Here is a 144,179-nt window from a genome sequence, read left to right on the forward strand (position 1 = left end):
GATCGCCTCTAGATCGCACGGTGCCACAATTCCATGATCAAACAAGTGACTAAAAAGTGGAACGTTCGTGTAATAATTGTCCACATACAAGTGGTACCCCTTTCCAAATAAGGGTGACACCAAGTCACACAAAATCTGACCAGTGCTCACTATGTAATTGTTCTCCAGCTCTATGTGACTATCTCTTCCCTTGTAAACCATAAAACTATATGTGTAGCCTGTTGCCCTGTCACAGAGCTTATACATCTTGACCCCATATCTGGCATGCTTGCTGGGAAGATACTGTTTGAAAGACAAGCAGCCAGAAAACTTAATCAGGGACTCATCAATGCAGAAAACTTGATTGGGAGTAAACAAGGCTATAAACTGTTGGTTGAAGTGGTTTATGAGGGTCTGAATGTTGTAGAGCCGATCCCATCCAGGGTCACCCCAAGGACGACAGAGTTCATTAAACATCTCTGTTAAAGAACCCTTAAAGGGCAGACCAGTTGGTTTCAGCTTGTCAATTACTGCCCTTTTTACATAAGTATACCAGCCCACGTGTTGGTGTTCCAGGCTGCTAGCAGCAGGAATATGGTGTATTTTTTAGCTTTATAATTGTATGAATAGCACACAAGTGTCACAATGTGCATAGGGTATATGTTTCTCTAGTCAATATGTCACAAATGCATTTATAAATATGCTTCTTATTTTTTTTAAAAAAAGAGTGTAAGTCTATTATGCCCTGTACACACGTTCAGATATAGAAGATTTTTCGATGGGAGCTTGTTGTCGGAAATTCTGACCGTGTGTAGGCTCCATCAGACATTTTCCATCGGAATTTCCATCACACAAATTTTGAGATCTGGATCTCAAATTTTCCGACAACAAAATCCGTTGTCGTAAATTTCCGATCGTGTGTACAAAGTTCCAACGCACAAGTGCCACGCATGCTCGGAATCAAGTAGAAGAGCCGCACTGGCTATTGAACTTCATTTTTCTCAGCCTCGTCGTACATGTTGTACGTCACTGTGTTCTTGACGTTCGGAATTTCCGACAAGATTTGCGTGACTGTGTGTATGCAAGACAAGTTTGAGCCAACATCCATCGGAAAAAATCCTTGGATTTTGTTGTCGGAATGTCCGATCAATGTCTGATCGTGTTGCCAACCAAATCCGTCGGATTTTGTCCGTCGGATTTAGTCCGACGGATTGTGTCCGAAACTGTTGCATACACACGGTCGGGCCAAGTTGGCGAAAAATCCGATCTTTCAGAACGTGATGATGTAATTTCATTACGTACGATGGGACTACATTCAGGCTAGTAGCCAATAGCTTTGATGTAGGAATTTGATCTGAGCATGCGTGGCACTTGGTCCGATGAAAATGCTCTACACATGATCGGATTAGGTCCGTCCGGCCCAGTTGGTCGGGAAATATTTCCAACATGTTGGAAAATTGGGTCGGACGGAGATTCGGACGGAATCAGTCCGATGCATACCACACACAGTCGGATTATCTGAGGACACGGTCCGATAAGACTCATTCCAACAGATTCTCCGACCGTGTGTACAAGACTGCAACTTAAACGGCAATTATTTTTCAGTGTTGACTTTGAAATTCAGAATAAACCTTTTAAACTGGCATTCATATATATATTTTTATAGAAAACTTTTTTTCTGTGAGCCATAGTATGCAAAGTACAATACTATTTTTGCCTGGTAAGAAGAAATTTATTCAACAGAGACAAGAAAAGGCATAAAAGAATCTCTAATGCAACACTGATCAACACACCAAATTCTGTCAAAGTATATTTTCATTATGTATAATATATATAATTTATGTGAAATATTTATGTTTAAAGTAAACCCAAGACAACCAGCAAAAACTTAATGAGCACTCAATGTTAAAAAACAGGCACTTGCAGATGTTTACATGCCAGCTTTGTTGTCCTGCAGCAGAGGCTTTTGCAATAGTTGGCTTAGCCCTTTGTCAAGTCATTATTCACAGCAGAGGCTCATGAAGACCTGGAATTCCTACCACTACCTTTCATGGCCACAGGAATGCATCCTTGTGCACAATAGATGCATGAGGATGCGCACGGATGGTGCACAAATGCGTGCAGGTGCATGGCTATGCATACTCCTGGCCCAGACTGGCATCAAACGGCCTTTATAAGGGAGTAAGTCACCCTCTGTGATTGCTTGTTGATCTTCGACTCTCCAGTGCGTTTGTTCCTGTGAAACACCCTTGCATCTGTGGATACCTGTTACTGACTCGGCTTGCCCATGGACTTGTCTTCTGCCCAACTCCAGATCTGACCTTGACTTGTTTAAAAAACTGTCTTATTCTGCTCTCCTGTGTTTGACCCTGTTCATTCTCCTGACCACACTTGCTCTTGTCCACATATGGACTTTTGCTTTGTCTTTTGCTTTGTCTGAGCCCTGTTACGTCCCACGGGTGCCACCTGTCTGCCGACACTATCCTGGTGTCTCATCTGAATACCTGGACATCTAATTTGACAGCAGTCTAGTCAGAACGTCTCTGGAAGTACTTCCAGCAGGCAACCTGTGCTTCTTTGAGCCTGACTCCTCCTGTTCCACCTTCACAGGAGTCTGGAGCTCAGCCACAAGGGAAGCTTTCTCAACATTGGCCTCCAGCACCAGGTACGTGATACCCTTCCCCTCCCACCTCTTGTACTTTACTATATTTTACTATGGGCTAGTATTAAAGAACAGGAAACAGGAAGGGGTAAAACTAGACCAAAAAAATTGTCAATTCTTTACTGGTACCCATATGTCTGCATATGGGTGCCAGCTAAATTACTCTTGCCTGCTAAACTCCTGGATACAGATGATTCCATGATAACCCCATAGACAACAAGGCTGATACCCACAGGTTCACTATGATAATGTCTGAAGAAAGAAACTGAGTACAGGAGCTATAACTGCAACTGGGAAACCCAAACACAGATGTGGTCCTGTGTTCCCTCATTTGCATAAAAAATATCATACATCTAAATACCTCCTGTATGGGCTTCCTCTGGATGCTTCAGTCTCATCCAAAAATTAAAACCTTACTGGTTTGTTGACTGCAATTTGGTCGTAATGAGTGCAACTGTGGAAGAATGGTCAAACATTCCCATAGACACACTCCTAAACCTTGTGGCCAGTCTTCGCAGAAGAGTTGAAACTGCTATAGCTTCCATCCATTCTCAGCAATACTCATCCATCCATGCTCAGCCATCCATACTCAGCAATACTCATCCATTCTCAGCCATCCCAACCACCCCCATCCATACCCAGCAATACTCAGCAATGCTCAGCCATACCCAGCTATACTCAGCCATACACAGCCATACCCAGCCATGCCCAGTCATACCCAGCCATCCCATCCATACTCAGCCATACCCAGCCATACTCATTCATGCTCAGTTATCCCATTCATACTCAGCCATCCACATTTATGGCTCAACAATGCTCAGCCATACCACTCCATGGCTCATCCATCCCCATTCACGCTCATCCATGCCACTACATTGACTCACAATGTAGATTTGAGAAATGTATGCCCCTAGAACACATGATGCTGCTCTCTGCATGTTGGGCCTCTGTATGTGGCCAGGCTCTAGAAAAGTCTCACACATGTGGTATCACCATACTCAGTAGGAGTAGGAGAATCTATTTTGGTGTGTAATTTTTGGTATGTACATGCCATGTGTTAGAAATATTGTAAAAATTGACAACTTTGTGTAAAATTGCGTTTTCATTGTATTTCCACATTTTCCAAAAACTTGGAGAAAAAAAATGACATGTCCAAAAGACTCACTATACCTCATAGATTATACATTGGGGTGTTTTCTTTCCAAAATGGGGTCATTTTTGGGGCGTTTCTGTAGTCCGGTGCTCGAGGGTCTTCAAAAGTGCAAGAGGTAGTCGGGAAATTAGATGTGTAATTTATGCTCCTAGAACCTGATGGTGATGCCTGCATGTTGGGCCTCTGTATGTGGCCACACTGTTTAAAAGTCTCACACATGTGGTATCACCATACTCAGGAGGAGTAGCAGAATGTGTTTTGGGGTGTAATTTGTAGTATGCATATGCTGCATGTGAGAAATAACCTGCTAATATGACAATTTTTTTTTTTTTTTTTTTATGACAACTTCAAAACACTCACCATGCCGCTTACTAAATACATTGGAATGTCTACTTTCCAAAAAGGGGTCATTTGGGGGATATTTGTACTTTCCTGGCTTGTTAGGGTCTCAAGAATTGAGATAGGCCATACTTCACATGTGATCAATTTTCAGAGATTGGCACCATAGCTTGTGGACTCTATAACTTTCACAAAGACCAAATAATATACACCAGTTTGGGTTATTTTTTAAGATATGTAGCCGTATAAATTTTGGCCGAAATTTAAAAAGAAAAATGACAAATTTGTAAAATGTTATAACAGAAACTAAGAAAAATGCATTTTTTTTACCAAATTTTCAGTCTTTTGTCTTTTATAGCGCAAAAAATAAAAAACCCAACGGTAATTAAATACCATCAAATGAAAGCTCTATTTGTGGGAAAAAAGGTTCAGGATAATATGGGTACAGTGTTGCATGATTGAGTAATTGTCATTCAAACTGTGAGAGCACTGAAAGCTGAAAATTGGTCTGGTTAGGAAGTGGGTTTAAGTGTCCAGTGGGCAAGTGGTTAACATGCACATAATTACAAGCATGATCCGAAATGTCATACAGTTCATATACTGATCATATTTCAAAGCATTTGTAGATGAAAGCAGAGGACACACAACAAAGAACATAAAAAACATATAATACATAAACAGAGATAAATATACTGACCCAATGTGTTGTATGTTTCAACCAAGAGAGATCATAGCTCATTGAGTGAGAAGGAGCTAGAGAGCTAAAGCAGCACCACGAGGCCACAGCAGCATGAGGAGGGAAAGTGTCCAGCAGAACCCCATGTATCTGAATGAGCCTACCAAAAGGGGGTCAGAGCTAAAGGGACAGACCACAGAGGATCTTTATAGGTAGAAAAAAGGGTTTACATTCAATAAATCAATTATAATATACAGAGTGAATGGTATTCAACACCAAAGAATGCTCAGTGAAAGTATCCAAATGCACAATGGTAAGCATACCTATATCTTACAAGTTTTGAAACCAAACGCTCACTGAAGGAGAAGGTGCTAATGGGGTGCTTGTGGCCACTGAGTTGGTATAGGACTACACCATTGCCATGGCCCCAAAAGGGATGTCAAGATGGAATCCTGGTACACAGATCACTTTTAAGGCAATGGCTGAACCAAAAACAGCCAGACCTTAAAACAAAATGAATAGACATTTGTAAGGAGGAATGTATCCCATTGATGCAACGCATTTTGGATATCAAACAGGCCCTAAGTATCCATGGAGTATATCTTACCTTGTATATGTGATCTGTGCAGCAATATCCTATGTCTCCAAGGTGAAGCAAGGAGCTTGACTAACCTGGACATTTTTATCTAGTGGCCATAATAGAAAGGGGGTGAGGGCATTGATGTCATCATGTGGTGTTCCTCCAATCATGCTCCTAAATGGCCCCCCTGACCTGACGGCACACCACGCTGCTGATACAGTTGTATCTAATCGCGGTGATGCTGGGACTTGGAGCCCCCCATGACTGACATCATCACGAGCGATGCCGGGCACATGATAGCGTGGCACGCTGCGTCATCCGCCCACTGACGCACATGTGTTCCAAGGGCATACGGGGAATCCCCATACACCAGAACCCAAATAGACCACCGTCACCGCCCCACAGAGGGGTGTGCCAGATGGGAGAGAACAAATCAAAATACGGGGGGATGGGACATAGTGATTGCTGTGGAGAAAACACGGTGCTGTAAAGTTTACAAACCAACCATCTAGAAAGCATAAAAATTAAAAAAAAAAAGGACTTATAACAAATGCATCCAATGGTGTCAGATGGCAGGAAGCCCAGCAATAGATGCTTAAGAAAAGAGGAAAGTGAGAAAAAAGAAAAAGAGAATGTAAAAAGGAAGAGAAGGGAAAGTGGAAAAAGAAAAAAGAAAACAGTAATGGTTATCATGCAGTGATACCTCATACATGGGGTCAGTATGTTGACCATGTAAATACACTATTCAGATCATAACATCTTAAAACATGCTAATCATATACTGTACGTCACCATGATGAGATGAGCTCAAAGTCACAAAACAAGGAATAGCAATGCTACACAGAGCGGATGTTAAACTCAGATTAAAGTGTTAGCAATGGGAGCGTGAATGGATAGAGCATAAAAAGTCAAACCACAAAAGGGACTATACATTCTCTGGTCCACCCGAGACAAATCCCTCCAGGAAGGGCTTGCAGAATATTTTCCCATTGAGGCCAGGAAAGTTGGTGGCATTTTGCCTGAAAATCCAGCGTTGCAGCAATATTTTGTTCCGGTCCTCGCCTCTTAGACCAGAATGTACTCTAATATCAGAAATTTCACTTGTGAGAAAGAGTCGCCATGGAATTGGGTGACGTGTCGACCCAAAGGCAGGTCTTGATTGCATGATTGCATACTGATAATGTGACGGTATGCTCTCTGCCAGAATTCCATTTTAGTTTTTCCCACACAGAAGCAGGAACAGTCACACTGAAAGAAGTACACAACGACTGTTGGCATAATGCCTGGGTGTGACTTTGACATAAATAAATTAAATAAATGCATTTTACAGTTGACGGTCAGACTTTTTTTAGACCTATCTTAATATACAGTACATGGCAAAGTTGCTCTCTCTATAGATAACAAGCAGAAAAGGGTCCTATATTTTTTAATATAGTATCTCAAATCGTTTTACAATTTTTCTATTTATTTTACCTTTTTACCAGCTTATTCGTTTTCAAACATTGAATAAAACATTTTTGTCAAGTGAAATATAACCATTTCCTGTAAAAGTAAACAACATATAAATGTGTTCGCACTGTAACATTGTGACAAAATTTCATTAAAAGAAAACACACAAAAAGTCATTCTATAACCGAAAATGATTGTTATTTACAACATAGAAAAATTGGATAATGAAATTAATGAGAACACAATGGGACTACAGGAATTAGTTACCTAGGGACGTACAGTGACAGGAAAGATTTAATTATACAAGTAAAACTGTGTATAGAGCTAAATGCACAAAATCATTTTTTTGCACTGCTCACATCTTCTTGTAGCACCCTATCATACTGACTATGGATTTTTTTTACTGTAACTTTCTTTGTTCAGAGAAATGTGTTATAAACCAAGGTGAATTTTAATTTTCAAGTTATAGTTTAGTGTCACTTGTGAAAATTACTTTCATGTCATAGAATTACTTTCTAATATATTTGACTGCAGTAATTCAAAGCTAATTTGAAAATAGCAAATTTATCACCTGGCAGGGAATGATGTTGAAATGTAAATTACTGTGAAATTAACCCCCCATGTTATTTAAGCAACGTCTAAAAAGGAATATTGCTGAAACTAGAAAGTCCTCCCTGGCACATTTTATTATGCCTGTGGCCTTAGGTAGAAGAAGGCATTATTGCTACTTACAAATGGCAAAAAGTCGCTGCTATATTGCTTCCTAATTAAATTAATTTTAGCAGACAGTTGCTGACTTTGAAATGCTTCCTCTTTTAGGTGTTTAATTAATCAGTAAATTCTGTGGTTCCTATAATAACACTAGAGCTCATAAACCACTTGGCAACCCAATATAAACACTATATATATATATATATATATATATATATTTTTTTATAATCTAATGAACTGGTTAGTTATAGCTTTGTTACTGCTAGAATAGTATGCCTCTAATTTGAGAGGATGTTAAAGTGAATGCAAACAGCTACATTCACAGCTAAAATAAGTAAGTGAGAATTGCTTTTTTGTTTGTTAAAAATCTATAGTTTTGTTTAGCTAATTTTATAATTTAAATATCCATCTTAAACAGCACTGCTGGGATCTGTCCTCACACATCTCTACTGTAGGTATAGCTATATAGTTTGGTCAAGGACTCACTCCTTGCCTTCCTCCAACCTGTCATTGAATAGTGAAGGTGCAACAACAAAATGATGAGTTTAGATATGTGTTCTCTGCTCCTGTACTATGTAGTAAAGTATAGTTGGTTTGGATTGCTGCTCCTTCCCTTTCATTCCTAAAACTAATGTGCACTAGTTTAAATATATACAGAGGTACTATTTAAATATACATTTAAAATGTATACTGTAACTCAGATCCCAAACACTTGAACCACTTTTTAAAACACCCTGCTCTCAAATAAATCATACCAGCAAGATATATGTTCAGATACTGTTTTTTTTTCCTATGGGGACAATGCTAGCTGTGCCATGGTAACACTTTCCTTTTGTGGTCTTGAATTAACCTACAAGTAGACAAGCCACATCTCAATATGGTGGATTATTGCACCATGGTCACCACAATATATCCATTAGAACATCATAAGATACAGGTTGATACAAGATTAATTCAAATATGGCTACATTACAGGCATACCCCACTTTTAAGTACACAATGGGGTTTATTTACTAAAGTTGGAAAGTGCAAAATCAGGCTCACTTCTGCATAGAAACCAATGAGCTTCTAAACTCAGCTTGTTCAATTAAGCTTTGGTAATAAGACCTGGAAGCTCATTGGCTTCTATGCAGAAGTGAGCATGATTTTGCACTTTCTGGCTTTAATAAATAAACCCCATTGTGTACTTAAAAGTGGGGTATGCCTGTACTTACATAGATCTCTTTATTTTGTGTCTGGCTAAGCACATTTCTATTCTAAAACATAACAGTTGCTCTCAGGAGTCTGGAAAGGGAGCTGCATGGAACTAAAGAGAAGCCAACCACCAAACTTCCCAGTTGAAGTCTCGACGACGTAACGCGTAGGAACCCGGAAGTGACGTTCGTATCCGGTTTTGCTTGCTGTCTGTCAAATGTGCTTACTTTTGCTTCACTTGTGAGTAGTTTTAAATTCTTTAAATAAATTGTTATATTTTAAAAACAACTACACTATGGCGGTTTTCTCTGATCTATTCCCCTGAGTCTACCCACCATCCATGAGGAAGCTAAAGAAGTCTCCCAAAGAAATTTGTTTATACTGCCATCCCTGCAATCATCTTGGTGTCCATTACTAATTTTGCTGTGTTACCCACAGCAGTGAGGTAATTGCATAGCATTAACACTACCTGCACGGATCACCACGGATGGATTTATTACCCAGCACGTTGCACGTTTAATTCAGTGTGTCTACCGAATTGCACGTTTTGATTAGTGTCCATTACTAATTTTGCTGTGTTACCCACAGCAGTGAGGTAATTGCATAGCATTAACACTACCTGCACGGACCACCACGGATGGATTTATTACCCAGCACGTTGCACGTTTAATTTAGTGTGCCTACCGAATTGCACGTTTTGATCTGATTGTGTATGGGACATTTTATATAAATCACAATTGTCACTTGGATTTAAAATCTGTCTTTTTTCTTTGCTCATATATATTTTTGGCTTCATTTTTTAAACGTTTAATACGTTCACACATCCTATATTTTGATATATACGGTAAATTCATGTTTTTTGCACATAGAGTCACTTTATGGTTTTTGCACTAGGTAATCACCGTATGGTTTATTGCAATTCCACTTTAGTTCATTGTTATATATGTACAGTGTTATTCTCTGATTTATTTATGCACGGTTGCACTTTATACAGCTCTATAATTGCACATTACTAGTTTTATTGTGGCTATTTGAATGTTTTGTAATTAGCGCATCACATCTTTATTCATTTACAACCACCAAACTAGTGCCTATATTAAAGCATCAAAAATATTAAAGTGGTTGTATGCCCAAGATAAAAAAAAAACAATATGCTGTAAGGCAAAGGCATAATGAACTAGTATGCATCGCATACTAGCTCATTATGAAATACTGAATGAAGCTCCCACAGGGACGCCTGGTCATCGCTGAGGCAGCCGACATGTTTCTTCCAGGTTCACGGCTCCGACGCTGTGAGTGACCGGAGCCCTGATGACATCACTCCCGCACAGCAAGTTCCCGGCACAATACGCCAGACCTTCACTTTATGCAAGGTGAATATCTCCTAAACGTACAGGTTTAGGAGATATTAATTTTACCTAGAGGTAAGCCTTATTATAGGCTCAACTGTAGGTAAAAATGACCAAGCGGACAATACAACGGCTTTAATTATAATTTCATTTGGGCATCACATCTAAAAATCATAAATATTCATTGTAGTATAATGTATATCTAATAGGATTTAAACAAATTTCACATTACACTTGCTTACCAATTAAGAATATTTGTATAAATCCCTAAATACTTCCTGTTACCTCCCATTATCTTGTAATGAAATAGAACGTTAGTCTAATGCCGCATACACACGATCAAACAATCCGGTGGAAAAGTTCGGCAAACTCAAGTCCGCCGGACAATCCGCCCGTGTGTAGCCTCCGGCGGACTTTTTTTACCCAAAAGTCCGGCGGACTTAGAAAGTTTTTTTGCACTCCAATCTGTCCGCTGGACTCGCATTTCGGCGGACAATCTGGCCGTGCGTGTGCCAGTCCCCTATACTTTTGAAATTAACGGACTTTTCCCACCCGGAGAAAAGTCCGCTCATTTTGAGCGCGTCTCCAGTTAGCCGGGGCCAGCGAAGGAGGCGTCGCTGGCCCCCGTCCCCTGGTATGGACTTAAAGGGGAATCCCTACGCTGAAAAATCGGCGTGGGGGTCCCCCCCTAGGTCCACATCAGACCCTTATCCGATCACACTACCCAGCTGGCCAGGAAAGGGGGTGGGGACGAGCGAGCGGCCCCCCCTTCTGAGCCGTGCCAGGCCGCCCCACTCCAAAGCACCTTGGCCCCATGTTGATGAGGACAAGGGCCTCTTCCCGACAACCCTGGCCATTGGTTGTCGGGTCTGCGGGCGGGGGGCTTATCGGAATCCAGGAGCCCCTTTAATATATACCGGCCCCCCACCTTATGTGAATGAGTATGGGGTACAATGTACCCCTACCCATTCACCTGTGGAAAAAAGTAAAAATAAAACACAACACACAAGGGTTAAAATAGTTTATTGCACAGCTCCGGGGGTCTTCTGTCCGTCTTCGGGGGTCTTCTCGCCGGACTCCTCCGCTATCTTCTGCTAGCTCTTTTACGCATGAGGCTTTTATTTCATTTGGGCATCACATCTAAAAATCATAAATATTGATTGTAGAATAACGTATATCTAATAGGATTTGAAAAAAAAATCACATTACACTTGCTTACCAATTAAGAATATTTGTATAAATCCTTAAATACTTCCTGTTACCTCCCATTATCTTGTGATGAAATAGAACGTTAGTCTAAGAAACACATAGGGGGGAATTAAATAAAGCTTCTGTGACACTTTTCCAGCGGTAATCTCTCTTGTTAATGTATTCATATAGCATTTGCAACACTTTTGGTTCTGACAGGGATTCGAGCACCAAAATTCAGGTAGTTCTAAAATGTGACACTTTTACTTTTGTGGGGCACTGAATGTGCCAAATTTAAAATTTGGTGCAGCTTCATATATGTTCTCTTGTTATTATGGGTGTATCCCACATTTGAGCTGCGGCCTTGATTTGTGTTTTTTTCACTTTTTTTCCTTTAAAATTTTTGCTTTAGTGCAATATTTTTCTTTTGTAATTGTGCATCTGTTTAGCCTAAAATTCAGTTTCATCTTGAGTGATAAATTTGGTTCGGACTCTTTCAGGCTGCTGTCTGCCCAAGAGTCCAAATGCACATAAAACCTGTCATTTGTGCTTTGGTATATGATAAGCAGTCTTTTTTGGGTCTAAATATGTCGCAAAATTGCATGATAAAATGTCCTCTTTTGAATAAATGTTACTTTAGACACGTGCGCACACCAATGGCTGCAAAATGTTTTAATACTAGAAAACTTTAACAGATTTGGACTTTACTGGTAGCAAGAAAGAGGCGACCACACATTTATAGTAAAATAACAATATTTATTAAAAAAGTATATAAAAAGCATCAATAAAAACATGTTCATATTTTCATAGGACAATGCCATATATTAAAGCACAAACATGTCTTTGCTAAATACTAAATAATAAGTATTTAGCAAAGACATGTTGGTGGACATATGTTTTTATTGATGTTTTTTATATAAATTTGTAATAAATATTGTTATTTTACTATAAATGTGTGCCCGTCCCTCTCTTGGTACCAGTAAATTCCAAATCTGTTAAAGCTTTTTCTTTTTTTTAAAGATATTTTTATTAGTTTTATGACAAACAGATATATGCCTTACAAAAACAAGAACAAAACGGGTAATCATAGGTATACAGCATCAAATACTAGGCTTGTGCATTTGGGAGACTTATGATAATACATTGTTTAAGCATCATACATTCGTATGTAGAATATAACCAAGGTGTTGGTTACTTAGCACCAGTAAAATTCTATATATATAGTTTATAGAGTGGCACAACCTACAGGCAATCTGCAATCTATATCTATTGTGAGGGGAGGGTCAGGGGGCTAGCCAGCCACCTGTCCCATATTTTGTGGAATGCTTTGCTTAGTTTCTGAAGTTCAAAGGTAAGTTTGTACATTGGGATAGCATAGTTGATTAGCTTCAACCATAAGGTTTTTAAAGAGGTCTGTGTTCCCTTCCATATCAACAGTATAACTTTTCTAAGTTTTCAAAGTAGAGAATGCGGAGTAGCCTTTTGGCAGAAGTCGATATTTGCAGGTCACCAAAGATGCCCAGCAGACAATTCTTGGGGTGAATAATGTTAGGGAGGCCTAGGGCTGTGGAGATAAAGGAGCCCACCTCTGCCCAGAGGTCCTGAACCATTGGGCATGCCCAAAAAAAGTGTAGGAAGTTGGCTTCTTGGCCACAACCTAGGAAACATTCAGCCATGGGCGACACACCCATCTTTTTTAACCTGGTTTGGGTGAGGTGAAGCTAATCAACGATGCTATCCCAATGTACAAACTTACCTTTGAACTTCGGAAACGAAGCAAAACATTCCACAAAATATGGGACAGGTGGCTCGCTAGCCCCCTGACCCTCCCCTCACAATAGAAATAGATTGCAGATTGCCTGTAGGTCGTTTAGGTTTACCTGTATAATGCGGTCTCTTGATGAAATAACTGATGTTTTGTACGTGTTACTAAACTCCTCTTCAAGGGAGAAGTCCATAGAGATCCATTTTTCCGGGGCCCTACTAAATCTGGTTAAAACTTTTTCTGGTATTGATTTACACGGAAAAGGTAGCCCATTTATAGCCCGTTCTCTCCCTTTAATAAATTCGAAAAATGTTTTAGTTTTTTGCAGCAGTGATTATGGCAGAATGTGCCAATGCACTGTACATCGGTATGGCGACTTACATTCCAAGTTGAGAATCTGCAGGGTAGGGTGAAAATATTACTCTAGGAAAAGAGGTACCTGTCGATATACCTTACTGGTCACCAGGTATTTTTAAATTGAAAGCAACTAATATGGAAAAAGATTGAAACTTTTTGACATTACGGGTACAAGTGCAAATACATATTTGGTTTAACTGTTTGAGTTTGAGACTTTAACATATGGCACTACTTCTGTTCTGTAATTGGCACTTTTTTTTTGTAAGCAGGGAGACTTTGGCCTTCAAAATCTATTGTAGTCAGTAAAGGAATATTCTTCTACTTTGAAAATGTGCCCCAGTGCATTCAAAATGTTCACAGTACTGAAGGATTCTGTCTCTGTTTAGAGTTTTTTTTTTTAGTTTCGGGCTTTTGTGTATGTAGGAATACAAGTCTGAGCTCATCACTGCTGGGAGATCGATATGTTTGATGGAAATTACAAAGACACGTAGAAATCAGAGCATTCTAATCCCTACAGCACCACCAAGAAATAACAATAAACATTACCACAGGCAAACACGGCTACAGAATAGTCCTAGATTAATACAGTAGCTGCTGTGATCATCAATAAAACTAATGATAATAATTGTGCTATTAGTGAGTAATGGTGGTGGCGTGAATTTTTCCCCATTGATTTCAGTATGGGATATCTGAAAACATCAATCTGAAAACAGATAGAAACATAGAGTGAAAATGTAGAACACCTCTAGGGAAAGAAACACAAAATCACAGTAATAAGGTTTACTTTATAGGCTAAAAAATACACCTAATATTACACTTACACAAGTGTATTATTTGTGTAAGGAGAGATGTGTCATCTGTTGAAAATCACATTTTATTTACTGACTCTCAGGATGTAAAACATGTAGAAAGTGTCCCTTTTAGCAGTCTAAAAGAAATGAGAAATACATAAATACACAAATTATATGCCACACTTACAGTACAGTAATATGCAGTTTTAGGGGGGTTTCTTTTTTTTTTTTTTTGCACAAATATATCCCTGAAAGTGACCACTCTTTTTTGTACCACCTTACTGTCACTAGGTAGGAAACATATTAAACACTTGACCTCTGGAAGATTTACCCTCATTATAAACCAGGCCATTTTTTTCCAATACAGCACTGTGTTACTTTAACAATTCCACGGTTGTTGTCCTTTTTTCCCACAAATAGAGCTTTTCATTTGGTGGTATTTGATCACCTCTGCGTTTTTTATTTTTTTACTCTATAAACAAAAAAAGACTGATTATTATTATTATTATACACGATTTATATAGCGCCAACAGTTTACGCAGCGCTTTACAATGTATGGGGGGGGGGGACAACACAATTACAGTACAGTTCAATACAAAAGGTACAGGAGGACTGATAATTTTTTACTTTCTGCTATAAAACATTCACAATAAAAAATTTTAAAAAATCGAATTTCTTCATCAATTTAGGTTAATATGTATTCTGCTACATATTTTTGGTAAAAAATCCCAATAAGCATATATTCATTGGTTTGTGCAATGTGCAAATTATGGGATATTATACATTTTTTTTTAATTTACATTTTTTTACTAGTAATGGTGGCGATCAGCGACTTATAGTCGGACCAGGGCTGCTGTTAGAAATTACGGGGACCCATATAGTCTACCTGACAGGGCCCCCTCCCCTTTTCCAAAAATATCAAATGATTCTTAGACTAAAAATACACTAAAATCATTATTAGTGGACACAAACACAACAGAATTCCTACCAAATCTAAAAGCTAAAAAATGTATTGAGAAATAAAGCTTTATGTGTGAATGAGGTATTGGGGCTCATTCACAATGACGCTGTGGCCTTTACAATAGGAATCAGTGTTTTTTTTATGTGGCTGGAACCACCTGGAGCAGTGTGCAGGTGTACAGCCCCAAACAAAGTGTGCGTTCAGGACCACTCCCCTACAATTGCACACCTGTCAAATTTGGACCTGTGGTGGTGCTCATACAACCACTGCGTCCCCTTAGAGCAGGGATCTCCAAAGTATGACTCTCCAGCTGTTGCAGAACTACACGTTCCATGAGGCATTGTGAAACGCTGACATTCACAGACATGACTAGGCATGATGGGAATTGTAGTTCCTGAACAACTGGAGGGCCATAGTTTGGAGACCCCTGCCTTAGAGTAACAGGCAGCTCCAGCTGTGTGAACAATTTACTCATTCACAAGGACAGAATACATGGATGAATGAGTCCTTAGGGCTCATTTATACACAAGTTTGGGGGGTGGTAAAAACCCATGCTTGAGGTGTGCTTTTACTGTCCACCAAACTGCTACCCCCTTTATCAATGTAGGTGGTGGCTAGGGGTATACACGTGCCATGCCTGCGATGTCGTGCTTCACAGCCATGGCAGAAATTATACCCTTGTCAAAAAAGTCAAGTAAATAGTGCTGCTCTGCAAGTGTCCTGCAATTGCATGCAAAGCACACAATTGCAGCGTGCTAGTGCGGGGTTAAAACAGGCAGTGAGGAGACAATATGCCTCCTCACCACCTGTTAGAAGCTTAATGAAGAGCAATCCAAATTCTGACAGCTCCTCAGATAGCAAAGCACATGCGAACGGGCCCTTCATTTTTTGTTAATTATGTTTTAGAATTAAATTTTAGAAAAAAAATTTTTACAATCGTATTTATTCTTCTGTGAGTGTTTTCAATGTTGCTGGAAAGCACTACTCTTGTGATCTGCTGTGGGTGCCATTGTATGGTTAACACCACCTGTAAGGCTGCTTTCACACTGAAATCGCCAGCCGTTAGTGCTAAAGCGCTGCTGGTTTTAGCGGTGCTTTAGAGCAGTTTAAGCTGTGCATTTGTGCCGCTTTTCGGCCGCTAGCAGGGCAGTTTTAACCCCAAAAAAGGGTAAAAAACTCAGTTTTGCAGCACTTTCAAAATGCTTTTAAGGCAATGGGCAGGGCATTTTGGGAGCGCTAAATACAGCACTCCCAACCTGACCCAAAGATGCTGCTTGCAGAAATTTTGGTAATGTCCCTTGAACGCACCACCCGAGTGTGAAAAGTCACACTGTAGTGTGAAGGGGTGCCGGGTTTCAGGCCTTAGCAGAGGCTTTTTCCAGCGCTAAAGCGCCTGAAAACCGCCCCAGTGTGAAAGGGGTCTAAAGGAGATTGCAAACACACCACCAAAAAGTATTATTTATTTCTGTGTTCTGGTGTGAATTACAGCCCATTCAAAATGAATGGACTCCAAAATCAAAACAAATAGGAATGCAGGCCAAAACGAAAACCAAACCCCTTCATCTCAGTACAAATCTTCCCTCCAAGGTCATATTCTCCCATGAAGATTCCCCCCACAGCCCCAAATCCCCATTCAGTATAGATCACCCCCCACAGTCCTAAATTCCCCTCAGCACAAACCACCCTCTCAGCCCCATCTCAGTACAGACCTTCCATTAGGGAGCATGGTGGGTGGGCAAAGGGACACAATAAAAAAACCTAGAAAATGTAGAAGGATCTCCTGCTCTCTCAGCCTTCCTCGCAGCCTACCTTTACTAAAGCCAGCCACCATACTTATCAGAAGCCCTGATTGGGACTGCAATGTTGCTGCAGACACTCCAGCAGAAGCTGCATTCAGTTCTTCGAGATGAACTTTCTAATTTTATTTTTTATTTTTTATTTTTTTAATTTCTTATATTGAGGTTGATTAATTAAAAGCAAATAGATTGTTCACTTTGCAGGGGAATTTTCCCAAGAGCTTAGTTAATGGGATGGAGCTCTGTTGACTTCTATCATTCAAGCAAAAATTCAATTTTTTTTATTTTCCAAATTGCACATGATTGGGTATTCTTTACCAAGTGAAGTTGCACCACACACAAGGTCTGGAGAATATTCCCTTGCAAAGTGCAACTTTTCTTGCGAAATTAACAACCAATTTGCCTTTAGAAAATCAAACTTAATGGCACAGGCACAGCTGCTTATAGTATAAAGTCAGAGACAGCCAGATAGCTTACATTTCCAAAAGGAGGCAAGCAAAGCTTAATAATTCTTAGGAAAATTGGATAGCTCTGGACTATGAGCCTTTCTTTAATATAGATATAGATAATATATAGATAAGATAGATAGTGTGTCCATTTTGGAAGTGTGAAATCGCTGGACAGAAGGCTGGGAGCTTTTTTACACAAAAGGTCATACACATTCACCTCGGGCTGTGATTAGAGTGAGCAGAACTAGAGTCAAAGTGTCACACTATGATAGTAAACACTATGATAGTGAAGTCCAAATTTATTCCTATCGTAAAAATGTACACAATTCCAACATATTTTAGAGGCAAGCCCTTCATCAGGACTTGCAAGGAAGAAAGTGGGGTATATAAACTGGGGAAAGATCAGGTTCTTTTCATTTATAATGTGGTGAATGAATTGGCACAAATGCTCATCATCACCTGGTAATATCTATAGCCTGGCCACAGTTCTGGCTTTAAACGCAAAAGCACACTGGTGCAGAGATCCGACTTGGATTCCCGTCAATACCAGGCACGGTGTTTGGTATGCATCTTGAGGGAGAGCTCCACACCAAATTTTAAATAAAAAATCGGCATGGGTTCCCCCTCCAAGGGCATACCAGGCCCTTAGGTCTAGTATGGATTTTAAGGGGAATGCCCTACGCTGAAAAAATTACGTGGGGTCCCCCCAAAATCCATAATAATTGGAAGGATCAGGCCATTTTTTGTGATACAGCACTGTTTCACTTTAACTGACCATTGTGCGGTCCTGCGACGTTGTACCCAAACAAAATGTATGTCCTATTTTTCCCACAAATAGAGATTTCTTTTGGTGGTATTTGATCACCTCTGTGCTTTTTATTTTTTGCACAGATTTTTGGTAATAAAATTGCAATAAGCGTATATTGATTGGTTTTCGCAAAAGTTATAGTGTCTACAAAATAGGGAATAGATTTATGGCTATTTTATTATTATAATTTTTTTTACTGGTAATGGTGGTGATTAGCGATTTTTAGCAGGTCTGCAACATTGCGGCGGAGAGATCTGACACTTTTTACATTTTGTTTGGGACCAGTCACATTTATACAGCGATCAGTGCTATAAAAATGCACTGATTACTGTATACATGACATTGACATGGAAGGGGTTATTACTAGTTGTGATCAAGGAGTTAAATGTGTTCCCTGGGAGGTGTTTCTAACTATGGGGGGAGTGTACTGATTGGAGAAGGAGAGAGATCCATATTCCTGATCACTAGGAACAGACGATCTCTCTCTACTCCCCTGTCAGAATGAGGATTTGTTTGTTTGTTTATACTGACAGATCCTCGTTCTGGCTCTTTGTGGAGCAATTGTGGGTGGCCGGCGGACATCAGGGGCACCGTTCACTCACTTCCGCGCCGCGAGTGCCCACTGTATCTATTGCATAAACCATGTACAGCTACAGTGATTCGTGCAATAGAGCTAACCTGCCACAGTATAATGACGGCAGCTGGTTTGCAAGTGGTTAAAAATGAACAGTGGCAACTCTCAATTTCTTTTTTTTTATTTAGTGCAATCCTGGCAGAATTTTTAATTTAAATAAACCTTGCCTCTGTCAAAAAAAAAAAAAAAATGTAGATAATTTCCACTCCTGCCATTTGCATCACTGTGATCCAGGTTGCAAATTAAAAAAAGGTATTGTGCAAAGGATGATGATCAGAAAATATTCAACCCATTGGATCAACCTTGGTTTCAACAGAATGAGAAAGATCATCAAGGATAAACGTCAGCCAATAATAAAAATAAATAAATAATTTTAGCCAATGGGAAAAGCAGAGATGAAGAAAGTAAAAGTAAATATAAGTAAAGTGAATTTTTACACTGAATTTCACAGCTGCTGCCTAGGGATTGCTGGAGAGCTGTGACATAAGAGAGGGAGCAATAAAAAGTTTTCAACAGCCTCTGTGGGAGCAATAAAGAGCTTACACAAGGTACAGTTAGTTGGAATTGCAATAGGAACAGCATGGTTTACTTTAGAGCTGGATACCACATATGATTACATTTTATCAGTACTTTGTCACCATGAGTTTTCAATTACTATAAAATAACTGTAGCCTAAATATCCCTATTGAGCTCGGAATATTTTCTTTAGAATTATTAACAAAATATGTGCCTTCTAATCATTTGAGAAATATGTGAAATAATGGCTTAATGCTGTAATAAAAACATCTTTTTTTACAAGACATGATAAAATTGTTCTCGTTAAGAGACCATTTTATCAGTCTCTTTAATTAATCATGCCTTTTTCAGGCAGATTTGCAGTGAGCTCATATGGTATTACCAGAAATAAAATATTTCAATAAAACATTTTACCTAATAAAGTAGTCAGGGAAAACAACGCGTGAGAGGGAATAAAAAGGCAGTTTAGTGTGCTCTCCCTCTATCACTATTAATAATGGTAGCTCTTAATTAAGCACATGGAAAGGATCTGAATGAATATCACCTCATTGGAAAGGAAATGCTGGGGGCTGCCCGAGTTGAGCTGGAATTAGAGACAGCAGGGGATGATTTTATACACATGCTTTTCACCTGCCTTTCAAGTAAGGATAGCTTTACTGATGGTATCTTTTTCCTGTGATTACATATCATGAAACTAAATAAGTAATTGCTGATGCTCTCAGTATCTTTAAGATTATAAGCACATTTTTTAAAACCAATTACTTATATCCTCTGACATAGGTTTCGGGTGTTTTTCTCAGTATTTCATTATTTAGATTTCAGTGCAGTAGAATTTTAAGAACCCAACTCCACTTTCTTATGATAAATAATAAAATGAAAAGCTGCTCTCTCTGCAATACTCACCTCTTATGAGGTGATGTCCCCCGATTGACTCACCAAATTGCAATCTACTGCCAGTCCTCTTCACTGCTGAATGATGCCCATGATGATCCGATCCACTTGCTGTGAACCTAGGCTGTCATGTACAAGCCCCCTGGCGATGCATCAAGACATCGATCTAGGATCACAGTACTCCTAGACAGAACTTACACATCCTTGTAACTGTTTTATGTTTTTATTCCAAGACTGTGAATTTCATGCCTGGCTTCAGCATGTGACAAGTGAAATCCTCCTCAAGATAATTATATTGTTAATTAACCACTTCACGCCCTTAGGATGTGCCTGTGCTTCTTTGGATTGAAGTGGTTATACCAAGATCATGGCTGCAGCTGTAGCCTGAATCCCAGTATCAAAATTTACAGCAATTGATGGGCTCTCCTGTAGAAGTGATCTAAGTGTCTTTACAGATGCCTGATTACTTCTACAGGGCTTAGAAGGGGGCCCCCCTCCTGCCACTGCCCACTAACGTTTCTGGGCTCTCTGATGCAATCAGAGTCTAGCCAAGTACAGAGGAAAAGCAGATATATCTGTACCCACCCCTTCTCTTTGATGAATTAAGCCTAATGTGATTGTAGCCATATTAGTGCAATTGTGACAGAGAAAATTGAGTACTGTTCGTGATACTTTTTTTATTTGCACTAACATACATATTTTTCAGGACGAGCTTTCGGGGTATGTCCCCTTCTTCAAGCCAGAAGAGATGAGGATTTTGTCATTTCCAGTTTGGGTTTGTTGTCTATAAGATGTTACTGACTTGTAAAGCATCTGATCAAACCAAACTCAGTTTGCTTATGAGGGCAAAGGATAGATTGGGGGTCTAATAGACCCCAGATTTTTCAGTATAGAGTACCTATCCCTGCCCATGCTATTACAAGGGATGATGTCCATCCCTTGTAATAGCAATAAAAGTGACAGTACAAGAAAAAAAATAAGAAATGTAAATAAAATATATGATAAAATAAAAAAATTAAAATGCCCCCGTTACATGCATGTGCATGTAAGTCTGGCACACATTTGTAACCGGTGATGGCACTGCACATTTGAGTTATCCTCACAAACGTCAGAGTGATCAATAATTCTAGCATGAGACCTCCTTTTTAGCTCTAAAACCTCTGGTAACCTGTAAAGACTTTTATGGATAATCGAATGTACCTTATTTTGTTGCCATTCCATGGGCGTGTGCAATTGTAAAGAGAGACATGGTATCTATTTACTAAGCATAACATCATCTTTTATATTTTACCAAAAAATTTGTATTATATTTTGCTTGTATCCACTCAAATTCAACACAGTGAGAGCAATAATTCTAGCACGAGACCTTTTGTAAACGGTTAAGCTGTAGTCTTTTAAATAATTGCCTATGAATCCAATAATGTACCATAGTTTGTCAACATTCCACGGGCATTCACAGTTGTAAAGAGCCACATGGAAAGTATCTATTTACTAAGCATAACATCATCTTTTATATTTTACCAAAAATGTAATATTACAGGCATACCCCACTTTTAAGTATACAATGGGGTTTATTTAGTAAAGCTGGAAAGTGAAAAATCAGGCTCACTTCTGCATAGAAACCAATGAGCTTCCAGGTTTTATTACCAAAGCTTAATTGAACAAGCTGGGGTTAGAAGCTCATTGGGTTCTATGCAGAAGAGAACCTGATTTTGCACTTTTCAGCTTTACTAAATAAACCCCATTGTGTACTTAAAAGTGGGGTATGCCTGTATATTGTTTGTAAAATCCATTAAAGTGTATTTTTCCTGAAAATTTGTGCTTAAAAAAATTGTCGCTCAAATATCGTGCAACATAAAAAATTGCAGAAACAACCTTTTTTTCTAAAAGGCCTCTGTTTTCAAAAATATATAATGTTTGGGAGTTTAAGGTCATTTTCTACCAAAAATGCATATTTTAACACATATCAATTTTGGTCTGGGTGGCAATTGGTTAAAGGCACTGTACACGGTCAAAAGTTTTTGTTGATTTAGATAGGTATTAGGGTAGTTTTATATCGGAAGTTGAGCCCATGATGGGCTCACATGTTGTGGCTGTAGTTTGTAGTGTCTGATCAATTCTCCTATGTCCATGTATTAATTAGCAAAGCTCGTCCATAGGGACAAGCAATTTCTTGTTCTGGGCCATTTAGGGGGGCGATTTACTAAAACTGGTGTACATTGAGTTTGGTGCAGCTGTGGAAAAGAACCAATCAGCCTCCAGGTTTGATTGTTAAAGCTTAAGTAAACAAGCTGAAATTAGAACCAGTTTTAGTAAATCCCCTCCAACTTAAGCCTTGTACACATGGGCCAAATGTCAGGATGGTTCAAAAGAACTACGGCCAGTTCGACAGGAGCCAAACAACACATTTTATACTGTTGTCTTTGATGTGTAGGGAAACACGCCCTTGTTACATAGTTAGTAAGGTTGAATAAAGACACCAGTCCAACCTGAGTGAGTGTCTACAATTGTCCCTATCCCTGTACATCACACACTCACATTGGTTCCTACCCTCAAGGAGCCCACAATCCAAGGTCCCCATTCATATACTAGAGTCAATATTGGACAGAAGCCAATTAACCTACCTGCATGTCTTTGGAGTGTAGGAGGAAACTGGAGTACTTGGAGGAAACCCACGCAGGCACAGGGAGAACATGCAAACTCCAGGCAGGTAGGGTTGTGGTTGGGATTTGAACCAATGACCCTTTTTACTGCTAGGTGAGAGCGCTAACCACTACACCACTGTGCCGTCATTGTTCTGTGGAAACATTTGATTGCCAGAAAAGTATCTTTGTAATTATTTAAGGCGTTGGTCAATAGACTATTAAACAATTCAACCAAATATCTTTTTAACCCAATCCTAAAAACCAAAAGTCTACAAATAAGTTCTCAATCTTTGTAATCAAATTTTTGTGAAAAATTAATAAAATAACTTTTTTGGTGTTCAAAAAAACAAAATCGAATTCTTATGTCCAATCTGTGAATACATTTTAGCATGCGTGATCCATCACCAGCCGACAATTCCTGCCACCACATGTTCCAAATCACTCGCCAGATGGAATTGCTGGTGTTTCTCAACAACCAGCCCACACACTTAAGGAAAAATTCTTGTCTCAATCTTCAAGAAGTCTCCACAGTATGACACACATTTTTTTTACATTCATACATAATCTGATTATGTATGTAGGTATGCAGGGCTGCTGTTAGAAATCATGGGGCCCCATACAGCCTACCTGACAGGGCCCCCCTCATGCCCTGCTAATCATTAGCGGTCGAGACATTCGGCACATGTATACTTTTATCCATGTATATGTGTGGCTGTGGGTAATGCCTCCAGTTATGATTGGCAGTGTACAGGGAGATGCTAACTGTTAAGTCTTGATTACTTTTGTGTTTTGGGTGGGGGGAGGCAGTAAAAATATGCAGCTGAGCCACATTTTTACCATCCCTTAACCACTCCCCCCTTATGCAGCAAAGGCACTACTTCTGTAGTACACCTGCAGTGTGTTTTACACAACATCCCGTCACTACTGCAGCACTATGGCAGTAGTGTCTTTGCAGCATAGAGGGGGAGTGGTTGGAAGATGGTATAACTGTGGCTGAGCTGCACATTTTTACTGCCTCCCCCCCCAAACACAAACGTAAAGAAGACCCAACAGCATCTCGCTGTGCTTATGTGATTATCATCATTGTGATGATGATCACACAGTACAGACATTGTATGCCTCTCTGTATGTTTGTTTCTGTACCTTTCAGAAAACGTGAGCCTGTCTGTGCATCGGGATCCCTATGCTGCCTCCGCTCTCAACCACTTCTCTCTCATCTCCCGCCGCTCAGATACAGCCAGTCCTCTGCCCTCCTCGGTTACTAAGGGAGGAAAGGAGAATCACTCCGCCAGATATCGGCTGTCATCAGCCGCGGCCAGCAGGAACTTTAAAAAAGTGTGGCGCTGGCTTTAGACGCCTGCACCTGAAATTGAAAAAAATAGTCCCTCTCTGCTAATACCTCCTGGGCCCCTCTGCTGTACTGAGGGGGCCCAGGTAAAATAGATTTATGTTACAGCAAGCCTAGGAGCATTATCAATACTTTCACCTGGGCAAAGTGCTTTTACCAAAGCTGAAGAATAAAGTTGTCTGGGCCCCCCCTGCTGGCCAGGCCCGGTACAGTAGGGCTGGCTGTACTGCCCTATCAGCGGCCCTGTAGGTATGTATGTATGTACATTCATACATAATCAGATGAGTGCAATAAATTAACTAACTCAATGTAGCTAATGCTCTATTAATATATTGCTGATTTATTTGTTTACGTTATTTATACAGTATATATTGCACATGTTCATGTTGAAATTGATCTAGATTAACTCCTTCCTGCCAACTGCACACACATATGTGGCCTCACGGAAGTGTTTTTTTTTTGTGGGGGCCGCATATATGAGTATACTCCCCTTTGTGCTAGAAGTGCGCTCCCAGCACAGAGACCGGGCTCTCACCAATTTTTCCTGAAAAAAACCAAGGTATAATCCACCTAGATCCACCTAGATACACAAAGTAGTTGTGAGGATATGTACAATTTTACTAAAACATATCAAAGTTGAAAAATTATGCTTAGGCATTAACATTTGTTTCACTCTTAGGTGTGAAGGGGTTAATCCATTTTTGATGAAAGAACCTTTACATTTGAATTTTTTACACAGTATATTGCATGTTCTATCTTTCAGTACATTAATACAGTCATAACATTCCATTTTATCTTTTGTTACTGTACAGTTCCATAACCATTTCTAATAGTTGAATAATTAATGTACAATGAAACATTCCTCTATACTGTGGGAAAACTATGTGCTTCAATCATGGCACAGACAAATTGAAATTTCATGTCAATAAATTAAAGCGCAATACCTTTTTCAAAACATTGCATATTGCTCACGTATATTATTGACATAATGCAATGGTAAAATGCATCACTGAAGTCTAATCATTTTTTTTTTTTTTTTTTTTTTTACATATCATACCATTTTGCAGCATGCGTACTGTTACACATTATATTGGTATATTGTTCATATATTATGAATGAATAAGTTATTAGTTCAAACTGTAATTTACATCATGATGTCTTTCCTTGCATCGCAAGTGGTTTCACACCATGTCAATAAATTACAAGCACCGTTTCAGTGACTCATGTTTAAACCAAAGTTTCATATCTAATGTAATAATTTATCTTGTCAATTACAAACGCTGCCTGAAATATTAAAGGGGAAGTCCAATTCAGGATAAAAATGGAACACAAACTTACATAGTATTAGGTTACACTATATTTTATATGATAAATCATTTTGCAGATGATTGCTTTATAGGTGGTTCCTTTCTTGAATCAAACTGTAAGAATAATGGTTAGTTTGCGTCTACCACACAAAGAAGCAGAACCATCTTACAAGAATAGAGATCTTTTTGTTTTTCCTTCCAGAAAGACAAGTGCATCCAAAAAAAAAAATGTTAAATTAAAAAATAGCTATTTACAATAATAATTTCTTACTAAATTTTGTATGTGGTTTTGAGCTCATGTGCATCAAAATACATACGATAAAAAATAATCATTAAAAATAAAAAATAATTGTAGTATTTCTTAACATGCTATTTTTTTTTTTTTTTTAGGGCCATTATAAGAACTACAGTATAACCATGATACTTGGAGACCCAATCTCTGCGCATCAAAACATCAGTACATTACCACGAAACTAATGTGTTGCAGATTTCTCATGATTTGAATAGCGTGACCGTAACCAATTATAAGATAACTTGCCCTATGTTTCATTTCCTGCCCTCTCTAATGAAGACATTGTGTGCCATATTTCCCTCACAATAATACATTTTGATGTCTTTGCATCATCTTATTCATATTGTAAGATTTCAGATCTAGTTACATTGTTCTAATATAATTAAAAGAACGGTAATAAAAATTGGAATGATTATATAGGAGCATTTTTCTTACAATTTTAGTTAAGAATAATTGTATGTACATTTAAATTGTATTCATATTTTCACAGTAGCTATTATTTTCAGCTTATCAAAGATTGCCTCTAATTTCAATGCCTGTAATTGGACACACAGGGCTCACGGTTATTTCTTATTTCCTTTCCACCTAATAGTGGTTATTTATTTGAAACAAAACAAGCATATAAAGGTCTGTTTCACATGGCATCTTAACAGGTTCCAGCTGTCTTTCATCTTGTGCAGGTTAGAATATGAAAACAGACATACAGGATTGGATGTTATACACAGTTGGCCTGGGGTGTTAATATAGCCACAGCACTCCATGCATGAAAATAAGTGGGATCTGTACAGTTAGGTCTCCCCACCCCAGCCACCTATAGCTGCTGTATCTCTGAAGTTCCCCCGATCTTGCTTCTTCTGCCATAAAAAAGAGTCTGTAGTGACAACACTTTAGGTATGTAGAAACCATATTGAATCTGTGGTAGCCTCACTGGTGGCTTCTGAAATCTTGGATCAACTGAAGCTACATAATAGAGAGGACTTTCACTGAGTCAACAAATGTGGTGTGGTGGTCCCATCCCTGTAATACAGGGGTGTCCAAACTTTTTTCAAAGAGGGCCAGATTTGATGAAGTGAACATGCGCGAGGGCCGACCATTTTGCCTGACATTCTTTGAACCATAAAAAATTTGGTCTAAGTGTGTTCGTTCGAACACTAATACACGGCCCAACAAGAATTCTCTTGCCTTTGTGGCTGTGTGTGTTGAAGAGATGAGCTCGGGCATGTTATTTGGAAATACCGTATTTATTGGGGAATAGCACGCACCTTCACTTTAAGAGGGAAGTTTCAGGAAAAAAATCTTAAAATTTTAAATAAAAAACTGTGAAGCTACTGTACTATGCATCATCCTGTGCTCTTTATTGGGAATGCTCTGTTCTCCTTTTTATGCTTTTTCCCTTTTTCCTGTTTGCACGATTCTTCGTGTTCTTGTTCACCTTTCCTATTTTCCTTCTTCCTCTTTAAGCTCCCTTCCTTTTTCTATTTTTGGTCACAGAAAGGTTTGTTAAATTGACCGGTAGCAGGCTGCAGGAATCTAACTCTCCCGGTAACTGAGTGTCATTGTACTGTAATGCATGAGTTGATGCAATGTTGTATTCTTTGCCTTTGCTTACTGTGGTCTGTGACCGCTTACTTTTATTGCCTGTGCCTTATTGTTCCTTCTTTGATTTCTTTGTTTCACCTGAAATTTCAATAAAATGTCAGTTTTCAAAAAAAAAAACTGTGAAGCAAAATAAGGGTCAGTGCCCATCTGCGCGCCCACCATTGCTGGGAATGCAGCCCCCACCATTGCCAGGAATGCACCCACCATTGCCAGGATTTCACTCACCATTGCCAGGAATGCACCCACCATTGCCAGGAATGCAGCCAACATTAGCCAGGAATGCACCCACCATTGCCAGGAATGCAGCTACCATTGCCAGGAATGCAGCCACCATTAGCCAGGAATGCAGCCACCATTAGCCAGGCATGCACCCACTATTAGCCAGGATTTCACTCACTATTAGCCAGGAATGCAGCCACCATTAGCCAGGAATGCAGCCACCATTAGCCAGGATTTCACTCACTATTAGCCAGGAATGCACCCACCATTAGCCAGGATTTCACTCACTATTAGCCAGGAATGTACTCACTATTAGCCAGGAATGCAGCCACCATTAGCCAGGAATGTACTCACCATTGCCATCAGTACAGCCTTGGAGGGGACATGGAGGGGGCAGAACGAGCGCCGAAGAACAGGAGAATCTCCTGTTTACACAGCGGCCTCTTTAAGAGAAAGTCCCGCCTCCTTTATTGGACAGAACAGTCATCCAATGGCGGAGACGGGACTTCCTATTACAGAGGCTACTGTGTATGCAGGAAATACTCCTGTGTGCACGGCGCTCGTACCGCCTCCCATCTCCGAGGCAGCCAGACTGAGACTATATATCTTTTTTCGGCGTTGGGGTTACCCTTTAAGTCCATACCAGGCGGCGGGGCCAGCGACGTCTCCTTCGCAGGCCCCGCCTACCTGGATACCCGCTCGAAATGAGCGGACTTTTCTCCGGGCGGGAAAAGTCCGCTCATTTCAAAAGTACGGCGGACTGGCATACACACGGGCGGATTGTCCGCCGAAATGCGAGTCCGACGGACAGTATTACGGAAATTCCGAAATGCTTAGTCCGCCAGACTGCACGCTGAAAAAGTCCGCTGAAGCCCACACACGAGCGGACTGTCCGCTGAAATGTGTTTCGGCGGACTAAGTTGGCCAGACAGTCCGCCCGTGTGTACGCGGCTTTAGACAATCTGGGACTAAAAAGATCACCTCCCTTCCCTTGAATTAAAAAGGTGTATGGAAACCTCTGGTCAAGAGTAAATGGGGGTTATTTACGAAAGGCAAATCCACTTTGCACTACAAGTGCACTTGGAAGTGCAGTCGCTCTAAATGTAAGGGGTAGATCTGAAATGAGGGGAAGCTCTGCTGATTTTATCATCCAATCATGTGCAAGCCAAAATGCTGTTTTTTTATTTCCCTTGCACGTCCCCCTCAGATCTACAGTGACTTTACTTCCAAGTGAACTTTAAGTGCAAAGTGGAGTTTCCTTTAGTAAATAACCCCCATTGTGTCATGTACATAATAGAGCTGCAGTAATCTTACCACATCAAATTCTGGCACTGCAAAAGTGGCTTAAAGTGGGAGTAAACTCCCATGGTTGATATCTACCTATAGTTAAGCCTATAATAAGGCTTACCTATAGGTACAGTAAATATCTTCTAAACATACACCATTCAGGAGATTTTACTTGTGAATGGGCCGGTGATGTCACCAGCGCATGCACTCTGAAGGAGCGGCATACTCATGTCATTCCTTCAGAGTCCTGTGCCTGGACTACCGGCTCCCGTGTGCATGCGCAGAAGTTACGTCATTGCGGCATGGCCAATCTGGGTGGAGGACGTGAACCCAGAAGGAAGACTGGGTGAAGATGGAAGTCCTGTCAGCGGTGTCAGGTCATCACTGGAGAGCTTTGTTCCACTCAAAAATGGAACTTCCGCTTTTCGGAACCCTCCCCCTCTCTCCGGTGTCACATCTGGCACCTTTCATATGTCTAATACAGGTATCTTGCTCCCACTTGCGGGCATAGATACCTGCGCCACCCACGGGTATCTATGCTCCTCCCACCCCCGCTGTCTTCTGGGAGACAGCAGGGACCAGAGACAGCAGGGACCAGTGGGAATGCGCAGCACAAGTCGCGCATGCGCAGTAGGGAACCAGAAAGTGAAGCTGCAAGGATTCACTTCCTGATTCCCTCACCAAAGATGGCGGCGGCAGCACCCGAGAGCCAAGGGACAGATCGGCTTCGCGGTGCTGACTTCGTGGGCACCCTGGACAGGTAAGTGTCCATATTTTAAAAGTCAGCAGCTGCAGTATTTGTAGCTGCTGACTTTATTTTTTTTTTTTAAAAGGGCAGAACTCTGCTTTAAGGTACGTTTCACATAATGTGCTAGTATGCCATGCATACTAGCACATTATAACTTTACCTTGAAAAAATAAAGCATTGAAATTTATTACCGCTTTAATCTTTGGTAGTTTTCCTGTTCTTTGGAAGCCTGCATCCTAATTTATTGAGGTTGATTTACTGAAAGGATAACATTTTCAGAGGCGATGCCTATTTTTTTTTTTTTAATCCTCTCTGATGTCAATGCAGGTACACTTAGCTAAGCGTAAAACATTCTCTTTAAAGTTGTATTAAACCCAAAAGTAAAGATTTATACTACGGCAGCTTATCCATTCTTAGATGTGATGACTGCATTTGTTTTCTTTTTTTAGGCTTTTCACCTGGTGCTCCTGCCAGTTGTCTGTTGTTTTTCAACACAACAAGCTCTTATGCAAATCTTGTGTTCCTTCATCCAGAGTAGGGGCACTCTAATACAGAAGGTGTGTTACCGGACAGATCACCAGGTGCAAACGGGGGGAAAAAAAGCCAAACAAAAAAGAAATTGAATACAGCCACCACATTTAATGATTGGTAAGCTGCTATATATTGCATTTTTGGTTTTGGGTTTAATACAATTCTAAGTAAATCATGTCAAGTTCCTTTTGATTTTGTACTGTGTACAATGTTTAAGACATTGCCTGCTTGTGCACCTATCATGCACCCCAATACATCTTCAGGGTTATCACAGAAATCTTGGATCCTAGAAGTCAGCAGAAGGCCTTAAGATGTGATGTTTTGTTAGAGATTCAGCAAATAAATAACTGTCAGTAAAATTAGCCAACAAATGCTGGATTTGACTTATTGTTGTGTGTTTGCTGCTCTTTGAAATTGTTGCTCTGGAAACAAAATCCTTCACGATTATAGGTTTGACTTCTCCAAAACACTGTGAATGTTTTAATATATTTTAAAGCAAAAGATGTACATTTCCATTTATGCATGAACCTAGTTGCACTTTATTATGCACATGGGGGGGGGGGGGGGTATTTACCAAAGGCAAATCCACTTTGCACTACAAGGGCACTTGGAAGTGCAGTCGCTGTAAATCTAAGGGGTAGATCTGAAATATGGGGAAGCTCTGCTGATTTTATCATCCAATCATGTGCAAGCTAAAATGCTGTTTTTTATTTTCCTTGCATGCTCCCCCTCAGATCTACAGCGACTTTACTTCCAAGTGCACTTTCAAGTGCACTTGCAGTGCAAAGTGAATTTGCCTTTAGTAAATAACCCCCATGGTCACCTTGCTAGTGAAAGAATGTACTTAAAGTGGATCTACATAGTAAACTTTTATTGTTGTGGATGTAATGGTGAAGAATCGCTGTCAGGCTTCCCGTATTTTCTGTGCAGTCACAAGGACAGGAATGAAGTGGATCCAATTGAGACACAGATAGCAATGCAAGCATATTTTTACTGCAAAATGCCAGGATTTGAATCAAAGGTGTACCTACAACCATGGCAGCCACCTCATTCCTTTAAAACTGAACACATAGACATGTTCTGTGATTGATTAAGGTGGTAATTAAAGTGGTTCTGCACCTAAAAAAAAAATATTAAAAGCCAGCAGCTACTAATATTGCAGCTGCTGACTTTTAATAAAATCACACTTACAGTGGTGTGAAAAAGTGTTTGCCCCCTTCCTCATTTCCTGTTCCTTTGCATGTTTGTCACACTTAAGTGTTTCGGAACATCAAACCAATTTAAACAATAGTCAAGGACAACACAAGTAAACACAAAATGCAATTTGTAAATTAAGGTGTTTATTATTAAAGGTGAAAAAAAATCCAAACCATCATGGCCCTGTGTGAAAAAGTGATTGCCCCCCTTGTTAAAACATACTATAACTGTGGTTGTCCACACCTGAGTTAAATTTCTCTAGCCACACCCAGGCCTGATTATTGCCACACCTGTTCACAATCAAGGCATCACTTAAATAGGAGCTGCTTGACACAGTAAGGTCCACCAGAAGATCCTTAAAAGCTACACATCATGCCAAGACCCAAAGAAATTCAGGAACAATTGAGAAAGAAAGTAATTGAGATCTATCAGTCTGGAAAGGGTTATAAAGCCATTTCCAAAGCTTTGGGAATCCAGCGAACCACAGTGAGAGCCATTATCCACAAATGACGAAGACATGGAACAGTGGTGAACCTTCCCAGGAGTGGCCGGCCGCCCAAAATTACCCCAAGAGCGCAGCGACGACTCATCCAAGAGGTCACAAAAGACCCCACAACAACGTCCAAGGAACTGCAGGCCTCACTTGCCTCAGTTAAGGTCAGCGTTCATGCCTCCACCATCAGGAAAAGACTGGGCAAAAATGGCCTGCATGGCAGAGTTCCAAGGAGAAAACCACTGCTGAGCAAAAAGAACATCAAAGCTCGTCTCAATTTCTCCACAACACATCTTGATGATCCCCAAGACTTTTGGGACAACATTCTGTGGACCGATGAGACAAAAGTGGAACTCTTTGGAAGGTGTTTGTCCAAGTATATCTGGCATAGAAGGAACACTGCATTTCATAAAAAGAACATTATACCAACAGTAAAATATGGTGGTGGTAGTGTGATGGTCTGGGGCTGTTTTGCTGCTTCAGGACCTGGAAGACTTGCCGTGATAAAAGGAACTATGAATTCTACCAAGAGATCCCGAAGGAGAATGTCCGACCATCTGTTCGTGTACTCAAGCTGAAACGAACTTGGGTTCTGCAGCAGGACAATGATCCTAAACACACCAGCAAGTCCACCACCGAATGGCTGAAGAAAAACAAAATGAAGACTTTGGAGTGGCCTAGCCAAAGTCCTGACCTGAATCCTATTGAGATGTTGTGGTATGACCTTAAAAAGGCCGTTCATGCTCGAAAACCCTCTAATGTAACTGAATTAGGACAATTCTGCAAAGATGAGTGGGCCAAAATTCCTACAGGACGCTGTAAAAGCCTCATTGCACGTTATCGCAAACGCTTGGTTGCAGTTGTTGCTGCTAAGGGTGGCCCAACCAGTTATTAGGTTTAGGGGGCAATCACTTTTTCACACAGGGCCGTGATGGTTTGGATTTTTTTTCACCTTTAATAATAAACACCTTCATTTACAAATTGCATTTTGTGTTTACTTGTGTTGTCCTTGACTATTGTTTAAATTGGTTTGATGTTCCGAAACACTTAAGTGTGACAAACATGCAAAGGAACAGGAAATGAGGAAGGGGGCAAACACTTTTTCACACCACTGTACCTGTCCCAGGGTCCAGCGATGTCGGCGGCAGATGACGAGCGATCGCTCGTCTCGCTGCTGCCCCCGCCGCCATCCTCTGTCAGGGAATCGGGAAGTGAAGCGTTGCGGCTTCACTGCCCGGTTCCCTACTGCACATGCTTGAGTCGCGCTGCGCATCTCTTCTGGTCCCCCGCTGTGTCCTGGGAACTGTGTGTTTCCCAGAACACAACGGGGGGGGGCGTCTGCGGGGGTCTGCGGCGGTCTGCCCGGAAGTGGATGCAGATACCTGGATTATCCAGGTAACTGCACCCCCTCCCCCCTGAAAGGTGCAGATTGTGGCACTGGAGGGGGGAGGGATCAGATTAGCGGAACTTCTCCTTTAGGGTGAAGAACCGCTCTCACTTAATGCCTTATCTTGGTGATTCTCATTTCCAGTCTTCAAGGAGCACCAACAAGTTCCTTCACTAATTTGGTCTGACTTTGAGCCTACTTCAGCCAATTGGATATCATCGTAGTCGGATCTAAGTCCAACTTTGTCATGCGACTTGTGCTCTGAGGATCTTAAAGGGGAACCCCACGCCACTAAAAAAAATGGCATAGAGTCCCCCTCCAAGGTTATACCAGACTCTTCAGTCTGGAATAGATTTTAAGGGGAACTCCCCTCCAAAATCCATACCAAATCCTTATCCCAGCACGTAGCCCAGCAGGTCAGGAAAGGGGGTGGGGACGAGCAAGCCCTCCCTCCTGAGCCATACCAGGCCACAAGCCCTCAACATGGGGGGGTGGGTGCTTTCCGATAACCCTGGCTGGTGGTTGTCGGGGTCTGCGAGAGGGGGGCTTATCGGAATCTGGAAGCCCCCTTTAACAAGGAAGGGGGGCCCAGATCCCAGCCCCCCACCCTACGTGAATGAGTATGGGGTACATTGTACCCCTACTCATTCACCTAAAAAAAGTGTCAAAAATAAAAACAGCACACAGGTTTTTGACAAAGTATTTTATTAAAGCAGCTACAGAGTTTCTTCTCACTCTATATATTACCCTAACTTGTCTATATACTACACTAGCCTGTCTATATTCTACCCTATCCTGTTTATTTACTACCCAAGCCTGTCCATATACTACCCTAGTTCATCTATATTCTACCCTAGCCTGCCCATATACTACCCTAGCCTGTCTATATACTACCCTAGCCTGTCCAAATACTACCCTATCCTGTCTATATACTACCCTAGCCTGTCTATATACAACCCTAGCCTAGAGCCAGCCAGAGAGCGATCACCACAGCTGGGTGGGTCCCAGTCCAGACACCCTGTCCTCTCCTCCTTGCTGGGGAGAGACTGTATGTGGCCATGGAGATCGCTATGGGGGATTGATTGTAAATTGTAAAGTCACCTGTCATGCTTATGTCATGTGTGGGGGTCGGGGGGCTCCCAATTATTTAGGTTGATTGAGGGCCAGTTCACCCCAGCACATGGTTGGTGCGGCTAGGGTGGGCTGTGTGTGCATTTCCCATGCAGCAGGTGAACACACTACCCTTGTGATCTGCTGCATGTGGGTGCCAATGCATTGTTAATGGTACCCCAAATGCAGATCACAAATGCATTGTGTTTACAGGCAGTATTTCGCATGGTACCACAGTACTTTGCGGTTTGGTGCAGTGTGTTTCTAAAATTAGTGCAAACACTACTTTTTCCAAAGTTACTTTTTGCAGCCCATTCAAATGAACAGACTATGAAAATGCTCCCCAAAGGGAAAGTGTGTGTCCCCATGTGGTCCTGGTATGAACTGGCTCTTAAACTAGGTTCACACTTATATGTTTAGTGCAAAATCTGACTTTCTGATAAATGTAATTTAAGTTTTAACTATCATGATATAAAATAATAGATGTAGGGGCCTTTTGGTGGACATGGATTTTTTTTTGGTGGGGGATTGAGCAGCATTTCATTCTTGGACCCAAGCAACACAATGTCTTGGGCCAGCCCTGGGGGTCCTGAATGAACACATCACCCTGAATGAACACAGTGTGCAATCAGTACCGATTGCTCACCGCTGAGGTGGAGATATTGCCTCCATGCGGCTTTTCACTTGAATGGGTTATCATTTTTTTGCCGTGGCTGTAAAGCATAGTATCGTGGCAATTGCAGTTTAGCAAAAATATAATTTGAGATTTTCGGAGGAGGGGGGCCATGTCAGGTAGGCTCTATGGGGCCATGTGATTTCTATCAGCAGCCTTGGTTACAGTGCCCCAGTCACAACCGCACCAGTCAGTGTCTTTGATCCACACCACACCTTTCCCAATGTCATCCTAATAGTGCAGCCAGTCACAGTGTGCCCAGTCAAAATCACACCAGTCACAGTGTCCCCAATCACTACCACACCAGTCATACACCACACCAGTACAGCCAACAGGTTCCTGATAACCACCACACCAGTTCCAGTGTAACCAGGCCAATGTAAACTATCAACATTGTTTCTGATCACCACCACACCAGTTCAGTGTTGCCTCTGCCTGCTGCTTGTAATTTTCCCTGGCCTGTTTATTGACCAAGTTTCTGCCTGCTGCCTGGACTGATCCTTTGCCTGTTTGCTGAGAATGTCCCGGCCTGTTGCCTGAACTGACCCATCTCTGCACATCCCACTGATGACCTTTCTGTGAGACCCCAGTCCTCCCCTCTGGACAACTGCATTCCTGGAACCACAGGAACTCTTTTGGTCTTCCTTTCTTCAGCCTCGTGTACTTCCTAGCAAGTGAACACGGTGTTCCTGAGGGCAGCCACATAGCAGTAGGTTAGGTTAGGACTAGTATAGGTGACTAGAGATGGACCTGACGTTTGAGTCAAATGTAACAAAAGAACATATGGGGCGCTCTTGAAACGGTCACCCGCTGACGAGCGACCCATTATGCACTGTGAGATCGCAGTGCATTGATGGCTGCTGGTTGGCCAAAGCATGCAGCTGACCTGTATGCTTTGGCCAATCACAGTGCGATGTTCAGAGAGAGCCATGATTGGCAGGGTGCCTTTGGCACAAACCGCCTTACCCATATGGCAGTTTGTGCATGTGACACTGTGGGCACGCATGCCCGCTGCATGCCACGGAAGCGAGCCCGCGGGAAAGAGAAGCAGAAAGGGAATCTGCCAATGTAAACAGGGCAGATCCCCATTCTGACAGGGGACAACTCAGAAATCTGCTGTTCCTAATGATCAAGAACAGCAAACTTTTTGTTGTCCCATTCAGCCCAGCCCCCACACGGTTAGAACACACCAAGGGAACACAGTTAACACCTTGATCGCCCCCTAGTGTTTACTCCTTCCCTGCTAGTGTCATTTATACATTGCTCAGTGCATTTTTATTGCATTGATCAATGTAATAATGTCACTGGTCCCCAAAATGTGTCGCAGCCCCACAAAAAAATCACAGATTGCTACCATTACCAGTAAAAACATTTTTAAAAAGTTCATAAATCTATCCCCTATTTTGTAGACGCTATAACTTTTGCGCAAACCAAGCAATATACGCTTATTGCGATTTTTTACCAAAAATACATAGAAGACTATATATTGGCCTAAACTGATGAATAAATTTGTGTATGCATATATTTTTGGGGGATATGTATTATAGCAGAAAGTTAAAAATATAGTTTTTTTCACAATTGTTGGTCTTTTTTTGTTTATAGCACGAAAAATAAAAACTGCACATGTGATCAAATACCACCAAAAGAAAGCTCTGTTTGTGGGGGAAAAAAGGGCATCAGTTTTGTTAAGGTACAGCATTGCATGACCACACAATTTTCAGTTAAAGCAATGCAGTGCCATATTGCAAAAAATGGCCTGGTCATGCTGCAGCATGTTCTATACATTGTACAGATGCACCACTTTACGGGCAGACTAAAGGGACCCCCAAGCACGATATTTAAAGGAATATTTCATTTTTATTGTTTCACTTTAAGCACCATTAAAATCACTGCTCCTTTAAAAACTATTGTTTTAATTTTTTGCATTGATACATGTCCCCAAGGCAGTACCCAGCCAGGTCCCCATACACTTTTTATGGTAATAACTTGCATATAAGCCTTTAAAATTAGGACTTTTGATTCATCATGTTCGTGTCCCATAGACTTTAAAAGAGTTTGCATGTTTGGTAGAACTTTTTTGCCTGTTTGAGATATTCTGATGTGAACCGAACCAGGGGGTGTTTGGCCCATCCCTATAGGTGACACTATACCAAGTTATTCCCTGAGCACTCATACAGACATGACCATTACAATACACAGTTTTTGATACAATTGGATGATTTGTTTGATACACAAGATACAGGTACATAATCAGTACAAACACCAAAAAAGTCTCACATGTGTGGATGTGGTATCCCCATACTCAGAACGAATAGCAAAGTGCTGTGTGTTAGGAATATCCTATTAATTTACAACTTTTTGTAAAAAAAAAAAAAAAACGAAACAAAATAAAGATAATTTTCTTTCTTATTTTTTTTTTAAAAAACATGTTGCGATAGATGAAAAAAATCTAAATATTCACCATGCCTCTTAAAAGAAGGGTGTTTGCTTTCCAAAATGTGGTCATTTTGTGGCTATTTACTGTATTTACTCTATTACTGTACTGGTGGTTCAGGACCTTTAAAATATAATATGTAGTCAGGCAATTAGATGCATAATTTGTGCCTCTTGCAAACCTGAAGGTGCTACTTGGATTTTTGGCCCCTCTATGCAGCAAGAAAGAAAAAAGATTTGGGACTTTAAATGAGGCATAAGACCAGTATAGTCAATTGTCTCCATCCCTTATTAATATAGCAGCAAGGCCCCTAAAATGTCTCACACATGTGCTATCCCCATACTCAGGAGGAGTATGAATGTTTTTTGGGTATAATTCTGAGTATGCCTATGTGGCATGGTGGAAATATATTATTCATTTACAGCTTTGTGTAAAAAAGAAAAAAATCTTTTCTTTCTGCATTTTACAAAAGCTTGTGGCAGAAAAATAACATTGTCAAAAGACTCACCATGCCTCTTAAAAATACCTTGGGGTGTTTACTTTCCAAAATGTGGTAAATGTGTTGGTGTTTCTATTGTCCTGGTGCTCCAGAACCTCCAAACATATGATAGATAGTCAGGAAATTAGATGCCTAATTTATGTCCCTTGAAAGATACTATTTATGGACTCCATTATATAGCTAGACTGCAAAAGAGTCTCACATATGTGGTATCCCCAAACTTAGGAGGAAGTTAGTAAAATATGTTTTTGGTGTAATTCTAAGGATGGCCGTGCTGTGTGTGAGAAATATCTTATTAATTGACAGTCGTGTGTAAAAAATAAAATTGCATTTTCTTTCTTTCCAAAAACTTGTTGCAAAGAATGTGATCTTCAAAATACTCACCATGGGGGTTGTTTACTGATGGAAAATCCACTTTGCACAGCAAGTGCACTTGGAAGTAAAGTTGCTGTAGATCCGAGGGGGACATGCAAGGAAGATAAAAAAACAGCATTTTAGCTTGCACATGATTGGATGATAAAATCAGCAGAGCTTCCACTAATTTCAGATCTACCCCTTAGATTTAGAGCCACTGCACTTCAAGTGCACTTGCAGTGCAAAGTAGATTTGCCTTTGGTAAATAACCCCCCATGTCTCTAATGGTCTACTTTGCAAAATGGGATCATTATGTGGGTGATTCTCCTGTCCTGGAACTTCAGGGCCTCAAGAATTGTGATAGATAGTTAGTAAATCAAATGCATTATGTATGCCTCTTGAAAGCCTGAAGGTGCTTCATGAATTGTTGGTCCCTTCACTGCATCTTGGCAGTGAAAAAGTCTTACAAGTGTGGTATCCCCATAATGGGGATGGAGTAGAAGATTTTGTTTTGGGGTGTAATGTAAGTATGCTGTATGTGCGAAATACCTTGTTAAAATGACAATTCCTCAAAATGTATTCACTTTCTTCATTTTCCAAAACCACAAAAAAAAGTTGTAAAAATTTACACCTTCAAAAAACTCACCATGCCGCCTAATAAATACCATAGACTATCTACTTTCAAAAAATGTTGAAAAGTAAGAATGCTTTAAAAAATATATAATTTCATTATATATTTTTTATCAATTTACAAAATGCAAAGTGAGCAAACAGAAGAAAAAATTTAACAATTACATTTTCAATATTTTGTGTAACTACTCTTTGGCTTCAAACTGGTGTCAATTCTTGCATGAATTCAGGGATTTTGTAGGATTAGAGTCAGGTGTATTATTAACCAATTATACCAAGCAGGTGCTAATGATCATCAATTTTATACGTAGGTTGTAACACATTCATTAACTGAAACAGAAACAGCTGTGTAGGAGGGTTAAAACTGGGTGAGAAATACCCAAATTCTGCTACTAAGGTGAGTTTGCGGAAGACAGCTTCATGTCACATGTCATACACCCTGGAAAGACTGAGCACAGCAACAAGACACAAGTAATCTATACTGCAGCAGCAAGGTCTCTCCCAGACCAAGATTTCAAAGCAAACAGTTTTTTTGAAGTTGTGCTGTTCAAGGTCTTTTGTAGAAGCACAAAGAAGCAGGCAATGTTGAGGACTGTAAAGGCAGTGCTCGGCCAGGGAAACTTAATGCAGCAGATGAAAGACATACCATGTCTACTTCTCGTCAACACTGGAAGATGTCCAGCAGTGCAATCAGCACAGAATTGGTGAAAACCAGTGGGGCCATGTACATGTCCATCTATTGTTTGGAGAAGTCTGGCCAGAAGTGGTCTTCATGGAAGAAGTGCGGCCAAAAAGACATACTTCCGAGTGCAAAAAAGGCTACATGACTCAACTATTCACAAAAACATAGGAAATGACATGCAGAAAAATGTCATCAGGGGCTCTGGACTAATGAGTCAAAACTTGAAATATTTGGCTGTAGCAGGAAGCAGTTTGTTTGCTGAAGGTCTGTACAATAATGAGTGTCTGCAGTCAACAGTGAAACATGGTAGAAGTTGGAGATATGGTCAGGATCAATGGTATTGTCAGTGCTGAAAAATACAGGCAGATACATATTCATCACGCCATACCATCAGGGATGAGTGTGATTGGCCTCAATTTTTTTCTGCAGCAGGACAATGGCCCCAAACTTACATCCAATGTCATTAACACATTCCCGCCCAGCCTATAGAAGATTGACGGCTGGGTGGGCCTTTCGTCCTTCTGAATGGACTTCATTTGACATCCTCCTAGAAGGTTCCACTCGCGTGGCCACAGGGCCATAGAGTGGCGTGCTCTATCACCAGCTGTGTCCACTGGACAGAGCCAATGACTGATGACTATACCAGCCTGCTGCCAGTATCATGTGATCACTGTGACCAATCACAGCAGATCACATGACAATTATAAACAATGGATGGCTTCTTTTCATGCCATCCATTGTATACAATTGTGTTGCTAGCTGTGATTGGTCACAGTGATCACATGATATGGACAGGGCCAATCACAGCCCATCTGTACCATGTGATTATATATGGGCAATCCCAGCTAATCACAACAAAAGACACTGAATAAATCAGTTGTATTCAGTAAAAATGGTTGCTTATACCAAGGAAATTGACTGGCATAAGCAATCATAATGTGTAAAAAAAAGAAAAATTTCTTCCCCAGAGTAGTACAGTGTTGCTATGGTAACACAGTATTGAACATCTTTTATCACACCAAAATGTTTGGTCTTTTATTGTTTATTTAGCAAAACATTAATCCACTGGTGATTAAATACCACCAAAAGAAAGCTCTATTTGTTTGAAAAAATAAAAAAATGTCTTATGGGTACAGTGTTGCATGACTGCGCAATTGTCATTCAAAGTGTGACAGCACTGAAAGCTGAAAATTGGCCCGGGCAGGAAGGGGGTAAAAGTGTACGGTATTAAAGTGGTTAAGAACTATCTTCATTGTAAAGAAGAGGAAGGAGACCTAGAAAAACTGTTTGGCCCTCACAGAGCCCTGATCTCAACATCATCAAGTACATCTGGAGTTTCATGAAGAGACAGAAGGATTTGAGGCAGCCTACATTGATAGAAGATCTCCAAGATGTGTGCAAGTGTTCCTAGAATTGCTGTTGTTTTGAAGGAAAACGGTGGTCACACCAAGTATTAATTTGATTTGGATTTCTCTTCTGTTCATTTACTTTACTTTTTAACAGATTTTGTCAATTGCTAAAAATAAACTATTAAAACTTCTATTTCTAAAAGCTTTATTAATTTACTGCATTTTTCTAAATTTGTTTATACTGTTCAAAAGAGCCTTGACTGAGGGGTGAATACTGTTGTTCTGCCAACTAAGGAAATCTGAAATAAGAGTTCCTTCACTTACTTAAGCCTCGTACACACGATCAGATTTTCCGACAAGAATTGTGTGATGACAGGCTGTTGGCGGAAAATCTGACCATGTGTATGCGCCATAGGACAATTGACGGATTTTCCGCGGACAAATGTTCGATGGCAGGGTTTAAAATTTTCCTCTGACAAATGTCTGCTGTCAGATTTTCTGAGTGTGTGTAAACAAGTCCCTCGGACAAAAGTCCAAAGTACAAACACGCATGCTCGGAAGCAAGGACAAGCCAGAAGCGGTCAGTCTTGTAAACTAGCATTCGTAATGGAGAATTAACATTTGTGATGTGCCAAATTATGAAATCCCAAAATGCAGCGCACAATTCTCTTCTTATTTAATAGGATAATAATGAAGCTGCTTTGCTGGTGATACTGATGGAGTTATTGCAAACAAATTTTCAAAGGCTTTTTTTTTTCTAGTGATATAAGGAATATTATTATGCTTTCTTTTTTATTTGGGCAAGTTACCACAACACTATTATCCCGTAGTTTTTTAAGATCAAAGATACAACTTTTTTAAATGTAACTGCCTATTCCCAAACTGTCATTTGAAGTAAAACACATAGCCAAGTATTATTCTACACACGCCAATAGAACTTAACCAAAAAGTGCATTCTATGCATTCAAAAATATAGAAAATATACCAAATCAAATCATTATTCAACCAAAAAATAAAATAAAAGCCTCATGCATGTGTCCTGCTTCTTAATATAGGGGGTCAACAATGACAAGAGTTGGTGAAAGCAGGGCTCCGTCATCTGGAGATAATTCTGAAAATCAGCTGGATTATTCTCCTGAAGCTCACGTAGCAAAGGCATATGACATAATTGGTCACGATTAATAAAGCAACCAATTTTTGGTCCAAGAAATCCTCCTCCTCCTGTTCCTGGACTGGACTTGGCTCAAAGCAATAACTCCAAGGCCAATAATAAATAACACGTTATCTCCTCCGATTCCGCAACATGGTTGGTTGATGAACGGCCGCTCAGAAACAAACTGAAAAATGCAAACTGAAAAGCTTGAAATGAAAAGCGCGAAATGAAAAGAGCGAATCAACACTCACCAAACTTCTACTAACACAAAATTAGCAGAAGGCGCCCAAAGGGTGTTGCTAAAGAGCTCAAAAAACACTTAGTACGTCACTACATTCGGGTTTGTTGGCCGACAATTATGTGATCTTTGTATGCAAGACAAGTTTGTGGCCAACGCCATTCGGACAAAAGTCAGCGTTTTTTACGGTGGAAAATCCAATCATGTGTACAAGGCTTAGTTATAATGGGTCATGGGAATATGGTGAGCCTTTCATTTATTTATGTTTCACAGAGCACCATTGGCTCCCACTTCTGTCAATCAAAACCAGTGAGTTCCGCTGTCTGTGTCTATGGAGCCTGCACAGATGCCCCCATAGAAAGCAGACACTCACCAGAGAGGAGGAGCCAGCCTGGCAGGGGACAGAATAAAATAAGTTTGGGCAAGCTCCTGCAGGTAAGTATAAATCTTTTTTTAACATTTACAATCCTTTTAAGTTGTATTTGAAATAGTTATGGTGTATACTGTATATAATTTATGAAGATAACATTTTGGCCTAAATTTATGAATAAAGGTTATTTATTTGCAAAGTTTTGCAACAGAAACTATGAAAAACTTCCAAATGTTCCATCTTTTTTTCCCAGTGGTGATTAAATACCACCAAAAGAAAGCCCTATCTCTCTAAAAAAAGGATATAAAATTCACTTGGGTACAGTGTTGCATGACTGAGTAATTGTCATTTAAAAGATGACAGGAAGGAGGTTTAACATGCCAGTCTTCAAATGGTTAAAGAACCTGGTGATGTCCCCTGTATCTCTTTCACACTTGCACCACACAAGTGCAGAGGTAGCCAGAAACAGGAAGTGGGAAACAAAGTAAGGATTAAAGCAGAGCCCCACCCCAAGGGGGAAGCTCCACTCGTTTGCACCCTCCCCTCCTCCACTGACACATTTGGTACTTTTTGAGGCGGAGGGGGGAGGCGATTCCTGGTTTTGACAGGTACATTGTATTCAGTGGAGTACAGGGGAGACATCCAGGGTCTTTTAGATGTCTCCTTAAAGAGAACATGTCACCAAAAAAACATCACTTTTTGTCCCCATGTGATGAAAAAAAAAGTTAAAGGGCTTGTAAACCCTCACGTTCTTGCACCTTAATACATCCTATGCATTAAGGTGAAACAAATTCTGTCACTAACCAGCCGCCTAGCCCCTCCCCCATTTTTCTTACCTGTGCCTGTTCGTTCCACGCCAGGGATGTGCACACACTCTCTGGCAGGGATCTCGGCTCTTGATTGGATAAATTGATAGCAGCGCAGCGATTGGCTCCTGCTGCTGTCAATCAACTCATATGACGTGGGTGCCGGGGGGCAGGGCCGAGTCTGTGATTCTGTGTCTATGGACGCAAATGCTGGACTCAGGAGTACCCCGGCAAGGTAACCCCCAGGGAGAGAGCTTCTCCTAGGGTGTTTCCCAATGCGGGGAGGAGCCACGAATACTGTTGGGGGACCCCAGAAGACGATGATCGGGGCCACTCTGTGCAAAATGAACTGCACAGTGGAGGTAAGTATGATATGTTTGTTGTTTAAAAAAAAATTAAAAAAGAGGGTTTACAACCCCTTTAAGTAAAAAAAAAAATTCTCAAAAATTGTTACACCCAAGCACATAAAACCCCCCTCCAAAAAGTTTTTGAGGCCCCCACATATATGTACATACAAATGTAAACACACATGTTGGGGGCATCTACACATGAAAACATTGATTGCGATACACATGCTACATATCATCGTGCATGCCGGAGTGAGAGCATCATTTCTAGTACCTCCTTTGTAAAGCAAAAATAATGACCTAAAAGGGGCTTCTAAAGCTTCGCCTATGGAAAATATGGGTTGCTGAAGTTTTTTCGCCATTTCGCTGTGCACGCAAATTTAAGGTTTGACATGGGTATCTATTTACTCAGTGCAACCTTTAACTTTAGTGTATTTTTTATTGAAATTTTGCGGCAACATCATGTGAAATAAAAACTTGGAACAACCACTAGTTTATTCTCTACGGTATCTGCTTTCAGAAAATATGTAATGTTTTGGAGGTTTTAGGTAATCTTCAGGTCTAAAAGGATTTTTCAAACATGTTTGCAAAAAAAGCAGAAACGGTTCTGGCAGTGAAAGGGTTAAAGGCTTCATTTAGAAAAGATAAAAACACCATGATAAGGATTCCTAAAGTGGCAGTTATTTTCAGGTGAGTCCAATATGATCTTTATCCTTGTATACAGCTTTATGGATTTACAAAGAGTAAGTACAGAAGGAACTGTTTGACTTCAGTCTCTCTGTCTAATTTAAAACTTGAAGGATCAATCTGTCCTCGGCAGACAGGGAAAAGGGTAAGAGGGAGAAAAGTCACTGCTCTAACACACTTAAACTTGACACTCAGGGATTGATTTATTAAAGAAGTCCAAACTTTTTACTCAATAAATCGTAGCTGTGTTCACTTTGAAAATCCAATCGTGTGCAGAGAAAAATCCCCAGAAACTTGCTTTTCACATGATCTGAAAATTGTATTAAACTCTTTTAGTAAATAAACTTTATGGTGTCTGTATGTGCCTGCACAACTGTGTGTGTGCAAATTTCAAATGAACTATTGATCTTTATTGATCTACCTACTGGCTGAGAATGCAATATTTATATGTATATACAATATATATATATATATATATATATATATATAACAGAAATTAGATGTTTTAAATATATATATATATATATATATATATATATATATATATATATATATATATATATATATATATTTAACTTCTGACCATTATATCTATGCGTATGTAAAAGTATTTGATAAATATTTTATCCATAAGTAAGAAATCGAAAAGATGAACATAGATTTTTCAGGTGCCAAGACAGAATTAGACCAGAACTACAAAAGATACAAAACTTTATTAACACAGTATAATAGCATAAAAATAATGCAGACTAAAATTTCAGAAGCAACCTCCCTTTAAATATTGCCCGAGGGGCCAAAAACCCCATAAAATTATTCAAACCATCAAAGTTATGCCCTGTACACACGGTCTGACTTTCCAACAGAAAATGTGCGATCGGATCATGTTGTCGGAAAATCCGATCGTGTGTGTGCTCCATCTGACTTTTTCCTTCGGAGTTTCTGACACACAAAATTTGAGAGCTGGATCTAAAATTTTCTGACAATAAAATCCGATCGTTTAAATTCCGATCGTGTGTAGACAATTCCGACGACAAAGTGCCACGCATGCTCAGAATAAATTACGAGACAAAAGCTAGTGGCTACTGGCCTCTTTATAGTACCGACGTACGTGTTGTACGTCACCTCATTCTGAACGATCGGATTTTCCGGCGACTTTGTGCGAGACCGTGTGTATGCAAGACAAATTTGGGGTAAAATCCGTCAGAAAAAATCTGACTAATTTTGTCGGCGAAATGTCCGACCGTGTGTACAGGGCATTACAGTTAGTAATATCCAAACAGACCTGTGCTTGTGGGGAAGGCTTCCATTGACAAACTTCATGTCTCAACGTGTAGGGGAGCTTATACTAAAAAACAGAAAATAACTAAAAACATAATCTTTTACTGAAATACATTGAAAGGAATATGATAATGTGTACATAGCAAAACTTACTGTTACACACCAAGGGTTCACACAGTCCAGAAGACATGGAAACCAAGACATTGTCCCACAATATCTCCCCTGGGGACAGGTGTGGGGGTACAAAGAGGCAGCGGCTGGAGGGAACAAAGAATTATGATAATAAAATTGTACACGCTTAACCCTACACATAAACCAACCATATAGTAAAGCATGTGTAACCTAATATGAGAGAAAAATCCACCTGCTAAACAGAGAATAACCCCAAATTAAGGCCTTCAGATTAAATAAACCTTGGGGCGAAGGTGTAAAAATCCTTATATAGCCTATATTAACCTGGTGTCACCTCAAGGCGCAAAACTTAAAAATAGAGAGGTGGATAACTAGCACAGGTGACCAATGCAATTACCAGAGGGTCAAACAGGTAGGCACATACTGTATATATAATAAATATTTAACAAAGGGTCAAGCCAGATGGCCCCAAGCAAAACCCACACCACTTACCATGAGTTTAGTGGTGAGGAACCAGGCCAATAATATTTAAAATAGGGGAATATACAAAAAGATCCAAATAGGCCCAAATCTCAAAAATCATAGCTAATTCTGTTAATGCATCCCAAAAGTAAGTATATACAACCCCAGGGAGCCCTTTTGTCATATAACCACCCAAAAAGCATACCTATTAATGCACAAAAATCACACCACCACTCTGAATAGGATCACAGGGGCCAGTCAGTATCAGGGCCTACAACAATACACAAATAGCTAAATTAACCTTGCGAAAGGGGATAAAAAAATCCACAGGGCCCCCAACACTGATTCACAAAGTATCATGGTGCCACACCCAGATTGGAGCCAATAAAGTGTGTAAAAACTCTCTGCTGCCACCTCTTTATACCCCCGTGGGATATGAATATTGCCCACACGTTGGTCCTCATTCTGCCGTGCATGGTCATCTCGGTCCCAAATCAATAAAACTGCATATGCATGCGTGGTACCACCGTCTCCTTCTGCTGCCATCTGAGAAGATGATACAGTGAGATAGACAGCCAAATGAATGATGCAGTCGTCTGGGGGGTTAGAGCTAAGCTCTGAAGAAGAAGGTATCCCTTCCAAACATGTCTGCCAGCAGTGGTCTTTAATTTCTCTCCTTCAACATGTGGAGACTGTAGTACCTAGATTGGCTGCCACCGATTGGAGGCTTTTACAAAATGAATTATCTTCACATGTTTGTGAGTAGTGTTTAATTTGTTTTTACAAATAAATTTACTAAAGGATAATGCACAAGGCTGGTGAGCCCTCTTTTCTTTATTCCCTTTCTTGATTGTTAGGATGACCCTATCCTGGAGGGATGAGGCCTGAGGAATTATCCTTTGAACATTAGATCACCCGGATATCACGCTTATGCGCAAGAGTACTTGTTTTCTGCTAAAGCAGTAGCAAGAGGCTGGGACCCAATGGACACCTGCCAAAATAGCCAAGGAGGGAGGTCATGGGACACCAATTGTTATAGCACCCCCTATCTGGTGGAGGACCCTAGGACTACATAAACACAGAAAATACAGCAAAGTGACACATTCTAGATAGACTACAATAACCAAATGAATAATCTATATGGAGACAGCCTGAACAAAGGTAACAAGACCAATAAAGAGAGAATTATTAAAAATGACTAAGGTACAAACATTTCATTTATCAGTTATTAAGAATCAACCATGTATAGGTTAACATAGCAGCATCTTGGATGCAAAAGCTCATAGCAATAACAACAAACCCATCAGATGGATAGAACAATACCTGTGATGTATATACATTTAATAGATTTTTTTTTGTTAGTTTTTTTCAAGCATTCTAAAGGACAATAATATCAGCTAATATCATTACATGAGCAATCACAATGCACTTGTTAGCCATAGATACTGGTAAAGTCAAAGGCAGCAATATATAATACAGTCATTTAATTCTAGAGCAATACAGCTTACCATGAAAAAAAGAGAGAAGACATAATGATCAACTAGTCTAGTGTTGGTACATTTGTGCCTGTACTTTATCCTCGGTGACACCGTAATCTACTAACGTTCCTCACTCGATTTTTCTCCTTGCAACCTGGAAGAACAGATTCACCAGTGATTGTGCTCATTTATAAAACCATCCAAAACAAAATTGAACCCCAAGGCTGATAAACTATAAAGATGCTGATCAGATCTCAGCCGAATTGACGATGCTTTGGGGCTTTCTCTGCTAAAGATGGCTGCAGAAGACTGATGGTTTTATAAACACAATTACAAACACCAAAGCTTCATCGAATGAATAGAAAATCATAAAATATGATGCGTGTCCTTTATTAAGTATAGAATGGTATTTTGCTAAGATTTAGTAAATTTCTTTAATATATTTTCTGTCACATTATTATTATTATTATATTTTTTTGTTCAAAACGAAATCAGATGTTACATTATGAACAACCATTTGCCAGAAATATATTTCAGGAAGATTTACTGACTGGGAGCTGTCATCTGTAACATAAAAATAGTAAAGGTTAATTTACTACATCAGTTCAGCATGTATCCACTAATTAGTTATGAAGCTCCCTCATTCTTGTTACATTTCTTACATCACACAGTGAAAGTAGCAGAAAACAGTCCCTTTATGCTAATATAAAATCTAAATAGTCCTTGGCATTGATTTACCATGTACACTTAAAAAGCAAAAATATATATTTTTTTGTTTCCCTTGCACATAATTGCGTATTAAAAACAAAGATAACTTAAATTTATTTTCTAAGATAAACAATAATTTACTGCGCTAAATGAACAACCTGTCCTCCTTCAGCGAATCAACCCCAGCTTGATTATTTTATTTGCATCATGTTGTTTACAATTTTTTTTTGGCAACTAACAAAAAAGCACTGGATATGCTGAAATTGAGGATGAAGGTATTAAATCGACCCTGTTGTGAAAACTTGCCAAAGTAATTTGCTGCAAAATAAGTATGTAAATATTTAGCTCTTCTGTTGCCCAAGCTTCCAAATGCCATTTTGATGATGATGAATAATCTTCTGAAATCTTCTGGGAATAGTAGGACCTCCACATCACCACAGGTGGTTGCCAGTGTGGAATCATGGAGTACTGCAAGGGTCACAGAAGACTGACACCCCTGGAAGTGTTCGTTTCCCAGCAGATTTCAGGGGATGATTCCTCATCAATGGACTGGTTTTTGGAAGCTCAAGCAATTATTTACATTCTTATCCAAAAAGATACATTTCCCTTGAACTGTAGGGCAAAGTGGGAACAGGATATTGGGCCAGTTTCGAACCATGCTTGGGAGGCGATTCTTCTGGCCCTTCCTCTTGTTTTCACTCTCTCCTTCGCATCGGCTAACTCAGTTTTTTATTCTCCACAAGGTGTACAGGAATTCAGAATTTCTGTGTGCTATTGGGCTAAGATCTGACCCACATGTCCTAGATGTAGTAATTTGGGCTCTCTGATACACCTATTCTTTTCTTTTTTATAAATTATGTTCTGTTATTGTTTTCAGCGCGGCTTGGGAGCTTGTAGTTTTGACCAGATTTTGGCCGATTGCTCTTAATCCAGTGACACTACGGGATAACCTTTACACACTAGCCTGGCCTTATCCCTTGCACATACCTAATGTAAGTTTATGTTAGCTTATTTGACTAGAATATTTTTATCTCTTTCCCTTATGCACATTCCAATATCTTTTTCATATATACATTTTTCTCTATATAGCCTCATTGGGATCCTTGGGTAGCTGTTGGATGCCCCTAGTGCGACCATTCGCTTGGGCAAATTTTTGCGAAATTTCAACCTAATGCTTTTATACCCTTTTGGCTTATTATTACAAAAGGCAGCATTCATGGCCTGGTTAGTATTCATACAATGTGTGTGCTGTTGGCTATATATGTATATATTTATAGATATACACTGTTTATTTATTGTTTATATTAGAGAATATCTATACATTTACCATGTAATTCACACAATATACATGTACCATGTACCATGAGAATTCCTGAAGAAGATTGTAACCATGTAATTTCGAAACACGTTGGATGTCTCACTGCTGCCATTACATATGCATACGCCATTCTTTTAATTACTATTATCATTACATACTGTACTGTACATGTTTTCATGTTGTATACTAAAATTTATATATTTTGTATATCGTTATCTTTTGAGATTCTCTTCGCAGCGCGTCCCTGGCATTGTGGCCGGAGAGAACGTCGAGTCAACATCTCCAGGAGAAGAAGAAGAAGAAGAAGAAGAACGGAAGGCGGTGGCGGCGACGACAGAAGACCGGGCCACCGCCTGTAAAAGAGCTATAAGAAGAAGCGGTGGCCCGGCAGAAGAACCGAAGAGGGGGACAAGACCCCCGAAGTCGGAAGAAGAGGGCGGCGGCGAGGAAGAAAGCCGGGCTCCTCCGCTAGCAAAAGAGCTAGCAGAAGATAGCGGAGGAGTCCGGCGAGAAGACCCCCAAAGACGAAAGACCCCCGGAGCTGTGCAATAAACTATTTTAACCCTGTGTTGTGTTTTTTTTTACTTTTTTCACAGGTGAATGGGTAGGGGTACATTGTACCCCATACTCATTCACATAGGGTGGGGGGCCAGTATCCGGGGGCCCCCTTATTAAAGGGGGCTCCTGGATTCCGATAAGCCCCCCGCCCACAGACCCTGACAACCAACGGCCAGGGTTGTCGGGAAGAGGTCCTTGTCCTCATCAACATGGGGACAAGGTGCTTTGGGGTGGGGGGGCCGCACGCTCCCCCTCCCCCAAGGCACCCCCCATGTTGAGGGCACGCGGCCTGGTACGGCTCAGGAGGGGGGGTGCCCGCTCATCCCCACCCCCTTTCCTGGCCAGCCGGGTAGCATGCTCGGATAAGGATCTGGGGGGACCCCCATGCCGTTTTTTCGGCGTAGGGGGTTCCCCTTGGAGTCCATACCAGACCTAAGGGCCTGGTATGCTCTCGGAGGGGGAACCCACGCCACATTTTTTTTTTTTCATAAATTTGGCGTGGAGTTCCCCCTTCAGAGCTCATTCTCTGATTGGCCACGGCAAAAGTCGCCTGGCCTGGGGCGACTTAAAGTTGTGTTGTAAGTCGCCCCAGGTCGTGTCTAAGCCCTTGTACACACGGTCGGAGAATCTGTCGGAATGAGTCTTATCGGACCGTGTCATCTGATAATCCGACTGTGTGTGGTATGCATCGGACTGATTCCATCCGAATCTCCGTCCGACCCAATTTTCCAACATGTTGGAAAGATTTCCCGACCAACTGGGCTGGACGGACCTAATCTGATCATGTGTAGAGCATTTTCATCGGACCAAGTGCCACGCATGCTCATATCAAATTCCTACATCAAAGCTATTGGCTACTAGCCTGCATGTAGTCCCATCGTAACGAAATTACGTCATCACGTTCTGAAAGATCGGATTTTTCGCCAACTTGGCCCAACCGTGTGTATGCAACAGTTTCGGACACAATCCGTCGGACTAAATCCGACGGGCAAAATCCAACTGATTTGGTTGGCAAAATCTCCGACCGTGTGTACGTGGGCTCAGTCGTGTTCAAGTCGTCTCCAAGTTGCCTCACAAAGTCGTCCTGAAGTCATGTCACCCCTGTGTGAACCGAGCCTTAGTGTTACAGGGTCTCAGGTCTGAATGGTGAGCAGGTGTGTTAAATTTGGTGTTATCGCCCTCACTCTCTCCTACTGGTCACTGGAAGTTCACCATGGCACCTCATGGCAAAAAACTCTCTGAGGATCTGAAAAAAATTTTTTTGCCCTACATAACAATGGTCTAGGGTGTAAGAAGATTGCCAAGACCTTAAAACTAAGCTGCAGCACAGTGACCAAGATCATACAGCAGTTTAACAGGACAGGTTCCACTCAAAACAGGCCTCACCACGGTTAACCAAAGAAGGCTCAGCGACAAATCCAGAGGTTGTCTTTGGGAAATAGATGTATGAGTTCTGCCGGCATTGCTGCAGAGGTTAAAGGGGGGGGGTTACGGCTGTCAGTGCTCAGACCATACGCCATACACACTGCATCAAATTGGTCTGCATGGCTGTCGTCCCAGAAGGAAGCCTCTTCTAAAGATGATGTACAAGAAAGCCCACAAACAGTTGGCTGAAGACAAGCTGACTAAGGACATGGATTACTGGAACCATGTCCTGTGGTCTGATGAGACCAAGATAAACTTATTTGGCTCAGATGGTGTCAAGCGTGTGATGCAGCAACCAGGTGAGGAGTACAAAGACAAGTGTGTCTTGCCTACAGTCAAGCATTGTGGTGGGAGTGTCATGGTCTGAGGCTGCATGAGTGCTGCTGGCACTGGGGAGCTACAGTTCATTGAGGGAATCATGCATGCCAACATGTACTGTGACATACTGAAGCAGAGCATGATCCCCTCCCTTCAGAGACTGGGCCACGGGGCAGTATTCTAACATGATAATGACTCCAAACACAGCTCCAAGATGACGACTGCTTTGCTAAAGAATCTGCGGGTAAAGTTGATGGACTAGCCAAGCATGTCTCCAGACCTAAACCCAATTGAGCATCAGTGGGGCATCCTCAAATGAAAGGTGGAGGAACGCAAGGTCTCTAACATCCACCAACTCCATGATGTCATCATGGAGGAGTGGAAAAGGACTCCAGTGGCAACCTGTGAAGCTCTGATGAACTCCATGCCCAAGTGGGTTAAGGCAGTGCTGGAAAATAATGGTGGTCTATAAGGTTTAAAATAACTTTAAGTCTATTTTTACCATCCTCTGACTCAACTGTAGGTATAGGGTTCTGTATATGGAGTTTTCCAATATATTTATTTATTATTTTTTTCTGTTGGTTGAATTTTTTTTAACCTTACTATGTAGTTATGTAACTATCACTTGCATCTTTAAATATAGAATCTTTCATCTCAGGGTATCACTTTCCTTTCTCTACTGTGAATAGGTGTATCTAAAGAAGACCTTTGTCTCATTAACATTGAAGATATTTCTAAATTTCCTGGGAGATTATAGATTAAAAATATTTTAATCCTAACATTTCATATGACTTTTAACCTCCCTGGCGGTATTCCCGAGTGTGGCTCGGGGTGAATTTTCATTACCAAAAATGGTAACCTCGAGCCACACTCGGGATTGCATCACAGGATCCAGGCAAAGTTACTTACCTTGTCCCCAGGATCCTGCAATGTCTCCCCACTGTGTGTGCGAGCTGTCTCTTCTGCTCAATTTATCGCAGTGCCAGGCTCCTTTCCCTGTGAGTGTCTTGGGACACGGGGATGGAGCCCGGCGCCAAATTCAAAAAGTGAAAAACACAAAACACATACAGTACACTGTAATTCTACAGATTACATTACTGTATCAAATTATTTCACATTCCTTTTGTCCCTAGTGCTTTGTCCAGAGCCCTGCATGCAGTTTTATATTATACTGTATATACTGTTCTTTCTGCCTGGAAACTTGAGAATGTCCATAGCAACCACAAAAGTGTCCCTTTACGTCAAAAGTGGTTTTAGAACAGCTTGAAAACAGCGATAATAAATTAGAATCACTTGCAGAATTGAGCGATAGTGATTTGTGAAAGACATTAGTCATCAAACACTGAAAGTAACAACAGCGACAATTCTGCAACTGAGCAAATGTCAACGTTTTGATTACATTATTGAATACATTTTATTATTATTATATTATTATTTGTTATAATTATTTATAGTTATTTATTATATTATAATTTATGATTTTGTGTTTCAAACTTCATACCCGAGATTTCTACTAGGCTCTTGTTTGGACAGATTTAAAAGAATTGCAGGCCTACAATATAAAATGACAAATTTCTATGCAAAACAATGTACCGCTTTCAGCATCAAAAATTTGACATACCACCAGGGTGGTTAATATGTCTTTACGTTTTCAGTAGTAATAGGTTTGCTTTTCTTTTAAGCAAGGAAGATGTCTCATGACTTTTAGAAGTGTTTCCTTACCATCCATATTAAAGTTATTACATTTAGACATGGAATAAAGCCTGTTGAGATGTAATGGCTTTGAGCAGAAAATATCTTGACTGTCTTACAAGATTCTTTTAAACCAACAATTTCTACTGTTGTAGTGTTACCCCTGCAGGAGCCACTGGTGAAAGGGGATCCCCTACCCTACACAGCCAGGCACACAGAATTTTCACAGGACTCTTGAGTTAAGAAATAGTCCTTGCAGCTTTGTTTTTTCTTCTTTTTGTTTTATTTAGGTATATTCAACTTGTATGGGATGACCCGCTCCTCCCACCCTCCTCTCAGCGGCAGATTGGCCGCGCAGTCATCTGGGACCTGTCACGTGTCCCAGATGGCTGACAGGAGGGAGGGGCGGAGCTGAGCTCTTCCTGCGCTGAGGGGAAGGGACATCATGAGCCCAGGCACTGAAGGAGGCAGACTACGAGGGACCCCCTAGCAACAGGCATTTAGACGTGAGTTAAAAAAAAAAATTCCAAGCATTTTTTTTTGTGTGTGGAACACCACTTTAAGCAAAAAAACTCTCCAGGGACAACTTCTTCTGTACAGTCTATTTACTCACCCCTCAGCTTCTCCAGCACAACACTTGCTTACTGCACACAATTATTAGGACCAGCTGGCACACTGTTAGGTGATTCCCCCCCCCCCCCCCCAACAAGGGGATTACACTCAATGGCCTCCAACAGTCTCCCAGCACTCCATCTTCAACTCCCCCCCAAAATCTCCTGCCCTACTGGGCTGACCCTGAGTATTTGAGAGAACCTGCCATCCTGCCAACCCAGCTGTTGGGGATTGGTCAGGGCCCACATGAATACTCCAGGCAGCTCTTCCCAACCTCCCTCCAATTCTCCTAGAAGTTTCCAGCAAGTTCCGGAAGTAGGGAGAGGCACCAGAGATGCTGTCTGAAGAGTCATACATACCAGCCTCCCTCGATCACTCACTTGACCCAGATTAAAACATAGGCTTGGCTGCCAACCAAGCAAAACATTTTAGCCACACTAACAAAACTTTAACATTGCCTATTTGTCACGTACCTAGTAGGCGAGCCCGGAATGCAGGGAGCGGCCCCTCGTATCCCCTGGCTCAAGAACCCCTGGAGGTGGTAACAGGGATTCAAAAGTTCAGGGGGCACAAGTGCCTGGCAGGTAGAGGCAGGTCCGGATAGTCAGCAGCACACAGACAGCAGGTAGATAAGGCTGATGACAATCGGTTGGTGACGGCAGGCACAAGTGGATAGACTGGCAAGCAGACGATCGTCAGCGGAGACAGCAGGCACAGGAAATACGAACGGATTGGCAGGAACAGCAGAGTCGGGTACAGGCCGGGTCGGCAGCAGGCGGTCAACGCAGTACAAGGGGACGAGGCAGAGACGTAGTCAGACAGGCAGGTAGTCGAAGGCAGGCAGCAACGGATCGTGGTCAAGAACAAGCCGGGTCACAGGAATCTAGGCAACGGGTAACAGGTAACAGAATAGCAGAATCTCCGAACACGCTGTAGACTGGACAGCAAGAAGGGGATGGAGCAGAGACCTTAAGAAGCCTTTAGGGCGCCAAAACGGTCGCACGACGAGTCAGCGTGCCCCCACGAGTGGCCGTGCGCCCGTTCGTGACCCCGCGCACACGCGTGCGCTCGTTCGTGCCGACGTGCACCCGAGTGCGTCAGTTCGCGCTAACGCGCGTCAAAGGGGAACGACGGGTTCTCGACAACAGGTTTCTGTGGGTAATTCTCCCGTGTGCGACCGGGACGCCAGGACGATCGTGACACTATTCTAGCACACTGTCTTCATTTAAGAACTTTCTTGGTACTGACTTCCACTATTACTGTTTTAGTAGTAATCAAAAAAGTATAAAACAATAGTGTTCGAATGACACAATGCCTCATCACAAAACTCCGTATTCAATAGTATTAAAAATGTCAGGCGTTTCAATGTATTTTTGTTGCATAGTTTAAGCAAATGATGCACTTCTACATCATTGACAAATGCAAGTGTTCTAACATTCCCTTTAGTGGCTAGGGAGAGGATTAGTAGAATTACATCCTTGTGTTACCTGTCAAAAGATTTGTATTTCTGTCCATCCAGGAATTGAACAGTGAAACATGAAGCATCAGATCAATGATCTTGTTTCTCTGCCACTCTACTCTCCAATTGGCATGTTCTTTGTACTGCAATACAATAGATTGGCTCTTTGTATTGCATATCCCTTCTCCAGTCTAAGCTCTACCATACAGAGACTACAAAAGACTGATACAAATCAAAGTCAAATTAAGTTTGCATTTTTAACCACTTGCTTACTGGGCACTTAAACCACCCTCCCGCCCAGACCACTTTTCAGCTTTCAGTGCTGACACACTTTGAATGACAATTGCGTGGTCATACAACATTGTACTTAAATGAAATTTTTATCTTTTTTTTCACACAAATACAGCTTTCTTTTGGTGGTATTTAATCACTGCTGGGGTTTTTATTTTTTGCTAAACAAATGATGGAAAAGATGGAAATAAAAAAAAAAAAAATCATGTTTCATAGTTTGTTATAAAATTTTGCAAATAGGTAATTTTTCTCCTTTATTGATATGCGCTGATGAGGTGGCGCTGATAGGCTGCACTGATGGGCACTGATAGGCACAGATAAGGTTGCACTGATGGGGACAGATAAGGCAGCACTGATGGGCACAGATAAGGTGGTACTGATGGGCACAGATAAGGCGGCAATGATGGCCACTGATAAAAAGCCACTGAGGGGCCCTGATGGGTGGCACTGAAGGGCACTGATAGGTGTTACTGATAGGTACCACTGTTAGATGACACTGATGGGCACTGATAGGTGACACTGATGGGTACTAGTAGGTGACACTGATGGGCACTGGTAGATGACACTGATGGTCAGCACTGTTGATGAGGCACTGATTGGTGACACTGATAGATGACAGTGTGGGCCCTGATAGGTGGCACTGTGGTAACTGGTGGGCACTGGTAGAAGGCACTCGTGGGCACTGGTAGGCAGCACTGGCAAGTGCCACAGGTGTGCACAGATGATCTGGCGGCAGACCTCCCTCATCGGGACCGATGTCCCTCTGAGAGCCGCCGGTGAACGGCTTTCTTTTTCTCCTCATGCTATCAGTGCGAGGAGAAAAAATAGCAGATTACCAGCTCTGTTTACATCACATGATCAGCCCTCATTGGCTGACAGCTGATCACGTGGTAAGGGGTCAAGCACGTCCTCGCTGTAGCCATCATTCGGCTATAGTGCAGATCTGAAGAAGTTAAAAAGTAAATTTACTGATGTATTAAAGAATAAAGAGCACATAATTTGTGTGTTTTATATGTGCCTAGAGCTCAGCTTTTGGGAAAAAGTGTTAAGTGGTGACAATGAATTTTAGCATGTTTAAATCCTTAGCCATAAAATTCTTTTAGGAAGGTGCAAAATGTTCTCTACTGCTAATGCAGTATTGCCGCTGCTTTCTTTAACAGTACTTTGGGTCCTCTTTATGGGTGATGAAATTAAGGAATAAAAGATTGAAATATGTGCTATTTTACTAATTTGTCTTTCTCACCTATGTGTACAAAACTGCATGTAATGAATGGGGAAAATTTAGACCAAGCCATTGAAATATAATTTCATTGTGGGACTGCCAAACCCGGAGATTGCCTAGTAGAAGCATAGCACTATAAGGGCACCTGTGGGAGAAGCTTTGCTGCTTTTTCAGTCTGGAGGTCTAGGGCTTATATTAAACTTTGAGGGGGTCCAGGGACTGCAGACCCAAAGCATGATAGGGATTATCTTTCTAGGTAGAGCTGGAATACCTCAGAATCTTCTAGGGTGGGCTAGAGTGGGTCTGGGGAAGTTAGAGCTGGCTAGTTAAACCTGCTTCCTCTTCTATCCCTAAAGAATTAAAGGAATGGTTAAAACTTCTGACAGTATTTTTGCTGTGTCCATTTTGCAAGATTTCCCTTCACTTTCTGTCCTGTTATAAGAAGAATTATCCCCAATTTTCTCTTTTGCTCTAGAGAAAAAGGGGGGGGGGGGGACCACGCTAGGTTTGATGAAGGTGGAAAAAAGTGCAATGGATAGCAGCAACTCTAGTGTGAGATATTAACACATAAACAATAGTAGTATAAAACAGAGTTGAGCTGATAAAACACATATGCATAAAATAATGTGAGAAATCCACTTAAAACATGAATGGATAAAAGATGCAGTCCCCTTGAAATAGGAAGGTATAGTTGTGCAAAGAAAAACGGAGGGAGTCCTGCACAATATTCAACACATGGATCTCAGTTCCTAGTGACACACAATTGAGCTGGCTCCAGATAGTGTTCCCTCTAGAAGATTTTCCCTCTACTACTTCGCAAAATGTGAGATATTTATCGTTTTAAGTCCCAGTGACAGTGGTTACTGGCACAAAATGAGAAAGAGTTAACCTCCGCCACAGGGACAAAGGTGCTGCAAAAAAACAAAAACAAAACTAACAGGCCTTTTAACCTCTCTCCATTCTATCCCCAAAAAAGTTTTCATGTAGGTTATCTAAACAAGGCCAGTAGTTTAGGGGACTTTAGGGGTCCATGGGAATAAACAGTGTTGTATTAAAAAATCCACTTAGCACAGGTGGTCAGTGGGCGTAGAAACAATGCCCAATTGCTGTCAGTGGGAGAAATAGTTGCCCATCACTGGTGTCAGTAGCTGGAATAGTGCCTTCTTGCTGGTGTCAATGGGAGGAATTGGGCCCCATCATTGGTGCCAGTAGAATAAATCGTGCCCCATCATTTGTGTCAGAGGGAGGACTCTCTCTTAATGTTTGATATCAGTGGGAGGAATAGTGCCCCATCAATGGCATCAGTGGAGGAATTATGATGTATTCTTGGTTTTAATGGGATAAATAGTGCCCAAGTACCAGTTAAATGGCAGCAAAGGGTTGCCTTCAGCCTAAGAAATACAGTTTGGAAACCATTGCTCTAGGTAACTAAAAAAGTGATTGATTAGAATGATAAAGTTCACTAGTAATTTTTATATTTACAATTTTAGTTTTGGGTAGAATTTTTCAACATTTTTTCACTCTTATGACCCTCTGAGAGACATGCCCAATTATAGCAACTCTGAACCATCTCCTATCCTAGAGGTCTATGGGGTCTATGGGGTTCTACTGTGAACATGACCAGAGATACATATCATGGCAGGACAGGGTACCAGAACTAGGTAGGTTCGGAGCTCTTAAGGTGGTAGTGGTTATGGATGGCTTAGCTAATGCCTGCCTCATGTACATGACATTGTTATTCGATTCTAGTGATTGGACTACTCATAAGGGTTTAAATACTGTGTGATTTTCTGAGTTAAGCAGCACCTGTATTTATATGGAGCAAAAGTGCACCAGGTAAGAGAACTATCAGTGTGCAGCTAAGAGCTGGGACCAGACATACTGGCCTCTTCCCCAGCCTGGTGCTCTTTTGAGTGTTGGAGGAGCAGGGCAGACAGCAAGGTTTGCGGGACTTATTTTCAATTCATAGAAGACTGTGAATGATGTGAATGGGTGGTGCGGCTGGGTGGGTGGTGCTCCGCACTGCCGTGTTATTTTTTAATTTTGACAGCTAGCAGGGGTAGGAAGATCCCTGATAGCTGATAGCTGGGGAATCGTGGGGAGAGCGGGGGCTGGTCCTTTCATAACATATTACATGTATCATGTTATGTTATAAAAGGTGAACCTATCCTTTAAACTTATGTCTACCAGCACTGAATTAACTGGTCAAACTGACACTTTGAAAAATTTTGGTATGTGGGTTCCAGCCTTGCCTGCCTGCCTGCTGCAACCAGTGAGTCCCAATATGAAACAATGAGATTCACTGTCCATTGGACTCTGGATTAGAGCTTAAAGCTGATCTCCAGCCAGAAACAATATTTTGACACGTGCCATTTAAAAATAAATTAGTGCTAATGAAGAGAGTGCTGTGTGTGTAGGTTGTAGTGTCCTGTAAACCTTTTTCTTTCATTCATCATGTAAAGTATAGTAGGCACCAGGGCCACTGTTAGAAATCATGAGGCCCCGTACAGCCTACCTGATGAGGTCCCCTTTGACCATGCCCTTGACCCCACCCCGGACCCAGCTCGAAACTAAATGCAGGTTTGTTTACACATATGTGCAGGGCCAATGTGTGCGTTCGCAATTGCACTTAAGCACGAAGGAGTGGGGACACTTAAAATTTATTTGAAATTTTCTAAAAAGAAAAACAAAAGGAAAACTATCTTTATTTTTTATTTATTTTTTTGCTTTCACAAGGGGTGAACAACATCCCTTGTGATAGCATGGGCCATGACAGTTCCCCTTTATGGAGAGATCTGAGGTCTATTAGAGCCCATATCTGTCTTCTGGCCTCCAATGCATCTGATCAAACCAAAAACGACAGATGCTGGCGCTCAGAGCACTGGTATGATGGCTCACAATGATTGTTATTAAATAATAAAAATAAGATACTAAATGTCCACGTATATTTAAAATCAGAAATGTCCGATAAATGATACTGGTTGGTGAGTCTGGAGGGATGGATCAAGATAATAAAATCGTCCTCACAAAGGGCTGCTCTTCCAAAGTGAAGTCAACTCAAGATCAATATAGAAAAGCAAAAAACAGAAAAGTGCCTCTGAGTGAAGTATTTATTCAATAAGGCAGAACAATAAACACTTACATTAAAATAAGTACAGGAATACTCGTCAGGAGGGGCAATGTCTTAAGGATCTGGCCGGTGTCTGTGGCATGTTTCCCAGAGGTACCATGTCCCGGCTCCATGAGCCACAAGGAGGCGGAGAGGAATCTGGCTATGTCCTGTAAGGGAGAGGTAACGAATAGCTCGTGGAAACAGATGTGATGTCAGCAATGGCAGGGGAACACAACGCGTTTCAGATCATGTGTGAGGCGCATGCACGCTCCTTTGTCAAGTGTAAAGAGGAGACAGGAACAGATGACATTTAAATGCTCATTCAACAACTGACTAAACGTATCGTAATTGTGCTACATGACGCTATTAGGGGCTTATAGGATGAATTAATGCACAAATGCCCTATAACATAATATAACGAATATGTAAATGCATAAAAACTTGATAGAAGAAACTTTAGAAAATTGACTATATAAGTGTGTGCCAAAACACAGCCACGCAGCTACAAAGGAGTGCGCACCCGCATCTAAAAGCACACACACATATATACGCAGATGAAAAAATCGCACTGAAGGGCTACAAATTAGAGCTACATAAACATGGCAATAGTATAACAATAACACTAATGCCCCATACACACAAGCAGATTTTCCGTTGGAAAAAACTTGGATGGTTTTTCCGGCGGAATTCCACTCAAGCTTGCCTTGCATACACACGGTCACACAAAAGTTCTCTGAACTTCCAACCGTCTAGAACGTGGTGATGTTCAACACTACGGCGAGCCGAGAAAATTAAATTCAATGCTTCCGAGCGTAGGAATGTTGCGCGTCGGAATTTGTACAGAAGATTGGAATTTCCGATCGGAACTTTTTCCAACCGAAAAATAGAAAACCTGTTCTCAATCTTTTGCTGGCTAGAATTCTGCCAGCAAAAGTCCGATGGAGCATACACACTGTCGGAATTTCTGACCAAAAGCTCACATCCGACTTTTGCTGGCAGGATTTCTGATCGTGTGTACAGGGCATAACATTATAAAAAACAATACAAAAATGGAATCACATGAAAGCATCTAAGACTCACATAGGGATTAACTATAAAAATCATCAAAATAATTGATAATATAGATCTCATAGCAAATTAATAAAAAAAAAATACATAAAAGTGTATATACATATATATATATACACACATGTATATAAAAAATATATATACGTACATATTAAAAAAAAGTAATAGTGGGAAAAATTCCAGAAAGATAATTCACGATGTATATATGCATACACACACACAAATGCACCAACACACCCATATACATACATGCATGCATATACACTCCCAATTAATTGTTTGTGTGTTATTAACTGATTATCAAAAGAGACATAAAACAATACAATGAAAAGGAAGAAAAGGATCATCATTATTGATTGATTAAGCTGCTGGCTCATATATAGACAAAGACGACAGCTAAAAGACAGACAATAAATGTTTTTTTATAAAATGGTGTTTACCTCCAGTTCCTCATTGAGTCCATTGGGCACAAGCGTGTCCAAAGCAAATATCCAGAATGTTTCACGTTCACATAGTCTAGAGCAGAGATATGCAATTAGCGGACCTCCAGCTGTTTCAAACTACAAGTCCTATCATGCCTCTGCTTCTGGGTGTCATGCTTGTGGCTGTCAGAGTCTTGCTATGCCTCATGGGATTTGTAGTTCTGCAACAGCTGGAGGTCTGCTAATTGCATATCCCTGGTCTAGAGAAATGTTCTGCTTCAGACAAACCCCTGGGTACCTGCCACTGACACTGGCCAGATCCTTAGGACATTGCCCCTCCTGACGAGTATTCCTGTACTTATTTTAATGTAAGTGCTTATTCATTTTCTGCCTTATTGAATAAATACTTCACTCAGAGGTGCTTTTCTGTTTTTTGCTTTTCTGATCAAACCAAGATCGGTTTAGTCAGATGCTTGTTCAAGCCGGTATTGACTTATTTACATGAGACCCAAAACCGGAAGTTTCTTCCAGTTTCTGACATCACACAGTGGGAGGAATGACATCCATCCCTCTCACTGTGTCCCAGGAACTGGATGCTACCGTTCGCAACTTAAAGGCAATAAAGGTGGTGATGGGACCCCCTTCCACTGCCTGTAAAAGCAATCCAGTGGCTTCTTAGCCACTAGAATTACTTTTACTTTGTGCAGAATCGCTGGGGCAAAAAAAAGATATCTCAAACATTGCTGCAGTGATGACTTAGATATCAGCGACGTACTGGTACGTTTCTAGGCGGAAGCAGTTAAAGGTGATAGCTTGGGGGGCGGTAAAAATGCAGCTTCGCTGTACATGTTTGCTGCTCCCCCAACTAAAGTTTAAAGTAGCATCTCTTATGATCATTAGCATTACAATAATCATGCTGGGTGCTGACTTATGGCTGTACAGTATGTAACAGACCGTAACACAACACATCCAGAACAGTCAGCACCCAACAGCCATGTGACACAGAGCCATGATAGAGTACCTGCTTACTGCTTACTGTGCTGCCTGTGCTATTGTAATGCTGTGACGTAATAGGACACAGTGAGACTTCCATGGTCTATTCTTCACTCACTGCGTCACTGTGTCCATTGCAGCGACGCTCTCATTCTGTTCACTGTCAGCCGCCTGCCACCTCACATCTCAGCGGAGATATATAGTATCACTTCGCCAGCTGGGACTACAGTAATTAAGTAACGGGTTGCCATGATGTACATTTCCCTCCAAAAATTATGAAATACATCCCGTTTCAAATTATTATACAAATTCTATTTCAGTGTCACAAAGATTAAATATTTTGTTTTTCAGTTTAACTCATGGATGGCATTGTAGGGCTCTTTTGATCACCGAAAACAATCTCGGGCACCTGTGATAATTAGATTGCCTGGTGAGCCCAATTAATGGAAAAACGACTAAAGGAGGGTGTTCCACATTATTAAGCAGAGCACCATTTTCAAGCAATATGGGGAAGAAAAAGGATCTCTCTGCTGCCGAAAAGAGTGAAATAGTTCAATGCCTTGGACAAGGTATAAAAACATTAGATATTTCACGAAAACTTAAGCGCGATCATCGCACTATTAAGAGATTTGTGGCTGATTCAGAGCACAGATGGGTTTCGTGCAGATAAGAAGATTTCTGCCAGATCCATGCATCTGATCAAGAGAGCACCAATACATAGCAGCAAACAGATATTTGAAGCTGTTGGTGCCTCTGGAGTAAGGATGAGCTCAGGCGTTTTCACATATGCCACGTGCTGAGCCCACCAGGAAGTCGGCGCAGCGCTGCGCTAATCACAGGCAGTGAGACATTGCCCTGATGCCTGGCTGCAGAGATCGGGCAATGTCTCACTGTCTGTGATTAGCGCAGCGCCGACTTCCTGGTGGGCTCAGCATGTGGCGTATGCGAACACACCAGAGCTCATCCGTCCATCTCACGAACATCATGGTGTAGAGTCCTCCAGAGTCTTACAACTGTGCATAAACCTTCCATTCGGCCACCACTAACCAATGCTCGCAAGCAGAAATGGCTGCATTGGGCAGAAAAATACATAAAGACTAATTTTCAAACAGTCCTGTTCACTGTTGAGTGCCGTGCAACCCTGGATGGTCCAGATGGATGAAGTAGTGGATGGTTGGTGGACGGCCACCCTGTTCCAACAAGGTTGCGACGTCAGCAAGGCAGTGGTGGAGTCATGTTTTGGCTGGAATCATGGGAAGAGAGCTGGTCAGCCCCTTTAGGGTCCCCAAAGGTGTAAAGATGACCTCTGCGAAGTATGTGGAGTTCTTGACTGACCACTTCCTTCCTTGGTAAAATCATCTTCATGCATGACAATTCTGCAAAGAATACCTCTGCATCAATGGCTGCTATGGGGATAAAAGGAGAGAAAGCTATGGTGTGGCCTCCATCCTCCCCTGACCTCAATCCTATTGAGAACCTTTGGACCATCCTCAAGCAAAAGATCTATGATGGTGGGAGGCAATTTACTTCCAAACAGCAGCTCTGGGAGGCTATTCTGACATCTTGCAAACAAATTCAAGCAGAAACTGTCCAAAAACTCACAAGTTCAATGGATGCAAGACTTGTGAAGCTGCTATCAAATAAGGGGTCCTATGTGAAAATGTGAAAATGTAACATGACCTGTTAAAAGTTGAAAAAGTTTAAATTTTGTTCAAAGTTTGATTGAAATAGCTTTTGATTCAGTAAAATAAGTCCGTTCATTCGAAAGTAGAGCCGCGTACACACGGGCGGACTGTCTGGCCAACTAAGTCCGTCAGACAATCCGACGGACAGTCCGTCCTACTTTTGAATGAACGGACTTGACCACACACGATGAACAGACAGTCCGTTGAAAGCTTGCGCGATGACGTGTACAGCACGTACGACAGGACTAGAAATAGGACGTCCAATACTCAGCAATGCAACGTTCCGCCGTGTAAATCCTTTCTGAGCATGCGCCATACTTAGTCCGTCCAACTAGCCTACTCACGAGCGGACTGTCCGCTGAAACCAAAGTTGGACGGACTGTATTACGGAAATTCCGAAAGACTTAGGCCGCGTACACACGGGCGGACTGTTCGCCCAACCTTGTCCGCTGAACAGTGTTTGGGCGGACAGTCCGCTCGTGTGTGGGCTTTCAGCGGACAGTTTCAGCGGACAGTTGGACGGACAAAGTCTTTCGGAAATTCCGAAAAACTGTCCGCTGAAACTGTGTTTGAGCGAACAGTCCGCCCGTGTGTGGGCCTGTCCGCTGTACTTTCGAAATGAGCGGACTGTTCCCGCTCGGAAAGTCCACCCATTTCGAGCGCGTGTACAGGTAGGCGGGGCCCGCGAAGGAGACGTCGCGGGCTCCGCCGCCTGGAATGGGCTTAAAGGGGAACCCCAACGCCGAAAAAAATCGGCGTGGGGGTTCCCCCCAAGTCCACACCAGACCCTTGTCCGAGCACGCTACCCGGCCGGCCAGGAAAGGGGGGCGAGCGAGCGCGCCCCCCCTCCTGAGCCGTACCAGGCCGCGTGCCCTCAACATGGGGGGTGCTTTGGGGAAGGGGGGGCCGCGCGGCCCCCCCACCCCAAAGCACCTTGTCCCCATGTTGATGAGGACAAGGGCCTCTTCCCGACAACCCTGGCCGTTGGTTGTCGGGGTCTGCGGGCGGGGGGCTTATCGGAATCCGGGAGCCCCCTTTAAGAAGGGGGCCCCCGGATACCGGCCCCCCACCCTATGTGAATGAGTATGGGGTACAATGTACCCCTACCCATTCACCTGTGAAATAAAGTACAAAAAAAAACACAACACATGGAAAAAGTATTTTATTGCACAGCTCCGGGGGTCTTCCGTCTTCGGGGGTCTTCTCGCCGGACTCCTCCGCTATGTGTGTGTAGCTCTTTTACTAGCGGAGGAGTCCGGCTTTCTTCCTCCCCGCCGCCGGCCTCTTCTCCCGACTTCGGGGGTCTTGTCCCCCTCTTCGGTTCTTCTGCCGGGCCACCGCGCCTGGTCCGGTGGCCCGGTCTTCTGTCGCCGTCTTCCGTTCTTCTGTCGCCGCCTTCGGTTCTTCTGCCGGGCCACCGCGCCTTCTTGTAGCTCTTTTACAGGCGGTGGCCCGGTCTTCTGTCGCCGCTGTCGTCGCCGCCGCTGCCGCCGCCGCCGCCTTCCGTTCTTGTTCTTCTTCTTCTTCTTCTTCTTCTTCTCCTGGAGATGTTGACTCGACGAGCTCTCCGGCCGGAATGCCAGGGACACGCTCCGCTGCCACTTATATAGTGACAATGGGGCGGTGTCACATGGTATATGTCACATGGGGACTATGACATCGTAAGGGGGCGGGGTCACCATGTGACCAACCCATGTGACATATACCATGTGACACCGCCCCATTGTCACTATATAAGTGACCGCACAGCGCGGCTCTGGCATTCCGGCCGGAGAGATCGTCGAGTCAACATCTCCAGGAGAAGAAGAAGAACAAGAAGAAGAACAAGAACGGAAGGCGGCGGCGGCGGCGGCGGCGGCGGCGACGACGACGACAGCGGCGACAGAAGACCGGGCCACCGCCTGTAAAAGAGCTACAAGAAGGCGCGGTGGCCCGGCAGAAGAACCGAAGGCGGCGACAGAAGAACGGAAGACGGCGACAGAAGACCGGGCCACCGGACCAGGCGCGGTGGCCCGGCAGAAGAACCGAAGAGGGGGACAAGACCCCCGAAGTCGGGAGAAGAGGCCGGCGGCGGGGAGGAAGAAAGCCGGACTCCTCCGCTAGTAAAAGAGCTACACACACATAGCGGAGGAGTCCGGCGAGAAGACCCCCGAAGACGGAAGACCCCCGGAGCTGTGCAATAAAATACTTTTTCCATGTGTTGTGTTTTTTTTTGTACTTTATTTCACAGGTGAATGGGTAGGGGTACATTGTACCCCATACTCATTCACATAGGGTGGGGGGCCGGTATCCGGGGGCCCCCTTCTTAAAGGGGGCTCCCGGATTCCGATAAGCCCCCCGCCCGCAGACCCCGACAACCAACGGCCAGGGTTGTCGGGAAGAGGCCCTTGTCCTCATCAACATGGGGACAAGGTGCTTTGGGGTGGGGGGGCCGCGCGGCCCCCCCTTCCCCAAGGCACCCCCCATGTTGAGGGCACGCGGCCTGGTACGGCTCAGGAGGGGGGGCGCGCTCGCTCGCCCCCCTTTCCTGGCCGGCCGGGTAGCGTGCTCGGACAAGGGTCTGGTCTGGACTTGGGGGGAACCCCCACGCCGATTTTTTTCGGCGTTGGGGTTCCCCTTTAAGCCCATTCCAGGCGGCGGAGCCCGCGACGTCTCCCTCGCGGGCCCCGCCTACCTGTACACGCGCTCGAAATGGGCGGATTTGCCTCCTCCTTACGTGGGCGAGTCCGTTCATTTCAAAAGTTGAGCGAACTGTTTGCCCAACCTTGTTCGTCAAACAGTCCGCTCGTGTGTGGGCAAGTCCGCTCATGCAAATTTTGAGCGGACTGTTTGCCGAAACTGTTTGACGAACAAGGTTGGGCAAACAGTCCGCGCGTGTGTACGCGGCCTTAGTCCGCCAGACTGTCCGCTGAAAAAGTCCGCTGAAGCCCACACACGAGCGGACTGTCCGCTGAAATGTGTTTCAGCAGACTAAGTTGGACAGACAGTCCGCCCGTGTGTACGCGGCTTCGGACGGACTGTCCGTCGGATTTTCTGACGGACTTAGTTGGCCAGACAGTCCACCCGTGTGTACGCGGCTTTACTGTGCATAATCATTTGGAACAGTGCATTGTAAGTTTTTTATTTTGAAAAACTGTTATCATTAGGAGGTTTGTTCAATAAAATTTGAATTGTTCTCTTAATAGTTGATAACATGAGACTTATGCTGATTGTTGTTTACATCAATTATTTAGGTAAATGAGAAAAATATCATTGGCATAATAATTTGAAACAGGGTGTAGTCTCTCTACTACGCTCACCTCCAGGGCCCCATGTTGACTTGATGGGGCCCAGGAAAATGATATATCCACCTCCATAATCAGGTAGGAGCGGGGGAGAAGTGCGGGAGAAGTTGAGAAAGCTCGATTTTTTTTAAGGCAGTAATGAACTGTAATATTGCCCAGGGCCCGCTGCGTAGCTGATGGGGCCAGGCCCGATACAACAGGGCCGGTTGTATCGCCCTATCAGCGGCCCTGGTAGGCACTGAACATCCAGCGCTTACACTCAAAGTATTTTCTGAAATAATCTGATCCTAGTGAGTTGCTTGCTTGGCACCTCCTTCATGTCTTGCATTCTTTTCACAGAATGTGTTCATCCACATCTCTTCTATTCACAAACTGCCTTGCAGTATCGGTGGGGAGGATAAGAGTATAAGAGCCCTTTCACACTGGGGCTGTCTGTGCTTTCGCGGTAAAGCGATGCTTGTTATAGCGGCGCTTTACCACTGTTTACCACTTATGCTCCTTTTTTCAGCTGCTAACGGGGTGTTTTTAACCCCAAAAAGGGGTTAAAAACTCCCGTGTTGTGGCACTTCCGAAAGAGCTTTTCAGGCTGCTTGCAGGACTTTTTCTAACGTTAAGCTGTGTCAAAAAAAATCTGGAAGCTGATTGGTTTCTATGCACAGCTGCACCCGATTTTGCATTCTCCAGTTCTAGTAAATCAACCCCAATATGTTCTACTATCTTACTCGCTCTTACTTCTGGACTCTGTATTACTTTGATGACACCACCAGGGAGCCAGAAGAACCAAAAGAGCTGCCTAATAGCTTTCTACAGATAAAGTGGTTGGTTCACATCCTCACAGAACTGTAAAATGTATAAAAGGTGTTTGAGGTAAATGGGCAGCTACAAAACGCCTACTGCTATATCATTCACATCTCTTCTCACACCAAGGATAACGTTAGTTAGTGTCTGCTTTAAATGCTAATAAAAATTCCACTGCTGAAGTGGTGTGGCCAATAAGAAAGTATGCTTCTTTTGTAACGTAATTCATTTACTGCCTCCATTTATCTTGAGTGCTGCTATGGATTAGAAGTGATTCCACTGGAATTGGAATAGTGTTATTTGTGTTATGTGCCCATCTGGCCAAGAAAGAATGGAGGAGTAATTGTTAGATTTTTTTTCTTTTTTGTCATCTAATAGGAAAGTTCAGAGAATGGAAATAAGGGGCATGGTTATCATTAGAAAGCAACATGGAAATTGAACAAAAGGGTCTAATTATTTAATTAGCAAATGCCTGCTTGGTTAATGACATATTAATGAGTTTTTGAAACGGTCATATAATTTAACATGAAAGACCCATGTGTGTAGCACAACATTCATTGAATGATTTTGTAATGTGTCTCATGAGACAAGCATACGCCATTTAACATTCTTGTCAGGTATCATACTTTCTTTTTGCTTCAGCCTGTATAGTTAGATTTATGTAGCTAATGTATGAAATTAGTTTAAATAGTAACATGAACCAATACTGATCTATTTACAACTTTATAAACTTAATTTTTTTACCATTAGGAACTCTAATGTTCTCTTCAGGTTTTACTTCCAATACTATTGTAGTTGACCAAACATGTATTAGAGTAATTGCACAGGGTAAGCATGGGTTAGAAGGACTGAGCTCTAGGTCATGGCCCTTGGAACTAAAGCAAGGGACATTGAGCCTTTAGATAGAAAGTGAAACCAGGATTAGAGGGTCACACATGTTCTAGTTAACAAAGATTAGTGGAGCAACTTGTACTTTTAGGCAGGACATTTATAACGGTTGACAGACTGAAGTTTAAGGGCACTATTTAAAAATTATTGAAACTTATATCAAAATATTCTTTTTTTTAAGGTATATTGGGAATACAAAGTTGCATGGAAGCATTGATATACAAGGACAACTATAGAGATACAATGAAGTATTTAATGGGGTTCATTACACTTAGACATGCATCTTAGTTTCAATGGGTCAGCTTAAAGGAGAAATACAGCCAAAACTCGTTTGGCTGTACTTCCCCTGTGAATCACAGGAGTGCAGATCAATATTTGACCCATTTTCAGCACACAGTGGGCCACAGCCGGCTGTTCACTGACGTCACAGAGCCAGTCCAGGCTGGAGAAGGATTGCGACCATATGGTCGGGTTCCACCCACATGCCTGGACCAGCACCCGGCTCAGCCTCACCGCCCGGCACTCCACTGAGTGGGTCAGAGCAGAGAGCAGTGACAGACAGTCACCAGCTCTCTTCTCAGGAAGCGCTGAGATCCGAGCTATAAGTAGTGTTTGATCGCTTGGTTCTCAGCCTTAGAGATGGCGGAGGACAGATGCAGCATCCACTTAGGTAAGTATGATTTATAAAATAACAAAAAACCCATACTTCTCTCTTAAAAAAAACTTTTTAAGTTTATCTCCAATTACTAAGTTACTTTGTCATGGAAAAGAAAATATATTGAAGCATTGCGTAAACTTTGTGATTGCAGGGTCTACTAAAAGTAGCAAACCTGTTTGTATGTCAGCTATTTATGTGGCAGTATAGGGCATTTTCAACCTATTCTACACTGAATTTGTTGTACTGTATCTTTGGAGGAATCTTTTTGATTACCATGCTTATCCTCTGCAGAGCAGACACATCCAACTATGCACCAGTCAAAGGTAAATGCCACCAATGACAGTTCAGAGTTGAAGGTTGGAAATGTAATTTATCCAACTCAAAAGATTTGGAGTTTGAACTTTGATAAAATGTATCATCAATTTAGTTTTGTTTAGCTGACACAAATACAGGCATACCCCACTTTTAAGTACACAATGAGGTTTATTTACTAAAGCTGTAAAGTGCAAAATGAGGCTCACTTCTGCATAGAAACCAATGAGCTTCCAGGTTATATAACCAAAGATTAATTGAACAAGCTGGGGTTAGAAGCTCATTGGTTTTTATGTAGAATGGATCCTTATTTTGCACTTTCCAGCTTTAGTAAATAAACCCCATTGTGTACTTAAAAGTGGGGTAAGCCTGTAAAGTGAAATTTCAACATACATACACCCTGTCACATTCTATTGCTCTGTCCCCACACTGGGGGGGGGGGGGGGGGGGTAGTTTTCTTATACTTCCTGCCCCAGTGACAAAAAGGAAAATGACTGGAAGTATAGGAATTTATGCTGATTTATTAACCACTTGACCACTGGGCACTTAAACACCCTTAATAACCAGACCAATTTTCAGCTTTCGGTGCTCTCGCATTTTGAATGACAATTACTCAGTCATGCAACACTGGACCTATATGAAATTTTTGTCCTTTTTTTCACACAAATAGAGCTTTCTTTTGGTGGTATTTAATCACCGCTGGGTTTTTTATTTTTTGTGCTATAAAAGAAAAAATACCGAAAATTCTGTAAAAAAACGAATTTTTCTTTGTTTCTGTTAGAAAATTTAGCAGATTAGTAATTTTTTCTTCATAAATTTTGGCCAAAATTTATACTACTACATATCTTTGGTAAAAATAAGTACAAATTGGTGGATATTATTTGGTCTTTGTGAAAGTTATAGAGTCCACAAGCTATGGTGCCAATATCTGAAAATTGATCACACCTGAAGTACTGACGGCCTATTTCAATTCTTGAGACCCCAACATGCCAGAAAAGTACAAATGACCCCTTTTTGGAAAGAAGACATTCCAAGGTATTTAGTAAGAGGCATGATGAGTTTTTTGAAGTTGTCATTTTTTCCCACAATTCTTTGCAAAATCAAGATTCTTTTTACTTTTTTTTTTTTTTCACAAAATTGTCATATTATCAGGTTATTTCTCACACACAGCATATGCATACCACAAATTACACCCCAAAACACATTCTGCTATTACTCCCGAGTATGGTGATACCACATGTGTGAGACTTTTACACAGCGTGGCCACATACAGAGGCCCAACATGCATGGAGCGCCATCAGGTGTTCTGGAGCACCCAGGACAATTCTGACATTTCTCTCCTACATGTAAAAATCATCATTTATTTGCTAGAAAATTACATAGAACTCCAAAACATTATATATGTTTTTTTAGCAAACACCCTGGAGAATACAATGGTGGTCTTTGCAACTTTTTATCTCGCACGGTATTTGCGCAGTAATTTTTCGAATGCTTTTTTTTGGAAAAAAAACTGTTTTGTGCTTAAAAAAAAAAAACACAGTAAAGTTAGCCCAATTTTTGCATAATGTGAAAGATGAAGTTACGCTGAGTAAATAGATACCTAATATGTCACTCTTCAAAATTGCACACGCTCGTGGAATGGCGGCAAACGTCGCTACTTAAAAATCCCCATAGGCGACGATTTACATTTTTTTTACTGGTTATATGTTTTGAGTTACAGAGGAGGTCTAGGGCTAGAATTATTTCTCTCGCTCTAACGTTCGCAGCGATACCTCACATGTGTGGTTTGAACACCGTTTTCATATGTGGGCGGGACTTACGCATGCGTTCGCTTCTGCATGCGAGCACATGGGGACAGGGGCGCTTTTAAAAAAACATTTTTTTTTATTGTTCATTTTACTTTATTTATTTTAGTTTGACATTTTTTTCCCCAAAAATAATTTTTTTGATCACTTTTATTCCTATCACAAGGAATGTAAACATCTCTTGTAATAGGAATATGGCATGACAGGTCCTCTTTACAGTGAGATGTGGGGTCAATAAGACCCACATCTCACCTCTAAGCTGGGAAGCCTGAAAAAAAAAAAGATTCTGGCTTTGATCGTATTAGCGATTCGGTAGAAGCACCGGAGGGCGGAGGGCGGCGGGAGATGTCTATGGCTGGGTATTGCAGGGTATCACCGACTATGGCTGGGTATCTCAGAGCATGGTGTTGCAGAGTACTGCGTTGCAGAGCATTGCAGGGTATTGGCGGGTGTTGCAGAGCATTGCAGAGTGTTGCAGGGTATTGGCGGGTGTTGCAGAGCATTGCAGAGTGTTGCAGGGTATCGGCGGGGGTTACAGAGCATTGCAGAGTGTTGCAGGGTATCGGCGGGGGTTGCAGAGCATTGCAGAGTGTTGCAGGGTATCGGCGGGGGTTGCAGAGCATTGCAGAGTGTTGCAGGGTATTGGCGGGTGTTGCAGAGTGTTGCAGAGTGTTGCAGGGTATTGCAGAGCGTTGCGGAGTGTTGCAGGGCATTGCGGAGTGTTGCAGGGCATTGCGGAGTGTTGCAGGGCAATGCAGAGTGTTGCAGGGCAATGCAGAGTGTTGCAGGGCAATGCAGAGTGTTGCAGGGCAATGCAGAGTGTTGCAGGGCATTGCAGAGTATTTGCAGGGCATTGCAGAGTATTTGCAGGGAATTGCAGAGTAATGCAGAGTATTTGCAGGGAATTGCAGAGTAATGCAGAGTATTTGCAGGGAATTGAGGGGTTAATTTTTGGTGAGCAGTGATGTGGGCACTGCAGATGCAGCCCACATCGCTGCTGACACCGATCTCTTCCCCCTCCGCTGTACCGATCGGTACAGAGAGGGGAGGGAGGAACCGGCGTCATAACATGACGCCGGCTTGTTTACAAGTGATCACTCCGTCATTTGACGGAGCGATCACGTGGTAAACGGCCGCGATGAGCGGCCGTTTACCGTGATACGTGATGCGCCGGGTCCACTGGACCCAGCGGTCACGGATGCTCTCGTGTGCGCGCCCCAGGGGGCGCGCGAGAGCAGAATTCTGGGAGGCCATTAATTAACGGCCTCTCAGAGTTAAACAACCGCCCTGAAGCCGTTAATCGGGAATGGGCGGTTGTTAAGTGGTTAAATGAATGTTCAAAAAAACAAACACTAAACTACAGTTACAGAAAAGAAATATGCATTTTCTATTATATTATCCACCAGGAACCTTCAAAGCATTGCACCTGCGATCAGCAGGTTGCAGGTGCAATGTCAGGTTCCTGCAGATACTTAATCCAGCTTTCCTCCCCATACCTCTGTAGGGCTTTCTATTAGAAAGCTGGAGGAAGTGTCAAAGTCAAGGGCAGAGAACTACAAAGCTATCTGCCATAGTTTATCCATTCACAGATTCCAGTGAATGAATGACGTGGGTGTTGGGGTGATGTTCAGCACAGCCATGCTGATTTTAAAATGTGACATTGGGTGCAGGGAGAGGATCCCCCACCTACTGTCACAGTGGAAGGTGGAGGGAGATGAACGGGTCACAAGGTGGAACTTGTTAATATTACACAATAAATACTGGTATGACAAGTAACATGTTCCAAAGGTGAATTTAGCCTTTAACAGTTTGTTTCTTAAAGTTTTACTAAACCCAGGACATTGTATTCATTATATCTATTCTCCCACAGTACACAGAACATGGAAATGCAATCATTCTGCTTAATACCTTTTCTCTTCAGCAGTATATACTGTGTCATGCTTTACTACATATACAGACTGATTTTACTGTTGTGGGTTTAGTAACACTTTAACTCTCTTAGTAAATAACCTTAATATCTCCAATGGAAGCACATGCAGAGTAGGGGAGGGTTAGAACCTCCGTCAGGTTTACATGGCTGTCTGTGTGCCCATTTGGGTCATTTTATTCGCTTCCTGTTCCCAGGACAGGTCCCCAGGAGAGAAAGTGAGAGGAAATATTCTCAGCAGACAACATTGTATGCATCTTCCATATCCAGAAAAAAAACAGACACCGTTTGGCTGCTGTTACAGTTTAAGGCTGGATTTAGACATCTGCATTTATTTTAAAGATTCAGCCTGCTGCATCTTTGCTGTGGTTTCCTCCAAAACATAAGGGTGAATGATAAGGCATGCACTGAATGTAAAATGCACCTACAACATAATTATTGACAACCCTCAACTTAGACCAAGTGATCATATATAACTAAAAATGTAATCAGTACTTTGTAAACTTTTCCCCCAATATTGTTTGGGTCTTTGAAGTGAACACAATTGTCTGTTTTCTATTTCCCTTATCAAATGACCCTGTATGCCATAACACATATATTATCTAGTTCCTGACTTCTCTGTGCTTCCCTCCATTTATTATTAATTTTCAACATGAATCATAGGAATATCTTCTCTTTTATGGTTGTTATGTAGCACTACACTGGAAAGCCTGTGGCTAGTGAGAGAAAATAGCATATTTCTGGTCCTAACAATATTAGTTTTAATTGAAGGCTTGATCCAGAGAAATATATAAAATAACAAAATGGCCTTGGGAACACTACATTTATTTAATTTAACATTACAAATATATCTGGTGTATTATTGATTTGTACCTACAGTAGTAATGTATTATCTTTTTCTGTTATCTGGGAATGGCTGCTAGAATGGGATTAATGTAACGGCTATATACCCAAAGATATAGTATAATATGTAATATTAGACTTTAGAATAATTATGGAAATACATATTGTTTAGTATGTTTGATGTTTTAACCTGTTATGGTATGCTGTAGCTGCAACATTTATCAAGTTGTAGTGAAGTCAACAAACTCTTTGAAACTTACAGAAAGGTTAATAAAAATCTGTTTATTTAACTTTTAGATGTTTTTTTCAATACTGTTAAATCTGCAGTGCTTATTAAAATAATAGATATGATCCTGCCATGAAGGTCCTGGTCCAGGTACTTCCTGTTATAAGGTGTCCAGGTCTCCCAATTGCACTTATGCAGTGTTATCTTGCCACACCAACATCCATTGAAAATTAAAAGTGCTTGTTTCAACACACCTTATGCAGGCATGGCCACCATCAGAAAACCTGCCTTAGGAACTGCCATGCATCTATCTCTGGAGTAATTTTTTCAGTAGCACGAGATACCACAATGGATGAAAAAAAGGAGAAGATAAAACATAACAAAACGAAACATGTATAGAGTACAAAACATTAATACTTCTACAGTAATATCTTAATTTAATGCTAAAATGTTAACTAATACAGTGTGGTAAAAGCTTTCAGGAACAGTGTTAGTTTGCAAAGGAAATCAGCAGAAAGACACAGTCTTGGTAGGCAGTAGGTTGTTGCAACCTCAGATGTAGTTTAATGATACACTAATTCCCTTATCCTCTGAAACATCATAAATGATTTAGATGTTTGGCGCCTTGAATGAATGGTGTGGGCAATCTTCCATTTTTGGTATACTAAGTTATTTACTCTAGAGTAAATAATTGCAATATTACTGTGTGAAGTTGTCCATCACATGGCTGATAAGCTGATGAAAATGTAGCTGGCACAAAAGAGTTCTAAAGATATCAGTCATATTAGTGGGATTTGCTTTTAAACTGTTTACACTTCAGCAAGCTGGAAATTAATTTGCCAGCCAGCACATTTTGAGTCTGCCTGCCCGTACTTGTAATGTTTATTTGATTTTTTTGTGGTGTAAAAACCCATCTGAGATGGGATTGTAAGATTCTTAGAAATTCTTTAGCTTGATAAGCTTTTTTTTTTTAACTCTTCCATGATGTAATGATTTTTTTTTAACTTTATCTCTTTATTAAATTTTTTCCAATTTAAACATAGCATACATCCTTGTCATATAAAACCAAAGTATCAGACAAATTACTCATAACCATTTTACATCCTATCATTCCCCCCATTCATCCATTTTCCCTTCCAATCAAACCCACCTCTCATACCATTTCCTAACTACCAAATCCCCCACTCACTCCAGCACACTTCTCCCACCATTCCTTGGTAAGCCACTCTTTAAATATAAACCCCTCCGTTTATTTTCTCATACCACATCTTCCAGATCCTATCAAATTTTTTAATACTACCTTGTTTTATATAAGCAACCCTTTCCTTAGGAATAACCCTATTCATGTTCTGTATCCACTCTTCGCTAGTGGGGGGTGTTGGAGACTGCCACTTCTGGGCTATCATTTTCCTAGCCTGAAAGAGGGATCTTATTTTCGCCAGTTTATTGTCTTTGGGATCACCACCCCCTTCGATCCACCCCATCACGCATCCCATTGGTTCTATCTCTACTTCTATCTCAAATACTTGCTTAATTATCGTCGCTACCTCTCTCCAATAGCGGTATAGCTTGGGGCATCTCCAAAACATGTGTATCATATCTGCCTCATTCCTTCCACACCTAGGGCAGGCCGCATCACTTCTTCTACCAAACTGGAAGAGCTTCTTGGGGGTATAGTATGCTCTATACAACAGGAACAGATGGGAGTACCTTTGGGGGGGCGAGATAGATACCCAGGGCACCAACTCAAGGATCCTCTCCCATTGATCTTCCGAGATGCTTCCCATATCTTCCTCCCATTTTCCCCTAGTTGTTTGTTCCTGCACTCTTACCTGGGTCTTCCTACACAGGTTTACATAGACTTTAGATATTAACCCTTTCCCTGATTTTGCACGAAGTATATCTTTAATTACTGGTATCTCGCACCATTTTATTGCCTCTTCCCCAAACTGTTTTCCCAGCGCGTGTCTAACCTGTAAGTATCTAAAGAAAGACTTCCTCGGGATAGCGAACTGTTCTCTTAATTCTTGAAATTGTTTCAAATTATCATTCTGGTACAGCTGACAGATAAATTTTATACCGTTCCTTTCCCATTCCCTTATTTGACCTATTTTCTGTATTTCAGCTAGGTTATTATTATCCCAGAGAGGGGAATACTCCGTAAATCCCTTATATTCCAATAGTTTTTTAGTTACCTCCCAAACCTTTATCATAAGGCCCATGGTGGGAATGTCCCTCAGTTGAGTCCCTGCTTCTAGTGACACTATCAGTGACCTACCTAGATGTTGTTCAAGAGGAGTTTTCTTTCCCCATCTTCCCTCCTTTATGTCTTCTCCCACCAGATGTTGTAGCTGGGCCGCTAAAAAATAATTATACGGATGTGGAAGAGCAACTCCCCCTCCATCACTGGGAAGTTGCAATGTTTTTAAACCAATCCGTGCTTGGCCCCCTTTCCAAATCAATTCTCTAAATATAGAATCCATCTTATAAAACCATTTTTTGTAGATCCATATGGGGGAGTTGTGTAAGACATATAGGAGTTGTGGTAAAACTATCATTTTAATTAAATTACATCGGCCTGCCGCTGATAGAGGTAATCTCTTCCAGATATTAGTTTTATGTTGAAGTTTAGATAGCAAAGGGACCAAATTAACCGCTATATATTGTTTGGGATCTTTAGTTATAAATATACCTAGATATTTCATTTGTGCCACTATCTGGATATGTGCAGCTTCGCGAGGTAGGGGGCTATTTAGGGGGTCAATAGGCAGTATACAGGATTTCTCCCAGTTTATCTTTAATCCTGCGAGATATCCAAAGTCTTTGATACTACACATTACCTCCCTGATAGAATGCTGGGCGTCTCCAAGAAACAGGAGAAGGTCGTCTGCAAATAACACTATTTTTTCTTCCTCCTCCCCTCTCTTGAATCCCTTTATCCCCTTATTTGATCTAAGGGAGATAGCCAGGGGTTCAATTGCCATAGCAAACAAGAGAGGGGACAGGGGGCATCCCTGTCTCGTTCCTCTCTTCAACTGAATCCCTGTCGAGCTGCCATTATTTATTCTTATCCGGGCTTCCGGGGACCCATATAGCATTTTCACCCACTTTATAAATGTAGGGCCTACCTGGAATTCCCTCAAGACCCTCCACAAATAGCTCCACTCTATGGTATCAAAGGCTTTGGCAGCATCTAAAGATAAAACCGCTCTCTGGCCCTCCCCTTCCACTGGTATTTGAAGGTTTAAGAAAACCCTCCTTATGTTTATGCTCGTGGATCTACCCGGGATGAAACCTGATTGATCAGGGTGAATAAGGCTTCCTATTATTTTATTTAATCTAGCTGCCAAGATCTTTGCCAGGATCTTTACGTCCAAATTCAACAAGGAGATGGGTCTATATGATGAGGGGTTGAGGGGATCTTTGTTTTCCTTTGGTATCACTATTATAGTTGATTCCATCATTGAGGTTGGAAGCGCTCCGGTTTTTAATGCCCAATTAAAAACTTTTAACAGTTCAGGCAGTAGCACCTCGCCAAAATGACGATACACCTCTACTGGGAGGCCATCCGGGCCTGGGGCTTTTTGACCTGCCATTTCCTGCACAGTGCGCCGGATCTCTTCTATCGTTATTGGGTCATCAAGTGTATCCCTGTCTTCCCTAGAAAGGTGAGGTATTATCAGCCTACTAAAGAATATATCCATTTCCTCCCCCTTCTCACTCTGGTTCGAGTAGTATAGGTCCTCATAGTAAGTTCTAAATCTCTCCAAGATTTCTTGCCCATTTGTAGATATCCTACCCTCTGCCATTCCTATCCTAGTTACCATGGATGGTGGCGAGTTCGTTTTTACTAAATGCGCCAGCATCCGACCGACCCTTTCACCTTCTCCAAATACTTGTTGTTTTTGGAATATGTGTTTATTCTCGGCATTCTCCAGTATTATATACCGATATTCCTGCTGGGCTCTCAGCCATTGTCTCTGGTTCTCGATTGTTGGCGCATTTATATATTGGGTTTCTAACTTCGCCACTCTCCTTGAGGCCCCTACCTCCCTTTCCCCTGACTGTTTTTTAATTTTAGAGATCTGCTGTATCAGGAGACCTCGAAGATAGGCTTTTAATGCATCCCACACTATCCCCTGCGGAGCCGTGTCTGTATTCCATTCAACATATTCCTTTAGAGCATCAAGTAACTCTTTTGGTTCTCCCATAAGCTCCAACCATGGGGGGCTAAATCTCCACCCTCGTTGTTGATTTCCCTTCTCCATCTCCAGGGAAGCCATTATTGCCGAGTGGTCGGAGAGACACCTTGGCATATATTTTATTTTACTTACTAGTCCCACTACCTCATCGTTCCCTAGGATCATATCTATCCTTGACAGTGTTGAGTATGAAGAGGAAAGGCACGAAAATGACCGATCTAATGGATTCCAGATCCTCCAAAGGTCCTTCAATCCCATTTCTCCCAAAAACTGTGAAAAACGACTTTCTATTGCACTACCCTGCTGTGACTTCCCCTTGGGGAATCTATCTAATGCATTATCTATCACCATATTAAAATCTCCCACTATCATCAATGGGACCCCCGGTTTGTCCAGCACAAACTCAACCAATGCGTATAGGATATCCATGGAGGAGGGCGGCGGTATATAGATATTAGCCAAAATCAAAACCCTTCCCCCTATCTTACCATATAAAAAAACATATCTCCCCTGTTCATCAACTTTAACCTGAAGACAAGTAAAAGGTGTCCCTACTTTAATAAAAATACTGACCCCCCTAGAAAAAGAAGTGTGTATCGAGTGGTATTGATTCGAATATTCACCCCAATTTAACTGTGAGCTAGTGACATCTGTAAAGTGCGTTTCCTGTAAACAAAGAAGTGTAACCCCTTGTGCCCTTGCTATTGACCTAACCGCCATCCTCTTCCCCGGATCCCCCATACCTCTTACATTCCAAGAATACACAATAAAACTTTCTCCCTTTGACGCTATGGGTTCACTCATTACAAATTCTAATAATCATCCTAAATAGAAATACATTTACCCCATCATTGACATTCAATTTTGTGTGGTTATCTCTTTTTCTTATAGTTAAATATACCTTATTTAGTGCCCTTGAAGTGTACTTCCTCCACCCTTCCCTACATCCTCCACCATTCAATACACACACTTCACCCATTGCCACCCTAGGCATCCACTGGGGCCTTCTAATGTGACCTTCCCATACAATTATTTCCCACACCATTCTCCCGTGAGGTCCCTCCCTCTCCCACCCCCTCTCCTCCACCCCCCTACCACAAACATTCCATGCAAAAAATATACCCCATACAGCGCACCTATAAAGAAGCAGCATATTTACCGCTTCCCCTCTTCTCTTACTCACCCTCTTATTCCCCCCCAACATTAATCATAGAAATACCATCTTTAACAAACCCCACCCCCCTCCTCTCACCCCCCCCCCAACCGAGAGCAGTCCAACCCCCTCCCCCCCCAACATAGGGGGGGGGCGGGGGAGAGGGGAAAAAAAAAAAAAAGGGGAGAACGTCCACTGGCACTACAGCCCCTGAGGATGAGATTCCAACCATTCCTCAACCCCTCCCGGACTTTCAAATATCACAGTCCCTCCAGGTGCATTTAAACGCAATCTTGCTGGATATAGCAAGGCGTAAGTCACATTCCTTTGTCGGAGTTTATATTTTACTTCCCCGAATTTAGCTCTCCTCCTTTGCAAATCTGGAGAGAAGTCCGGAAAGATTGATACTCGGGAGCCATTATATACGATCTTGCCCATCTCCCTGGCTTTGCGTGCGATGATTTCTTTGTCTTTATAAGACAGTAGTTTAGCCAGGATTGGCCTAGGGGGGGCGCCGGATTGTGGAGGCCTTGCAGGGACTCTATGGGCCCTTTCAATAGCAAACACTGATGAAAATGTCTCTTGACCAAACATATCTCTAAACCATTTCACTAGGAAAGCTACAGGGTCTGGACCCTCACAGTGTTCCGGTAGGCCTACTATCCGGATATTTTTCCTCCTCATCCTGTTTTCCATTTCATCCAGTTTGTTTTCCTGTTTGTTTAACTGTTCTTGCATAGTCTTGACTACCCGTATCAAAGGCTCTAGATCGTCTTCAACCTGGCCAATCCGGCCCTCTAAAGCTGTAGTCCTTTCCTGAATTTTTTGAATATCTTGTCTGGCATAAGATACTTCCTTCTGAATGGAGATGAGTTGAGCACCCAATAACTCTCTGCATGAATTAACTGCCATCAAGACTTCTTTTAATGTTGGCTCAGTTTCAGATTCCACTCCTCCCCGAGCCCCCTCCTCGGCCGGAGCAGACCCATCCCCCAAGGCTGCAACAACAGGCTGGCCTTGAGTATTTTCCATGTCTACACCTCCCTCCAATGCCGTTCCAAGATGGCCTGGCCCCTGGCTTTTCCTAGCGCCTTTGGCACCTGACAGTCTATTAGTATGATTTTGCTGTCCTTGTTGGGTACCTTTCGGGGGGGTCTGGCCCAGACCCTGACCAGGGTTATGGGCATATTTTTCAAGTTTCGCAGCTGCGGCCGCTTGGCTTGCCTTAGTTGCACGATGCGATGGCATAGTATCTTTTAATTTATACTTTCAAAGGCCAGAAGTAGTAAAATAGTATAGATGGAGACGGGTTTTTTTTCTTTTCTTTTTCTTTCTTTTCCCCTCCCCGTAAGTTAATAGCTCCTCCAATAAGTATAGTGAAATTCTTTTAATGTTCTTAGGAAGAAAGGGGAAGCCTTAATTATCAAAGCTGAAATAGTGGAGAGAGACCAAACACAACAAAAAAAAAAAAATATATGAAACTATGTTTTAAAGAGCTGCAATCTTTAGGCTGCTAAGTTACTTCCACAACCGTTATGCTATTATGCAACTATTATATTATCCCGGCGTCAGTCGGAACCTTGAAAGAGGGCAGTGACCCAACAGATCCAAAAGAGTCTCACCTCCGCAGCTCCGTGCAGGCTTTTTATAACCCATCAGCCTCTTGGAGATGAGAAGTAAATTAGCAACTCTTCCAGCAAGCCAAAAAAAAAAAAAAATTAGCACTCCGTTCCTTTAAATTGTTGCTTGTGAGAGCTGCTTAATTTAACTAGACCATCTGGTCTGAATCCAAGAACGGGGGGGGGGGAGAGACAGAAGAAAAAAGCAGATGTACAGGGTGGGAGTTATAGAAATTATTCAACGTCCTTCCCCAGAATACATAGAATTATAGCTATTAGTTGTATACTGTTAGCATTACAAAGTTCATTGGTCATTATTCACTCACCACCCTGTTTATGCAGGAAACATTTGTTTTCTTGACATTCAGCAAGTTCTCACCCTGCATATCGCTCTAGGCTTGTCCTCTCCTCTTCTTGACAACAAATGAACCTGGAGTTACATTAACTCCCTTTCAAACTCTCTACTCACAGCTCTCCAGTCCCAGGATGGCTTCATCTGTTCCACGAGGAAGAAAGGGAGGAGGGAGGGGGGAGCTGACCCCTCTCCAGCACTGCACCCACTATCTCCGAGATTGCAGGCTCCGCCACACAGCGGGACGGCCAACGGAGGGGGGGGAGAGGAGAGGAGGCACCCACTCGGGGGGGAGAGAATCGCTCAGGGAGGAAGAAGTTCCACTCGGCGAGGGGTCCGCGCTTCAGGCTGTCATCCGACCGCGGGCGGGCAGAGCTGGAGGTTGAGGACGGTGCGAAAGCATGGGGAGGAGAGCGAGACACCGCTCACTCACGCACACACAGCCACCTCTCTCGGCATCCGGTCACGCCCCATCCCTTACGATGACACCATGATGTAATGATTACTATGTTAGGAAGCTGCATATGTAAGAAAACAAAAGGTGCAGGATAGTGGAATAAGGTCTCAGACAGCTTGTACATCTTTTGGGTCTATCCCTGATCTTGTACCTTAGAAGAGGTTCACAACAGAAGGAGCAGGCTACCCTACTTGTTAGAAACATTGCTTGCGAAAGTTTAAGTAAAACTGAAGGAAATCGTCCAGTGTTTTTTAAAGTGCCCCACTGTAAAACTGTTAGCCCTTGTACACACGGTCGTACATTCCGACAACAAAATTCGTCGCATTTTGTCCGACGGATTTTGGCCGAAACTGGTGTTGCATACACATGGTCGGACAAAGTTGTCGGAAAATCCGATCGTTTGTAACGTGATGACGTAATTTTGTTACGACAGGACTACGTTCAGGCTAGTAGCCAATAGCTTTGGTCTAGGAATTTGATCTGAGCATGCGTGGCACTTTGTCTGATCGGAATTCTCTACAAACAATCAGACAAAGTCCGATCGGATCATGTTGTCGGAAAATTTTATAGCCCAGCTCTAAAACTTTGTCCGTCGGATATTCCGACGGAAACAGTCCGATGGAGCCCACACACGGTCGAATTATCCGACAACACAGTCCGATCGGACATTTTCAAATCAAATTTGGAAAGCTAGGCCACCCACCTTTCTTTAACAAGCCAGCCATAGTATTTTTCAAGTAAAGCAATGTGTTATTGTACATGACACCCCTACCAGGTATGGCAGGAATTAGGGATACATTATGGGTTTTTGCTTGTTTGGAGGTTCAGTAATGGCTGAATTGATAAAATGGCTAATCAGCTGTCCTGAACCTTTGTATGCAGAGGGAAGGGGAAGTAAAAGATTTAGCTGTGCTATTTCTACATGTGACAGCTTCTCACTCAGGGCTCCTGGTTGTTAGACAACCAGTGTCCGCCAGGATTGTAACAACCAGTGACGTATCCCCATCCAACCCATCCAGCTGTCACCATGAGATTCCTGTCTGACAGGTGAATAGAAACGAAAAGGCAGAGATGGTGTAAAAAAAAAAAAAAAAAAGAAAAAAAAAAAGGTATGCTGCCCCCACCAAAACTTCATAACAGACCCTCCAGGTCTGGCAAAAAAGATTAAGAGGGAGCACAGACAAAGAAACACAAACAAAATTTGATACCAAACCCTTTGGGCAAGCCCCACTCCGATAAGCCCTCCTGCCTGCAGACCCCCACCGACCAGACCAGGGCTGTGACTCTAACCACCAGGCCTTGGCTGTGATTCTAACCACTAGACCTTAGTCCTCATCTATATGGGACAAGCTGCTCTGGAAGGTACCTTCCCCATGTTAAGGACATGTGGTCTGGCATGGTTCAGAAAAAGGGGGTGCATACTAATCTCCCCTTTTCCCAGCCAGTCAAGCTGCAAGCTCAGATAAAGGTCTGGTGTAAACTTTGACCATACCAAACTGTAAAGATTCTGTTTTGCTGTAGTAGGTTGCATACAGTGTTCAGATGCACCACTTCACAGACAGGTTAAAGTCCCTCAGGCATGTTATTTAAAGGAATTTAGCATTTTTAATGTTTTACATGAAACATTATTAAAATAGCTGATCCCCACCAAAAGAAATGTAAACAATTTTTTTGTGTTGGTACATGTCTCCCAGGGCACTGCCCACCCCACCATGTGATTTGCGTGACAATCCCTTGCCTATTAGCCTATAAAATGGCTGGTTTTGCTCTTTCTCTCTCTTTGTTTCAACATTTGATTTCTAAGTTAGGCCTAAATCAGAGAGATAAGACTTAATCCAAGTACTGTGTGGCAGTGTTTCTCAACTCCATTCCTCAAGGCACCCCCAACAGGTCATGTTTTCAGAATTTCCCTCTGATGAAATGGCTGTGGTAATTACTAAGGCAGTGAAACTGATCAAATCACCTCTGCAAAATGATGGCGAGCCTGAAAACATGACCTGTTGAGGCGCCTTGAGGACTGGAGTTAAGAAACACTGCTGTATGGTATACAGAGTGGCACCTGCACAGCAGCAGTTAAACTAATACAAGAGCAGTTCAAGACAGTGCCTTATGCCATATCTATAATTTGTGTGCACTAAAAGCCAACACCGGTGTCAGGGCCAACTATCCAAGTCTGCATAAATGAAGTACTGCATAAATGAAGCGGAGTTCCACCCATTTTTTAAACTTTGTCTGTGCTGCATGCCCTTAGCTCATACTTTTCACAATGGACATTTCTTTTATTTTTATTTTTGCTCGTAAATACCTTTTTTTCATTATTTCTCAGTGACTTCCTCCTTTCCCCCGCCTAGACGATTATGTCACTAGGCAATTCACAAGGGCAAGCAAATCGCCTATTGCCAAAATCTCGCGTTATTTGTAGCTAGGAAATTATGCAAACGGGAGTTAGCCCAGTTGAATGCATACTGGGAGCTGTAGTCTCCTCCCTGCGGAGAACAATGGGGCCACAGATCTTCTGGGACTAAATGTTCCATGATGCTCCTGTTGTGATTGTCCCTCCACTGTGGGAGAGCCACTCTCTCTTCTCAGCTTACAGGAGAACAGGAGGGGGGGGCGAGCGGGGGAAACATTCTAACAGCCCGCTTCCCCCCATCACACCGCTGCTGCCTGAGTTCAGCAAAGCGCTGCTGTCACCACTTCACAGCAAAGCTATGGTACATAGTATACCCGGCGGCAGCTGGAGTGACTTGTTACCTTCCTATCCTCTTCTGTCCTCTGATTGACAGGTTGCTATAGCAATGGGGTTGGAACTTACGCCGGCGCTGACTTTGCTGTCAGGAGGAAGGACAATCTCACTAAGGCAATAATGTGCGGGATCTAGAGGTGCATGCTCGGTAGTCAGCTGCACAGAAATCTTGGAAATTAACACAGGAGGGCTTCAGATGCCCACAACTAAAATGGAACCTGCCTGCTTCTGAGATCAGGGAGTAACAAACTATTTTTAAAGAAAGTAAAAGTGTAAGCTAGTAAAGAGACAAAGTGATTGTTGCATATACCATATTAAAAAGTAATCCAGAACCTTTGGCACCAGGCAGGGGTGACAGTTTTTTAAAAGACAAACTAATGTCCCCTCCCAGATCTCAACTGTAAATGCAAATAGCTTAATAGAAATTATCCCCAAAATCTATAATGAACACAATCAAAGTGAATAAACAACCCATTTAGCTTAAATCCTGCTTAGCAGGAGTCTACACAGCATTCAATAAGCAGTTGTAAATAGCTGATTGGATGTCATTAACAGACTATCTGGAAGACAGATTATAATTTCAAGACTAAATATCCCCATATTTTAGGGGGCAGGAGAATCCAATATACTAAGGAGAATCGGGATCAGGTTTAGTCTTTTTCAAATGGTAATTTTGTTCTGTATAGTAATACTTACTGTATACGAGTTAACAGACAGTAGCATTTTATTATGTTATTATAGATGCATTTAGAAATCTGGTCTAGTGGGAGGATCTGCTGAAATATCATATACACTTTCCTACCCACTCCCCTCGGATCCTTTGATTAGCTGTGTCATTCCTGTAAATGCCTTTCTCTGGGACCAAAAAAGATGGGTGTATCTGCATCTTGAAACCCTTAAATTTTCCATGACAAGCGGAGAGTCATTCTGATGCCTTGTACACACGATTATAATTTTGCCCAGCAAAAGACCGATGAGAGCTTTCATTGGAAAATGTGACCGTGTGTATGCTCCATCGGAATTTAGCTGGCCGAATTTCCAACAGCAAAAATTTGATAGCATGTTCTCAATTTTCCCGATGGAAAAACGTTCTATCGGAAATTCTGATCGTGTGTATGCAATTCCGACGTGCAAAAACTCACGCATGCTCAGATTCAACTACGAGATGGAAGCTATTGGCTACTAGGTATTGAACTTCCTTTTTCTAGTCCCGCTGTACGTGTTATACGTCAACACATTCTTGGCGGTCGGAATCTAGTGTGACCATGTGTACGCAAGACAGTTTGAGTGGAATTCTGTTGGAATTCCGACGGAAAAAACCATCAGAGCTTTTTCCGACGAGAATTCCGATCATGTGTACGCGGCATGAGGGCCAGTGACTCAGAACTGGACTTATGCTACATTACTTGGACTCTTTTGGGACCAGATGTGAAACCTTGTTACAGTAAGTACTTCTCATATTTTTTTCATTTATTTTATTGTTGATATTAATGCCAAATATTGAGAATGCTGTTTTCTGTAAATATTTTGCTTTCAATGTTTTTCTGTTCTTTTCATTAAAAGATAGCTAAAAATCTTTAAGCTTTATCTAGAACTACTCTAAACCAGAACGTAAAAAAATTTGTGTCTTTTTGAAGAGTGCTACTATTTTTAAATGTGGACATCCTTGTCTGGATTGGTGGGTGGTTGGCGTAACAGACCTCTCTTAACGGTCAGAATTGTTACAGAAGATACTGTGAGCCGTGTGTATTTCTGTGAAAACATGTGGTGGCACTGGCAACTATTGTTTGTGTGGGTAAAGAGTTAATTGCAGAGTTAACCAACCTCAGTAATGATAACTCTCAGTCTGCTGGCCATAGTTTGTCATCCTGCAAACTGGAAATCTCTGTGCAGGTTGTAGCTGAGGGTGCCTTTGTCATCGGATTTACAATGGAATTCCTGGAAATGTACAACCCCTATAAAATTTTCCAGGATGGTGGTATTGGTGTGCAAGAAGAACCATGGAAATAGAATGGAACATCAAGCTTTCCAAATAAAAGAGCATCTTCCAGAGGATCTACAGATTATTTCCAATAAGAATGTATTTTGGCAAATAACATTTCACTTGTAACTCATTGTTAATGCAACTCTAACTTTGATCTTTGCAGGTTCTCATTCTTACTGACCATAAGAATCTCATATTGATAAACGCCTCTCTCCCAGAAGGGCACGATTAGCTCTTTTCCTTTCTAGTTTCAATTACATTATCTCATTCTTACCCGGTACTAAGAATGTAAGGGCTGTCGCTTTGTCACAACAATTTTCTTCCACTTCCAAGATGGAGTCGGTTCCCGGTTCCTGTGATTCCTCCTGATCATATTCTGGCTATGGTTCGCACCAGTCTCACTTCTCCTTTGGGTGACAAAATTCTTGCCGCTCAGGTCCATGCTCCTCCTGAGAAACCTTGTGACCACTGCTTTGTCCCAGAGAGTCTCCATACTGCCGTGCTCCAGACTTTCCATTCTCCATACCACTCTCAGACAGGGGTAGTCAGTTTGTGTCCCGGTTCTGGTGAGCCTTTCGTGCACAGTTGGGAATTCAGGTTGCTTTCTCCTCCGCGTATCCCCCGCAGTCTAATGGGGCTGCAGAATGAGGCAATCAGTCTTTGGAGCAATTCTTACATTGCTATATTTCTGACCATCATAACAACTGGTCAGACCTCTTACCATGCGTGGAGTTTGCTCACAATAGTGCCTTGAATTCTGCTTCTGGATTGTCCCCGTTTATGGCGAACTATGATTTCCAACCTTCCATGTTGCCTGACTCATTTGTTCAGGAGAGTACTCCTGCATTAGAGCAGGGCACAAGTCCAGGAGGCTTTGTGACATGCTAATGATAGGTACAGACTCCATGCTGACCACAGACTCCTACCTGTGCCTTCGTACCAGGTTGGAGACAGGGTCTGGCTGTCATCTTACAACCTTTGACTTCAGGTTTATTGGGCCTTTCTGTATTCTTTGCAGGATTAACAAAGTGGCTTACACATTAGACCTTTCTTCTAATATGCGTATCTCTAATGTATTTCATGTCTCCTTATTAAAACCTTTGATATGCAACCGCTTTAGCACCTCAGTGCCTCATCCCCATCCTGTAAAGGTTAAGAACCATGAGGAGTATGAAGTACAGCCCATTGTTGACTCCCTCTCCTCCTCCGTTATCTCCGTAGACATTTTCCCCTCAAGCTTGGTGGTCCTCTGAGGGGGAGGGGTCATTGAGAAGGGGGTACTGTCAGGGCTGGTCTCAGCTGTCAGATAATTGCCAGCTCCTTTCTCTCCACAGTGACTCACCTGTTGATGATATCCTGCCAGTCAGCCCTGCCTACTTAAGCTGTCCAGCCCAGATGATCTCTGCCTTCGCCTTGGTCACATCTCTAGAGATGCTCTGCTGTGTTCCTGTTAAAGGCTTGCTTGGCTGACATTCCTTGAGGCTCCAGATCCTGCTTGCTGTTCTACTACGCTCATCTCTGGCTCCCTGATGTTTTGGCTTGTCTGACTATCCGTTCCGATTCCTGAACTCTGGCTATGTTTTGATTACGTTTACTCTGTTTACCTCTTTATTATTATTATTAAACAAGTGTGATTTAACTGTACTTCTGTCTCAGTCTGATTCATGGATTCTGACACCAAAAAGAAGATTACAGCAAGACTACACTGTGCCATGGAACATAGAGTCAATGACCAGACCATGTGGAATGTCTGATGAATCAAAGATTGAGTTGTTTTGCCATAGTTAGATGATACATCTTTGGCACAAATCAAATACAGCATTTCAAGTGAAGAACCTCATACCAAATGTGAAACAAGGTGGTGGAAATAATATGTTTTTTTCCCTGCTTCAGGGTTTGAGCAACTTGCAGTCATCAAGCGAACGCTGGATTCTTTGAATGCAAGGCCAACTGTCCATATGTTGAAGTTAAACTGGAAATTGATCTTTTAGCACAGAAGAATCCACCAAGGAACGGCTCAAAAATTAGTACTGGAGGGTCATGGTCTGCTCTAGTCAAAGCCTGATTTGGAGCCAATGCGCGGGGCCAGCGGCTACGATGTCTGCCTGAGACCCAACAAACACTCCTCAGAGAGCCAGAATGGGGATCTGTCAATGTAAACAGACAGATCCCCATTCACACTTGTGGTCATTGGGAAGAATTACCTCTTTACAGATAGCTAAAAAGATCAATGGTATCAGTGGGAACTTATCTGAGAGGGAAAAATTGTCCAATGCTGAAGGAACCCCTAGCAACCTTTGGAGGGACCCTAGGGTTCCACAGAACCCTGGTTGAGAATCACTGCTCTAAAGATTTGCTGGTAAATAAATAGCATCTCTTTTAAGTTCACTCTAATACAGGCATACCCCACTTTTAAGTACACAATGGGGTTTGTTTACTAAAGCTGTAAAGTGCAAAATCAGGCTCACTTCTGCATAGAAACCAAAGAGCTTCCAGGTTATATAACCAAAGAATAATTGAAGAAGCTGGGGTTAGAAGCTCATTGGTTTTTATGCAGAAGGGATCCTTATTTTTCACTTTCCAGCTTTAGTAAATAAACCCCATTGTGCACTTAAAAGTTGGGTATGCCTGTATGTGTATGTATGCATGCAAGATAGGGAACTTAGATTGTAAGCTATTTAAGGTAAGATCTGATTTGAATATAAAATATGTATAGTGCTGTATAAAGATAAAGACCTATAATAAATAATAAATACATTTCAATTTCCTTGGGGTATGCTTACTTATTTTTACAAGACTGATATATACACATTATACACTGTAAAAAATATTGTGCTTGGTCTACTCAAAAAAATGTAGGCAACTATTTGCATTAGCTTTTTAAGTACTGTCAACTAAACTTATTTTTGTCTGACTCATTAGACTTTTCTTGTTTTCATCTTTGTTGTTTTAAGTAAAGGAATACATACCTTTAAGAAAAGCCAATTCAATTTTTCCAGTTTATAGACTATAGGTCTAGGTCCAAGGTCTAAATCTTTCCAGTTTCTAGAAAAGTTTAAGTTACGAACACATACATTAACTTAATTATTTCAAGTACTTGTATAGCACTGTCAAGTCTTCACATATACATCCGTCCCTGCCCTCAAGGAAGTTACAATCTAAGATCACTAACTCACTATTCATACACTAGGGCCAATTACTCTACCAGGTTAGGGTCTTCGTCACCCCAGGAAGTGTCAGATCAGTGCCAGTACCGCTAACATCCATGCATGCACCATACGCCTCCCTTAGTAGAATAGTGTCTGAACGGATCAATATCTGATCCGATCAGATCTATACTAGCGTTCCCAGCAGTTTAGGGTTCCCAAAAACGCAGTGTTAGTGGGATCAGCCCTGATACCTGCTAGCACCTGCGTTTTGCCCCTCCGCCCAGCCCAGTCCACCCAAGTGCAGTATCGAGCGATCACTGTCACTAACAAAACACAATATATATAACTGCAGCGTTCGCAGAGTCACGCCTGATCCCTGTGAATGCTAACAGTTTTTTTGTTAACATTTGAATCAGTCGCTAACAGTCAGGAGTTTTTTTACCATATAGTTTTATGGTTTACAAGAGAAAAGATAGTCACGTAGAGCCAGAGAACTGCCCTTACTACATAGGAAACGCTGGTAAGATAGTGTAGGACTTATTCGGAAAGGGGTACCACTTGTACATGGACAATTATTACATGAGTGTGCCACTTTTTAGTCACCTTTTTGATTATGGAATTGGCGCATGTGGCACTGTGTGATCTAATCGCCAGGGCTTCCCCCAACGGCTTGTAGAATCCCGACTTAGACGGGGGAGAGACCCTGCTTGAGGTGTAATAATTTGTTAGCAGTGAAGTGGAGGGATGTCCAAATTCCTACGGCGATTTGCTGGTGTTGTGGAGAAACTCCTCTGTGTCCATGAATACAAGCTTAAAACGGGAGGGGTGGACCTCAACGACCAGTTGTTGGCGCCATACCTAATTGCCCATAAGGCCAGAAGCTGGTACAAAAAAGTGTCTGTATACTTATTTCAGTTGGCTTTGCTGAACGCCCATGTGCTATACAGAGCTTTAGGACGGACGGGATCCAAGAAGAGATCGTCAGAGCCCTTCTGTTTCCAGACGGTGCTCTTTCCCAACTTTCCAATCCAAAATCAGTGAGCTGGCTGCATGAGAGGCCCTTTTGTCCTTCTGTCCTCCCTGGTACCCCTACCCAAAGAAACCCCCGAAAAAGATGTTGTGTTTGCAGCAAATGCGGATTTAGGCGTGACACCCACTTTTATTGTCCCTCCTGTCCTGACCAACCTGGTCTCTGTATTGGTGAACGTTTCAAAAGCTACCACACACTAGTGGAGTTTTAGCGTAGGGCACAACACCACACAGTCAGAGGCACACTAACACAGGATCTCAGGGTCTTGAAAGATGTGATGGCCATCACATTTTGAGAGACCCTAATCTGCAATGTTCAGTTTACAGTTTTTTTACAGTTTTTATAAAAGTAAAAAAAGTGAAAAAAAACAAAAACACAAAAAATATATAAAATAAAAAATCCAAAAATAGTTGTGTTTGTATTTTTCTCCTTTCTCTCTATTGTTCTCTCTCTTATGTTTGCTCTCTACTGTCCGCTCTACTGTTTGCTTACTATTGTTCTATCGTTCTCTCTGTTTTTACTATGTTTTATTGTATTTGCTTTGCAGGTATGGTGTGTTATACTGTAATGTTTGTGTTATTGTTAGCCATAATTTGCTTAGCAGGTATGCCATTCAGCTGCAGCACAGGTTTATTTATCTTGACAGCAACAGCGTTTGCTCCCACGATACGTAAACCAGTGACTCCAGCGCTGTCGGAGGTGATTTCACCACCACAGTTAAAAAAAAGAGCATATATGGCGAAGCATGGGGGCAGCAGCAGTGGAGGAGCGATTTGCTCCTAACTTTTGGGGCTGATACCCCCATGCTTTGGCATATTGTTTTTAGGCACAGATTGCAATGTTTTATTTTTACTATGTTTTATTGTATTTGCTTTGCAGGTATGGTAAGTCTTATGCCCCATACACACGGTCGGACATTCCGACCACAAAATCCAAAAACGACAGGACTACATAGAGGCCAGTAGCCAATAGCTTTCATCTCCAATTTTTTTCACTTTGGACTTTGAGTGGTTATACCAGAATGATCATCTTGGCATCATTCTTTTCAGCCAGCGGTCAGCTTTCATATAAACGCAATCCTAGTGACTAATTAGCCTCTAGACTGCATCTATAAGCAGTGGGATGGAACGTCCCTCCCCCACCATCTTTCATGGCTTTCTCTGGCTCTCCTGTCCCAACAGGGAACCCAAGAATGCAGCCGGTGGTTCAGCCAGCTGACCATAGAGCTGATCAGAGAGCAGAATGGCTCCAATCATCTCTATGGCCTAAGGAACCGGAAGCTACGAGCATTTCATGACTTGGGTTTTGCCAGATATAAACAGCACCATTGGGAAATTGGAAAATAATTTTATCACACCGATCTTGGTGTGGTCAGATGCTTTGAGGGCAGAGGAGAGATCTAGGGTCTAATAGATCCCACTTTTTAGAGGATATTTACATTCCCTGAGATAATAATAACAATGATTTAAAAAAAAATGAAATGAACAGTTTAAAAATATAATAAAAGAAGCAAAATAAATAATAAATTAAAAAAAACCCTCTGCAAAGGTGAATGCAAGCATCGGTCTGGTGTCAAATGTAAACAGCAATTTCACCATGCATGTGAGGTATCACTGTGGAGGTCAGATCAAATGCAGTAATTTTAGTAGACCTCCTCTGTAGATCTAAAATGGTAACCTGTAAAGGCTTTTAAAGGCTTTTAAAAATGTATGTAGTTTGTCGCTGCTACATGTTTGTGCGCTATTTTAAAGCATGTCGTGTTTGTTATCCATATACTCAGCATAAGATCATCTTTTTTATTTCATCAAGCATTTGGGCAATATAGTGTGTTTTAGTGCATTAAACTTAAAAAAGTGTGTTTTTTCCAAGAAAATTGCGTTTGAAAAAGTGATGCGCAAATACTGTGTATAAAAGAAAATTGCAACACCCACCATTTTAATCTGTAGGGCCTTTGCTTTAAAAAAACATATAATGTTTGGGGGTTCAAAGTAATTTTCTTGCAAAAAAAATTTTTTTTCATGTAAACAAAAAGTGTCAGGAAGGGCTTTGTCTTCAAATGGTTAGAAGAATGGGTGATGTGTGACATAAGCTTCTAAATGTTGTGCATAAAATGCCAGGACAGTTCAAACCCCCCCCCCCCCCCAAATGACCTCTTTTTGGAAAGTTGACACCCCAAGCTATTTGCTGATAGGCATGTTGAGTCCATGGAATATTTTGTCACACGTTTCAGGAAAATTACGCTTTTTTATTTTTATTTTAGTTTTTGTCACTAAACTATATATTGTTCAAACATGGCATGGTTATATGTGGAATTACACCTCAAAATGCATTCTGCTGCTTCTCCTGTGTATGGAGATACCTCATGTGTGAGACTTTTTTGGAGCCTAGCCACGTACATGACCCCAAAATCCAAGCACCATCTTCAGTCTTTCTAAAAGGTGTAAAATTGTGATTTTCCTCCTCACTACCTATTACAGTTACGGAGACCCTGAAATGTCCAGATAGCACAAACCCCCAAATTACCCCATTTTGGAAAGTAGACACCCCAAGGTATTTGCTAAGAGGCATGGTGATCTCATTTATTTTGGAAAATAAAGAAAGAAAAGAAAAATGTTTTTTTCTTTTTTCAATTTTCAAAACTTTGTGACAAAAATTGAGATCTGCAAAATACTCAACATGCCTTTCAGCAGATAGCTTGGGGTGTGTACTTTCCAAAATGGGGTCATTTGGGGGGGGGGGGTTGTGCTAACTGGGCATTTCATGGCCTTCGAAACTGTGATAGGCAGTGAAATATTTACACCCTTAGAAATCCTGAAGGCGGTGATTGGTTTTTGGGGTCCCGTACGCGGCTAGGCTCCCAAAAAGTCTCACACATGAGGTATCCCCATACTCAGGAGAAGCAGCAAAATGTATTTTCGGGCGTAATTCCACATATAACCATGCCATATGTGAGCAATATATAATTTAGTGACAACTTTGTGTAATTTCTTTTTTTCAATCACTTGTGACAAAAAATAAAATATTCAATGGGCTCAACATGCCTCTCAGCAATTTCCTTGGTGTGTCTACTTTCCAAAATGGGGTCATTTGGGGGGGAGGGGGTTGTACTGCCCTGCCATTTTAGCACCTCAAGAAATTAGATAGGCAGTCATAAACTAAAAGCTGCATAGTCTAGTCTAGTTTGTAGATGCTATAACTTTTGCGCAAACCAATAAATATATGCTTATTGACTTTTTTTTTACCAAAGACATGTGGCTGAATACATTTTGGCCTAAATGTATGACTATAATTGAGTCTATACATTTTTTTTAGAATAAAAAGTAAAAAATATAATTAAAAAAAAAAAAAATTCAGTCTTTTTCCATTTATTTTGCAAAAAATTAAAATCGTAGAGGCAATCAAATACCATCAAAAGAAAGCTCTATTTGTGGGAAAAAAGGACGCAAATTATGTTTGGGTACTACATTGAATGACCGTGCAATTACCAGTTAAAGCAGCGCAGTGCCAAATTGAAAAAGTCCTCCGGTCGTTGAGCTGCCAAATCCTCCGTGGCTGAAGTGGTTAAAGCAGCATCAAATGTAAATGTAAACATTTAAAAAAAAAATGGCCAGACAATTTGTTTTGGGTTGTATACCTACGGTAGACATGTGCACACTGATATGTTTCGTTTTGGAATTTCGTTTTTGTCTGAAAAATAAATGTATTTAGTTACTCCTGAAATTTGTTTTTATATATTTTGTTTCGTTAAAAAATAGCTTTGACCGAAAATCCAAAATAATTAAGGTCAAATCTGTCATTGAAGGCTTATGGTGTCTGTCGAATGTTCTAAGAAGATTCGACAGAGTAGCTAAACTGTACGACGCCGCAATTGTACATTTCCAGACGAATGTTCTGCCTACAACTTATAGTAGAATTCTAATGTTGTATGCCACTAGCAATAATTATATTTATTAATTATGATTACTAGTCACCCAACATTGGAATTCTTCTATAGCCTATGGGCGGAGCATTTGACCATAAATGTCCACTCACGGTGACTGCTTCGTCAAATCTTCATGTCAAATCTTTTCTCTCAATGTTGAATAATCTTGGACTAATAGAGTTAGTGTTAGGCACATTTCATCTTTTATGCTATTGTCTCTATAATGTTGAATCTTTTCTCTCTATGTCGAATCTTTTCTCTCTATGTCGAGTCTTTTCTCTCTATGTAGAATAATCTTGGACTAATAGAGCTAAGGTTAGGCACATTTGACCACAGGTTCGATGGACACAGATCGCTATTGTCAGCGTCATATCGAATCTCCTATCTATATCAAAAATGAAAATAAAGCATTTGTTTATGTTGGATCTTTTGGTTTTCGAATTCTGCGCGTTATATACCAGAAATTCATAAGAAAATGCATTCAGACAAAAAGGAATGCACATGTCTAATCTACGGCGGTTTGCACAGGAGAGCCGACCTGCCACAATATAATCACGATGGCTGGTCGGCAAGCGGTTAAAGTGTGAACGTTTGAAGATAGATTCCTCACATCTAGCTCTAAAAAGATCTTCTGAAAAACTTAAAAGGTATATTTTAGGTTTTCAGGGTAGCTCAGGCTAAAAGCATAAACGATGTTGGAAGGTTTCAGCACCTATATACACACTTGTTTTCCTTAAAAACATAAATGAGTCCCATAATCACTCTTTCTGATACAAAATGAGAATTCTACATGAAAAAAATTACACTATACCAATATGCTTGTTTTTCCTACCAATGCCGCACAAATATGGTATATATATATATATATATATATATATATATATATATATATATATATATTTTTTTTTTTTTTTTTTTTTAATGTAATAGCATAGTGAAAAGTGGGTGAGGCTTTAGGTTACATAATCTAACGTTGAATGTCCAATATCTCAAAAACTGAGCAAACAGAAAGTTTGTTTTTATGATACAAGCACAAAGACAGCACAAACAAATTGTGTAAACTTTGCATGCACACAAGTTAGTTGTCTCAATAGATGTATACAATGGACATATGTCCATTTATTATAAATACCGTATATACTCGAGTATAGGCCGACCCGAATATAAGCCGAGGCCCCCAATTTACCCCCAAAAAAACTGGCAAACTTATTGACTCGTGTATAAGCCGAGGGTGAGACATGCCTGTCCATCCCTGTGTGTGTGTCCGTCCCTGTGTGTCCGTCCATCCCTGTGTGTGTGTCCGTCCCTGTGTGTCCGTCCATCCCTGTGTGTCCGTCCATCCCTGTGTGTCCGTCCATCCCTGTGTGTCCGTCCATCCCTGTGTGTGTGTGTGTCCATCCATCCATCCATCCCTGTGTGTGTGTGTGTCCATCCATCCATCCATCCCTGTGTGTGTGTGTGTCCATCCATCCATCCATCCCTGTGTGTGTGTGTCTCCATCCATCCATCCATCCCTGTGTGTGTGTCTCCATCCATCCATCCCTGTGTGTGTGTGTCTCCATCCATCCATCCATCCCTGTGTGTGTGTGTCTCCATCCATCCATCCCTGTGTGTGTGTGTGTGTGTGTGTGTGTGTGTGTGTGTGTGTGTCCAGCCTACCTGTGTCCCGAGCCTCCGTCCCGTGCCTTGCCTCCGTCCCGTGTCGTGCCTTGCCTCCGTCCCGTCCCGTGCCGTGCCTTGCCTCCGTCCCGTCCTGTGCCTTGCCAGGATCGCCGCTCTTCGTCGGCGCCTCGGCGGCCATACTACAATTCGAAAGCCGCGCCTCCGCCTCCGCCTCCGCCTGTGATAGGCGGAACACTGAATTTCCCAGCAGCCTGTGTTCCGCCTATCACGGACATCGTCTCATCCTCGTCCGTAGTACGAGGATGAGACGATGTGCGTGATAGGCGGAACACAGGCTGCTGGGAAATTCAGTGTTCCGCCTATCACAGGCGGAGGCGGAGGCGGAGGCGCGGCTTTCAAATTGTAGTATGTCCGCCGTCTGTCTGCTCGATACGCTGATCGAGCAGTCAGACGGCGATGACTCGAGTATAAGCCGAGGGGGGCACTTTCAGCCTCAAAAAAGAGGCTGAAAATCTCGGCTTATACTCGAGTATATACGGTATATTAATCTGCAAATAAAATAAACATTTTGGATATGGGTATGTTAAGCATCATTTAAACCATGTTCACTCTTTCCTTTCAATGGCATTGCATGGCTTTGTAGTGACTTGGTAAAATTCTTGTCACTGGTGGCGCTCTTTTGTCCTGATGGGTCTCAAACATATGGGAACGGCCTTGTGCATATACAGCATCAAAATTTGTGCGGTTGCACGTTTGGCAAACACGCATCCTGCAAATTTCAGTCAAATGAAAAGATCATTTTTTTAGGTAAATGTAACTCAATTAGAATATGGAAATGCAAATAACTTAAAAGTTTTGTCTAATATTATATCAAAGTGAATTAATTAACATTAATTTTTATGTTGAAAATTATAAAAATTTTATGTTAAAATTACAAGCTAACAGAATAATTTTTATCAGTGTATACACAGTATTAATATCTATCTATCTATCTATCTATCTATCTATCTATCTATCTATCTATCTATCTATCTATCTATCTATCTATCTATCTATCTATCTATCTGTCTGTCTATCTATCTATCTATCTATCTATGGGATCTGTATTGGTATGATTTGCACAAAGCAAGGTTCTTAAAGACATGGATGAGCGAGTTTGTGGTGGAGGAACTTGACTGACCTCAACATGATAGATCACCCTTAGAATGGAGACTGCGAGCAAGGCCTTCTTGTCCACATCAGTACCTGACTTCACAAATGCACTGGAAGAATGGTCAAACATTCTCATAGATACACTCCTAAACCTTGTGGATGGCCTTCCCAGAAGAGTTGAAGCTGTTATATCTGCAAAGGGTGTGCCAACTCAATATTAAACCCTACGGAATAAGACTGGGACTAAGACTGGGATGCCATTAAAGTTCATGTGTGGGCAAAGGCAGGCATTCCCAATACTTTTGGTAATATATATAATATACTGTATGTGTATATTTTTCACTAAGCACACATAAGCACACAATAATTATTTATGAATACCTATTGTATACACATAGAACATTAGTCATTTTAGCACAATATATTGTGACTGAAACAATGAATCATGGCAGAACACCAATGACAGAATGTTTCCAGGTGAATTTTTTAACTATACACACAATCAAATGTATAATTCTTGTAATTAAAATGTCAACTAGACCCTTACTCTACTTTGTTTTGTATATAGACTCAGGCAATGAATCTGAATCAGCCGACATTCCCACAAGCCCTAGAGGTGATGCTGTTCTCTACCAATTCGGTTTCCCACTTTAAAAAAAAAAGGCAAGTAAAGAACATTTGTTAAATCCCCTTTTTCATAATTTTAAATGCAACCTTTTAGTGTACAATGTGCCTTGCAGCAGTGGCACAGCTTGACAACATTTATATTACTAGTTTTGTCACTAAAATCTATAGAAAACACATTAGTGCCAATGAACATGGGGTGTTTTTCAAAGTATTACTAATTGCATTGCAAAAAACTAAGTTGAGCTGTGGCAGAAGATAAATATGTCACTCTATAGGTAAACTATTTCCAAATAAGATGTGCAATGGAAAATGCCTCTGTAAAGGATAGCCAAAACACACAACATGACTGGCAAAGCTGCATCATAAAGCTATACCAGTTTGTACTTAGTACTTCGATCAATGAAATGCATTGGATCTTAGTCTCTTTTCAAAACATGCATTTATTTTAGTAGTGATAAAAACTGAGGTTAAAAGAAAACTCTGAGCTACACACACACACACACACACACACACACTGTAATATATATATATATATATATATATATATATATATATATATATATATATATATATATATATATATATATAAAACTGGATTAGATTCACTCACGGTCTTGCAGAGGATGAAGATCGAAAACAGCAGTGTTTTTATTGTCAACTTTTCATTGAAGCTTAGTCCATCTTTCTCAAGACTCAAGCGGTCTTGACAAAGATGGACTGAGCTTCATCGAAAACATTGGCAATAAAAACACTGCTGTTTTTGAACTTCCTCATCTGCAAGACCTGTGTTACCTATAAACAAGTTTTGGATTCATATGGATTTTTTTGTCGGTGAGCACCTGGGCAGTTATTTCAAACATAGAGTGCCGTGGCTATCCTTGGAGCTGTTCGCCATCCTTCACAACACAATTTTGCCAATGTTCATAAAGCTTCTGCAAACTGTCAGCAAAGACCTCTTTAAGAATCAATCGTAGAACCAGTGTCACACATTCTTGGATTGCTGCCATGTCCGCAAAATGTGCGCCTTCATGATGCTCTTTAGGCGGGGGCAACAGAAAGAAGTCCGCAGGTGCCAGTGAACCGCTTGGATTCCGGATTGAACTGTTAGCACCAGGTCTCATCCCCTGTGACGAAGGTTCACAGAAAAGGATGGATCCTGGTCACACATGGTAATGAAATCAGCAGAGGTTGCATACATTTTGCTTTCGGTTCGTCTGTCAGTTTGTGCGGCACAAACCGGGAATCGATCTTACCCAAGTCTTTGCGGACGATGGTGTGCACTGTGTCCTTGCTAATGCCCAATTCCTCCGGCATCGTTTGTAGAGTCGGTCTCCGATCTCATGCTAGCATTTGTCGCACTCGCTCGATCATGTCATGGGTTCTACTTGTGGACATCCGACCCAAACATGACTCATTCTCAGTCCTTTTCTTTCCGGTTGTGAAAGCATTTGAACCAGTTGAAAACACATTTTCTGCTCACGGCTTCTATCCCGTACACTTGCACCAACATTTTATACGTTACTGTTTTCCCCAATTTGTAGCAGAACTTGATGTTCACTTGTTGCTCCATTGCACTGTGACCCTACCTCTCACACGTTCAACTGCCTGCAGTGGGTTTACACTGATGGTCACGCTTGGTGTCGCTTCTCGACGTGTCTCTGGATAGCCATGTATATGCGCACGCACCTGGCTTATGTTGCTATTGGGATATCAGAGAATTTACCAAACTTTTTAGACACACCATGAGGGTTTAAAGTGCACTTGGAAGGGCAGTCGCTCTAAGGGGTAGATCTGAAATTAGTGGAAGCCCTCAGATCTACAGCGACTTTAATTCCAAGTACCAATTGCACTTCCAAGTGCAATTGCAGTGCAAAGTGGATTTTCCTTTAGTAAATAAGTAAATTAGTAAATAACCCCCCCATGTGTGTGCATATATATATATATATATATATATATATATATATATATATATATATATATATATATATAGTATATGAAAAGAAATGAATACATCCTGTGGAAATAGTTCTAATCAATCTCTTAAATCTTTATGCAAACATTGCCTACAGATGATATACTTGAATAAAAAAAAGTAAAATTCACCTTTCATTCATCTACAGTAGGTGCCCACGATATTGTGTCAATCGCGCCGAGCCGGCTCGTATCAGGAAAGGAAAAATGTTTCTTTTCCTTTCCCGATGAGTGACAAGAATCACTGACATTGAGGCCGGGTTCACACTGGTGCGGGGATCCGAATACCAGGCATTGTATTTGGTATGAATCTTAAGGGAGAACTCCACAATTTTAAATAAAAAACCAGCATGAATTCCCCCTCCAGAGGCATACCAGGCCCTTAGGTCTGGTAGGGATTTTAAGGGGAACACCCATACCCCCCCAAAAAAAACACACCAAACCCCTATCCGAGCACGCAGCCCAGCCGGTCAGGAAAGGGGGTGGGGACGAGCAAGCGCCCCCCTCCTGAGCTGTACCAGGCCGCATGCCCTCAACATGGGGGGGGGTGCTTTGGGGAAGGGGGCGACAAGTTCCCCACCCGCAGACCCCGACAACCAACGGCCAGGGTTGTCGGGAAGAGGCCCTTGTCCTCATCAACATAGGGACAAGGTGCTTTGGGGTGGGGGAGCTGCAGGGCATGCTGCCTGGTACAGCTCAGGAGAGGGGGTGCTCACTCATCCCCACCCCCTTTCCTCCTGATCGGCTGGGCTGCGTGCTCAGATAGGGGTCTGGTATTGATTTTGGGGGGACCCCCACGCCGTTTTTACGGCGTAGGGGATTCCCCTTAAAATTCCTATCAGACCTAAGGGCCTGGTATGCCCCTGAAGGCATGCAGGTCTTATTAGAGAGGCGAAATTGTTGCTTATTTCTCGCGCTCGCTGCTATAGGAAAATGTGACATCTTCCGCGAGAACCAGCGCAACGGGATCTCGCTGGTTAGAGAAGCCTGTCGCTGAGAACCAGCAAGACGGGATTGCGCTGGAAACACAATATTGGTGGCACCTACTGTACTTAATAAAACTATCAAAAGATGTGGTGCTGCACTGTGGAAAAGGTAAGTACACACCGTTGGCCTCAGAAGCTGGTATTTAGCAGATATTATGTATTGTAAGCATTTTGCACAACCACTCACTACTTTTTGTTATTGACTTTGTGAAATTATTACCACTTCTCCATGCAAAATTTTGTAAGTATCAAATCGGCATATCTGCAAATTTGCAAGTGCGTATTTTGCTACCAAGTTTGGAACCGTACTGCAGCCATGATCACATGAATGTGAATAAGCCCTTGTACACACGATCGGAGATTCCGACGGAATGTGTCCGATAGGAGCGTTTTGTCGGATATTCCGACTGTGTATGGTATGCATCGGACTGTTTCCGTCGGAATATCCGTCGGACCAAATTTTCCAACTTGCCGGAAATATTTTCCCACAAAATGCTCCGATCGGACATACTCCAATCATGTGTAGAGAATTCCGATTGGACAAAGTGCCACGCATGCTCAGATCAAATTCCTACATCAAAGCTATTGGCTACTAGCCTGAACGTAGACCCGTCGTAACGAAATAACGCCATCACATTCTGAACGATCGGATTTTCCGACAACTTCGTCCGACCGTGTGTATACAACAGTTTCGGACAAAATCAGACGGATTTGGTTGTCAGAATCTCTGATCGTGTGTACGGCTATCACATTTTTATGTGAGATGTGCTCTACTTCGTGTGCATCTATTTCTGTGTATTCAATTTAGTATTCCTTCCTAATGTGTTTTCTTCTTTTACTAACGAATGCAGTTATGAATGCGTATTACAGAGTAATGTCTGCTATTCTGAAAGTTACATGTATTCAACATTTAAGTTACATATCTGTTATATACATTTTTTTCATGTTAATTTATTTTTTTATGGCCGGCGATTGTGTACACGAGAACAGGAACAGGGTCTGTCGGGGGGAGGAGACATATCGTTTGTTCCAACTCCTCCCCCAGTCAGTCCTATCCCCTCACAGTTAGTACACACCTAGGAAACACACATTTAACCCCTTGATTGCCCCTAGTGTTAACCCCTTCCCTGCCAGTGACATTTACGCAGTAATCAGTGCATTTTTCTTGCACTGGTCGCTTTATAAATGTCAATGGTCCAAAAAAATGTGTCAAAAGTGTCCAATATTTCTGCCGCAATGTCGCAGTACACTATAACTTTTGCGCAAACCAATCAATATACGCTTATTGTGTTTTGTTTTTTACCAAAAATATGTAGAATAATATATAGTGGCCTAAACCTAGGAAGAAATTTGATTTTAAAAACATTTTGGGGATATTTATTAGGAGATTATTAAAGGAGATTGTACAATCAGTGTATAATATAGTGTATGGCCACCTTTACACACCTAAAACTACTAGTTGCACTTTCAGTGCCATTAATTGGTAATGGCACACCAAACACAGAAGCAAACACACATTTTGCCATGTGAAAAAAATGATGCAAAACGCACAGTAAAAAAACACGCAACCCACATAAAGCCAACATGTCCCATAAGCCACATATAGCACAGCCCATTTAAATCAGCGGGCTGCCCTATGCGTGTCACAGGAAAAACGAGCCACAAAACGTTTGCTCCCACTATGCTAGATAGGAATGGGGCCTGAAAGTGAAGAACAATGAGGCTCCATTCACATCTGTGTGTTTCCTTGCATTTCAGAAATGTGCTGCACCAAAAATCGCAGTAAAAATTGCACCAAACTCTGCTCTAAAAAAAGTTCTGAAGCTTCTTTGGGGTGATTGCTGTGTGTAGGGCGACCCCTTCAGATGGATGGGCTGCCCTATGTGTGATGAGTGAAAATGCTCCAAATCACCGCCCCACCTCGCTAAAAAAAAAAAAAAAAAGCGATGCAGAGATGTGAATGGGGCTTGACAGTTGAGTGTTTCTGTCCACTCCCTTCTATGCACTTTTATAAAGATGGCCATACACTATGCAATCTGATTGTATATTTAGTGAGAAGGGTGATCACTGATTAATTGCATTTCATTTAAAAAATGTGCCCCCTTCCTGACCAAGCCCTTTTTTGTGATGCGGCACTGCGTTGCTTTAACTGACAATTGCGCAGTTGTCCAACGTTGTATCCAAACAAAATTTACGTCCTTTTTCCCCAAAAATAGAGCTTTCTTTTGCTGCTATTTCATCACCTCTGCGGTTTTTTATTTTTGGCGCTATAAACAAAAAAAGAGCAACAATTTTGCTATAATAAATATCCCAAATAAATTAAAAAAAATGTCTTCCTCAGTTTAGGCCGATGTATTTGTCTACATATTTTTGTTAAAAAAAAAAAATCATAATAACCGTATATTGATTGGTTTGCGCAAAAGTTATCACATCTACAAAATAGGGGATAGATTTATGGCATTTTTATTATACATTTTTTTATTAGTAATGGAGGTGATCTGCTATTTTTATTGTGACTGTGACATTGCGGTGGACAGATCGGTCACTTTTGACACTATTGTGGGACCATTGGCATTTATATAGTGATTAGTGCTATAAAATGCACTGATTACTGTTTAAATGTCACTGACAGGGAAGAGTTTAAAAACTAGGGGGTGATCAAGGGGTTAAGTGTGTTCCCTCAGTGTGCTCTACCTGTAGGGGGAGGTGCGCTCACTAGAACGTGGCAGAGATCACTGCTCCTGATCACTGGGAGCAGTAGATCTCTTTCATGTTGCTAGGCAGAACAGGGAAATGCTTTGTTTAGATCTGCCTCTCCTTGCCATGATCATGGGCCACTGGCAGACATCAAGTCTGCAGGACCCACAATCACGCTCCCATGGCACACGGCGTGGCCGCTAGCCTCAGATGACGGAGTGATATATGGGTACATTTGCACACCCGTGCCACTTTTTGGCGCCGTATACCGGCGTGAGCCGGTCAGCAAGTGGTTAAGACAAGCAGGCCTTACGGTACTTGGTTGCCCCCAGGACTTATACACAATACTAGAGTGCCTGGCTACCACGCCAAAGCACACACTAACTGAGCAAAGCAAACAGATATTTGCAGTTTAGCAGAAAGATAGCATGGTTCTAAGATGGTCCAGGTAATAAGGCAGGCTGTGTTCAGGGAATAGTCCAATATCAGATCCAATTAAAGTCTAGGTGAAAGACAGGCTGAGTTCAGGGAATAGTCCAACAGTCCAATATTCGATCCGGGTCATACACAGGGAAATCCAACAGCAAAGCAAGGCAGACCAACGGGAGGCGTGATCAGGAACAATGCAGGTAACTGTCTCTATCACAAGCAAAGGATAGAATGTTTGGTTTGCTTACAGTATATTAGATGACTGATCAGATCAATCATCTTGCAAGTGAACACAGACAGGGGAAAAGCAACAGCCAACTAAGGATGAGCTGAACAACCACCCGGTTCGGTTCGCACCAGAACCTGCGAACAGACCTAAACTTCGTGTGAACTTTAGAACCCTATTAAAGTCTATGGGACTCGAACGTTCAAAATAAAAAGTGCTAATTTTAAATGCTTATATGCAAGTTTATGCTAAAAAGAGTTTGGGGACCTGGGTCCTGCCCCAGGGGACATGTATTTTAATAATGTTTAAAGTGAAACAATAAAAGTGTAATATTCCTTTAAATTATGCCTGTCCCTGCACAAAGTGTCATTTCTGCATGAAAAAAAGTCATTTAAGAGCATTCGCGGCTATAATGAATTGTCGGCTCCCCATAATAGAGAGAACAGTCATTGAAAGTCATTGATAAAAAAAAAAAGCGTGGGGTTCCCCCCAAATTCAATTACCAGGCCCTTCAGGTCAGCTATGGATATTAAGGGGAACCCCACGTCAAATAAAAAAAAAATGTTGTGGGGTTCCCGCCAAAAATCCATACCAGACCCTTCAGGTCTGGTATGAATTTAAGGGGAACTCCACACCAAATAAAAAAAAAAATGGCGTGGAGTTCCCCCCAAAAATTCATACCAGACCCTTTATCCAAGCACGCAACCTGGCAGGCCGCAGGAAAAGAGGGAGGGGGGCGAGAGAGTGCCCCCCTCCTGAACCATACCAGGCCACATGCCCTCAACATTGGGAGGATGCTTTGGGGGTCTGTGACCCCTCAATGCACCACATCCCCACAACCCTGGCTTGGATAAAGTACCCCTACCATTTCACAAAGAAAGTGTAAAAAAAGTTAAAAAACACACACACACACCGTTGAGAAAAGTCCTTTATTAAAAATAAAAAAAATAAAAAAAGATTTCAGCGGTGGTAATCCACTCTTGCTATCCAGCATTGGGTGATCTCTTCTCCGGGGTCTAGCGATGAGTGATCTGATCCAGCGATGGTCCAGTGCAGCACATCCATCCTGTCTCCACCGGAGTGACGTGCGGGCGACCCCGCACCCTCTGATGTAATGGAAACCTGCGTTACATCAGAGGGGGGCGGGGCCATCCGTACATCACTGGGGAAGCCCGGCTTTCCCCTTTCGTCAGAGGGGGGGCGGGTTCAGGTGACGGGTGGCCCAGTCCTCCTCAGCTAAGACCTGTCAGGCTGCCGGGATTCCAGCAGAGTCTCCACTGGAGACAGGATGGATGCGCTGCGCTGGACCATCGCTGGATCAGATCACCCATCGCTGGAACCCAGAGAAGAGATCACCCCTTGCTGGATAGCAAGAGTGGATTACCACCGCTGGAATATATATATTTTTTATAATAAAGGACTTTTCCCAGCGGTGTGTGTGTGTGTTTTAACAATGTTTTACACTTTCTTTGTGAAATGGTAGGGGTACTTTTAATTTCAAACAGGGGGGGCTGGGATCTGGGGGTCTCCTTGTTAAAGGGGGCTTCCAGATTCTGACAAGCCCCCCGCCCCCGCAGACCCCCACAACCCTGGTCGGTGGCATCCTCCCAATGTTGAGGGCATGTGTCCTGGTATGGTTCAGGAGGGGGGGGGCGCTCTCTCGTCCCCCCTCTTTTCCTGCGGCCTGCCAGGTTACGTGCTCGGATAAAGGGTCTGGTATGGATTTTTGGGGGGAACTCCATGCCTTTTTTTTTTAATTTGGCGTGGAGTTCCCCTTAAAATCCATACCAGACCTGAAGGGCCTGGTAATTGAATTTGGGGGGAATCCCATGTTTTTTTTTGATTGACTTTTGAATGACTTTCAATGACTGTTCTCTGTATTACAGGGAGCCGACAATTCATTATAGCTGCGAGTGCTTTTAAATGACACTGAAATTACACTTTGTGCAGGGACAGTTCTAAGCATGGGAAACATGCGCCCCTTTACAGGCATACTATACACACTCCCAGGTACTAAATTTAAAGTATATTACTTAAAATATTACACTTTTATTGTTTCACTTTAAGCATTAATTAAATCACTGCTCCCGAAAAAACTGATGTTTTTAAAAGTTTTTTTTTTTGCATTGATGCACATCCCCTGGGGCAGGACCCGGGTCCCCAAACACTTTTTATCACAATAACTTACATATAAGCCTTTAAAATTAGCACTTTAGATTTCTCCCATAGACTTTTACAGGGTGTTCCGTGGATTTTCGTATTTGCCGCGAACACCCCAAATTGTTCGCTGTTCAGCGAACAGGTGAACAGGCAATGATCGAGTCAAACATGAGTTCCACTCAGTCTCGAAGCTTATCCCTACAGCCAACACCCAGGTGCTTAAATGAGGAACAGGGGCACTAAGTGATCATGACACATGGAAATGATGCTCCAGCATTTGACAATCTAGTTAGAAGGGCCCTTCTCAAAAGAGCTTACAAACTACAAAGGTAGGACACTAAAAATTTGACACATTAAAAATCACTTTAGAAGAGCAGGGATACAAATCAAGCTAACAACAGCCATGACAAACCTTTTTGGTGATCAGAACTCCTCGCTCCAAACCCATAAAAAGGTAAATTGCAGGATTATCAATAAGCAAAAACAGAAAAGATTAATACAAAATAAAAAATAAAATACAAAAAATCCACGCACAAACAAAATCGACACACTTATGTTTGGAATTAGCAGGAAGCTTCCTTTTTATCTAAACCATTACATAAACTAGATTAACATTAGCAGTTGTATGTCTAACATGTGAGCTTTAGAAGTAACTAGAACAAGATAAACATCTGCTGAGGCTTACAAACAATAAACACATGGTCAGACTGGACAAAGACACAATTTGGAAACCATGCCCACAAAAACACACTTTTGAGGGCTTTAATGCAAAACTATACAAGCAAACACATAAAGCATTCATCAAACCACAGCCTTAGTGGAGTGTGGGTTGGGCATTATGCAAACACCCTCCCCCCCCCCCTCCAAAAAAAAAAAACATATATATTTGTAAACCAATATAAGCACTGCAAAAAAAGATTCTGGCCTATTCTCAGGCCAAACATCTGCAGGCCTTCTTTATATAACATAGATAGGATTGCTAGCACCTACACCCACCCAGTAAAGGACGCACCCACCAGTGTAATTGATTCTCTCTCTTCATGTCTCTTCATGCATGCCTCAAGTGCTCACACCTGTTCATCAGGAACACACACTCTTTACAAATGAAACAATGCATCAGCATATATATCTGTGCAGGGTAAACATAAAAATAACAAATGTCCAAGGCTCTGGCCATGTACGTTGTTAGGCACGTGGAGGGTACAAAACAGGAAGTGACAACTTTGTGAGGGCTGCTCTGCACAAATTGTTGGCAAAGCGCATTTGTCATTCAGCATACAACATTAAAATATGTGTGCAGGATCACACCAAACGTATACATCAATATCTGTCCCAAAATACACAGTTATAGATCTGGTGCAAACCCACACTCACTTGATTTATAATGTAATTTCTTGGGTTTTCATTATGTGAAACCTGTCAAAAATGTAATCACTGGTAAAAAAAGATTTAACACCACAACAGAGAAAGAACATAAAAACTTCTAACCAGGTAGTGGTAAATTTGGGATTCAAACCAACAACCTCAGTGCTTCTAGGTAGAAGTGCTAACCAGTTAGCCACTGTGCTGCCACGTGGTTGATCCTGCATCTCTGTGGTGTCAAAAGTACCGGGGTGGGTTAATAAGTTAATCAATGCAGATGTATTGTGGTAGGCTGGAGAGCCATTGCACAACCTGTTTCTGGCATATGTCATCTGTGTTGAAGGCTGGGTATGGCTCATTACTGTCAGCATGCTGTTAGACAACCATCTCTAGTTTTGTTTCTTTTTGCTTGGTAAGAGACTGCAATTAGTGCTGGGGGGAATTATTAAGGCTGATTATTGCCCTTGCCCATGCAAAGCATATGGCACAATTTGCAATGTTGGTGGAACCCTCTTACACATAAATACTACATTAATGCAAGGACAGGATTTAGGAATTATGTTTAAGAACATAGAGGGAACAGACAACTTCTCTACATGAAGTGGCCTGTTTGGGATTTAAACCAACAAACCCAGCACTGCTAAGCAGAAGTGCTAACTTGTTAGCCACTGTGCTGCCATATGGGGAGGGGGGGGGGGTGAATCTCTGTGGTGTCAAACAGTCCTAAGTCCCAGGGGTGCAATAAGTTAATCAAATATAGATGTACTGTGGAAGGCCAATGAACCTTTGAACAACCAGTTTATGGCATATTCCATCTGTTTTGAAGGCTGGGTATGGCTGATTACTGTCAGCATGCTGCTAGACAATCAACTCTAATTTGGGGGCTTTTTACTTGGTAAGAGGCTGCAATTGGCGCTGGTGAGGAATTCTTAAGGCTGATTATTGTCCTTGCCAATGAAAAACATATGGCACGATTTGCAATGGTGGTCGAACTCTCCTACGCATAAATACACAAATACTGCATTTGGACATATATCAATAGGTGGTGGAATGAGATAGGCTTCTTGATTTATTCTGTGATATTTGGTGGTTCTTGGTTTGTGAGTGTAGAATAGTGATGTTATCCCCTGAATATTGGAAATGACAATTTGAATTCTGATATTGATACCCATATCACATTTTTTGCGGTCAAATTATGATCATTTGGAAATACTAAACAACACACAAAATTGAGACTCATTTAAAATTTGCATCAACAATGATATTGTATTGTTTGTGGTTTGTGCAGACACCTGTGGGAGTTTCAGATTCGATTTTTGTGAGATGGAGAGCACCAAGTGAGAGAGACAGAGAAAAAAATATTTTACCAACACATGAAAATATTACACATTACTAGCATTCTTAAAAAAATTAAATATGAAGAAGCAAAATAAAAACCCAGCAAGGGCAATTTATTTTAGAGAAATAAACAGTTCATCTCAAAATTAAAATGTATTTTTTTGTGGAAGTAACAATTGTACAATTATAAGCAATGGTTGAAACTTGCATTTGGCTATATAACGCACACTTTCACGTTCACAAACGCTTTTTAGCCACGTGCGAATTTGCAAATTTACTATAGTGCTCTGTAAAAAATGAATGGGGGGTTAAATTGTGACTATTTTGCATGTCTGAGCCTGCACACTTGTGCTGCTACATATCATAGTATTAGAAAGAGGGGGAATGTATCTCTTCTCAGACTTTCAATATTTCAGTTTATACATCAACATTTTCAGCAGCTTAAAAGCAGATTATCTTTGAACAATATACCACATATTAGGAACCATTTAGACTATCATATCATTCTCTAAACATTATTTCCATGCACAATTCCCTTGTTTTGATCACGACTAATGATTTAGACTATCTCTATTGTCTGTGACCTATAGTAAATTCGGTTTTGTGAATATTTTTTCCCGAGTACTATAGAGAATTACATTTCACGCTAATTTACACGGTTTTGGCTCTTTTGCGGCCATTCACAAATTCGCACTATAGTAAATAAACCCCAAAGTATCCAAATGTAATGACCAGCATGCAACTCGGACTGGATGGTTAAAGTGGTTAAAAAATGCTTTACAACCACTTTTTGCTACAGGTAAGCCTATGATAAGACTTACCTGTAGCTACCAGGGGCAGCACAGTGGTGTTGGGGCAGCACAGTAGTGTAGTGGGTAGCACTCTTGCCTAGCAGTAAAAAGGGTCACTGGAATGTGGGCTCATTGAGGGTAGGGACCAATGTGAGTATACAATGTACAGGGATAGGGACAATTGTAGACACTCACACTGGATGGACTGGTGTCTTTATTCAACCTTACTAACTATGTAACCATGTACCCTGGATATCTCCTAAACCTACACAGTTGATGAGATATCCCCTGTATCTGTATGTGTCAACATTATTGGCACATACACACTGAAGCAACAGCGCGTACATGCGGTTGCTTCAATTAAACTGTGCCATTACCAGCAGCTCCCATGCACATGATATGCATGATATCATCGTGGCTCTGGCCAATCACAATGCCAAAGCCCGCGATACCCAGAAGTAACTCCGGGAGCGATGTCACCAGCTGGACTAGAGCAGTGAATGAGGACCGCTGTGGGGGCTTCGATCTAAGGTAAGTAACTCATAATGAGCTAGTATGCTATTCCTTATTTTGGTGGTGGTTGGTCACACATTGTATGTGAAGACTGAAAATCATCAAGTCATTAACACACACCATGGGATTTTTGATTGATTGGGACATATATATATATATATGTCTTACTTTTTATGTTTTCTGTCACCAGATCTTATGTGACTGTTTTGAGGACTATTGATAAGAGCACCTGTAATCTTTATAGCATATTAAGTGATATTTTGCAGATATACATTGTATATACTAACATGCATTATACACATGCACAGGATTTTTTTTGTTTGGCTTAGTGGTTCATTATATATATTGCCAGATTGTTCCATATGTGGTGAACCTATTTATGTCTCTATGTATGCAAAGAACTATGGTCATAAACCCTTGTGTGAGGCCAGTCACTTAATAAAGTAATGGTACAAAAATACATGAAATAGAAATAAATGTATTGTAAAAACAGCATTAAAAGTATTCGCAAAATGATTTCATAGTGTAGAGATATATGATGGCATTTGTAAGCAGGTACATGATAAATATAAGTTGTAAAAAGTCAGACTGTTATGACATAAAAGAACTGTACGTCTGCATTTCGAGGATCCATCCTCTCGTCAGGAGTGCAATGTCAGAGATATCTATAAATATAGATGGTAAAATATGGTATATTAATGGAAATTTCCTATGTTAAACAGAGAATGGAAGATGTTAGAAAAACAACGGGCATAACACTTACATGTCAGCTAATGGAATAAATGATGGCCCAGCTGCTAAAAGAAAGACAGGGTTGTCCAATATAATATCAGCCCCGGGGCTGAGGCAGGAGCATGCATCCAAGACCAAGGGGATAGCCAATAATCAGGCCAGATTGCTGTGCTTGAATTGAGATAAAAGTGGAAAATAGGGAGCACATCTGAATCTGCACCACTCTAAAAAATATAACGATATGTGCCATATTATAAAAAATAATATGTGTAAATAATATGCATGAATGCAAAAGGAGTGTGCCATATTGTAAAGAATATATGGTATGTGTGAATGATATACATGCATAAATGCAAGAAGAGTAGCCTTATATAACCTAGAGCAGTCTACATGTAAATACAGCCTGTTTTGGAATTTCCACTTCTCCAGATTGACATCCACCCATCAAGGCATTTTAATATTTGCATAATTCCTCCAAAGAGCCAGCCTCCTCTTTGTATCAGGATGGAGGGGTCTTGAAAGGAGCACTGAGGCAGGATACTGTAATGATTTCAGGGACTTTCTAGCCCTTTCCACCAGCCATGGTCTGCCTGCATTGCATATAGAAGCACAGAGTCCCACTGATGACATCACTGGGTCAAAAATAGGGTATCTAAAAATTAAATAGTATTATTTAAAACTTTAAATATCATTCTGATGAGGAATGGGAAACGGGGAGCAGGGAAGGCAAATAAAACTTCAACTTTAAAGGGGGAGTTTAACTCCACAATATTTTTTTTAATGGGCCCAATGCAATATAAGTCAGTGGGAGGTGATTAAATATTGATTGTCTTCACTTATAATTAAAGGGGTTGTAAAGGTATTTTTTTTTTAAAATAACAAACATGTTATACTTACCTGCACTGTGCAGCTCGTTTTGCACAGAGTGGCCCCGAACCTGGTCTTCTGTGGTCCCTCAGCAGCTGTCTCGGCTCCTCCCCACAAGAACTAAGCACTTTCATGCGAGTTCTCTCGCATGGTGGTTAGTTCTTGTGGGCACGCTCCCGTGATACAGCCGGTGGCTATAGCCGCTCACTGTATCACTCGGCCCTGCCCCCCGGCATGCTGCGTCATTGGATGTGATTGACAGCAGCGCGAGCCAATGGCTGCGCTGCTTTCAATCCATCCACTCTAGCCAATTCATGGCCAGGCTGAGCGGCAAAGAGCAGATCGAGGGCGAGCGCAGCAGGTGAACAGGCTCAGGTGAGTAAAACAGGGGGGCTGGTATTGTCGGATATTTTTTCACCTTAATGCATAGGATGCATTAAGGTGAAAAAACGCGTATTTATACAACCCCTTTAAAGTTTTGGTCATATTGCAGGTTGTCAGTAAAAAAATGTGTTCTGTCAACATACATGTATTGTCAGTAAAAAGTAATGGTGGATTGCCCTTTCTGCTCTCCTCCTCCATTCATATAAGCTATACTATAATTTCCATGAATGTAAAGCGCTCTATAAATGAAGAATGGGCAGATGAATAAAAGGTGGGGCTCCTTCATTCATAGAGAACTTTACATTCATGGAAGCTATAGTACAGCTTCTATGAATGGAAAGGGTGGCAGTAGGGACAGGCATAGTCAGAAAAGACTGATACCAAAATCAAGTAATTACACTGCTTATATTTAAAAATGAATTAAGTGATATATTCATGATTACAGAGCTGCATTTATCTCTGTCTTTCATATCTACTTGGATTTCAGCTTTAAGCTATTTCAGCTTAGGGTTTGATACATCAACAATAGAGTTGACTTTATATTTATTTGTAAGTGATATAACACATGTATTTTTTTTTTGTCTGACTGTGTTACATATTTAACAACCATCTCTTATCCAAAACACAAGAAAAAGAAGAAATTTGGCTTATGTATACAATTAAATATTGTTTTTAAACACAACCAGTAGATGGCAGTGTAAGAGAGAGAAATGAACAGTCTGCAGCATAGTCGATTGAATTATTTGGATAACACTCATTTAAACTAGGGCTTACTTCACTTTGGTCAGTTTGCTGTTAGTTAGCCTTGCTGGGACTCCAAAAAATATCCGACGAACCACAGGTGCTGCTCTGCAAGTGCCTTATCTAAAACATAACGGCTGCTGCTCTTAGAGCAAAGAAGTGGAACATATGTTTGTTATTCATTTATTCAAAGCTATACTTTCTGCCAATCATTCTTTAAATCACTGCATGCCGCAGGAAAGGCTCCTTGTAAGAAAACAATCGCTGGTACACAGGAGATTCTAACATGTGCTTCCTCGGTGTCATACTGACAAAGCATGAAACATTTTTGCTGGAAATCTCAGTATGTGTAAATCAATTTGCAAGCGAGCTGAGATTTTTGACTTCCTAGAGACCCCCTTGGCCAAAAGGGAAAAAGTGAAATGTGCTAAACACAACTTTGGTATTTGGAGTTTATTCATGGCTTTTGCTGATACAATGCCAGATGTAATGAAACATGGGCAAGTATGGCTCTTTGAAAGTAAAACTTTATTTTATTGTCATGCATTTGTCAGTAATTGTATGTACATCAACTATTTAGTTATATTTATTACGCTAATAAATGATTCAAACTGTGTGTTGTGAACATATCTAATATAATAAATAGATTAGCTATGCAGTTAAATAAATACATTATACCTAAAACACTGTAAAACCTATATAGACAGATAAAGGCACATCCAGTAACGCATACATATACTCATCTCAAACTCAAAAAAAGTCACAATTTTTATTCATACTTCAGGTAACACTCGTGGATAAATACATATGTAAAATCACTTGTTTTTTTATTAATAACAGTTTTGTAGTGACATGTGTCTTTGTATTATAACCAGAACAACTTTAAAAATGACTCCCCGGGCAGACATAGGGGTCACCACAGATGTTAGCTGGATTTTTCCTACAGAAGAGTTACTACAAAACTGTTAAGTATGTACTTTATATTATTGGTATATGAGTGTTCTTTGGAAAATATTGTGTTGACCCCAAAAAATATATTGTATGACTTTCACAGTGCTTCATTGTTCCATCTTGATGAAGCTATAGTTAATCTGTGAAACGCGTCAGCAAGGGGATATCATCCTACCATTTGCCGTAACTATTTTATACACAGATTGACCATATAGTTATGATGTAGAGATAAAAAATAGCTTATATTTAGGCAATGGTGTTAGGCTAACCATATGCATAAAAGTGTGCATAATAGATAACAATGATGTATCAGCCTATGACCTTTAAATGTTTAGTGTTGATTTTATACAATAATATAATAAAAAAAAAAAAATGATTTTACATATATACTCATTTCTCAGTGGTACATCTAAAGTCCAAATGTAAATTAGGGTTTACTTTTACACCTACAATATATTGCCAAATCATATTCATCCCACCTGCAAAGGGTTTTTTTACTGAAATGTAAATGTCTGTTAACCACTTGCTTACTGGGCACTTAAACCCCCCTCAGTCCCAGACCAATTTTCAGCTTTCAGCGCTGATGCACTTTGAATGACAATTGCGCGGGCATACAACACTGTACCCAAATGAAATTTTTATCATTTTTTTCCCACAAATAGAGCTTTCTTTTGGTGGTATTTAGTTACAGCTCAGAGTTTTATTTTTTGCTAAACAAACAAAAAAAGATGCAAAAAAAAAATCACGTTTAATAGTTTGTTATAAAATTTTGCAAACGGGTCATTTTTCTCCTTCATTGAAGTGCGCTGATTAGGCGGCACTGATAGGCTGCATTGGTGGGCACTGATAGGCTGCACTGGTGGGCACTGATAGGCATAGTTAAGGCGGCACTAATAGGCACCGATAAGGCGGCACAGATGGGCACAGATAAGGCGGCACTGATGGGCAAAGATGGGCACGGATGGGTGGCACGGATGGGTGGCACGGATGGGCACTGATAGGTACCACTGATAGATGGGACTGATGGGCACTGATAGGTGGCACTGATAGGTGGCTCTGATAGGTGGCACTCCTGGGCACTGATGGGCGGCACTGCTGGGCACTGGTAGATGACACTGATGGGCACGGATGTGGCACTGGGGTGCAGCACCTTTGAGGCAGATTGTGGGCACTGCTGGGTGGCACTGTGGGTGGCACTGCTGGGTGGCACTGTGGGCACTGTTGGGTGGCACTATGGGCACTGCTGGGTGGCACTGACGGGGGGCACTTACTTTTAATACATGTGGCACTGCAAGGGGCAGGTGGGCACTGGCAGGGGGCAGGTGGGCACTAGCAGGGCTGGCCGTGATCTTGACTGATGTCCCGATCACGGCCGCCGGTGATCGGCTTTTTTTTTTCTCCTCGCGCTGTCAGCGCGAGGAGGAATAATAGCCGATTACCGGCTCCGTTATATCACATGATCAGCTGTCATTGGCTGACAGCTGATCACGTGATAAGGGGTCGGGATCGACCCCTTACACGCATCGGCGATCAGGCGAGTCTCATGGACTCGCCGATCACAGAGCGCGCCGCGCGTGCCCCTCAGGGGGCGCGCCGCGCGTGCCCCTCAGGGGGCGCGCCGCTCGTGCACAGGACGACGTCAATAGACGTAGTCCCGGAAAAGGAGATCCGCGCTGTAGCCATCATTTTGGTATAGCGTGGATCTGAAGTGGTTAAGAAAGACTTTTAACAAACTTTTATTGATTGAATCAGATGGACTTGTGTCTTTTTTTAACCCGGCTAACTATGTAATTAACATAAACACAGCCATGCCATTGTCGGTAATGTGATTCCACAGATAGAATCACTAAATCTTTGATTGAATAATTGCATTATTGTCATCTTTTAGTAAATAAAGTTTTTTTTTTCTATAAAGTTTAATAAGGTGTTTCAAGGAATGGCAAACTGACAGGTGCAAATCTTTAAATTTACAGGATTTACAACTGATATGGAGTCACAACAGGTAGTAGAAAAAACAAAAAAAACAAAAAAAAAAAAAATGGTGAAAAGGGGGTAAAAAGGTAAAGGATGAAGAAAATGTAAAATGGTAAGGGTGAATGGGTTAAAGCCGAGGTGATAGAAGTAAAAGTCCCCTCAATAGGAGCATCTATATGTAGTATCCTCCTAGGTTGGTGCTGGAAGAGAGTGCCATTTTGGGTCTTTCTGCCTAACAGGAGGATCATTAGGTAAATTTACAATGCTTTCTGCCTACCAGGGAACAGTATCTATTGGTGAGGTCTGCTCATGGTGCTCAGGTGTAGCTTAGCTTGTCTGAACGTTTCACACTGGTCCAAAGGGAGGCAGATTGGACAGTGGGAGAAAGCTGATAGGTGAGGGCACAAGCATTGTTACACCCTGGTGATTGGCAGGGGAGAGTGCCTCGTTGCATGCTGGGTGACTGTATAAGTGCCAAAAGGCACATGTGCTCTGGGTCTTCAGCTGGAGAGCCGGGTCTCCGGAGGGAGATGGTGGCTGCCCTTCTTCTGTAGAAGTTGAATAGTTCAGTTGGAGTAAGTATCCCATTATTCCCTTCTCCCATCCAAATTCCACAATAAATATAAAAAGATAACAAATACCCTAGACCAGTGATGGCGAACCTTGGCACCCCAGATGTTTTGGAACTACATTTCCCATGATGCTCATGCACTCTGCAGTGTAGTTGCGCATCATGGGAAATGTAGTTCCAAAACATCTGGGGTGCCAAGGTTCGCCATCACTGCCCTAGACTGTTTATTGAGCAATGAGCAAACAGGAGTAAAGGGGGGTATGTGAAAAACTCCCAGCAACTCACTGCAGGTAATCAGAGGGAGACCTAAGAAGTCAACACAAAGCAAGCCCTACCTAAGAAGTCAACACAAAGCAAGCCCATGGGGAACATTTATATTTGTGTAGACTGCTTCCAGCATGTGCTAACAGAGCCTGGCTTTGCATTACTGTCAAAAAGCTACTGGACAAAATTTATTTTCCCAGCCAATTGCTTCTGTTTTTGCCCAATGTCCAAGGGTTCCCCCTTTTCAGCATAAGTACAAATGTGAACATTTCATGGTGCTAACATACATCTTTGTAAAATAGTATTTTTATAAGAAAGAGCTTCATCTGCTTGATCATGCTTAAAGTCTGCTGTATTTTCCCTTTACTGCACAAGGTAATAGGCTTACTTTACTGTAGTGACCCTTAACCACTTGACCACCGGAAAGTTTTACCCACTTCATGACCAGGGCATTTTTTGCTATTCAGCACAGTGCTACTTTAACTTGATATTGCTTGGTCATGCAACACTGTATGCAAATTAATTTTTTATCATATTTTCCACACAAATCAAGCTTTCTTTTGATAATATTTAATCACTACTGGGTTTTCCAGTTTTTGATATATAAATGAGAAAATTAGTGAACATTTTGAAAATAAAACAAAACATGTTTTTCTTAGATTCTGTTATAAAATTTTGCAAACAAATAAACTTTCTTCATAAATGTAGGCCAAAACTTAGTCTGCTACATTTCTTTTTTTATAAAAATACCACTTTAGTGTACTACACTGTTCTGTGATGTGATTTTTCTTTAAATAAAAACCGTTTGGGTGAAATTGAAGAGCTTTGGTGTGCTGGCAAATATCTATATTATTGTGCATGTTCCAGTATCTAGCTGGTGGTCACTATAGCACCCGGTACTTTTAGAGCTCATTTCAGGAACATGTGCAATGGGAATATGGACTGTGATCATCCTGCAGAGACACAGAATGTCTATGTAAACAAAGCAGATCGCCATTCTGACAAGAAGGAAGGCATGGATCCTCCGTCTCTGCAAAGCAGGCATATAGATCCATGTCCTCCCCCAGTAAAAGCATCTCCCCCACTGAAGTAAAACACAGGCTAGGCACACAGTTAACCTTTTTTATTACCCCTGATGTTAACCCCTTCCAAGCCAGTGTCATTAGTACCATAACAGTGCATATTTTTTAGCACTGATCACTGTATTAGCATCACTGGTCTCCAAAAAGTGTCATAGGTGTCAGTGTCAAAATGTCTGCCACAATATCGCAGTCTCACTATAAGTCAGTGATCACCGCCATTAAAGTCACTGATGACCATAAAAATGAATAAAAACATCCCATAGTTTGTAGACGCTCGAATTTCCTTCATCTATACCAGGCCCTTACCTTAGATGAGGGTCTGGTAGAAATATTGATGGAGGATCCTGCATAATATAAGGCATGGGGTTTCTCCTAAAAATACATACCAGACACTTATCCTTGATGACTTGATGAGGGTCTAAACATACAAAAACAGAAAAAAACTGAGTGTGCTTCCCCCACAAATTCCATTCCAGTCTCTGATCAGAGCAAGCAGGCTGGCCGGCCAGAGAAGGGAGGAAAGGACATGCAACCTCCTCCTGAAACATTCTAGGCCACATGCCCTCAATATAGGGAGCTACCTGGACTGGGGGGACCCCCCTGGCAAAGTATCTTGTCCCCTTGTTGATGAGGAAAGGGACTTCTTCCACACAACCCTGACCCAATGGTTGTAGGGGTCTGTGGGTAAGGAGCTTTTCAGAATCTGAAAGTCCCCTTTAAAAATAAAGGGTTCCCCACATACCGGCTCCCCTATACGTGAATGAGCAAGGAGTGCGTAGTATCTCTACTATAAAAAAAAAGGTAAATAGTAAATACTTTTTGACAAGTCCTTCATTAAAAAAAAGAATGTCCCATAATGTAAGTCTATTGTCAATCATGGCATCCAGCGATGCAGATTCACACAATGACAATGAGCAGTGCCCATCGACCACTCACCATAAATGCCCTACTGTGCAAAATAAACAAAGGGAACAGGGTCTCTCAGGTGACATTACTGACCAAAGAAGGACATGGCCATATTTGGTCAATACCCATTATAAAGCTGAGGTATCTATTACAACAAATCATTAGTTCTTTTTACTCAGCTGGCAAGAGATAAAGGCTACAGTATGTACTGCATTATAGGTTGTTCCTTTTTACTGCTTTTCTGCAAAGTTTTTGGCCTTAAAGTTTGTGATTTGAGAACTTTGCAAGTCCTGGGGACTCACCGTTAATCCACGGCAGCTGGTACTGATTCTTACTGTTTTTGTGATAAGTTGAAGAATCTGGTTAACAAAAGCATATTCGCTGAGTTCAGCCATGTTTTTTTTTTTTTTAACCACAGCTGAAGTGTTGCTCCAAAGTGTGTCCTAAAATATATATAAATAAGCTTAAGTTCATATAGACATAGAATCTAGTACATTTTAATGCATCTATCCTTGGCTGTGGTGGTTATAAGATGGATGAAACATTATCCTTATTTTAGTTTAATTTTCCATATATTCTGCCAATAAATAGAAGTACTGCTACAAAACCACCAGCGGGTGCTTAAACTAGTTCCAACACTGTACGGATGTATGTAATTACATTAAAGTTTTCAAATTGCTAATGTATAAAATGAACGGTTTCACACTATTATGCATTGTGTAAATTACTTTCAGCAGTAAAGGCCAAGCTACTGAAAGTGACTGAAATAAAAAATATTATGTCAATTCATACTACGGTGTAATGTGAGAAAACGGGGCAATGTTTAAAAATGTTAAGCAATTTCCAGTGACCTTATTCTACAGATTGGGATATCTGTACACACAAACACTGCACAACATGACCACAGAATATCATTATCATCTTCACCCACAATTAATATTACTTTATGCAAACAAAGAAAAACACAACTAATTGATATGCTTTAGAAAAATATAAAGCAGGTCAAATCAGGTCTTTAACACAAATATCATACATGGTAGATTACCAGTATACTCCAATCAAAACTAAATATTAAACCTATATGTGTATATATATATATATATATATATATATATATATATATATATATATATATATATATATATATATATATATATACAGTATCTGATTCAAGCTACAGGTTTTATTTTTTTGCAGTAATTGCTGGGTATTCCACTCCAGCCACTTTTGTTGGTGATTTGGTGATTCTGATATGCTTCTGCTTGTTATACTGGAATACACACTTGCTGTCTGTAACATACATAACTCTTGTTGTAAACACATATAAAGAGTAAAAAGGTTTGTTCAGCCACCAATCAAGTTTAAAGTGGTTGTAAACCCTTACAAACCATTTTGACCTACAGGTAAGCCTAGATTACGGCTTACCTGTAGGTCCAAGAAATATCTCCTAAACCTATACAGTTTAGGAGATATTTACTTGAAGACAGGCACCGTAGACAGCAGCGTGCAGGCACACTGGGTAAGCCGCAGATCGCGGCGATATGCCGCGAGTGTCGGCTCCTGTGCGCATGCGCGGGAGTGATGTCATTGCTGCTCCGGTGAATCACAGCGCCGGAGCAGCGAGATCCACGGAGACCCACCAAGAAGATGGGCGCTCGGAACTACAGGGGACATCGGTGACATCGCTGGCTCCTGTGTCAGGTAAGTGACACATAATGGACTACTATGCGATGCATAGTAGTCCATTATGCTTTACCTTTGCAGGGAATCAAAGAGGAAGTAAACCCATCAGGGTTTACTTCCTCTTTAAAGCTGTCTTGAAGAATTGTTATGGTTGTTGCGTTAAAGCCCCTTTCACATGGGGCTGACTCCGCCAGGAGGTCTGCTGATCTCCACGGAACAGGGGGATGGCTGTTCCATGTCTGCTTATGCAGAGCAGATACAGACACAGCTCACTCTCCTCTATGGGCAGTCAGATGTAAATGGACCGCCTGTCTGTTTACACCCAACTGCCATTTGATCCGATCCACTAGACGGAAGGGGATCCCAATCTGTCTGTTTTTAGCAGATCAGATTGAATGTAGGCAGGTGTAAACTGCCTCCATAGAGGTGAATGGAGGGTCCGATTGGTCCACCTGAAAAACTGACAGGTGGACCCCACTGCACTGCTAGTGTGAAAGGGATCTAAGGCAACATTTTTGGATACTGGTCCCTCCTGAGTAGAAAATAAGTGGATTTAAGGTGAATATTTTAGCAATAGATGTTTTTTTTCTTCTAATGGCCTATGCATTTTATTATTTTGTTATTTCTGTTAGTATATCATTCTGTTATCTCTTATGCCGCGTATATGCGGTCGGAATTTCAGCCAGCAAAAGACCGATGAGAGCTTTTTGTCAGAAAATGCGGCCGTGTGTATGCTCCATCGGAATTTTGCTGGCCGAATTTCCGCCGGCAAAAGATTGAGAGCATGTTCTCAATGTTTCAGACGGAAAAAGTTTCTATCGGAAATTCCGATCGTGTGTATGCAATTCAAAAAAAAAACTCACGCATGCTCAGATTCAACTACGAGATGGAAGCTATTGGCTACTGGCTATTGAACTTCCTTTTTCTAGTCCCGCCGTACGTATTTTACGTCACCGCGTTCTTGACAGTCAGAATTTGGTGTGGCCGTGTGTATGCGGGGCATTAGTTATACTTTAAATAGCAATATGATATCCTGTTTATTTCAATCATAATGATAACGACATTCCGGTGAATATAATTGGTGTTGCAGGTAGCAAAGATAAAGCTACACAGCACAAGATTCTGGAAGACGCATTTGCTGTCTTTTTACTGATTCTGTGAGCAAGATGCAGGGAATTACGAGTCGGTAAATCTAACGGGTAAATCTAACGGGTAAAGGATAAATGATAATTCCTCTGTACTCAACGTATGTTCTATATATTTTCTCCATCTGGTAAAGAAACGGGTGGTAGAACGGAAATGCAATCCAGTTTCTCAATATGGAATAGTGGAAGTATGGCTTGGTTTACAGCTTGTATGGAAAGTGGAGATGGGTTGATCCAGTGGCTAATATCCATTTTTTTTGTTATGTATGGGGTCACCCCGAAAAGTCCATGCCGGACTTAAAGTTGTCGGGCAAAGGGGGTGGGGGGTAATATGTTTAGTTTGCTCATTAGGCTAACCTCAAACAGCCAGAATTCAGGTCAAGTCTAAAGCTCATCCATACTGCAGATATACAGCTATGAGGATACAGAACAGGAGTGCCTAGGCAGTTTCATGTACCAGAAAGTACACTGCTATTTTTCAGGAAGTATTGCAGCCAAAGGGTACATTTTCTCTGAGTACAGCTTAGACACAGTTAACATTTCTATATATTCAGTTCCATTGAAAAGTGAACCATTGCTGACATTGTTCATTTGTAAGGTCTGAAACCTGTAAATGCTTATTACAGGTCTGTAACTCACTAGGTAGTGAAGCAAGATAATGGTGACAACCTCAGAATATATTGCTTTTTTATCAGCAATGTAAACTCCCATATTTCTATGACATTGTTTTTAAAATACACTATTCGTACTTTAAATAATTTGCTTTGATTCCATACATCCAGTTTAAGCAGGACCTCTAAGCTGGACTACATTTTTTAGCCAGTCATTCTGTATGCTTTGAAGACCCATAGATCACTTTGGTATACAGTGTCTCTAGTCTTGAGTGCATCTAGGATGTGACTAACTCATTCCTGAATACAAATGCCTTGAGCATGTATAATTACTGTGTTTTCAGAGAGAGTCAGAACTGGTCATTTCTTAGGGTTAAGGATAAGGTATTTTCTGAACACCAGGTTATTAGCAAACAGCTTAGCTTATATAGTGGGCGGCTTAATATATAAAAGCATATGTGTCAAACACAAGGCCTGTGGACCGAATCTGGCCCTCAGTGCCATTTCATGTGGACCTTTTCTGCAGCTGTGGCGCCCCCCTTATCTCTGCCCCCACCTTGCCTCAGCAGTTAGCAGCAGAGGGGAGGACAGAACTCCTTTTCCAGATTCTGCTCCTCTCTGTACAGCTGCAGCATCCTCTGTTCTCAGCATTCAGCAGACTCTAGCAGCTAACTTCAGCCCTCATTTGGTCCTTCTCCAGACCCTGCACTTTGTGTTTTCCAGCTCTTCCACCAGCTCCTTCCCTGCAGCAGCACAAGGTAAAGGGGAGGGAGCACTGTGATGTAAGGGAAGATGGATGACTCTTGACTTCTGATGGTGGGGGCCCTCTTGCTATCTGATGTAAGGAAGTAGACATCTGCTTATAAATAATACGAGAATAATATAATTCTATGCCAGTTGAAAAGGATGGTCAAACACCGCTGGTATCATCCACAAGAAATTTTATTGGAGACTGCTCAGACAGAACACCTTGACAGAACCATGTTCTATCTGAGCTGTCTCCAGTAAGGTTCTTGTAGATGATATCAGTGGTGTGTGACCCTCCTTTTCAGACTTGCTTCATTGCTACAGTGTGAGTGGGCTCCGTGCTGGTCTGCATCTGGCCTTCACAGCTTAAGCCTTGCGTTATTACTAAAACCAGTAATAATCAAATGCAGAAGTAATTATTTAGTATGATATATACATTTAAACTGTCTAGCAGCTATAACCAGCCCTTTGAGGGCAACCATAAAGCTGATGCGACCTGCGAATAAATCTAATTTGACACCCCTGTGCTAAGGGAATGCAGGCATTAAAACAATAGCCCTATGCCTTGAAAAAATATTCATACCCCTTAAAAGTTTCCACATTTTGTCATGTTACAACCAAAAACATAAATGTATTTTATTGGGATCTTATGTGATACACCACCACAAAGTGGCACATAATTGTGAACTGGAAGGAAAATGATAAATGGTTTTCAATTTTTTTTCCGAATAAATAAGTGAAAAGTGTGGCATGCATTTGTATTCAGCCCCCCTGAGTCAATACTTTGTAGAATCACCTTTCACTGCAATTAAACTGCAAGTCTTTTTGGGTAGGTTTCTACCAGCTTTGAACATCTAGAGAGTGAAATGTTTGCCCATTCTTCTTTGCAAAATAGCTCAAGCTCTGTCCGATCTCTGTCTGGTGTGTTAATTGGCCTTCATGATGCTGTTTGTTCACTAAGGTTTTCTAACAAACCTCTGAGGGCTTCGCTGAACAGCTGTATTTATACTGAGATTAAATTACACACAGGTGGACTCTATTAACAAATTAGGTGACTTCTGAAGGAAATTGATTCCACTAGATTTTAGTTAGAAGTATCAGAGTAAAGGGGGCTGAATACAAATGCACGCAACACTTTTCACATATTTATTTGTAAAAAAATATATAATTTTCCTTGCACTTCACAATTATGTGCCACTTTGTGTTGGTCTATCACATAAAATCTCAATTAAATACATTTACGCTTTTGATTGTAACATGGCAAATTGTGGAACATTTCAAAGGGTATGAATACTTTTTCATGCTCAGTGAGGAGAACTCTCAGCCCTGATTGCAGGGAAGAGAGACACCCCCTTCTCACAGTACATGGGGAACATTCACATCTGTGGCTGTCAATCATGGGTGGTGTACTGGAGCTCTCCTTCCTTATCACAAATTAATTATTGGAGTTGGGAAAAACTTCCAGAAGTAACTTATGCAAATAATAGACGAAGCAAGCAGCAGAGAGAAATCACACTTAGTGCGTTGAATAGAGACAAGTACACAGTTTAGAAGGATGTGCTTTGTTCATATTCCATGTATGAGGTTTACAACCACTTTAAAATGAATCATAATAGTGTACTTCTTGCATGCACAATTACATTTTGCATCTTAAAACACTAATTTAAAACTCTTCCCTACTGCTTGTCAGGGTTGTTAAAGCCATGTAGTCTCCCCCTTATGCCGTGTACACACGACTGGACTTTCCGTCAGACTTGGTCTGACGGTCTTCCCGACGTACTTTTCAGCGGAGTTCCGATGGACTTCCGCACGAACGGACTAAGTCAGTTTGAAAGTTCGTTTTCAGCGTGATGACATAAGACTGTTCAATAGCCAGTAGCCAATAGCTTCCTTTGCAACGTATTTGGTCCTTCGGACCAGCATACAGATTTGAAACATGTTCTATTTCTGGGTTTGTTGGATTTTTATGATGAAAAACGACTGGATTAGCCCACACACGATCTGATTGTCCGACGGACTGATCCTGTCGGACCTACTCTGCTGCAAAGTCCAGTCGTGTGTACGTGGCATTAGATTGTAAACTAAACAAACAGGGCCTTTCTAATCCTTCTGTATTGAACGGTATTGTAATTGTACTGTCTCCCTTTACATTGTAAAGCACTGTGCAAACTGTTGGTGCTATATTAAATAATACAAAATAATATAGTCAGAATAACAGCTGATATTGCTCAATGCAGACTATTCCAACAGTTTTACAAATTTGACACTGCCATACACTGGAATGCAACATGCAATATAAAATGCAGAATTAAATCTGTTTTAACCCTTCACACACAATCTATAACTAAAAGAAACATCTTTAGGGTGTTCCACGTCATTAAACTAATTAAAGTTAATCTATGCAAATATAATAGTTCTTCTGGGAGTACCATTGAGTGAGGATGGGCTACAGTACCAGTTTCCAGTTTTTCAGTTATGTGATTACTGAAGTTTTTAGTTTTTTTTTTATCAGTATCACGAAGAGTAAAGAATGAGATCCCTTTAATATATATGTAGGGAAATTTTAAGAAAATATATGTTCACAGTTCATGTAATGATTTGCATTCAATCTTGCATAACATTCCTTACCCAACTCGGTATATAGTCTAATAAAAACTAAGTTTAATAAACCAAGGAATTTTCGAATATTAACGTCCACCTTCAAATTACTGTAATTTTATTCATGTATTCCAAACCACAACTCTTGTAATAATTAAACTTTTAGTGAATAATTATTGAAGGAATTTGTGTGTTCAAAATATGATAGCCATTTTCTCACGGTGTTCCACTTCACATTAATTACTAACACTGGAATTCTTTCAAAAAGAAGGCCTTAACATGTTGAAAAACCCTGGGGGCACTGTAAGGGTACAGAACAAGGTAAATACATTTCCCAGAAAATACATTTAAAATACAAGCTTGTATAACACAATCAAAATAAATATGCCATTTGCAACAAAATCAGTATTTAATAATATTTAATAAGTAGTTAACAAAGAAATTTAGAAAACACAAAGAATTTAAAAATAACTATGATAGAATATGTATCTTATTGTGCATTTAAATATTTCACAGATTTGTAAAAGAATTGCTGAGTTCAACATAAGTGCTCAGCTTGTAACAACCTCCAAAGCCTGTCTGCTATTTCCAAAATTTGTTGGGTTTCTTTTTTAAACTCTATGCATGCCCCAAAATGGTAAATGTCTGTGATGCCTATTGTGGTATCTAGAGAAGGGCCATGACACAGGATGCTTTTGTGCAATTTTAACCTTTTACTAGTATTACATACTGTACAGTATATATTCTCTAATTCCTTCATCTAATTTTCTTGTCATTCTACTTATATATTACAAGCCATAAGGACATTGCAAAACATACGTTACATGAGTAGTATGATCTCACATACCTCCCCTGGAGGTGTAATAGTGAAACTTTACCTCCTTTTAACATTGTTTTTTGCTACTGCATAACAGTTCCCACATGCATAAAAAACCTTTACTTGTAGAATGTTGTTTCCTGATATGTTGGTGGATCTATCCACTTCAATGTAAGCTAGTGGGTGTTCAGTATTTTTTTGCAGTCATTTATATTGTGAAGTTAATTCAGTAACAACTTTAAACTCCCTAAACTTTCATGATACTGATGTAATTCTAAAAAAAAATCCTCCCTTCTCTTGATTTTAGTTAAATGGCTACTGGAGTTGTTTCTTATCCAGAGAGGGTAATAGCAGATGCAGGTAGGGATGAATGCATTCCAATTTTTCTCTTTACGATATTGGTACATGTACACCGTTGCTGTTTGCAACCAATGTCTGAAGTGGATAAAGTGCGGCCTGAACAGCAGCCGATTGGGCACCACATGCTTGACCAGACGTATGATGACCTGCCATGCAGTCCATTGGCAACAGCACTTGAAAGACCCACATCATAGAAAAAGGCAGTTTGGTTGTATTTAGATGCAATGTGTACAAAATGGGCTTTTGTTGTTTTCTATCTATATATGTTTTTGCCATATTTACAGATGATTGTTATCATAGACTGTAATAATTTGTTACTTTGAGTCCTATTAGCAGTGTTGCTTAAAGAAGGGAGGCGTTTAAACTTTATTTTGCCTTCTGTTATGTTGTATTCTCTAACTTCCTGGTTCCTGGTTGTATGTTTGCGGTCCAGATAGAGGTCAAAATGGCGGCTACGTCACTTCGGGTAGACGCGATTGCGTTCCAGCCTAAGGGCGCCCGTGATGTTGTTGGTTACTCATACACACTTCCGGGTCTCGGCTGTGTAGCGGAGGTATGCTGTGCTGATGCCAGCATACCTCCTCATTTATAAGCATTACTAATAATTATTTATATTATTTGGGGAGCCCAAAAATTTATATATGTATTGGGGATGCTATGCTGAGTGGAAATTGTGCATACAATACAGATCCCAAAGCGAGGCTTGGAACGCACGCGTGGCCGCCATTTTGACCGGAAACAGGAAGTAGATTGCGGTGACACGCAATTTCGAAATTTCGGCTCCTTGGATATTTGAACACATATAAGTGAGTATCACAGCAGTGGGGGGACACCCCAGACGACGTCCTAGGGTAACGAAACGCGTCGAGAGTACCTCACTGCTGTAACCATTTGACAAAAGCGCTATATATGCTACAGGAATGTAAGTGTGATACCATTTGAATAATAAAATTACGAATTTTATGGAATTAGGCTATGTTGGTTCCTTTTTTCCATGATCATTTTTTGGTGGAGTGTGATCTGCTCTTTGGAGGATAGTTTGACATTGCGTATGGTTAGGGGAAGTTTTTGCTTTAACCTGGCCCATATCTCACGATTTCCTGGGGATCATCTAATCCATTCACAATAAAGCTTTGCTGATCCTTCAGGCATATGCCTGTTTGGATCCAAGGCATCTGGTAAGCCGTGAATTTTTTCATGGTGGTGGTAATCACGCAATTGATGTATTGTGCACGTTTTTGGATTTCTTGATGGACTCCTTTCATTCACTTTTCACGTAAAAAAGAAAAGAAGGAATTGCAGTTGTTCATTCTTTCCATGGATAATATTAGAAGGACTTTTTTGATTTATTTTGAGTATATTATTTTTACTTGCAATTTGTATGTACACATAGAAGTATTATGGATGTCACATATATCTCATGTTCTGTATATATGCTTGTGTGATTATCATATTTAGCGTGGCACTTTTCTTTACTATTTGATTTCACTAAGATTTCCACATTTAGTGTGTCAGCTGCTAATTAGGGATAGTGCAGTGTTTTTTTTGTGTATTTTGTATATCATAGAAAAAGGCAGACTTCTCCTTACTCCTCATCTGGGATCTTCAAACCTACTATACCTCCAGTCCTCTCATTAACCTGCACTGAGAGGAATGAAGGTATAGCAATAGGTGTCCCAAATACTTGCAGCCAATCTGCTAACAGTATCCCACCAATTGATTTTAGCAGGCAAATTTCCCTACCCCAGTTGCTGAATCGTAAAAAGAAATTTGGTCCCAGCCATCCACATGCTTAGCGTCTAAATGCTAGCTTGGTCAAATTGCTAGCACTGTAACTGCTGCCTTTTCAGCTGGTAGACTGTGCCCCCTTTTATGAAATTTGTGGAATGTGCTGTACCTCAGTGGCAGGTCCCAAAACGCCATTTCTTTTCATGGAAGGCCATACTGGCTCTCTACTGGCATGTGGAAGGCAATGTTTTGGCCTCGTTGGACAGGGCAGTCAGCAGTAAGGTCACCGCTGACTCATGGTCCAGCAGGCTTGGGCAGGGATGTTACCTTTCCTTCACGGTGCATTGGGTAACTCTGCTTGCAGCTGGGAAGGATGAAGGACAGGGTCCAGTGTTGTTGGAGCTTGTTCCATCACCACACCTCCAAAATGCCAGTGGTGATTCTGCCACAGCTCTCGCCTCCATCCCCTCCTCTTCTTCTTCTATGGCCTCTTCTGAAGATTTGTTCTCTGAACTAGCAGTGCTCCGTAAGAGCTCAAGGGGCTACGCAAGCAGTCAGGCTTAAAGATGCCATGCGGTGCTTGAGTTGGTCTGCCTAGGGGACTGAAGCCACACTGAGGCAGAGATTCTGTCAGATCAAGGGGGCAGGCTCAGAGGTGGTTGATGCCACGCCAGCTTCAGCCAGGAATGGTTGTATGAGACAATGGCACTAACTTTCGCTCCTCCCTCCGACAGGGACACTTGACCCGTGTTCCATGTTTGGCACATGTCCTGAATTTGGTGGTACAGCGGTCCTTGACCAGGTACCCAGGCTTACAAGATTCCTGAGGCAAGCCAGAAAAGTGTGTGGTCATTTCCGCCAGTCATACAATGCCAATGATTGGCTGGCTGACATTCAAAGGGAATGCAACCTGCCCACCATTGGCCTCATTTGTGACATGCCCACCATATGGAATTCAACATTGGCAATGCTGCAGTGGCTGCACACACAGCAGAAGGCCATAAATTAGTACCGGTGCGAGTATGGTATCAGTACAGAGTCAGGGGAGCTTGGCTTCTTTTTGCCACACCAGTGGGTACTGATCAAGGATGCATGCACTGTCCTGTCACCATTTGAGGAGGCCACAAGGATGGTGAGCAGCAACAATGCATGCATCAGTAACACTGTCCCACTAGTCTTCCTGCGGAAGCACATGCTTCGTGGAATCAGGGACAGGGCACTTCAGGCAGAACAGCAGGAGGAAGAGGAGGACTTATTTTCCTCTCAAGACTCCCTTTATCCAGAGAGCATTCCTGCAGGCCCTCCAAACACACATGCAGAAGAGGAGGAGGAGGAGTAGCAGGAGGAGGATTGTGTCAGCATGGATGTAGAGGAGAACACTCAGCAGTCTTCAAGGGATGGTTTTCAGTCCTCAGAAACCCAAGGAGATGTATGTGGCTAGGAGGAGGTAGTTAATGTGTTCCTTAGTGACCCAGAGGACTCAGAATCAAATGCCTCTGCAAACTTATGCTGCATGGCCTCTCTGATTCTGCAAAGCCTGCAAAAGGACCCTAGGATTCATGGTATCAAGGAATGGGATTATTTCTGGTTGGCAACCCTTCTTGATCCACATTACAAGGGTAAAGTTGAAGAACTCATCCTGTCTTCGCAGAGGCAGCAGAGGATGAAACATCTTCAGGAGGCCTTGGAAAAAGGTTTGGGTAACGCATTTCCAGACCCTGGGAGCTTACTATTTACTGGTGCTGGACAAGGTGTTGCTGAGGTTTTGTTCAGTCAGAAGAAGAGTGGTGGAGAAGGTGGCCAGCTAACCAATGCCTTTAAACTAGTTTCAAGCAACCATCACCAATGTCTGCATTTTATGGTGCAGAAATATCTAGGGGCAAGAGCAGACTTGAAGACCTTTCCAACAGGGCATCCACTGGGTTACTGGGTTTTGAGGATGGACCACTGACCAGAACTTGCTCAATATGCAATTGAGCTACTGGCCTGTCCTGCATCCAGAGTGCTTTCTGAATGCACATTCAGTGCTGCTGGAGGGTTTGTAATGGATCAAAAAGTGTGCCTGTTCACAGACTCCGTTGATAGGCTCACATTCATAAAAATGAATCAGTCTTGGATCAGGAACTATCAAGCACCTGATGCTGATGTAAGTGATTCAAGTTGCTATGGATCTGGGATCCCTTGAAGACTGCCTATGCTGACTATCTTATTTCTCCTCAATCTTGATGATGCTAGCTTCCAACAATATTTTTGGTTTAGGGCACCACCACCACAACCCAAGGCCCAATTTTTCTGTCTCTGTGTAATTACAATTTTTGATCTAATATTTCACAGCAGGGCACATTCCTGCACCCATCAAGAGTATCTGTGAGGGTTTACAGTGTTGTGGCACCACAACCACCAACCAAGGCCCAATTTTTCTGACCCTGTTTAACAGGGCAGTGTAATTACAATTTTTGATATAATATTTCAATGCAGGGCCTGTTCCTGCACCCAACAAGAGTAACTGTGAGGGCTTACAGTATTCTGGCACCACCAAAACCTAAGGCCCAATTTTTTGGCAGGCTGTATAGTATATATACTGCTGTTCATAGTATATAGTGCCTGTTGGCCTGGGGACCCCCACAGCATTTTTTTTTAATTGTGGTGCAGGGCTCCCCTTAATATCTATACCAGACTTTAAGGGCCTGGTATGATTTTGGGGGGACATCCACGCCATTTTTCTGGGTATTTTTGGCACTTTTCTCAATGATTTTTATCTATATTGCTGGGATCCGACAATACATTACAGCTGCGAGCAGTTTTAAATTACATTTTTTTCCTTTAGAAATGTCGTTTTGCTGTAGTACTGTTATAAACATGGCAAAGATGCGTTACTTTATAGGCAGACTAAGGAGACCATCCAGGCACAAAATTTAAAGGAATATTTAATTTTTATTGTTTCACTTTAAGCATTATTAAAATCGCTGCTCCCAAAAAAATCCATCAGCCCTGTCAGCCCTGTCAGCCAGAAGGTCCTCGATTTATCTAAACCTTGATGTATGGCCAGCTGTAAGGCCTTATAAATGTTTGAGAGAGGTGTGTTGAGAGAATCATCCTGAATTAGTGATTCCATGTTGGATTGTCATAAATTCAAAGGAGAACTGGCAAATTGTGAGGAGAAGGCATGGCATGGCAGCTTATACTGTTATTTTAGGGTATCAAAAAAGTGCCATTCTTGCAAATATGGACCAAATAGCTCACGCCACCAACAACCCAGGGTGAGGGATCTGGGATGGAGAAGAATTCATAGAGAGTTGGGTTCATCCATAGTGGAGTATTAATGGAATTGTTATTATTGGAGTTCCCAACAGGAAGGGTCACATGAGGGGAAAGGGGGCTTTAACACCCCCTGAGCAGAGCATGCCATAGTGTTTCAAAGGAGCTCATGTAGGCTGCTTCAAGGACTACCGCAGAATTTGTATAGTCTGATATTAACCAATTAGGGGCATGAGAAAGCATTGCAGCTAAGAAGTATAAGTAAAAATCCAGGCAGGCCAGTCCTCCCTGAGTCCAGGAGCTTTCAAGTAGAGATAGTCAAAATCTAGGTGAATGGGATCCCCAAAGGAAACTGGTGTCATGTGAGTTGAAATGTTTAAAAACTGATTTTGGTATGCATACTGGAGAATGGCATAAAACATACATTAGAGAGGGTAGTAGTTCCATTTTTAGCAGATTTAACCTACCAATCTGTCAGCCCTTCCTTCTCTGAGCTGGCTGCTCAGCTGTCGGCTATTGCATGCTCCTACCTCCCCACAGTTACTCAGCTGTTGATGATATTCTGCTCGTCAGTCCTGCCTACTTAAGCCGTCCAGCCCAGAGAATCTCTGCCTTCTCCTTAGTCAACATCACAGAGACACTCCCTGCATTCCTGTTAAAAGATTTGCTTGGCTGACATCCCTTCTGGCTCCAGATCCTGTTTGCTGTTTTACTATGCTCATCTCCGGCTCCCTGACGTTTGGCTTGTCTGACTATCTGTTCCGGTTCTTGAACGCTGGCTATGTTTTGACTACGTTTTGTTCTATTTACTTTTATTATTAAACAAGTGTGATTTAACTGTACTTCTGTCTCGGCCTGATTTCATGGTTTCTGACACAATCAGAGATAAAGGCAAATTACTCTAGGACTTCAATTTAGTTTTCAAAACTTGTAGGGCAGGGTACAGATTAGGTTTACTGAAGTTCTGAATCCTGGGGGAAATGTGCAATCCCTGATATTTGATGGTGTCCATAGACCATAAAGGGAGAGATGGATCTAGTGCCCCAAGGGCGCCAGAGTCCACAGGGAGGATAAGGGGTTTGTCCCAATTTACTTTCAACTCTGAAATACTAGTAAAATGGGAGAGAAGCACCAACGTCATCCGGAGTGAAGGGTCCAGGTCCCAGAGAAAAATAGAATGATATCATTGGTGTGTAAGTCCAATTTCTCCTCAATGGACCCACCCCAAATGTCCCAAAATGCACCAGAGAGCAGTATAGCCATGGCAATGGGTTTAACCATAAGGAGGCAACCCTGTCTGGTCCCCTGTTCAATAGGGAAGCAAGAAGACAGGTTCCCACCAAGTTTTATTTGAGCTACTGGTCTTTATTTTATAGAATACTGATCCATTTGCAAAATAACTGACCAAATCCAAATTCTTCAAGGACCACTGATATATAGGGCCAGGCCACAGAATTGAAGGCCTTTTCAAGGTCGGATGCCACAATCACCCCAGTACCTTGATCATCAGGGGGAATTTGCAAATGAGTATAGACCCTATGGAGATCCCAGCTGGCAGGTATGATAACGAGGAGATAACGGATAGAGAAGAAACAGTGAAAAAAGTGAGGTCTATCCTGGAACCAGAACGATGGGCAGCAGAGTGGTGCAAGAAATATTTTTCCTGGGCATATTTTCACCAGCAGGTCTCTGTGAGATTGATAGCCATAGCCCAATGGGACATGTCTGGATCAATTGTGATTAGTGGTATCCAGCGCCCAGTCTAGTATGTTATTGAAATCCTGGTTATAATTACCTTATATTGTGAACCAACTTCCAGAAGCAGCACAATATATTGACCCTGAGGGTCAGTAATAATATGTTCCATCTTACAGTATCTTACAAAAGTGAGTACACCCATAATTTTTGTAAATATTTTATTATTATATATTTTCATGTAACAACACTGAAGAGATGACACTTTGCTGCAATGTAAAGTAATGAGTGTACAGCTTGTATAACAGTGTACATTTGCTGTCCCCTTTAAAATAATTCAACACACAGTCATTAATGTCTAAACTGCTGGCAAAAAAGTGAGCACACTCCTAAGTGAAAATGTCCAAATTGGGCCAAATTAGCCATTTTCTCTCCCCAGTGTCATGCTACTCATTTTTGTTACAAGGTCTAAGGTGTGAATGGGGAACAGGTGTGTTAAATTGGGTGTTATCACTCTCACTGGTCACTGGCAAAGGTGGTACGGGGGCTTCATTCTAAGGTAAGTATTTCATAATGAGTTAGTAAGCGGTGCATACTACCTCATTATGCCTTTGCCTTACAGGTTTTTTTTTGGTCAGGCATACAACTGCTTTAAACTAGGTTAAAAGCATCAACAGGCTAGGTACTTCTGTGCAATTTCTTTCACCATGTATGGACAGAATTGCATTTCTTCAGCACAGAGGAAAGATTTCTCATCAGTGAGGACAGGAGTGGCTGCAGAGGTTGCCCAGAGTGTGTGCTAGTGCTACAAGAGAGTTCCTCTTTCAAAAATGCAGGATGAGAACTTAATCAGTGTGTATCTTATTCATTTGGGGATTTAATGTAAGAACAAGGTAAATCATTTATTGGTGGAAGGGATTCCACAGCATTATCTTGCCTAGTTACACAGCTGTGATGCTTGTAGTCAATTTGCCATTAATGAGGCACTGCTGGATATCTCTATTAGATACCCTATTACTGTCATACAAGCTAACAGATATTTACAAATGGTTAGGCACCAAGCACCCTAGCAATGTGTTTTCGGGTTGAAAAACCATATATATTAAGGAGGATTCATTAAAGGAGTTGAGAATATTCTCACAATAAATTGTGTGAACATTCACATCAGTTACTCTATCACGTGAAAAGCTAATTTCTGTTTACTTATTACATTTGCATATAATTAGGTATTGAAAGTTAACAGGAGTTTACGTATTTGATTGGGCAACTGAAGTGAATATGAACAAAATGTATCTAAAATTGCTTTTATATACATTTTTGGACTGAGTTTTTAAAGGTTATCCTCTTTTTGCTCATGAAAGTTAGCAGTATGCACTGTTCCCTGCTGGTAAAACTATGTTCATGCATTTGTGGGAGTGAGTGTGCCTGTGGACATTTTTAGAGGGCAAATGATGTTCCCGTCATAGGTACCAATTAACACATAGCGTCAGCTTAGCTGGTTGGAGACCTCTAACTTTGACTTAGAAGGGAGATATGTTAGCCCTTGTACACACGGTCGGAGATTCCGACGGAATGGTTCCTGTCGGACCGTTTTGTTGGATAATCCGACTGTGTGTGGTCTCCATCGGACTGTTTCCGTCGGAGTATCTGACGGACCAAGTTTTCTAACTTGTCCGTAAAATTTTCCGACAAAATGCTCCGATCGGACATACTCCGATCATGTGTAGCCTACTCCGATGGACAAAGTGCCACGCATGCTCAGATCAAATTCCTAGACCAAAGCTATTGGCTACTAGCCTTAACGTAGTCCCGTCGTAACGAAATAACGTCATGACGTTATGTACAATCGGATTTTCCGACAACTTTGTCCGACCATGTGTATGCAACAGTTTCGGACAAAATCCGTCGGACAAAATCCAACGGATTTGGTTGTCAGAATGTCCGACCGTGTGTACAAGGGCTTAGACCACTGCTTTCACGCAGAGAGCAAGCATCCTTCTCTACAGCATGCTGGCAGAACACGGGTTTTGCTACTCATGCTGTGGCTGTTTTTTTAAAGACAACATGCTGTAAAAGATTGCATACCTTGTATTTTAATGCACATAGAACATATTTAGCTGGTTTAAATGGACAGTTTGTGGGCTTTAAAGTCTTGTAAATTAAGCCTATTGCATTACCTGGGTAATGGATAAGGATGAAAACCTTGTAGAATATCACACTACTACTTGGTGGATTTTGAATCATAGATGGCCACTCAAATAGAGGCCATGGAATAAAGGTTTTTAATTTCCATCTGTCTGCATGTTCATACATTTCACTAAGGGATAATTCACACATTGTGCTGTGACAAACGTTTTACTTTACTGCATTGTAAAATGTCTGTCACAGCAAAGACACACAGAAAGCAATTTTTTCCCGTGTGTCCCTTTCACACTACAAAGCAGCCCAGGGCCGCGCTGCAGTGTGTTACGATAAAATGCAGGCACTGTACAGCAGCTCAGCACATTGCGCTGCTGTGCAATTGACATGAATAAAGTGTACGTTTTGTACACTTCAAAGAAAGTTTTTTCAAAAGTAAGAAGAAAGAGGAGCTGTGCGATGCACTAAATCACGCACCACCATGCCTCCTAGCACAGCTGAGAAGGAACAGCTGCCAGACAAGTAGAGCGCACCGTCAGCTGTCCGTTCCTATGTGAAAGAAGCCTAATACTCTCAAGACCTACAGGCCAAACTTGAACCTCTATTAAAATACACAAACTGTCTCTTGTAGAGTTTCCTGTAGCTTTGCTGTACCCTTTTTTGCTGGTTTCTCTTAAAGCCCGGTTGAAAACAATTCCTGGAATGCATAAAGACTTGTGCAGACAGATTTTGTGAAAATGTGTCTTGTGATGTCGAATGTAGAACTTGACTTTGGCTCATGCTGCACCACTTTTAAAAGGTGCGCGAGACACCTTCACAAAATTAGTTTTTCTCTCTGTAAGCCAAAATTGAGTAGGTGATATTTAGCTCCACTTTTGGAAGCTATCAACTGTTTGTATGTTATTTTGAATTTGGTGCATTCATTGTGCCACAGTGTAGAAGTGGTGCATCGTAGAATTACGATGCACCACTTCTACACTGTGTTTGGTGCATGGGTCGCTGTCAGAACCTAAAGTGTCACAAATGCTTTATGAATTTGGTACAATACATTAACAAGAGGGATTAATGCCAGAAAAGTGGCACAGTAGCCTTATTGAATCCCCCCTCAATGTGTTTTAACGTGACCACATATTGCGTGCAGATACATATGGTATTAATAAACACTTAATTAATTTATATTATAAATCGTATATTTCTTCTCTCTTCCAAGTTTCCCACCCACCCCCATCCCAGAAGCATAACATACCAGAATATGATGACATTTGGCTTCTATGAGGTTTATAGTCTGTGACTGAAATCTCTTGGTTGCACCTGTGCAGTGGATCCTCAAAGAATTCAATAATGACCTGCAGCCAGTGCTTCAGCAAAAAGATATGGATCATAGGCTGCAAACATTACAGGAGACTCTGGTTTGGGATACTTTTGATCAAGGGGATTAAGTAGGCAGGATAAATGTACTTTGCATGAAAAAAACTTTATTCTTAATAAACGTTATCAATTTACACCACAGCATCACACATTTAGAATGCCTTGGACGTCATTTTGGAATTTCCTGGAAAGTCATGGCCATAATTTCAATAAAATACCGTAGAACGTGCCTTTCATGCAAGACTTTGCAAACAATATACATGACTGGAAACTGTTTTATATACAGGATTGAGCTAAGATACTTTAGAAATGTAAGGCCCCATGTACACGGGACGCTGAGGAAAAGTGGTCTGAATACATTTTTTGACACCTGGAAACCGGCGTTGATCTAGATCCATTTAGAAAAATACAGCTTAAAACTTTTCTCTGAGTAATAACATCACAAATGTCAGTGGTACACATACCATCGAAGCTCGAGCAATTATGCCTGAAGGGGGAACCAGTGAGGCACTCACTATCTTTAATATACTCTTTGCTAATTGAGCTGCAAGCATTGGCATTTGTTCAAGCGTGGGAAAGGGAGATAGGTGTAACTTTTTCTAAAGCACAGAAAAATAGATTCTCTTGTTTACGCATAAGGCCTCAATGGCTACTAGATACCAAGAAGGGGGGTATCAAATTTTAACTAGGTGGTACAGAACCCCAACAGTCTTGAACCGGATATTCCCACAGGTATCTAATCTATGTTGGCGATGCCTGGGAGCAGAGGGCACTATGGTACATATATTCTGGCAGTGTCCGAGATTGAAAGAATTTTGGAAGATGGTATCCGAAATAATAAAGGAAATCACGGAAGTGTCTCTTGGAGAAAATCCAGCAGCTTTTTTACTAAATGATATCCCAGTATCCATTGAAAATTATAAAAATTCCCCCCTGAGGCACTTGTTGACAGCAGCAAAAGCATGTATCCCGGCTCTCTGAAAAGTACTGCACCTCCTACTAGAGCACAATGGTTAGGTAGAACATCAGAAATCCAGCAAATGGAAAACCTTACTATGATGCTGAGAGAGCAGGAGGATAAATATTGGAAAGTCTGGATGCCCTATATTAAATATAGGGAACAAAACCCCTAAATCATTAAAACTGAGTAGTATTAAATAATCCAGGGGTGCTCACTTAGGACAACTACTGTTGATGGCAACGGGGGGGATGGAGGAGGGTGGAAGACCCGGGGCAGAACTTATGGCATTTTTTTTTTCTCTGTGTTGTTTATTTTATTGTTTTGTTATAGGTAGGTAGAGGAGGGAGGAAAAAGGAACAAGGGTAGAAAGTAATAGGCCATAGAGGGAATAATATAGAAATGAGAATAATTGATGAACCTGTTTAAAGATAATATAATATTACCATAGTAATTAACCCTTCTGAGAGCAAGATTGTGATAAAATGTAAGATATGTTGTATTGATGTATTCTTGTGTAATATTGTAATATTATCCTTGTTATAAAAATAAAGAATTAAGAAAAACAAAAACACTTCAATACCGGGCACTTATACACCTTCCTGCCCAGACAAATTTTCAGCTTTCAGCGCTGTCACACTTTGAATGACATTGCGCGGTCATGCTACACTGTACCCAAACTAAATTTTTATCATTTTGTTCCCACAAATAGAGCTTTCTTTTAGTGGTATTTGATCACCTCTGGGATTTTTATTTTCTGCTAAACAAATTAAAAAAGACCGAAAATTTAGAAAAAAACATGTTTTTTTTGTTTCAGTTACAAAACTTTGTAAATAAGTAAGTTTTCTCCTTCACTGATGGGCACTGACGGGGCTGCAGTGACAGGCACTGATAAGGCGGCACTGATGGGCACCGATGATGTGGCACCAATGAAGTGGCACTGATAGGCAGCACTGATAGGTGGAACTGATACGCGACACAGATAGACACTAATAGGTGCCACAAATAGGCACTGATAGGTGGCACGGATTGGCATGGATAGGTGGCATGGATATTTGTCAGGGATGGGCATGGATAGGCGGCACGGATGGGCATGGATGGGCACTGATAGGTGGCATGGATGGGCACTGATAGGCGGCATGGATGGGCACTGATACATGGCACGAATGGGCACTGATAGGCGGCATGGATGGGCACTGATACATGGCACGAATGGGCACTGATAGGCGGCATTGTAGTGTACAGTATTGTAGGGATGGATGCCAATCAGTGCCAAACAATAATGCATGGCGATCAGTGATGTCCATTGTGGGCACTGATTGGCATCCATTGTGGGCACTGACTGGCATCCCTGGTAGTCTAGGGGGCATATCTGGTGCTGGGCATCCCTGGTGGTCTGGTGGTGTCCCTGGTGGTCCAGTGTGGGCATCCTCGGGGGGGGGGGGGGCTGCACAGATAATCGATCAGCACAGACCCCCTCTGTCAGAAGAGCAACCGAACGGCTCTCCTCTACTCACGTAGATCACTGGCTCTTCCTATTGACACTGTGATCAGCCGTGATTGGGCACGGCTGATCACATGGTAAAGAGTCTCCGTCAGAGACTCTTTACCGAGATCGTGGTTGCGGTGTGTCAGACTGACACACCGCAACAACAATCGCTTCGATGTGCGCCCCCAGGGGTGCGCAGCGGCTTAATATCCTGATCACGTCAGGATATTAAAACCACTTTGCCACTGTAATTTTGCTATATGGCGGACGGCAAGTGGTTAAAACGCCCATTTAGCCTCATTAAAACGCCCATTTAGCCTCGTTTCCATGCCACGTTCTCCTGTGGATCACATGAGTGCTGTTTGTTCTGCACTGCTGTGACCCATTTTCAGCTGGCATCACAGAGTGGGCCTGGGGAAAGATCGTGACCACATGGAACACTGAGAACTGAGCGATCAGCAGCCTTTGATAGCTCAGTTCTCAGAGCCGATGGGGGTAGATGCAGCATTGGACTGTATTATTTCGACAAAAAAAAACCTTCTCTTTTAATGATTACAAATAAAAATGAATTTGTGTTTTTATGTCTGCCTAGAGTTTAACTTTAATTGTAATGGGGGAATAAGATAATTTCAGATTTCAGACTTATCTTGAAATAATGTGGTATCTACTGTATAATCTCCTCCTGTAATCTAAATGGGGTTCTAACTTCAATTGCTTAATTTCAAATTTTCTTCCTTCCTCCAGGATACAAGGCTCAAAGTGTTATTATTAACTAGTGGGGTGTCCTCTACAATACATACAGAATCACACTTTTACTTATCTTTTTTTGTCTGTTGCCTCTAAACTTAATAAAAGCTTCAATTATTCATGTCGGCAGGATATTTTGTAAACATGTACGTACAGCTGCGTACCTACCCCGACAAATTTTTTAATTTCACATGCATGTACATTGCCACATTTGACCTTCTACTTGAAAAAGTATGACCCAGTCTGACACGCATGGACACCATCAGGAGGAAGAGTGTGTCACCAGAGGAACGTCTGTTGGTGACGACCAGGTATGTGCATATATTTATATATAGATATATATAGATAAATATATAGATATATAGATGTACAGATGTATTATTTTTATTTTTCCTTTATTTTTGGTATTTTTCATTGTTTTCCATCATATTTTAGTCTTTTCAGGTCTAAAATATAGGGTACCTTTAAAAACGCTTATAAACTAAAATGTGTCTAAACGCCGGTATCGTGTTTAGCCGCGTTTGGTGTCTGAAACGTGGAAATCTTCGGCGTTTGAACTCATTTTTTTGCTTCCAAAGAAACACTGTTAAATGCAACTGCATAAAAACGGCAATAAACGAGACTGTGTACATGATCACATAGGATAACATCGAATGAGTTCAAGGGCAGTTGAAAAAAGTGTCCAACTGCCTCTGAAGGTACGTTTAACAGCGTCCCATGTACATGGGGCCTTACATAAAATTTGGTTGTGGTAATTTTAATAAAGGAGCTTCTATTAGTTACTAAATGTAATATTTTGCATACTGTTTCATCTATGAATCTATTTTTTTTAAAACCAAAATGTATGTGTTGTTTATTAAAAAAGCCAGCTTTTATTCATTATTATGACATAGATGAAGATAATGTCACCTTCTATAAGCCATTAATGTGGAAGTTCCTAAGGGTTTGTAATCCTTTTATCATTTGTATAGGAAAGTTCACTTTTTTAAACGGTCATATTTTCTAAACAGACCCTTAGGCCTATAAAGCAAACATACAATTTACGTCAATACTGGTGTCTCACTGTAACAAATAGCAGCATTTACAAACTTTGTCCATGTTTGAGTTTGTAAAACACACATTTATTTGCCCAAAATGTAAATCAATTTAGGCTTCATTTACTTTATAGTTCAATAGTATGAAATTGTTCCATTAATTAAACTCAATGTATATTTTCTTTGAAAGGCTTGAGAACCAGTGCCAGATGAACAATACAATGGTACATTATGCCTATCCTCGAAGAGACAGAAACTTATCTCTATGTGACATTCAAGGTAAGGCGAGATGCCCAGAATTTAGACCAATAATGAACTCTATTTATGTACGAAGTGCAATAGAAAAAAATGTTTCAACACGTTTCAAGTGAAAAAAAAAGCTTTTATATTGTTTTTAATATGGCTTACTGTCTTGTTGGCTCTGCTCCAAAGTTACCATAATGATCTGAATAACACAATCACCCTGGTTATATATATTTTGGCAGTAGATTAGCAGTGGTGTTGCCATGCAAGCTGCATGGAGTTTGTATGTTCTTCCTGTGTTTTACAGGTTTCCTCCAAGTAACTTGGTTCCCTTCCACACTCCAAAGTCATGCTGGTAGTTTAATTGTCTCTTGTCCAAATTTTCCCTAGTATGTGTGTATCCTACTTTTAAGTACACAATGGGGTTTATTTACTAAAGCTGGAGAGTGCAAAATCAAGCTCACTTCTGCATAGAAACCAATGAGCTTCCAGCTGGTTTTATTACCAAAGCTTAATTGAACAAGCTGGGGTTAGAAGCTGATTGGTTCTATGCAGAAGTGAGCCTGATTTTGCACTTTCCAGCTTTAGTAAATAAACCTCAATGTGTACATAAAAGTGGGGTATGCCTGTAATTGTCTTTGCACATGTGTTATCATTTTCTGTATGCCTGTCCCAAGTACGAGTAGTTGGAGAGGGTTGAGGATCCTTCATCAAAGGATCCCATTTGATGAAGTCATAACAGATTAAACATGTAGGGTGCCTGGCACTGGGAGTGAGAAGGAACCGTGTCCTGTCATTTTTGCTGTTTTTGTGAACTGGGAAGGATTGGAGGGGCTGGCAGCTGGCGGCTTCTCTGTGTATCTTTGCCAACACATCTATATGATTGATTTTAAGCTCATACTTAAACAGCTTTTGTGAGTACCTTGATTACGTGTGTCTAATAAATTTGGATTTTTAAGATATTACACTATGGAAGTCTGTTTTTTTTTAT

Source organism: Lithobates pipiens, unplaced genomic scaffold, assembly GCF_037356315.1.
Source record: "Lithobates pipiens isolate NorthernLeopardFrog02 unplaced genomic scaffold, aLitPip1_a1.2 Scaffold_19, whole genome shotgun sequence".
Taxonomy (NCBI): domain Eukaryota; kingdom Metazoa; phylum Chordata; class Amphibia; order Anura; family Ranidae; genus Lithobates; species Lithobates pipiens.